General features: G+C 43.2%; 1 protein-coding gene across 3 annotated transcripts; it reads right to left on the bottom strand.

Annotated features, from left to right (window-relative positions):
• Positions 1–11,774: 11,774 nt before the first annotated feature.
• On the bottom strand, positions 11,775–84,355 carry TET2 (tet methylcytosine dioxygenase 2). Of its 3 annotated transcripts, none has more exons than XM_050973311.1 (10): positions 84,153–84,355; positions 32,521–35,899; positions 30,231–30,321; positions 26,618–26,711; positions 25,307–25,515; positions 24,353–24,503; positions 22,132–22,221; positions 19,515–19,652; positions 17,804–18,167; positions 11,775–16,566 (listed from the first exon to the last, which is right to left on the bottom strand). In XM_050973311.1, the coding sequence occupies exons 2-10, from the start codon at positions 35,852–35,854 to the stop codon at positions 15,149–15,151; spliced, it is 5,889 nt and encodes a 1,962-aa protein (XP_050829268.1). In that variant the 5' UTR covers positions 35,855–35,899; positions 84,153–84,355; the 3' UTR covers positions 11,775–15,148. The 3 variants fall into 3 exon arrangements, with proteins under 3 accessions (XP_050829268.1, XP_030094767.2, XP_030094768.2); XM_030238907.2 differs by lacking the exon at positions 84,153–84,355 and adding an exon at positions 82,970–83,129; XM_030238908.2 differs by lacking the exon at positions 84,153–84,355 and adding an exon at positions 82,970–83,129 and having other exon boundaries at positions 11,775–16,548.
• Between the last annotated feature and the right edge of the window lie 37,541 nt (positions 84,356–121,896).

Raw genomic sequence — 121,896 nt, 5'->3', positions numbered from 1 at the left:
CCTGTGTTAGAAGTGTAACTATTGGAACTGAGACAGCTGCCAGCTGGGCAGGGTGGAGGCTTGGAGTGCTCATTAGCAGTGGAATGTCCCCAATCCGATGGGGACAAGCCCAGCGTGAGCAAGGCTGGCACAGAGCAGGTGAAGGAACCTGGTGATCTTACACTGTTTACACAACCTACTGCCAGTTGACCAAATAAATAAACTTGCCTGCTGACTGTGTTCAGAATGAGTCAGGCCATTTTACAGGAGGTCTATTTTGGCTACAGAAGTGTAGGTGTTTTCTTCCTGTGAAAGACATTGAAAAAGAGTGGGACTGACTTGCTTCTAATGTGTGAGGAAGTTCTAGCATTTGCTCCTTGGGTTTCCTTACCTCCTGTTTGCTAGTTACATTGGAGTGTATTACTTGTTTCCTAGACTTTCTGAATATAATTTATTTTTGTTAGTGATCCAGTCATCATGCCATCTTCCAGCAAAAGGAAATTAGTCATCCCCAGGTGCATTTTAAATTTCTCATTTTCAAAATGTCTTAAAATCAAAAATTTTAAGTTTGGGTGTGGCTCCCACGTGAGAAGAGTGTTGTGCACTGACTTTTCCTTTCCAAGTATCTGAAGCAAGGGACTTTATCGTTCATGTTTTTTGTTTCTCTTAAAGTGGAAGATGTGAAAAGGTCCCAATGCATATCAATGAATTTTGAGGTTTAGATCTTGGTTTGGATCCCGTTCCTTACTACTTTGCAAGATAAGCTTTTTATTAATTTTCTTATAGGTCACAAGTATTCTTTTTATGATGCTGTTTTCTGTAGGCATGGTAAACATGTTATTGAGTTGCTGTGAAAGGGGAGTAGAGTGGATTAAACAAAAAGAGAGGAGGGGAATGAAGAGAGCTCAAAGGTATGATTCTTCTGGAAACTATGACAAGCATTTTGGTGGCTGCAAAAGCTGGTATGATGCTCCCTTGTAGAGTCCTATGTGAGTGCCTCTTGATGGTTGAAGGCTTGTGTTAATTTCCTGGGATTAGTACCATGGCCACAGTATTAAAGATCCACAGCAGGAAAATGTCATGAAAGCATAAGCAGGCTTGGGCTTTTTTTTTGACTGATGGAAAGTAGTGCACAAGCACACTATTTATTAAAATATTCCACTGTGAACAGAAGTAGCACAATGGCAAGTAGAATTCACCTAATAGTTCTCAGAATGGCTTTTTATTTTTGCTCTTAAAATTTCTTTGCCAGCTGTTGCTGTTGAGTCAGAGTGGTGATCCTGATAGAAGAGGGAACAGCTCTGAAAGGCTCCTGCAAAGCTGCAGTCACAGTGCAGTGAGGTTTAAAGGTCTGAGACTATTGAGGGATGAAGAAAGCAGGATTTCTTAGAAGATGTAAGAGGTCTTGTAACTGATGCATGAAAGTCTGGGTGTCCCAAGCAGAAGTAAGAGCCTGGGAAATGGTGTTTAGTAAAGACCCTCCATCTCTGTTAGGAGAAATCTGTTTCCAACTTTTTGTGTGAATACATCTCTTCAGCACCTGAAAATGCATGCAAAGAAGGAAATCTTCAAAATCCCTGAAGGAATTTGCAAGCTGCAGAAACTCCCAGAGCCCTGCACAGATTTGAGAGGTTTTTGCAGTTTTTATTGACATTCTCGTAGTCCCGTGCTGCAGCTCTGAAAATAATTCTGGCTGCTGGGATCAATTTCTCTGCTGTTCCCATGGATGCACCAAGCTCAGTTCCCAGGGGCTGCTCTGTAGGTAGAGCTGTCTGGTCATGGTTTGTGTTCCAGTCCCTGCTTATGAGGCCCATGGAGAAACTGGACACTCAGGAGGTTGGCCTTGGAGTGTGAATGATCCTCTTTGTCTCAGCCTGACTCCTGCAGCTTGTAACAGGCAATGGTGCAATCGCATCCACAGCAAAAAACAGTCACAGTTTCTCTTCTCAGACTGTTCTCCCTCTCCTTCCTCTTTGTGTTGTGCTGGAATTGTGTTGTTTTTCACAACTTCTGTTATTTTTTTTTCCTTTTTCCATAAGGAGAATATGGAATGAGATGAAGCATTTTCCTTTTTCTTTCTTTCAAGCCAGCCTTTCCCCCGTCACAAATGATCCACTCAGAAATCCCCAGTCCACATCTTACCGTTACTGGGAGCAGTTACCAGATGGTGCTTCTGGTTCTGTGTAGCTTGTGTGCATCTTGGAGTAAAAGCTGTGGTGAGCCTGGCTGGAGTTGTGCAAACTCTGCCCAGTTGTTGTACTGCCGACTGATGGGCAAGGGTGAGTGCTGTTCACTGGCTTCTCTGTCAGTTCTTACACTTTTGTGGTTATTCTGCAGTACTCTGCAGAATAGCTGCGTTGTCTTGCCTTGAGCTTTCCCACAAGTCCCATATCCACTGACATCTTAGTGCTTTCACACTTTATGAATTGCCTTTTGGGAAGGACCTTTGGAGAACTAGGCTGTTGTGAGAGTTTCTTGGATCTTAAAAAGGCAAGAGGGTCAGAGCAGCAGCAGGGTCTGAAAAAGCTCTCACTCTCTGAACTCAGCCTTGTAAAGCAAGGCTCTGAGAAAGCTTTGCATTTCATAACCAATTCCCAGAAACTCTACTACATATATTCCAAAATTTAGGTTTTGCAGTGTATCTGGACTGTTTTGTGAGCAATCAAAAATTGTTTAAAGAAAACGTTTACTTTGTAAATTTACAGATTACAGATTTCTTTCCCCAATTACAACTGGGGGAAGAAAAAAAATGTTTCAATAAATATGGAAATGGATGTTACTGTAGTCTGATCCACAGTTAGTCTGCACTCAAATACTTCTCAAAGTGGCCAGCTGAGTGTTGGCTAGTTAATGTGAGATGTTAAAAAGAAGTTGAAGTACCTGTTTATATTCCAATAATCAGGTGGCTTTCCAAGGTTTTCAGCATGCACAGCTTGAAACCTTTTAAGGTTCCAAGAGTTTGTAGTGTATTTGGCCACGTATTTTCTATGGACTTCAAGATTTGTTTCATTCTTTTGCAAAATGTTCTGAGTTGGAAGGGACCCACAATGATCATCAAGTCCAGCTCTAAAGTTAATGGCTCTTTAGCCACATTTGGGGGGGGGGGGGGGGGGAATGGTTTCTGCAGGCATGGATTTACATTCAAGGAAGAGAATTTCAGTGTCTTCACTTCTAATTATCTTACCCCAAAGAATGCATTTGAGTAAAAGACACCTTTTGCCCCAGGGCCATTTGCAGTCCCCATCAGCTCCTCGAGGTCACTGCTGATGAGTTGGGATAGGGGCTTTCTGCCTGTAGAGCTGTCAACCAGTGGCAAGATGCACATTTGGGGCAGTTCCCTGCGAGCTGGTAAAGTTTGCATGGGGGACTGCTTTGTTTAGTGTTTCATGCTGTTATTTTCACACAAAGGAATACAGTGTGCCTGTAGTGCTGAGAGCCAGTCCTCTTCCACTGCTCTGGCTGTTGAGGCAACTACAAGCCTGGTTGTGGAATTGTGTGGCACTTCTCCAGCTGAAAGTTGATTCTGGCCAATGGGGTTTGGTTTTTTCTCCCCACCAGTACTTGACATGATTAGAATTAGAAAGGAAACCATCTTAAATGGACTTTTACTGGAGAAAAAGCAATAAGTAGATCTGCATCTCTGTTTCTGGGGTTTTTTTTTGGTGTTTTGGGTTTTTTTTTTCTGTTCAGCATCTTTCCCATCTTTTGATGATGCACATAGGATTTTATGGGTCATAGTGAAATATTTGATTGATCATATTATGAAAAAATCAACAAAAAAAGCTGACAGTTTTGTGCTGCCTACTATGTATGCAGTGATGGGTTTGACTGCTCAGCATTGTGAGCAAGAAGAAAATACCTTGGGGTGCCCAATTATAGCAGCAGTGAGAGGAAATTCAGAAGAGTAATTTTGGCTTCCTTCATTGCCTTTATGTCGGCCTCTGAGCGAGTGGCTGTTCCACTCCTTTCAGATTTCACAGCAGCAAGAGCACTAATGGCAGCTCTGTGCAATCCTGACTTCTCGTGTCTGTGGGACTGAATCAATGCTTTGCCTTCCACATTTAGTAAAACAATTTTACATGCACACTGAGCAGCTATTCTTGTCTGTACCTGCTTTGAGGTGGACTAGATGAGCTGGAAGATTTTACAGAAAGCTGTCTCTTTCATTCATTCTCCCTCACCCACTCGTTTTCGTTTTTTTTTTAAATAAACTGCTTAACAATAGAACAGTTCTCTAAGGAGGTACTTTTAAAGCCAAGATGAGGAAAAGCCAAGTGTTTTAATAGGGCTTACCTCATAAGAGTGGAGGTTAAAGCAGGAAAAAAGAAAGTTAACACTAACAGAAAAAAAGCAGCTGAGCTTGCCCAGTTCAAGCATACAAAAATCAGGTGATGTTACCACAGTATCTGAACACTTAAATTGATAATATGTTTAGTACTGTAACATTCCCATGTGGCTTGGAGCAGAACCTTTTGGAAGTCAGCTGTGACCTAGAAACTGAGTTTAGGGGCTTGGATATCTAAAGAAAGTTCTAAGCAGAGTTTAGATGCTGAAATCCAGACTGCAGTCTGTCTGTTCCCTGTTCAGTCCCTACTTACCTTTGGAGGTGAGGAACCTCCCTGACATCTTCATATGACCAGCTGGATTTTCTGTTCGTACCCACTCAGGACTGCTTAGAATGGGAGTCCCAAAGCACAGCTCACAGGGAAATGTGACCTGACCCCAAAATGAAGAGTTTCTTTGCCTAAGTTGTGATCAAAGTGGACTCATTGCTCAGAGGAGCCAAGCTCCTGACAAGCATCACACCTCTGTTTTGGCTGCTTTTAAATTGTAGCTGGGAAAGGAGAGAGCCTACAGGGGAAGGTGCTTGCCTGTGAAGAGGAAGGCAGGGGTCAAGTGCTATTTCTGAGCACTGTCTTTTAATGTGCTATTTAATATTAACATCACATCCATAAGCAGAAATGAGAACAGGCAGCAAAGCTCTTCATTCTCATACTACAGAGTCATGCTTCCCCTTAGGCATAGTTCTTTCCCTCTGGCCCAGCACATGCATTATTATAATTTGGGTTGAGTGGCAGGAGGAATTCCCTTCCTCGAGGAGGTTCGTGTCTTGGACTAATGCTCTTTCACCTGCACTGAAGGCTTGAATCTCTTCTGGCAGTCATTTAAAAACTGTAACCATGCCTCCTAACAGGAACCTAGCTGCATTTTGGAAGATGTTTGTGTGTGCGATAGGCAAGAGATCTCTTTCCAGCCTCTGTGGCAAGAGGTTGTGTAATGTATAATTTCTCTTCTTAGGTGTAGCTGATTGATCAGTGTTAACTGAGCAGGCAAGCGCTTTGTTTGCTCTTTTGCAGGAATTATTTGTGAATACTTGCTAACAGCAGGACCTTCCATGGATCAAACAATGTCTGCTCACTGCTTGGTCTGTGCTTTAGAGGCAAGCAGGCCGGCCCCACATATGCAGCAAACCTTTGGTTTGTTTATCAGCACAAGTATAACATTCCTAAAAGAGGGCACTGGTTTTCCTAGAGGGGCGATCCATAGCTTTCTCTGTAGAAAGATCTTCACAGTGTAACTTAACAGCCACATGTACCTTGTGACTATGAACTGTCAGCAAGCTGCTTCCTTAGGAAGAGGAAGAAAGTGGCTTCTAATATTCCCAGCTAGTTAAATGTCAGCTGTACCTGACCATATGCATAGGGAAGAATAATCCCAGGCACCAGCACAGGCTAGGGGCTTACCTGCTGGAAGCAGCTCTGTGGAGAAGGACCTGTGTGTCCTGGTGGAGAACAAACTGTCCATGAGCCAGCAGTGTCCTTGTGGCCAAGAAGGCCAATGGCATCCTGGGGTGCATTGGGAAGAGCATTGCCAGCTGGTCGAGGGATGTGATCCTGCCCCTCTGCCCAGCCCTGGTGAGGCACATCTGGAGTGCTGTGTCCAGTTCTGGGCTCCTCAGCACAAGAGGGACATGGAGCTCCTGGGGTGGGTCCAGCAGAGGCCACAAGGGCAATGAGGGGACTGAAGCACCTCTTATGAGGAAAGGCTGAGGGAGCTGGGTCTGTTCAGCCTCGAGAAGAGATGACAGAGAGGGGACCTCAGTGTTTATAAGCATCTGAAGGGAGGGTGTGAAGGGGATGGAGGCAGGCCCTGCTCAGTGATGCCCAGCAATAGGACAAGAGGCAACAGGCAGAAACCAATGCACAGAAAGTTCCACCTGAGCATGAGGAAGAACTTCTTTACCATGCAGGTGACTGAGCACTGGAACAGATAGCCCAGAGAGGCTCTGGAGTTTCCCTCACTGGAGATACTCAAGAACCATCTGGATGCAATCCTGTGCCATGTGCTTTAGGCTGACCCTGCTTGAGCAGGGAGGTTGGACCAGATGAGCCACTGTGGTCCCTTCCAGCCTGGCCCATCCTCTGACTTTGTGACATGTATACTTAGCTGTGTATCTGGGTAGTTCCGGAGAGCACACAGAAACACTTTCTGGATTCATGGAAACTTGTTCTCTTCAGACTTTGTGAAGTTTTCTTCTTTCCCTTGCACTTAAAATGTGTTTTTCTGGGGTGAGTCTGAGAATGTGTAACTAAGCTGTTTGCCTGGCTCTCCCAAGGAAGCAGCTGCTGCTGTGCAGCAACACAGACTGTGGTGGAGGAGGAGGCAGCACTGCTTTCTTCATGTAACAGGCACAGCTGCAGGAGATCTGAAACCTTGTGGCTACACTTGACCTGGTTTCCTTGTCAAAAGCACATCTGGTTTTCAATTTGATTTAACTTGGAATCTGTGTTCTGCCTGTGCTGGGGCTAGGAGTCCTGAGATGCAAATCCTTCTGTAAAATGCCAGTGGATTACTGCTGGGAAAATTACCAAGAGAGCAGATCTAAATGTTCTGATAGTCCTGTGAGAGGTTCACCAAGACAAAGGTGAACCTCTCTCACAAGGTGTCTTGTCTGGGATTTCTGCCTGGCAATTTGAGTGCTCCGGGAAGTGTCAGACTCCCCACTCTTCCCTGTACTGCTTTGGTTTGGCTGGTACCACCTGGCATTCCCTCACAGCAGCATTGTCTTAGTACAGGTGACTTTCCTCTGTGCTAGTATTTCTTGCCTGGCACTGTGGACAGGAGGAGCCCAGAGTGTCCTCTGTGGCACACGTGCACTGTGCCATGGACTTGGTCTCTGTCTTCCCTGGAGCAGCTCAGCTGAGGAGTTTCTGCAGCTTGCCTGAGGCTCCTGCAGGAGCTGGGTCAATGTGGAAACAGGCTCTTGGTTGCATCCTGCACCAGAGGTACTGGAATTCTTTTGTGCAAATGAGCAATCATTTTCATCTTAAGAGCTGGGAGAATAAATGGCTGCAAACTGCAGCCTTCTGACAAAACCTTTGCTTGCTTCTGGTATGGAGAGCATTCACAGAAGAGACAAAGAGAGGGGAGATTTGCAAGGGTTACTGATTATAAGACTGTATAAATTCCTGAAGAGCAGGCAAGCCTGAGGTTTTAAAATTCTGCTTTATACAGTCCCTTCCAGTGTCCTGGCTTAGGAGGGCTGTGTAAATGCTGCAAATGTTCAAATACAGACCCAGTATTTGGAGTCTGGGTGTTTTAAACAAGGGCCTGAACTGAAGGGCTGACATGCAAAACAAATGTGCTGGGGTGGCAGTGGAAGATGGAACAGCTAATAGATGTTTTCCCTTTGCTTGACATCTGCCACCTTCCCCCATGCCAACCCTTCCTCTGTTTATAGCAAACCATTTGCTCCCATTAATTATAACTGGATTGCTGCCATCTGACCAGCTTTGTGCCTGTACAAATGTCAACAGAGCCAGGACTACACAGGTGGGGAGAAGAGCCAGTCAGAGGGGATCTGGTACATCTGTTTGGGGAGGGATAGATGGGGGAGAAGGGGGGAAATGCCACCCCCTCCTTTCCAAATCAGGCACATTGGCCTACAACAATAATTGAAATGCAGACCGGGAGCCCCAGGATGCCACTTTACCCAGCCCTTTTCAGAGCAGACTGCACTTTAAGCCATCCCCTCCAGTTAAATCTCTTTACCAAAGTGGTCTGTATGAAGCCTTACATACAAGAAGATAATGGTGCTGTCATTTTACAAATAATCACAATGGGAGCAGAAAAATAAGAGGAAGATGATTACACCTGAAAATGCAATGAGGCTCCAATCGCTAATGCAGTGGAAACTAAAAGGAAGCTGAACCACAGTCCCAAGCTGTTCCTGCCAGGCTGGCTTTTCTGCTGTGATTTAGGAGTGTACAGCTGTGTTGCCATGACATTAGGAGGAAATGTACCTACCCTGGGATGGTTTTCCTTGTGTGAAATACTATGAAGACAAAGTATTTGGTGTGGTAGTTGAAGCAAATCTTGAGTGGGTTAACAAAGATTGGCTTGGCTAAGTTGTAAAAGAAAAATCCCCGCAAACCTTGCTGTGGCTGCCTCCAGCAGTGATGTTCTGCTTCTGCTGGGAGCAGGAAACAAGAGGATGGCACTGGTTTTAACACTGAGGATTAAACCACATTTTAAAATGAAGTAGAACAGCAGGCTTCCATCACTCCTTCATATAATGGTGGGAAGTGTTTCTTTGTGATGTGGGATGCAGGGGCTTGGTGGGATGTGCTTGTGTGTACCCCAGAGTACTTTAAGCCTTTTAGAATGATGATGATCTGAATCAGTTCAGACATGGAGGACCTGAGTGCCAAGGCTGTGAGTATTCCAAGCACCTGAACCAATGGCAAAATGGTTTTGGGGGAGAAGGAAGAAATGGTGCCTTGTTCTCACAAGCTTGCAAGGAAAGAGACATTTTGAAGTCAACAGTAAAGAGATTTCTAAACAGAAAAGCCTTGGAAATGTTTTTACAGCATGTTGTAGGAGCATGTAATTCCCTTCTCCATGGCCTAGCATCTGGGGATCCCTCCTTCAGGGGCCCCTGCCCCCAACTCTGCTGCAGTGGTATTTTTCTGGGCCTTAAGTGCCCCCATGTTGCAACATCCAAGTCAAGTAATCAGCTTCCAGGTTCAGTGTTCTCCCATCAGAAAGGACAGCAGTAGATCTTTAACACACCTCTTCCTTCTTTCTCACATTCCTGCCCCCCAGTGCAAGATTTTTCTTCCTTCTAAGAATGAGCATTTTTTATTTCTTTAAGCAGCACTTTCTGTGCTGATGGCAATACTCCCTTTGCTGGTTAGCGGTGAGGGAATTAAAACATAGAGCTGACTTATCTCCCAAATTCTGCAAGAATCTCTTCTAGCATAATATTTTGCCAAATTAAACTAACTTAGGGAATAATTTACAGGTCAAAGTAAATGGACTCATTTAATGTATAAACAGTTGGAAAGCAGAGTGTCTCGCAGAGTGATGCATGGAGAGCAGTCATTGTGGCTCATGGGTTGGTGGGGGTGGAACTGTCAGTCCTCTGAGACAAAATGTGCCTCAAAACTATTACTTTTGTTTGCATTAGGTAAACAGAGTCAACTGTAACAGGAACTTGACAGATGTATCTTTTTCTGGAAAAATAAATGTTACTGTGTCAATTAAACAGCAGAGCATTAATTTGCTGCTGAGATGATACGTGCCAGTTTTAGTATCAGTGCTGCTGGATTACCAGCAAGCCTTTGCAGATTTGGGATGGCACTTGTCACACAAGTGTAGAAGTAACAGAGAGCTCTGCTGGCAGGGCCTTGCTCTTGGGAACAGCCTGAAGGCAAGAGAATGTGCATTTCTATAGGCTCTGTTTTGTAGACAGGGTAAACCACAGGGTTCATGTTTAAATCCAAGGTCTCGTTCCTCTGCTTGGAGCTTTACTTGAGTGAAAAGATTTGAGCTTTTCTAAAACATTTCCTATTTGAAAGTGTGTTGAAAATGTGCATATAGCAAAACTACCATTGCCCACGACTTAACCCCTGCCTTCTGTAAGTTGTTTTGCTTCTCCAAGAGAAATCCGTTGTGCTTTTCCTCTCATCCTTTTTGTGCTGGATAATTTTCCATATCTCTGAGCATCATTACCTGTTACTCTTAATTTTTGCTTGGGTTTGTTCACCCTGGCTTGTCACCACAGGCTTTCAGTCGTACTCATAAAAAAAGCTGTATTGTCCTCTCTGTGAGATGTAAAAAAGTGGGAAATGACAGAAAAGAAAGGGAAGTGAAGAGAAAAGGTGTGGCAGAAGCTATTTGGATGCTCAGCTGGGCATTCCCAGTTGTAACCACTGGGAATGGTGTGGTTTGGGTGGCGATGGTGAGTGGTCATGGCTCCCTGAGGCACAGCAGCAAACTGCCCAAATCTCAGGAAGAGACTGTGTTCCTGGGAGAAGTGCCCTGGGAAGGTCTGGTTTGACTTCTCTGGGTCTTGGCCATGAGCACATTGTGCTATGTTAGCACCTCTGCAATAAAAACTCTGGAGGTGCACTGAAGAAATTATGCTGAAAGGCATAAGTGGGGATGTTCATTAATGGCAAGATTCTTTGCCAAGGAAGGCTAAAGGGTTGAGAGAGCTCTGTTAAAGCCAGTGCATCCATCTGTTCAGCTGGCTGATGCAGGAACATGCACCTGTGCACAGAAAAGGGCAGCACTTGTCTGCTGCAGGGTGCTAGCCTGCCTCAAGACATTCCCATCTGGGAATACACTGAGACCTGGGGGGAACATTACAGACTGTGGAGTGTGAAATCACTGCATTCCCAAGACACTGAGTGATCTGAATGTCCGTAGCCTGGAGGCTTTCCAAGACTGTGGAGTTGATGGATGGGGGGGACCAGTGCTGATAACAAACTCAGGCTCTCAAAAAAGGAAGCTTGAGAATTTTTGTTATAGTCAGAAATATTTTGCAGTTGTGGAGAGAGCAATTTCTCTCTTCTCCCTCAGAACAGGCTATTTCAGAATTCAGTCCTGATATCCCCTGAAGTTAAAGAAAGGGGCTAGGAGAACAAGGTTTTATCTGATGCCTCCAAGAATGTATGTTCTGGTATTGATTCAGACGCACTTTCTTACTGCTTCTGCTTTTCTCTAGATTGTGAGTGATTTAGATGATACCTGAGGTTTTTGGCTTTAATGGTTTTGGGGTTTTTCTTGGTCACAGAATAATTTAGGTTGGAAAAGTCACTTAAGGTCTTTAAGTCCAACTGTAAATCTACACTGTCAAGTCCACCACTAAACCATGTCCCCAGGTGCCACATGCACAGGTCTTTTGAATAGCTCCAGGGATGGTGACTCAACCACTTCCCTGAACAGCCTTTTCCAATCTTACAACTCTCTTGCTGACAAAATTTTTTCTAACATCCAATCTAGTCCTCCCCTGGCACAATACAATTTGTTGGAGTCTCCCACCATTTGGAAGTGATTTCAAATAAAGTAGAAAAATGTTTAACCAGGGACAGCTAAATAGCCCAAACAAACAAATGAATGCTTAGAGTCTCCCCCTTTTCCTGCCTCTGCTAGGTGTGCATTTGTGGCTGTTACTTGAGTAGTGAAGGCACTGGCACAGTGAATATGCCATATTCATTTGTGTGCACAAAGACCAATGGAAAAACAGCAGGGAAGCTTTACTGTCTCTTCCTGCCCATAAAAATGCCTCCCTCCTTCCCTGTAAACACAGATTTTATGGAGCAGTAGCCTGGCCTCAGCAACTGTGTCCCAACCTGTTGGAGGTAAGAATCAAAGCAGAACTAGGAATAAATGTGATGTCTAGGCTTTCTGTTTTGAAGTCCCTAGTGATGCCTTTGTTTGAGCATGATGCCTGCTTTGTTGTTAGCTGGTAAAAATGACAAGGAAAGACAAGTTTCTGCAAGACAGACTTAGAGTGCATTAAATAAATATAAATTTTATTAAAAACACCCACATCTCAGCGTTATCAGGAATGATATAATAATAAACAGCTTTCAAATAACCTGCATTACATTACAATACTTACAGTATTTATAACCATCCTTGGATTCTTTTTATAGACATACCAAACATCTCATGAAAATGAATGAAACTAAAGTAAAAAAAAAAAGTAGAACATAAGCATAGAAAATGCACACAGAAGTTCATTACCTTAGTGTCAAACTGCTAAAGTTTCCTACACAAGTTAACCACTAGCTTTAGAAGTGAACTTTATACTGCTGTGCGTCAATCAAGATGAAAAATTCATTCAAGTAAAGTTGACAACTCTCAGAAACATCTTCAAGTATGGCTATAATCGACCTGATAATCCTATACAAGCAACTCTGTCTGCTTTGTCATTCGTTCCAACTGAGGCAGGGTTCTGTACACCAAAAATTACAGCTCAGGTATTTACAATACAAAACTGATTTCCAACTAAGCTTCCTGCTCCTGTTGCCAGCAGTTTGGCAAATGACGGTGCACGGCATATTAACCAAACATCTACTATGGATTACATGGATTAGATAGAATTTAAAAAAAAGATCACCAAATGATGAAGATATATAATGATTTACTTAATCTGACATATAACCATAATTTTTTTTTTCCCAAAAAGGCAAAACTTTTGTTTCCATGAGTGAATAAAGTCACAGACTGAGAAAACCCAAAATTGCCGTAATAAATATTTGACCATTAAACCCAAAGGCCTCCTTTGATTTACTTGAGTTAGGTTGTGGTTCTGTTGGATAGAATTTCTTTTGACCAAACATAATCTTACAGTATATTGCACAAGATATAGCTGGGACATGGAGGTTTGCATGTTTAGGGAAGCCCTTGTACTGACTGTACCTTCTTATATTTTATTTTATTCATTACAGTATCCAAGAAGCCTTGTTTAGAGAGTGACTTGAACAACTCTAGCAAACAGTCACTTGCCAAACCCCTGCCTTACATTTTTCCCTTTAATCAGCTCAGTGCATTCTACTTTCTTTTTGTTTAATCATTTGAAACAGTCAAAACATTCTAAATCTCTTAAACACTTCTGTTACAATAAAAAGAGCTAACAAATTTACAAAATTAGTCTTAGTTACACAATACATATACAAGAAAAATAAGAGTAGGGATTCAAAAGAAAAACATTAAATCCCTGAAAAAAGAAACAAAACGAAAACAAAAAACCCAAGAATAATATATTTAACCTACAACAGCTTTACATACACACAGGTGACACGTTGGCATAGGAGAACATGAGCTGAAATATCCCTGAATTTTTAGAACCAAAAAAAAAAAAAAAAAAAAAAAAAGAAAAAGTTGAAGTTCAAGTTATACTTGCTAAAATGTCAAGTATTGAGAGTTTTTTGTTTAGGTTTTTTTTTGTTTGTTTTTTTCAAAGGCTGTTGGGGGAAAAAGATGGTATGCAATATATAAACTTTCACACTCAGTTCAATATCCTATTGCCAAACTAGTGTTGAGGTATATGACAAGTAGGAACATCACTCAAACCTTTTAATGTATTTTTAGCTCACATTATGATATATTTGTAGCAGGCTGAGTAGCACCATGATGTGAATTCAGCTCAAAACCCAAATATATATAGATTTAATATTTTTTACAGTACTAAAATACTAAAGCATTGCGTTAAAAAAAGTTTTGTTTACAATTTAATTTACTATACAACTCTCCTGCTTTTTAAATTTTTTTTAATAGAAATTAATGATTTAAAACCACCACAGCAAGCCAGCTGCCTATTTTTTTTTCTATTAATCAATGGAATCGCACAGAACTAACCCTGTTTCATTCATCTTGTGTAGGCATTGGTCTGCTCATTCTTTCTGGAAAAGAGGCCACTTGCACCGAGAAATGACTTGCACCACAATGTACATAATTATCAACACAAAAGCAGGTCTGCCATTCCATAGTGGGAGCACACAGATCTCTAGAAACAGCAGAAGCCCAAGCTATAACTAGGTGTAGTCTGTTGCATGCTGCTAATTATTACCTGTGATTAATATAAAATTCTTTCCTTAAAACTGTACATATTTGAGCAATGAACTTGTCATAATAATTGTAGAAAACAGTTTACAGTATAGCTGTGTGAGATGAGCACCAGAAAAAAATGTGTTTTGTGTACTAAAGTATTCCCTTATATCCAGTAAGCCCCATTTTTGCCATAACTGACTGTATTAAAAATGGATATGTAGCCCACTAGCTGATGCATGGCTAAACCAAAAGTATTTAAAAGCTTTTTTAGTTTAAAAAAATTATCTTTGCATTTTAAAATCAAAGTAAACTCTTCTTTTTTTTTTTTTTTTTTTAATGTCTTAGTACCTTAGCATTGTTCAAGTTGCCAAGCTTAGGTAGACAAAGTGCTTTTGAAACACTATTTAAAAAAAAATATTTCTCTCTCTATTTTATTGTCCTTTTCTAGGACTTGACTGGATGAGCAAAATCCAGAGGTCTTTGTAATTCCCATATGTTAAAAAGTAAGCTTATTTTAACACCAGGTAACTTCAATACATACATGAATGAAAAGGTCCTCCCTGTTGCTGAAGAACATTTGACTACATCATTGACATTTTATTATAAAGGCATTAACTGTTTCACTGATAAAATAAAGACACCATTCTCTTGGATAGCACCATGGTTTTAGAATATTTAAACAAATTCAGTGTTTTGCTGTCTATTTGTCTTATCTACTTTGTTAAATAAAATCAAAATACTATTAAGATTACAGTAAAAACTGCATGTTAAAAAGCCATAATTCCAGTATTTCAGTACATCATAGATTCAGCACCAGATGTTATTTTAAGATTCCTGCAGTTGTAATACTACAGTATTTTTTTTTAGGGTTGTTTTTGCTCCTGTTCCATGACTATGCAAACTCGATGATATTAAAAGTGGCCACAGATGTGAAAAACTGTAAGGAAAAAAAAAAATCCATTTGCAGATTATCTCTTTCAGTAATAGAGCCAGTGTTTTCCAATGTAAATTGTGAAACACTTTTATGTTGTGTTCTCTCCTTTTTTCTTTCCTTTTATTTTCTTCTTCTGTTTTTAAAATTTTTTTTGCATAGGATGCTTTGGTCTGTTTCCTATGTGCCTTCTGTGACCACTTAAAAATCAGTGGAAAACAAGTGCTCTAGTGAGATTTACCTCTTTTTGCTGGTGTGCCGAGGCTTTTTCCACCGATGAGCTCCGTAAAAACACTCTTTTCTTCTCCACCCTTGCCTTCCACAAAACCTAAAGCACTACTACCCTAGCGACCAGGTGTTTTTTCAAATGAGGTAACCAACCAAGGTGTGAAGTCAGATATATCGGTTGTAAGGCCCTGTAACCCGTGTAAAGGCATATGGAGATGTGGTGACGGTGGAGTCCGTGGTGACCGACAGTGTCCTTTGTGCCAGGGACTTGATGAAGCGCAGGTACGTTGGCTCAGAGGGCTCGTGGGGCTCCACGGGTTCCCGCTTGGCTTTTTTGCCGTAGGATTTCTGAGGCACGTAGTCTGGGCCGTACTTCTCGCATTCCTCCTCTTTCTCTCTTGCCTTCTCAGCCATCTTCGCCTCCCACAGAGCCAGGCCATGTTTTGGCTCGTTCATGCTCTTGTGCTGGTAAAATACAAGGGATATTCTGGTGGGATGGTTCCTGTTGGGATTTTTTAAGGGAGTCGTTGCGTGGAGCTCGCGTTTTGCACACTCTATGAGAATTGACCCATGAGATGGAGCAACTGCCACTCCTCCAATTTCTGGATCCAGAAAGTTCTGCTCACTATCTGACCAGACTTCATCGGGATCCTCTGCTTTTTCTGGATTCAGCACGTCAGTTTTATCTAAACCACCCTGGGGAGTAGTCCTGTCATGGTTTTGACCTGGAAGCATGTTAGACAAACCATTAACTGCATGCGAAATAATTTCATTTTCCTTATTTTGGAGATGCAGTGAATTAGGGGGACCACTAAACATACTTGGAGCAGAATGGTAGTCATGTGATAAATGTGGAGGGGGTTGCACGTGATGTTGTTCGCCTGTTTTACTCATGGAGGTATAATCCATGCTTGGATTACTCGGATTAGATTTTAACCTTGAGGCAACCTCCATAAAATGGCCATTGGCCTCATGGGTTGAGTAAGAGGAAAATGACCCCGTGTGGTGTAAATTTGGTCTAATGGTGCAATTACTGAAGGAGTCTACCTGCATATTTTGGTTTCCATAATTCAAGTACTTGGGACCAAAACTCTGGTTATTCCCAAACCTATGCTGGTATAATGTTTGAATGGGTGGTAGACTTAGTTTAGACATATGGTCTTGACTCTGACAACTATACAAGTCCATGTGCTGATGCTGGGAAGAGTAGGAGCCCAAGTAAGAGGGGCAGTTGTCCATAGCTATGTTTCCATTGCATTGGTAGGGGGGATATTGGTTATTTTGACTTAAAGATCCTGAATAAGGGTTCATGGGACTGGAAGAATTCAAATAAGACCCCGCAGACTGTGATGAGGTTGGATAGAGGTTCACGGGATTGGACCCTCCATATGGATCTGAAGTGTACGAAGAGTTTGGATAAGCATTGGCTGGATTAGGCAACCTTCCATAGAGATTTGCAGAACCTGAACCCGAGTAAGAGTTAATGGGATTTGATTGAGGGTTGTTAGGGAGAGAGCGCTGTGGATGTTGCTGCTGCTGCTGCTGCTGTTGTTGTGTGGCTGGTCCTGAAAGACGTAAAAGATCTGTAGATGTAAAAAGGAAAAAACAAACAACCACACAACAAACAGGCTTTTTAAAAAAAGGCCCCAAACCAACCAACCACCCAACAGATTACATACTTCATATGAAATTTCTAAGAAAAGTAGATTCATTAACAGATGCTCCCTTTCTCATATCTCAAACACCATCCTTAAAGAAGCTGAATAAATACTAAGGCTACTCTTCCTTTTTTGGCATGTGTCCAATGAGATCAGATGCTAGTGGCAGTGGGGAAAAGAGGACAGTGCAGTCTTTTCAGAGTCACATGCACAAAATCCAAAGAGTTGAATCATCTTTTAAGTAGCCCATGAAATGGAGCATCAAAGTTCTCCCAAACAGCCGTGCACAAAGTGACTTTCTTTTCCCCAAGAATAAATAATTCTTCTCATCTACATGAATAGAACTGACTCCAAGAAATGTCCTTAGCAGTATGTTAAAACCAACATTCACTGGTAGACAGAGCAGTGCAGTAATAAGTGAGATTAACTGAAGACATGAGAGCAAAAATAACATTCATTAAAGTGCAGTGGCGTCATTTAATGGTCACAACCCTTGCCTGGGTCATGGGACAGCTGACTTCTATTCATAGGTATTTCAGTGACCTTCTGGGTGGCCCTGGATGTATCACTTTTTTCCTCTCTAGGAAAACTGCTGCAACAATAAAATAGTTCTGATAACTCCTTTGCTCCGGACTCTCAAATCTGCTTCTGAGAACTGCCTTAAACTCTTACTCCACTATGGAAAACCTGCTCTGCTTTTGGTCTTGAAGCAGAGAGTATAAATAATGGTTATGCTTGTATCTCCTGAATTTAGGAGGTGCTCTGTGACAGTGGCAGACATGGAGTGATGTGTAGGTCATTCTTTGGCAGCAGCACCACAACTTCTCTTCATGGTTTCCAGCACTACTAGTCCTTTAAAGATACTTTACAATAAACTGGATGGCAAGCAGAGTTTATTTCTAGATTTCTACAAGTGTTAACTATCCAACAGTAAAGGATTTCTCATTGCAAATTTTTTTTTATTTTTTCTTCTCTGGAGTTGTACCAAATTTGGCTGTCTAGTATCTATATAATACTGATATTTGCTTTCAAGGAATTTCTTGCCTTTTTGCTTCAATACATTCTTGGGCTGAAAGTAATGGTTTTCTTCAGGCTGATAGTAACTGGCCCTGGTTTGTAGGATGCTTACCACTGCTAACCCCACTCAGATTCCTGTATTTACCTGCCAGCTGCTGCTTTGCATGACCCACTGCTTCAGAGGTGCCTTGCTTGTTGCGTGCTGCAGCAGACTTCTCTCTCTCAGCTTTGCTAGACCCATTCTCTAAGGAGGAAAGCTTTTCTGCAGCTGCTTTCTTTGCTTCCAGCTTCCTTTGCCGACAGGTCTTAACGGGCTCTGCTAACATCCGTACTTTTCGGCGAAAGGAGGTAAGGACCTGAATGCTGCCATTCCTCTTCTTCTCCTCCTGGCCCTCAGTGCTTCCAAACTCATCCACATCAGAGACTTTGTATAATGGGAGCACGTGGAGCTGCTCATCCTCTGGTGTTTGGCCAATTTCACGATTGTCTTCTCTAGTCAGCGTGCAAACCTGTTAGAAAAGTGTATTAGAGATCGAAAACTCTGCCTCTGCATTGTGCCCTGACACTGTCAGCACTGGCATCAGGCAATTTCTTTGTAAACTGTAAGTTTCTGTGCAATTTTTGCATATCACAACAAGCCTGCAAATGTAATTTCTTCCTTTACTTTGTTGGACAGTAGCAAAAGAAACAGATGGTGTATAGGTATCGATTTCTTTAACTTGTGCTGAAATTCACAGTATAGTTAGGGATTACCCTCATGTGAGATAAACTGTGTGATCCATTGTACCATGGCCAGAGAGCTAAAGCAGTGGAATCTGGGACTTTGAAGTCACCTGAAGATTCTTTGACTACAATACATGAGGTAGCTACCTATTAGAGACAGTGTTCAATATAGCACACTGGTCTTGTACTTCACATCCCCTTTACAGTGCAACTGTGATGTTAATAACAAGATTTAGGGGAGTTACTGTTGTCATGCAGCAAGCCTGTTGCATTAGTTCTAGCTAGAACAGGTATTGGGAGGATCTTTGTGGAAAAATGTTGCTGATTGGGACATATTCTGCAGCAAAATCATTGTCCCAGCTTTGGGCACAAAGCTCAGCTGGAAATGTACATTGGTGGTGATTAACTTGTGAGTTAAGTCAGACCCTGGAAACAGGAAAAATTCAGTTTAAGTTAAAAAGGAAGATACTCTATTTGGTCATAATAAGAGCTGCACTGTGAATCTAGGGAGCTGCTTCTAACTACAGCCTTAAGAGAATTCTTCCCTATGTTTGGCCCAACTGTTTTGTCACATAAATAATCCAATACACATTCAAAACCATCTTGCTTTTCTAGTATCTTCTACAGAACTTCTGCTGTACCTGCCAGAAATCAGAGCTGAGGAGAGTCAAGGGTACATGGACTTGCAGATTTTCTGCTCATCCAAAGTAGGAATAAAATCCAAATTTTCCAAAACTCTCTCAGAAATAAGTTATTTGTTTCTACTTTTATTTTATTAGAAGATATAATCCAAAGTTGTTAGAAAAAGAAGGATTTCAGGAGGATAAATATGAACTGTTTTGTGCCAGGAGCACTGTAACAGGCATTTCAGTGCTGCTGGAACTTTCTTTCCATTGTCTCCGCAGTTCCTCTTCTACCAGGTCTATGTTAAACCTTTCTTTAATACACGGTAAGTCTCACTCATTTGAAAGAAAAATGTGTAGGGGGAGTAACTTAGCTCAGTTACTGCCTAATGGGTTTTTTTTTTTACTGATCTGCATTATACAGTATAAATTTAAACAGAGAGGAGATAATGAATGAAAGCCAGGAGCTGAGTGCTGGAGTGAGGAGGCTGTTACACATCCCAGACTTACCAGAGTACTCCCGTTCTGCATGTTGTGCAAGTCTCTGTGAGCATGAGCACAGAAGTCGAGGCAGGCAGTGACCCCTGAGAATGGGCGACCTTCCTTCAGCCCCAGGCGGCACTCGGGGGCTCTGTGTTCATACTCGATCTGCAGAGACAGGACAGGTTTCACTGGGTGCTCCAGGAGTGCACCAGGAATGCTCTGCTGTGACAAAGGGCAGGTCTCCCTCATGTCTTGGAGGTGACAACAAACACATCTTGAAAGCAAATAAACTACAGCAATTAGATGGCTGGTTTGTATCCATGCTTCATTCTTTGCTGCTTTGTTCCCTGGTACCTATGTCTCTGGTGTGATTGTGAAATGAGTCACTAATACTTCTCTTTGTGTATTACTCTGCCAGGGGTTGGTGTTTTTACATGACAAATGCAGTGCATGGTTTCCATGACTGGCACTCTGAGAGTGATATGTTTGTGTAGACTGGAAGTATACCAAGCTATTAAGGGAAAATGGCTTTAGAAAACTGACTTCAGAATGACTTAATGAAAAATAATAATTTGCTTTCTGATTTGTAATATTTTGGCATGCTAAACATGTATTTCATTAGCTTAAGTACAAATCTAAACCCTGACTAAAAAGGAGAGAATTCAGTCAAGACAGTACTTTGTACCATGCAATCATTATTAAGGAGCTTTACAAAGAACTCAAAATGCAATAACATACCTTACACAAAAAGAAAGGATTTTGTAATGGAAGATAAAGCCTTAAAAAAATGATGGTTTCATATTTTATTTCAAAAATTAAAAATGAAACCACATTTATAAAACGATTTGCTGAAATTCCTGAACCTTTCAAGTGAATGCACAGAACATCTACACTTAATGGAACTTAATGGATCCCTCTTTAAGTTAAGGTCAAATTAGATGCTTTACCAAGTCTTCATTCAAAATCACTAAAAATATGTCTAGTTTGCTCACAGACATTTATTTTTCAAATCTGGATTATTTACTTTCCTAGAATCTGAAAACAAGAGCAGAAAAAACTTGAAAACTGTGTAAACTTCTTTGGAATTAAATGTGAGTAGTCTGAAATGTTTGCCAGACTATAATTGTCTGATCAAACTATATGGGTTTAGCTGCTCTCTGAAATGTTCTGTTTGGTCCAGTTGGGAAACAGTCCCTTTCCAGTTCTTGCTTGTAATCCAGAAGTGGTCCAGATTTGGATTAGAATAAATCTGGGCATTTGAAATGTGGTTTTAGTGCTTTTTTGGTTTTAGAACCTTTTACAATATCATACAAATTAGAACTCAATCATCTCCTTTTAAAGCCACTGGCAGTAGCTCAAGTACAGTTTCCCCACAAATTCAAGGTCTGCATGAAACTCCTGAAATAAGCCAAGCTATACACATGCCTTATTACATAAGGTAAAAATTGAAACTTGTAAAAGCATCTATTTTCAACAAATGTTGGGCAGCACCGTAGCTTACTTGGAGAAAAGTTCTTAAGTGAATTTTTGTGGGAAAAGAAAAGCAGCCCAAGCAAAGAAATGATTTATTGTTCACCACCTCATTTTTCTTTTCTTTCTCATTTTCTCTTTCAGAATGTCTCTCAGATATTTTGACAGATAACCACAGCTAGTGGGCACATACCCACAGTTTTCTCCATAATGAGTCTCCAAACATTATCAGATCAGGTAAGTGAAACTGGGTAAGTCTGCACTGAGTCTGCTTACCCTGTCTAGCTCTACTAAATAGGCAGTAAAGGAGTGAATCTTACAGCAGATAATAATGGACAGTTTTGTGTTAATTTACTGTTTCTGTTAAAGCTGAGACTCTGTCGTGTGCTGGTTGTACAGTGCTTTCAATAGGAAAGCAGGGTGATGTCACAGTTTGCAGTAGATGCTGAAAGTTTGGGGACTGTAAGTTCTGTGAATGTTCCTAACAGTAGTAAACCTGAGCAACGAAAAGAAGGTCAACAGTTACATGTTTGCAAGTGGTGTGCTGTCAAATTTTGGTATAACTATCTGAAAGACATTTTGTAATGAAATGTAGATGGGACACAGCCTCAGTGGGAAGTTCTTCAGAGCTCTGAAGGTGTCTGAGAACAGATCCCCTCATGCAAGAAGGCTGGTGCAGCCACTTGAGTGCATACACAGGACTGAGTGTATTAAAATATAGAACTTCATTTTAAAAGCATGTTTATAAAGGCTGTTTTGGTGAAAACTAAATTCATCTGCTGCTTGAGAGAGCAGAACTGAAACTATGGCTTCAGGACTTGAGTGCAAACTGCTGCCAATTTCATGCCATGTACATGGCAGCTTTGTTGGTTTGGATGGTAATTCATGCTATAAATCAAGAAATTTATATTTTGGAGCTGAAGAGTGAAATAATTTTATCGTGTTAATGTAGCTGAAAAGATTAATTCAGATTAGTAGACCAAATCTTGCTAGTTTTACTTGTGAGAGCATTTTAAGTGAAACTTTTCATTTCTATTTGTCTTCATGCTGATATCAATGAAATGTTAGCATGAAATGTATATGATGGTTTGGTGCAAGGCTGAAGCACTAGGAAGTATGTTAAAAATCAAGCTATTGCCATGACTGCTCATATTCCTTTTTTTCCCCATCATACCTGGTTGTTATATGCATCGGGTGCAAGCTTCTTATAGGTAGGTGCCATCAGGGTTGACAGATTCTGCAAATGGGATTCTAGTTTTTCTTCCTGTTAGAGATGAAACAGGGTTTAGTGACATTTCCATACTGTACATCTGGGATCCAACAAGTTGAGGTCTTTACACAGTTGTGTTTACACTGACAGTTTTGTAAAGGCATAAACCAGTACCACTGGTGTTTAGACAGTGACTGTTGTGAATCCCCTTTTAATTTCATTTCCAAGGCCTTTAAAGGAGTGGAGCAGTTATAGCAGTGTAGTGGAAAACCTGCAATAGAACATCATCTACTATACTCCTAATTTGTTTTGTATTAAGAAAAATCCCATTCTTCAACGTGGATATATTTTAGATCTAAGTGTGATAATCCTCATTATTTTCCTTTTTGGAGTTGTGGGAAAATAATACTCTTCAGAAAGCTTGAAAGAAATAACATCAGAATAATCCAAGTAAATATGGCTAATTTAAGGATTTTGCATATTGCAATGACAACACTTTGAAATACTGAAATATTTTATATGCAGAAATTTAAAAATATTTAAATATTGCAGCCTTCAAAAAGTTTCCAATCGTTAAGCAATGAATGGGTGTGTCTAGTAATTGGTGATTTGGAGGTGGGAATGACCACACTTCCTTTTTTTCTCTAAATTGCACACTGTCAAAATAAAGCATTTAAAAAAAATAATCTAATAAAATACTCCAGAGTTGTTCCCCATCATCTAAGGATGAGAATCCCAAATTCAAAACCTCACTTGTGAGAGGTTTATCACGTCTTTAATCTTAACTGCATACAGAATGGTGGCATCTGGAGTTTTGTATTTAAGGAAGATGTGAAGAGCTGGAAGAAAAACAGGTTTCAGAGAGAAATGCATTTGGTGTGTTTAAACTTTGTGTTCCCTACTAAGGGACAATATCCTAGTTTGGTTTGACATGAAAGTGTTAAAAAATATCTTGCTGTGACCTTGTGCCTGCTGCCAGAATGTGGAGGTTTTGTATGGCCTGTAGGTTAGCATTTGTTAGTCTTCTTCTACTTTTTATTGGTGAGGATTCTGTTTGTGCTGCCTGTAAACTGTGTCTGTGCTATGGAACCCAGCCCCTGGTCTGGATGCATGCTTTAGCTGCCCCTAACTTTGGGACCAGGACTGGAGGGTAAAGCCCTCTTTCCTGCATAAATCTGGCTTCCATAGGAAGTAAATCCAACAATGTAAGTTGGGAGAGTGCCCTGGTGAGCTCTGGCCAGGTATCCATCTTAGAAATGTGGGTAGTTTAGGACTGCAGGCTTTGATAAAGAAGGCTTTGTGCCACAGCATGTATGGAGGAGAGCTATTCTGTAGTTCTTGGTGCTGTAGAAGAGCAGTGGGCAGGAAAACCTGTATGTTAGTTATGATGATATTCTGAACAGTGCACTCTTTTCAGCACAGGCTGTAGGATGTGGAATTATCTGTCTCTCTGAGTATGAGAGAGTAATGCTTGGATTTGTGTAAGACATACAGTGAAACTAGCATGCCAGTACACAGGCAAGGGACTACATCTGCACATCCTTGCCAGAAAGCAGACTGGGCCACTGGAGCTTCACATGACTTGCTGGAGATGTCCAGGAGTCACTGCAGTCATAACTTCAGGGTATCTTGTGTCCAGGCTAAGGTCAATGTTTATTACTCTGGCTCGTTTTAAACATTCTCCAGTTTGTTGTAACACAGAGTCTGGTCTGGAAACATTCAGTGAGGCAGGACTGTATGTAGAATGAGTCTTCCTATCCTCTTCCTATTGTCATCTCTCAGAGTTTCATCATGTTTGTCTCCATTGAACCAGTCTGCTCTGGTTCCCAGTTGCAATGTTATATGCCATTAGCTGGTAAACCTTCCATTGTGCCACTGGGGAATGCTCAATTGCAGGCCTAATACAGCCAGAATTATTCAGGCCATGCCTTCTCCTCTAATTGTGAAAGCCTGCAAACATGGTTTCAAGTCTCAGGGCTTTTACCAGCTGTCAGAATTTGGACAGTCGATTCAGTTGGCTCAGTGACTGGAATCAATTGGTTTTGACTGGCAGTTATTTAATTACCCTACATGTACAGCACTCAGGGAGGCCTCGGGCCCTGCTCTCTTGTGCTGTATCTCTATTTACAGAGCGACAGAAAACAATTCTTTGCAAATGAAGCTCATTTCAGAAATGGACACCAACCTCTTTTGGGTCATCCCCCATCAGCTTAAACTTTCTTGGAATCTTGCTTCTGGCAAACTTACAACCATTGTAGTACATGCTCCAGGAGCAACCAAAGGAAAATGAAGCACCACAAGTTTCAGGGTCCAGCCCTTGGCATGCACAAGTCCGTCTAAAAGATAAGAGAACACAGCTGTTAGCAGCAGGCGGGTCCCCCTGTGGTGCTCTGACAGTGGCCATTAGCGTTCTGCCAGTGCTCCAGGGAGTCAGCGGTGTGGATAATCTTCCACCAGTAAATAATGAAGAAATGCAAGAGGGAGACACACACATCATAACAGAATTTATCAGAGTGAATAATTTCATGCTTACAAAGCAGGGTCTTTGGGGGTTCTACACTTGTGTGAGAAACATGGCTTTGCTTGGGTGAGGGTATGTGTGGTGCCTTGTTAGGTACTGATATTCATTGTGCTTCAGGGGTTTGTGCTGACAGCCCTGCAGGATGTCAGAGCCCTCTGACAGGGGCTAAGCAATAATTCCTGAAATATGACTCTACCCATGAAGCTAAAGTAACATACAGTGATCGTTGTGGTAATTTTGGTCTAAATGTTCTTGTCTCTCAGAAGGCATAGGAAAGACATACAGTGCAATTTCTTTAGATTGAGGCTAGTTTGTATCAGCTTACACAAGTATGACTTAGTGCATCCAGCTTTTATTTCAGTGTTAAGGTATCAGCTATCCTGGCCCCTGGTGAGAGCTCTTCTTTTAAATATATTGAGATGCTTCACAACTTTGAGAAAATGTTTTTCCCTATTTATAAGAGTGTTTACTTTGAGTTTCCTGCATAGTTTGTGGGTTTTCAAACCGCATGAAACAGCTGGGAAGGTTGTAGGTGTTTCAGGGTATCAGCATGAGTGGAGGTGCTGGGTCTGAAGATGGAGCTGCAGGTTTGGTGAGCACAGCCCTTGCTCCACTTACTCTTCGTTCAGGGCGCAGCGCCGGTTGGTGAGCGTGCCATACTTCCTCAGGGTGTCGGTGAGCTCCGAGTAGAGCTTGTCGGCCAGGCTGGTTGGGATTCCCTCCCAGACCAGGATGAGAATGACGATGACGGCCGTCTCACACGTGTGTCCTGCTCGCTCGCGCACCAGGCAGAGCAGCTTCTCCTCCTGACTGCTTCTGCGGACTACCTGCATGTACAGCAACACACACCCCAGAGCCCCAACACAAACGATGCCATTCTTAATGGGAAGAGCAAGAGAGTAGGAAACCTCAGCATTACTGTGAGTCTGGGAGCTTACTTCTACTTGTATCCTCCTGGCAGTTCAGTCTGCTTCTGGCAGTTCAGTCTGTTTTCCTCACTGTGATATGGCAGGGCTACCCTTTGTGTTTAATGAAGCTGACTATAAGAGGTTGACTGATGGCATGGAAAGCTGTGGTGGTGGAAACCAGGTTTGTAAAAGCAGGATTCTTCTGCTGAATCTGTGTTAGGAGTGTGGCCCAACTGATTGGTGAGCAAGAGGAAGTGAGCAGTGGGGTATCTCCCTGCACAGAGCTGGGTAGTGGATACCTGTCTTAGGGCAGGAAGCATGCAGGCAAAGGCAGGCAATAAGGAAGGGACTAAATAACTGGACATGGGAGCTCTCTCCCCTTCCCTTCCAAACTTAAGCATCTCTACTCATAACCAGCCTCACAGTTTTGTGACCTCCTCTTATTACATACAAACATTACAGTGTTGGGAGGACAGCAGCAGATGTTTTTTAAACAATAGTGTCCTTCCAGTAGCATAAGCACTGAGAAGCTTTTCCTAAAAAGGGTGCAGTCTGGCATGCATAAAAACTATAATGCATTAGTTTTTTCTCATGCTGTCTTTCCCCAGCAATCCCAACCACTCAGTAATTTGTTCCAAAGTAAGACAGTGTTTGCTAAGAGGATGTCCTAACACCTCTCTCAAACTGGGAGGGTATTTTAAAGACATAACAGCGGTGCATTTACTAGACTTATTTGTAGGCTAAAATTAAACCGCAATGAAAATGTCAGGTGGTGCAAAACTTTAAGCAAATATGCTCTTCTTCTTAGGTTTTCATACCTTTGAATTAAATTTTATTCTTGCTATTCTCCATGCAACAAGTCAATGGAGTGAGAGAAGGGTGGGAGCAGGCTACAGGCACCCCATATTACTGCTGCTGCTGAGCTATTTGAAGTTTCCTAGTGTCAGTTAACAGGACATGTCACTGTGTCAGCTACATGAACCATCATACCAAACTAGATTAATTTGTTTACATGACTTACCCATTTAGCAATTGGACATCCTTGAGAACTTTTGCCTTCTTTCCCAGTGTAGACAACCCTCTCAATCCTTATAGCTTTACCCTTCTGTCCAAATCTTAAACAAAACAAAAATATGTACAGTAAGCAGATTCATGTGGTTCTGTGTGAACACTGAAAAGATGGAGTACATTTGCCAGTCTTATCTTAGAAAAATAAACACTATGAATTACAGGGAAAGATGTGCAATGTGTCTTAATGATTTTATTACAGCAGTGGAATGATATATTAAGAGAGGCAAATGTCTTTAATACATCTCAGATGGCTAAAAATTATCAGTATCAGATTAATATTACCAAATATTTTAGCCATTTCTTTAGAGCATTTGTTATAGATGACATTTTGAAAAGTGATTTTTTTTTAAAAAAAGAAGTCTCCTTCTTTTGGTCAAGAATTTTATATTTTATTTTAATTTCTGGGTTGAAGTTGTTTCTGCAAAATGTACATAATTAAATTGTCATGGAACAGCTGGCATGAAACAGTCACTTTATTAATTTTCTGTGCTTAGAGTGAATCAGTTTCTGGCTTAGTGTGAATCAGTTAAGTCAAGATTAATTTGCTTCATATCTATTTTTTTCAACTTTATAATCCTCTCATAAATTGTTACTTATTTACTTCTACTCAACTTCTGTACTCCAGATAGGCTCACAAGGTGCCCTCAAATAGCACAATTTGTGTGCCTTTTTGCAGGCAAGGTGGGCAAGCTCAGCTCTTGCTGAAGTATTTCAACAAGGGGATAAGGCTCTCAAGGCAGGCTATAGCTCCACATGCAAGCAGCGCTGTTGCCAGAGCAAAGAGGACCCACTTTCCAGGTGGAGATATGTGGTAAATGCCACATGAAGGATATCTTGACTCAATAAAAAGTGCTGGATGTGTTGAGCCAGTGCCAGGCATTTCTCTGGGATTGCCCACCTGCTGAGCCCAGGAGCACACCAGGGCTCAGGGGAGGCTGGGGCAGAACCTGCAGTGGCCGCCGTGTTACAGACTGAGCCACCCTGGCCACTTGGCTGCTCCCTGGGCACTGGGCAAACTGCACTTCCATCACCATCTCTGGAATTCTGCCGCTCTCACTGCTGTTAACTTTTAAAAGTCAAGTGTGGGGACTGACTAAATCAGTCTTCTTATTCTTTGCCTTTACCGACAGAGTAATCAAGGTATATTCCTGTTATGCTACCATTTAGTGATGCCTTAAGGACTTTTGACCCTTTTTCCTCTTATTTTGGCACTAAAATCTTGGTGACATATTTAAGGGTCAGTATCTGGTTTTAAATTTTTGTTGTGTAAAGGAAAGGAAAAATTCTTATTTTTAGATGTGATCTCGTTGTGAAGTTTCAGTGTCACAGGAAATTATACAAACAAAATGAAGTTGTACTACACATGTTCTGCAGGCAACTGTTAGGTCACTTTTTCCTGCATAGGCTTGGATATTAGTATTTATTTGTTTCTTTAATTAACCACATTCAAAAAAACATTTTTAAATCTTAACATTTTCTGTCAGTTTTCTAATCTGGATTGCAGGACAATTGTGTGGATACCTCTGTAGAAATATGTTGTACATTACACACTGGAAATTAAATGGACTTCCTCCCAAGTTTTTTCAACTGTCAGAAAGGAATTAGTGCCTGATGTTTGTCACGCTTGCTTTCAGGCCAAAGCTGATTGGCTTTAAAACTAGAGCAAATCTCAATGAGCATAAAGTAGGAATTGGGAGAAGGAAGAGGTAAAATGTCTGTATCCGCTATGGATTCTGCAAGAAATTAGTTCTGGTATAACTAAAATATTGTAAGTCTAAATCCAAATCCTGGCTTCTTTAGCAGTGCTGATACCTTAACAGTCTATCCATATGCATGGGAAGCCAGGTTAAAAGTGCTTGAGTTGTGATTAATGTCACCAACCGAACATGTGTGCTTGAGTATCTTTACAGCGAAGGGTTTGGGGTTATAGTGAAGGGTTTGGGGTTTTTTTTACTTAGAGTTACAAAATTAACTAATGAGTTCTGGAGTTCTTCAGTCAGAGAATTTAATCGTTCATACCATACAGTTGAACACTAGCCATTGCTCAAGTGGCTGCTGCTATACTCTCCTGAACCTGGCTGATTAGTTGCACATTACTTATGATATCTCCTAATTTCCTTCTACCAACATGAAATTAAATGAAATTCACAGAAGAAAAGGAAAAAGGCTAGGTCAATATTAAGAATGAAAAATTACTTTCCAATGTAAAAAAACAGAAAAAAATTCATCTCTATAATTGACATTACAACACGAAAGACTTTCCTCTTTTATTTATTATTTGTAAATACTAAAGAACCAGGTGATGAGAGCTCTAGAGATAACAGATGGTAAAGAATTTCTTCAGAGAATCAGTGCCCACTCTCCCTTCCCAGAAGGAAGCTGATTTATGTAGTTTACATTCACTTGAGCTGCTCCCAAAGCTGAAAATTACTGGGGCAAGACACGCACAAGAGTCACAGGGAAAGAGGTGCTAAGAAAGAGAAAGCACCTTAGGATTTAATCTGAAGGGTGTAATAGGCTACAAGTGCCCCATGGCTGTGCAGTGATGAACACAAGCTAACAGACCTTGCTAAGAAATGGTGCTCCTTAGCTCAGACCCAGCACTGCAATAATGCCCACTTGCTTTTGGTTCTGCAACTAGCTGGAGCTTCACTGCTGTTCTGGAGTCCAGATTTTTAAGGTACTAACAAACCAAATTCTCATCTGTGTCTGACTTAACTGAATAGTTTTTCTTTTCCTTTATGTTCAGGAGGAGCTGAATTCCCAGATACCTCTAAAAATCTGGTCATTATTGGCTACAAGTAATGCAGAATTCACAGTGCAGAAGTCACTTCTGTGACAGCTTTTAATTTGTGTATCTTAGATAGGCTGGTGGGGTTTGTGCTTACTCATATTTTTAAACAGCACATATTATATATCTTTTCTGTGCCTTTAAAAATTCCTGGTTTGGTTAGCATTGATGTAATAAATACACCACAGGATGCAACATGATGAGAGGGGATTGTCCATAATCAAGATAAGACTTGGGTTTGTGCAATACTCCAAGGCAGGGGAATGTTTTCTCACAACACTACTTATCGATTCTTGAGCTGAAATCCCATCCAGTAATTTTGTGGCACTCCTCTGGACATGAATGAATGAGATGTAGACATTTAGTAATTTTGTGTGGGGAAACTAATGCTGAAATTTGGTATTCTGCTCTTCATCCCCCTTCTCCGCTGGCATTTTCCTAGCCAGAGGGAACACCAGCTCCATGGCTGCCTTTGCAGCCCCTGCCAGCCGCCTTGCTTGGCAGGCTGGTGAGAACTTGTTCCGGCTTGGGTTTGCTGGCATCTGTCTGCCAGGGCCCAGCCCGTGCCAGCCAGCAGACTATTAGCCCTGTCAAATATTGTGACTCTCTGCTGAATAGCAGGGCGCGTAATGTTGGCAACACTGGAGTAGCTGAGGCTACAAGTAATTACTTGATTTGCACTTGTTTATTTCTTTATGTGCAAAAGCTGGAAAAATTCTGACATCCACAAAAGGATAAAAGTTAATCTGCTCTGTGCCTTTGCACTAATTACCTTTCTTCCATGATTTCTCTAATAGCTGCCACATTAGGACCGGCTCCTAGATGGGTATAGAAGGGACCTTCATCTTTTTCAATAATTTGCTCTGTTTAAAACAAAATAAAGGTTATTACTTTGAAGCTTAATTCTTTCATGTAAAATGTCACATTGCAAAGCTTACCTCTAGCTTGTTAGAAGACTGCTGTATGGGCTGGGGTCAGTTTTCCAGCACTTATGTCTGAGGTATTTGCCCACACAGCTTGTACTAAACATGCAAAGCAATGGCTAATCCTGCAAACAGCTGCGATAGGGACTATATGCCTTTCCCTAGCACAAACACTTATTCCACATCTCAGGCTCTACACTGACATTCAAATTGGCATTTTCCTGTTATCAGGGAACAATTGTTTCTCCTTCTCCCATTTCCTCCTCTCCCAGTATATAGAAAGGAGGATAAATGGGATAACAGTGGTAAATATTGATGTTAGGGAGCTGTATTGTACTTGTTTTTTACAGCACAGGAACTTACAGCTTGAAAAACTGGCCACTAAGGTTACACAGAGAATTCTTGCCACCCACGGAAAGACTGTGAAATGAACCCCCCCCCACCAAATTTGCTGAAAAAAATCATGCTCAAGGCCTGGTAAAAACCCTTGTATGCCAAGAATGTGGCCTCAGTTTTCTGTGTGTAGGTAGGACCGTATCAGCAGCCACAATACATGCTGTGTGTTGGTTTGATACCAGGAAGCAGGCTCCAGCTGTGTGAGAGAAATGGCCAGGCCCTGCCTGGGTTCAGGAGATGGTGGTGCTGTGCTGGCTGATGTCTGAATGCTGACTTGATGCTTTCTGCCATGCTAACTCCACAGGCTGGATGGGTGGTGCTGCTCTTGACAGCCAGCCTCTGGAAGCACGATGAAGGCATGGTATAAATATGAACGTGTCAGTGGGAATGGCTTAATTGAATCTTCTTAAGGACAATATTGATAAGAAAGAGCAATAAACCTATAGATTATGCTGTGGCACTGGGTTCTCCAGAGAGAGTTTCATGCCCTTATATCTCCTACTGTCTGCTAGGACTGAAGAATAAAAATGTAAATGGAGGATAAGTTCTTAAGTTTGCTTTGTGTTTTCAGTATAAAAAAAAAAAAAAGTGAGGATAAGGAAATAAGTGCCCAAAAAACTTGTGCTAACTATATGGAAGAAACAATATTAAAAAACCCCAAAAAATTACAACTGTGTTTTTGAAAAAAAAATCTTTTGAAGGTTGTTTCTTATCAAACAAGGAAGAGCAAGGAACTGGCTTGCAGAGTTCTTCCTGGGAGCTCTAGAAATACACTATTTCCTGGTTTTGCTCCCACATATAATCTCTGAGACACAGCCCCAACATTCAAAAAGGTAAAAAAATCCATTTTGCATTATGGAGGAGCATTGATTCAACTTTCCTTTTTTATAATTGATATAAAATCCTAGTAACTGAAACTATAACAAAAATTTTTATTTTCTTCTTCTCATTTTTGGTGCTGAACCTTTTGTCTCAGCCTGAATAGTTTATGCTGTAGAGTCTGAAAGTGCCTGTTACACTTGGCTATGTGCAGTGTCAGTACTGTATGAAAGCTTGGGCTAGGGGACCATGCCTGTCACTCTGCTTCCCTCTGCTCTATTTTTCCAGCTCTTGGAGACAGGGTTTGCCATCAAGCAACAACAAGGGTCTCCCCACTGCTATTTTTGGTGCTGCTTGTGTGGCATCTCTATGAAACTGTGGATTTCTTTAGCCTTACAGTAGACAAATGCCTGAAAAGGAGGATAAACTCTTGCAACAAGTGAGGAATAATCTGACATCTGTTTTTTCTTAGGCTTTACTAAGGGAAACTTCAACAATTTCGCTGTTAGAGCAAAAAATGGCCATAAGGCTCTAAAGTTTTGGACCAGGATAGTTTTTTTAAAAGCTGTATCTAACTTTGACAAATAAATTAAGTCATAAAGTTATGGCCTATTTTTTTATCAGTATGTTGTTACGTGTCTGCTGCTCAAGGAGAATGGATCTGAAGCCACAAGCATTCTGACTGAAAAATCAAATAGGTAATTGCTTTACAAAATAATGAGAAAGGGGCCTTGTGTAGGGTTGGTAAGTGGAGTAGGCATAAAAGTGTAAAATCCCAGTTTTATAAGTCTTCACTAATTACTGTTCTTTTAAAACCCCCAAAAAATCTTCCAGCAAAAACATCCAGCTAACCCTGTGATCCCAACTTGAAGGCTCATTTCCTTCCTGTGAACTATTACGTTTTTAGTACATCTCAGCACTTACCAACACAGCTGCAAGATGGGAAATCATACTGGGTTTTGGCAGGTGTGTCCAATAAATTTTTTACAGGCGTATCCAATAACTTGGAAGGTGAGTCTAAAAAATTATTGAGAACAGTTCCAGCTGTTCTTTTGGTCGGGGTTTTCTCAGCAGACAAGTTTGCTTGCTGATCTAAGATTGGGGTTTGAGTGTCAAAATCTGCAGCACTGGTATTTCGTGAGAGGATGGTAATAGGGCCTGCTGTTTCAACCTTCACATGTTTGGGTGATTTGAGAGTAAAAGTCTTATGATCAAACAGTGATTTGACCTGTATCTGTTTTAGCTGCTGCTCCATTGTCTCAATGATGCTCTTTTGTTGCATGTTCTCACAGCCAAAGTGCTGATTCTCTTGTTTAATTGTTTTTTTCCACATTTTGTTTTCCAGCTGTCCAGCTGATGGGCGCATGCAGACATTAGACTTTGTGCCAGCCTCAATTTTTATAGGCTTGCGTGCTGCACTGGGACCAATCTCAGTTTTGGGTTGCTGGTATGCTTGTTGCTCCTGTTTTTGCAAAAGATGCCACCTCAGAGCAGCATGTTTTTGAAAATCCTTAGGGGTCTGGGACTGCAAATGACAGCCTCTCTGGTCTTGGGCGTGGGGGGCAGTTTGGCCATGTGGTAAGTACTGCTGAGGGATCTGTGGAGTTTGTTTGCTCGGGAGGTCTTGGTTCAGACTAGCACCATAGCCCTGTGAGGGCTGGAGGGGTGGCAACTGCGGAACTGAGGCTTGTTGTGTCTGTTGATCTTGTTCTTGAAAACAATGATTCACATCTTGCTTTGCGGTCAAGTTATTTGAAAAATACTGCACGTGCTGCAAGTCCTGCATTTTGTTGGCTCCAAAGTGTTCCATATTTGCAGCGTTCCCTTTCTTCTCGGAAATCAGGTGTCTGTTGTTTGGGCAAGGGTGCTGGAGACTGGCATTTGCCTTCTGAGTGTAAAGGGGAGCTTTGTTGTTCATGGTCTGTACCTGCTCCAGGCCTAGCTGAGGGTTAGGCAGTGGGAATGCAGCTGATTTAGTGTACTTACTCCCAGTTTGGAAACATTCATCTGCTTTAAGTTGATTGAAGGATGTCCTGTCTAAAGGCTGCTCAGCATTGCTTTGGGGGTGGGGTACGGCTTGGGACAGGCCTTTAGTTTTCATTTGTGGAGCCTGCTGCTGGTTTGGGGTTTGCTGTGGACTGCATGGCAGTTGCACTGGATGTGCCTGTTTTTGCAGCATCTGTTGCAAGATGTGTGAATGCAGGAATTGCCCGTTTTCTCCTGGCTGGGGATTCAAGTGCTGCTGTTTCAAGGGGGCCCCTAAAGGCTGTTCAGCTTGTTCTGATCTTGGCTGGAAATGGAGCTGCTGTGAAGGGTGTTGCTGCACTTTGGACTTGAGAAGGGAATCCACCTTTGTGAGCTGTGGCTGTGGTGAGTGTTTCTGGAACGGCAGCTGCTGGTCAGCTGGGGGATGCGGCTGCAGCTGGGAGCTCTCGCTTTTGTACAGCAGAGGAAATTGTTCCTGTTGCATTATCTTCTGGCTCTGGGCCTGTCCTGAAGGCCCCTTTAATGAGTCAGGACTTCCAGCATACTGTTTTGTATAAACTGTTTGGGCTGTGCTTGCCTGGTACTGAAGAATTGACCGCAATAATGCTTCGCTGGGCTTCTGGGGAGGCTCTCCCTGGCGGAACTGGGTGGAAACCAGTTCTATCCAGGCTGGTTTTGAATAATGTTGAGCCTGTTGTACAGGCTCTTTCACTTGGTCCTTTTCTTTGTCACGAGTCTCAGGTTCTCTCTGTCCTGAGAAATGCTGATAGTGTTGTTGCAGCTCACCCTCACTTCTGTGTGCGTGCAGGTTTTGGAGGGGAGATTCTGATGCCAGCATCTCTCCTTCGGGGCGCTGCGGAATTGAGGCGGCCACAGCAGCTTGCAGGTTGCTTTCACTGACATCTTGTGACATTTGTGCCTGTTGCAGAAGGCTCTGCTGAGGTTGAAATTGTTGTTGGCTGAGGCTAGGACTTTCTGACATTGGTCCCTCCTGTTGCCCTTCATTTTTTATCTCCCCAGGAAGAGTTTCATCACACCTGCTGTCATAGGAGTGGTGTCCTTCTCGCACCGCGGCAGACAGTGCACTATTCATTTCTGGAGCAGGAGCAGTGGAGGAATCTTTGTGAAAAGTTGAGTTCTGTGTAAAGAAAGCACCATTATTTTCTGCTTGCTCAGAGTGCCTTTCCAGAGTAGTGCTCTGAGCTTGCAGGTTACTGCTGGAACTTAGAGAGAGGTCTTGGTTAGGAATCTGCCCTATGCTTCCATGAATATTACTGTTTCCTACAGGTAACTGGTGAGTATCAAAGCCTGGAATCTGTTGCTGTAGCTGTAGATCTGGTTTCTGAAGTGAACAGCTACCTGGCAATACAGGTGGTTTACTGGAGTCTTTTGTGTTGTAGACCTCAGTAACCACTACAGCTGGCACTTGAGGCAGCTCAGAGTTTGAGGTCTGTGGGGAAGTGATCTTCCCTGAGGTATGGGATGAATGTGTTGTCTCATAGGACAACTCATTAGTAGCCTGACTGGTAATGGCATTGATATGAGATGTGTTCTTCTGCATTGCTATGGAAACCTGTTCTGGATAATATTGAGACAGTGTTTTCTCCAGGAGTTCACCATGCATGCTTTCCATGGAAGAGGCAGAAACTGTAGCACCATTAGGCATTGGCACTGCCTTGTTCTTAAGTAGTAAGACAATGTCCCTGTTATGGCAATGAATATTTTCCTGCTCCTGCTCATTCTGAATCAGAAGGTCATGAGGGTTTTCTGAACCAACGCTGTTGTATCTTGTAGACAGTATCAAATCTGAAGCTTCATTTTCTTGTCTTTTAAAACTCTCAGATTTCTTCTCACTGTAAGAATTGGAGACACTTGGTTTTTCACTATTGTCCTCTGGCTCAGCTTTTTCTCCATTTATCTCTTTATCTTGTTTCACTTTTTTGCTCTCATGAAGTCCATACAGAGAGGGCTCACTGAAAGTGCGTTTGATCCCACCATTTTGCATATATTTGGAATATACTTTCTTTTCTTGTAAAAGGTCTGGGCTAACACGATTGTTTGGACTTCCCTTCGGGTGGGGCACTCCAAAGTTGCTTTTATTGAAGAGTGGCTTATGGTCTCCATTTACTTCCACTTCAGACCTCTCTGTTGCTGGACTCCCGTTCTGTAGCTTCACTGCAGAATGCTCTGCCTGGCAGACGTGAGAAGACTGTGGTATTAGAAATGGACTCAATCTATTGCCGTCAACATGGTTGGTTCTGTCCTGTTCCATCTGGCCTGCTCTGAGGCCATCCACAAGGCTACCCTCTGAACGTATCTGAAAGAGAAAAGAAACAGGAGAGAATCTGTCAGTTTTAGTTTCCATTGAAGGACAGCCAGTAACTGGCAATTCCTGCAGCACTCAAGCACCCCTTGCCCTGGCCAGCTCCCACACACAGCATGAGCCTGCAAGCACACCCAAGAGGGGTTTCACTATCCTAGTGCTTCTTGCATCCCCAAGTCTCCCTTTTTCTAAAAGGTTTGTTCTTCAAGATAAAAAGAGAATAAAAATACAGAGTGACTTCCTTACCCCCATTTGACACACAAGAAGATATTTTACCAGAAGAAATCTCTCACAGTGGTGCAAAAAGTATTCTCTGCTTTTGAATGATTTGCATAGACTCCTCTGTCATCACATTTTGCCCTTGGTAAGGCAGAAAGTCATGTGGAAACTGTGGTTCCCAAACTTGGTGCTAATCCTGTAATTTGATCAAGTGTGCCAGACCTCTTTTGTCTGACTTGAAGGAGTATTACCACCAAATTTCCAATTAGAGGGGAAAACTTTTTTTTTTTCTGTCCTGAGCTGTCAGAGAAGGTCTTTTAAAAGTGGCATTCCTGAAGACCTCGCAAGTGGCACAATACACAAGACAAAGCCATACTTGACTGCTGTCCACAGGAACTCTAACAGTTCATCAGCAGATCAGTAAAGTTGAAAGAAATAGAGTGATTTTGGAAAGGTTTGATGGAAATGCTTTTTTTCAGGTATCAATATCCTTTCAAATTTACATATAGACATCAAGCATGGCTTAAACCATGCTTTGGGTTTTGAATTGAGCTCTGCAGCTGTGGAGTTAGGATTTTTTCTTCTTTGTTGGAATGGGAAATCCCATTTTCTCATATACTCTTTAGTTACAAAGTGAAGTTTTTAGCTGGATAAAAGTACTGACAATGTACAGTAAGCAAATTCCATACAATGACAAGCTAATCCTGTTCACATGCATCTTCCCAGAATTCACAGACCCAGTTAACATAGATAAAGCCCTTGTTTGACTCTGCTCGTAATTTATTCTTTGTTGGTTTATGGTTCTCAGCCAGTTACAAATGACAGAAGGCAGACTGACAGTGAGTCTTACAGATTTGAAGTTGCACAGAGAAAATTTGGATATATGCATGTCTGTTCTGAAGCTTTTATTTTTGGTTTGCATAAAGGAGAATCTGAAAGGTTCTCCATTACCAGGTCAGCTCTGCTTGTACTGCAGAGTCAGGAGAAGCATGACATGTGGCTGGTATTGCCACTACACAGAAAGAACTATTATACTGAAAAAATTCTCCTATCATGGTTGCTCTGCTTATGTATTTATCCTACATTAATATTTTAATGTTATTAAAATGTAAATTTAAATGTTATTTAAATGTAATTTATATAGTTTTCAGTACATTATTGCCTTAGTTTAGTAATGTGATTCTAAAATGCTTTTATAAGTAATATTAATTCATTAAATACATTGCATCCAGCAGAATTCTTTCTGCTTGCAGCTTTGATTTCAGTAGCAGGACAATTCAAATGCACACTTTCACCAGCAAGCACCTATATGATAACTTGTATTCCTTTCCTCCAAATGCCAGACTTGTTTTTAATTTTACTTTTGACCTCCTGAAGTTTGTTTTTTTTTCTTCCTTTACTCAGTTAATGGGTATTTTTAATGACAGAAGTAGAGAAGTTCTCGCTGCAAGTAATGATACTTTAAAAAAGAATTTTTGCAGGGAAAGCTAAGAACAGGAAGATGGAAAAGTATTCTTGTCAGTCTTGCCTGGGTTTTTTTAATATGGTAGTGTAGGTTTATTCCCTTCTAGAGGTATTTCCTACCCTAGCTTTATAGTATCACAAGACATTAGCCTTTGCAGCTTTCCCAGCGAGATGATGTTCCATGCTTAGCAGAAAGCTGTGTGAAAAGGAGTCCTCTGATGTGTCATTCTAGGCCAGGCAGCAGAACGATGCTCCCAGAGTGTCTCAAAAATAAAATGCCAGATTAATTTGGAAGCCAGACTTTGCCTCCACACCTTTCATTCCTAAAAACTGCAGGTGAACCACAGACATGAGTGTATAGGCTGCTGCATTTTGTGAGTATGAAATGAAATAAAGAGCACCATAGTGATTAATACCATGCTGTCAAGCTGCTTCTAAAAGATTTATTTCTTTAAGAAAAGTTTTAGTCTGTGTGACTAAGCTGCGAGAAACTTTGTCTGGCCCCAAAATCTGCCTTGTGGCTTTTTTTCTGGTGTACCTTGTGGGTTGCAACCAAATTCCTTCTGGGAATTCCCAGGCAATCTTTCTTCTCAACTCCTTACTATCTATCAGATAAACCCACCATTTTCTTTAGAAGTGGGGGCTCCATGACTTCTTTAAACGTAGCTTGCAAACCCCTCAAAGGAGCACATCTGTGGTCAGAAAAGAGTCTTAGATAGATGCTGTTCTCAAAATCCTCAAGGTTATCTTGTGAGATGAATTACTGTTCATGGCATTCTCAAAGATCTCATGGTATATTCCCCCAAATTCTGACCACTTTCAGTGTAAAAGGGACTGGTGTTAGACATTGAAAAAAACATGAAAATCATTTGGTTCTTCAAAATACAAAGTTAATTCATGCATTGGAAGTGCCAGATTTGCATTCTTTGAAATGCATCTAGGATTGGGGTAACTTTGCATTATACTTCTTTCTCTCACTGTCTACACTTAAGTTATTCATTAACCTCAAGTCCCACCTGAGTAAAAATCTTCCTCAACCAACTACACAGCAAATGTAAAATAATGTAATTGGTATTGTCAAACTGGCAAAAAATAAATGTCTTTATTACTGGTTTTAACTGGGAACTATGAAGTAGTACTCCTACTTGCTTGCACCTTAAAAAGTCTTTGTGGTTGTCCTTACAATCATTGTGGGGTGAACTTTCTACCTCTCAAAGTAAATCTACCTTCCCCCAAGTGCAGCAGTTAGTCTTTTTAGTCTTTCCCATAGCTGTATTTTATCCAGACCATTTAGAAGCTCCACATATTTTTCTTCAGCTATAATTCATTAAAAATTCAAGTCACATCATCAGCATCTGTGAAACAATTACTGCATCTAGGACTGACTCTGCAGTCTAATCCATCATAATTATGACTGGCCTCTTTGAAGATGCCACGATGCATGACTTAAATATAGCACATTACTGTGCAAATGGATCAGCATCTCATCCCACCAATATTCATTCAAGATAGAATTCAAACTACCACTGTTTGACTTTTTTCAGATGCAATCGATGTAAGTACATTTATTTCTTGCTGCACATAGGGCACAAACTGGAAACTAGGCACTGAATGAGAGCCTGAGATTTTTTTGTTGTTGGTTCATAGCTTATTTTCTATAGCACCTGTATCTGGGGAGTTTGTGAATGCAAAGCAGCTCAGTGAATGAATGAATAAATACACCCACTGCAGGGGAGCACAGTCGTCTGCAAAACTGGGCAAGATTCCCAGGAGAAAAAGTAGGTGGGGAATTAGCTGTGGTAGAGCACTCACAGACCCAAAAGGACCAAAAGGTGGGATGTCAGATGGGTTTTTTCCCCCTTTAGAGTTAGCCGAGATAGACATTTATCTCCCCTGAGTTTTTTTTTCCCCAACAGAAATACACATCCTCAGATCAAAGCCTCAGCTGACTTGTGCTGAACTGATTATTGGTATGAGACTTGGGAAAACAGAAGTCAGATACCCAGAAGCTTGTTGATGGCTCTCTGGGTTGTTCCTGGGGTGTTGCCACAGCCTCCATCCTGCTGGCACCCTTCTGCCACTGCCAGATGACACAGAGGTCTAAATTGCTCCCAGACAAGAAACCCCTCTAGCACTTTCTCAGCAGGAGGTGAATTTGCCCATATGCCTTGCCAAACTCCAGTTTGGTAAGTTGTGCTTTTTGCTTACACTCTCCTGCTTCTCTTGTCTGTGTACAGTAGGTGGCTTCACTTGTGACTGCGTATCCTTATGTGCTGTTGTGCAGTTGCATCTCTCCTCTGAAGCTCATGTATCTGGCAAAGAGTTCTAAATACTGAACTTCCAACATGTGAAAAAGCTCCTGAAGTTAGGGGTTTGGGTTTTTCCCTATTTCACTAACAAATGAAAATTTGAGAAGAGGCATGAGTGGTTATTACTTAGGTAAGGGCACTCATGCATGACATCGTCAGAAAGTTCAATTTCTGTTCTAAAACCTGAAACCTTCTGGACTTGCATTTCTGCAAAATTGTTTCTGATTAACCCTATGACAAAGCTTTCTCTTCTTTAACATTGGAACAAGATGTGTAAGCAGTTACAATGATGCTTAACACCAGGATTTGATATTATGGGATATGATTCCCTGGCCTAGCTCAAGACCAGTTGCTGCAGCTGTGCCCTCGGTTAACACCTGTAAGCAACTGCCAGTGTCCCTAGAGGAGAAAAGACGTGCAGTGAACTCAGATGGCAAAGGGGTGACACATCGAAGCTCCTTATTAATAAGACATTTCCATTATTGCTGGGATAAAAAGTTGAACACATGTGGTATAGTTCAAGGATTTCTTATATGTTTTTGCACTGAAGGTACTGTAGTTTATACAGAGAGAAACCACACATGGAAACTTAGAGGACAGACAAGACCACAACAGGTTTGAGAGATTGCATTCATACCTAAGGTGAACTGAGGCTCAAAACCCCACAACATCTCCTAAGGATTTGCTCTGCTCCTTACCAGCAGTGCTGCTGTGCTGCCCCACTGCATATGTGATGGTGGAGGAAAACACAGTGAAACTTCAAGGCAGATGTAAAGGAAGCCCCAGAAGGACAAGGACATTCTGTTGTTAGCTGAGCTCTATGGCTTACAATAGAGTCCTTTTGCACTATATTCAACTGTCTCTTCATTTGGATCGTTTATTTATTTAGGGCATTAGCAATACTTTGGAAAAAGCTTGGATAAGGATGCCATGCTTTGTCTGTCCCTTGAAGTTTTTTAGTTAAAGCTGTATTTTTTCCTAAAATATGCATGTTGCTTTTTTATTGTAGCTTTAAAGAGCAGTTAAGGGGTTAATCTTGAAGCTCCTCAATGACACTGTGACTGTATTCTGCAGAAGGTCATATTACATGAATATAATTGTCTTCTCTGGCATTTACATCTATGATAATCTGTGTCAAACAAAAGAAAATGTGGGATGGATAAAACTTGTTACCTAATTTATAGCCAATTTATCCTCAATTTACAGAGAAAATGGTGACTAGTGAATATACATATAAGCAGACATACAGGAATGAAGAGCATGGGATTTGTGACATATGAGGATTAATAATTCATTAAATCTTCTCCAAGCCAGATGCTTCAAAATTCATGCATTTTTAAAATCAACCAGTCCTAAACCCCCCTCAATTGACTGACACCAGCTCCTGCATTTCAGTGATACAATGATCTAATTTCAAAGGCACTTGAATCAATTTGATTTTTCACCTTAATACAGAGGGCATGATAGTAAAGCTAAATGGTGATTTCCACTTGCTACATTACATAACCATCAACAAGACTGGGTACTGTGTAATTTCTACCCAGATGTGAAAAATTGTACTATTCTAACAACTGCATAAAATCAAGGGAAGTAAAAATTAAATGCCTTTACAATATGGATGGAAAAAACCCAATCATGCAAAGGAAATGAATTCAGGATTATAAAATATGAGTAAACATAAATTAAAATGTTGTATCCTACAGCTCTCCAGTTCCCATTTTTTGTGATTTGTGTTCCATACAAACTTTGTACCTAATTGTACTATGTAGCACTTCTAGGAAAACACCACAGCTCCTAAAGTAGTTGCTTTAAATTCCGCTATGGTATGACCAGATAAGAAATGTCTCCCTAAAGGTCAAACTTTAGAACCAGATTGAATTTAAGAAACAAAAGGACGTTCCCGTTGCAATAACCAGATCATTCAAGGTGAGGTTGGCATCTCTGTCAGTTCTTGCCAGTTATGAGCTCTTTTCCTTAGTTTAGGTTTGGAGTGTGGTGGATCCAGGTGGTTTGTATGGACAGGCCATTCCACAGAGCTGCAGTGTTCCCCAGGTTAGCTTTTTGGTACTACCTTGGGTGCTGGGATGCCAACATACTCTAAGAACGCTATTGCTCAATTTCTTGAGCACCACCCTGACTATTAGATGTCTTTAACAAATACAGGGAGGCTGAACTAAAGCATCCTCTCATCTTTGCTGGTTTTTTGAGAATCTTTGTATCTGACAGAAAGAGTTATAGCCTTAAATCTCAGGGGTGCTCAAGTAAGTGTGTGTAGAATGAGATGCTTTTGCATAATGAGAAAATTCTCTGTGAAGTCTGGGCCAGCAAACTTATTTCAAATTGTGACCCACACAGGACAATTCAGTAATTCCACAGTGCCTGTGAATGAAACGCTGGCAGAGATGTTTGGGTTGGAAAACAGAACAGTCTCTTTTTCTTCATCTCAGTCCATTATGCTAGGCTAGGTGTGTTGAGCAGTGTTAATCAGGTGCACAACTGGTGCTTTGACCCGTTTCTGATGTCTGGAGAAAGGATGTTATCTGAGGGATGATTTTCCTCTCAGTACTTCAGCTACTCCATGTGTCAAATGGCAATGGTGATATAGGCTGCTGATTAAAATCAGCTCCCTGAGAGCAACAGCTGACTTCTCTTGCTGTTCTGGCCAAGCTCTGCAGAGCAGCCTCTTGTGAGCATGCCAGGATAAGCAAGCGTTGGTGGCTGAACCGCTCCTCAAGGCACACTTGATGTTATCAACCTGCTGTTTAAGGAGGGTTACCAAGAGGTCACTGTCATCATTATCTTCCACTTTCTGTGATCTTTGTCCATTTGGCTTCAGACCTGGATATAGCACGGATTTCTTGGGTTGATGACTTCCTAGCACCAGTCAAAGGTCATTTATCCATGATGATTTCATCACAGCTTTTGGCAGAGTGAAAAACCACTGGATGGAAAAAAAGAAGAACTGGCAAGCTAAAAATTTCAAGGTTTCATTGTGTTGTGTCAGTAACATTAGAAAATAGATGTATGAGCGGAAGAACTGATAGAAGACAATAAAACCTTGTGGGCTGCAGTGTCCTCAGAAAACCTATTTACACAGCTCTGGCTTCCATTATCCTTTGAACTTCAAGTAGGAAAACCTGTTGGTCTCACAGTTCTGTTGAAAACAGAATTTTTTTACAAAATTCAGTTTTCTTAAATTTCTTTTTAAAAGTTGAAGATCATACTGAGGAGAGTGGGGAGAATGCAACGAGAATGTTGATGGCTCCAAGGTGTACTCTGGCTGGTGCTACTGCTACTGTCCAGATGGTAAAGCAGAGCTTTCAGCCCTTTTAGTGGCCTCACTACAGTAGCCTTTACACCCCTCTGCACATTCTTCCTCTGTTTTTCTCATGGCTCTGCCACACCTAGGCTGGGATGTTGTAGTGAACTCAACTTTTGGCTGCTGTGTTTTGAGAAATGAGAGGCAGCCAAAGAGGCAGCTCCCACACTAGAGTGTGCCATGTGTGTGCTGATAAAGCCAAGGGGCAGGTTCTGGGGATCCCTGCCAGGGCCAGTGAGCCATGAGATGCCCTATGTCCCTATGAGAGATGCTGCCTGCCCCTGCATGTCCTGCTGGGGCTTCACTTGCACACAGTGGAGCTGGAGGAGTTGAGCCAAAACAAGGGTACTTGTTTTGGAAACATCTTACACTGTTTTAATTGTTGCATGATTTAATTTCAAAATGTGTTTTCATTCCACCTGTGATTTAATTTTATTCATCCCAATTTGTGCCTTTCGCGACTTACAAACCAGACCAATTGCTCATAAACATATGGGAAAAATAGGTTTGTCAGTGCCCTGTTCCTTGGCTTCAGGCAACACCAGCCAGACCTGTATCAGTCCACTCCAACCTGTTTTCAAAAGTCTCTGATGATGAGGGTTGCATAATAACACACAAGTTACATGCAATAATAATCTAACTTATTAGAAAGCTTCTACCATTTAAAACATAACCTTAGATCAGCTCATCCCATCTGCCACAGACATGCAGAGCAGGTTTTTTTCCTTCTGTGCTATGGCTTCCTTCTCCCTATGTAACTGAAGACTATCATTAATGCTCCCCTCTTAGACAGAATAAACAACCCAGTTCATGACATCCTGTCTCCTCCCTGGGTGGATCTATATCCATACCATTTGTTCCCTGACCAAATGCATGGAGGTCACATAGCAAATCCACAGTCTGTTCTCTGGAGACATTATGCACATGCTACACTCTGCTAGATTTTCTCCAAATTCAGATGCTTGATATACGAGCAGCCATAACATGTATCTGTATAATGCTCCAAAAACCTGTATGAATTACCTTGACTTTCACCTCAGTAACTAAGCAGTTTTATTCCCTCATTGTATAAATCACACTGAAATCAGCAGAATAGACTTGTTACTCCTAGCAGAGCTTTATAGAAAAAGTTTCCTTAAAACCTTTCAGTAAGCTCAAGTCTTTGAGCTACTTGCGCAAACATCTTTTCTGACTTCCACTGTTGCTGAGGCACCACAGAAGATAAGAATCTAATGCATTTTTAGAGGTCTATGAGAAGATGCTCCCTGGAGCTATGGTTGCCATTCAGCTTTTCTGCATTTGTGTGTGGTCTTCAGGAGCAGCTTTCATGTGGGCTATTGCAATCTACATAGAACAATGGCATGGATTATTGGGCTGAAATCCAGATCTGAGAAAACAGTTAGTTACCTCTCCAAATGTACCAGAGATGGAAGACAAGGTGGTTTTGATGACCAGAGCCAGCTGACAACCTAAGAACAGTTGAGGTCTAATCCTGATAAAAGCAAAACTCTGGGAGAGAAACAAAATGTGAGCTGGTGCTGCCGTACCACAGTTCCAAGCACACAAGAGAGCTTGGCATGGGTACTGTTGCCGATAGGTTTGAGATGAAGATGTGGGACTCTGTTTTCATTTTGAATACTCAGTATATAAGCTTGGGAAGAACTTGGTCATTGATCTTCTTAGATGAAAAGGCTCAGAACCCAAACAAATTGCCAGTCGAAAGACCCCAACTACACATTGTGGCAGCATTTATTGAGGAGCTGCAGCCTAGCTTCTTAAGCCTGGCTTGAAAAACGTAATTTCTGTAGTTACCATCTTGGTTACAGAATTTTTCTTCCCTTTCTAATTTTAGTTTTATATCCCTTTCCAAGAGAGTTTTTAGGGTTTTCTTTAGAAGACTGCTGTTAATCTTGTTCTGAGGATAAAGTGATAGGCTCCAGTTTGTGCTTCTACAACTGAGGCTATTTATCAGTTACTTCTTATCTTGTTCTTTCCCCACTTACAAAGGATGTGGGTTTTATGTATAGCCATTTAAAACTTCTTAGTATTTAAGCATAAATGGGCAGTATATAGGGAGTTCTATGTATTTTGTGACAAGAAACATTTAGGAAAACTACTTGAGAAAAAAGATTATTACAAGGATACAGGCTTTTTCTTTTCTGTGGAATATCACTTAGGTATTCCAAGGAAACTGGAAACCAGTCTAGATTTTGTGAATGGGATGATTGCTTAAAAACACAGCTCGAGCAAGAAAGTTTCTCCCTTTAACTAAATTAAAAGACTCGGAATTGCTGTGCTGAGAAACAGTTGGGACCTGAGAACAAGCTGGCATTCCTGCTTTTCTTTAATTTCCAGTAATTCAAAGGAACATTGTTTCTCCTGTTTAATTTTTTCCCTTTGTGGCGGGATGCAACATGAAGAGGCAGAAAATTCACTGCTGCCAAGCTAAAAGGAGCCAGGGGAACTGGCAGATTGTGATTTAACTCTCACTAAGACTTTTAGACTCCCACAGCTGACACTTGGAAGAGCGGCATTTGAGCAGTCCTGAAGGGAAGTGCAACACTTCTCTCTCTGTCCTTCCTTTTCAAATATTTTCAAAGCTTTGAAAACAGTCGGTTGTTCTTCTTTCTGGCAGTTCGCCACTTGCTGCCGGCTCACATCAGTTCATGGTCTTCTGAGGTATCTAGTGGCCTGCATGGATTTGAGAGAGTCTGAAGCTCTAATGAAAGACCTTTGATATTTTGGGACATTTAAGAGACATACAGAAACGGGTGAGTTAAAAGAGCTGTTGTCAGCCTCTGCAAAGCCCACTTCGTATTCTCAGTCACGAGATACCATTTCCCTAATTGATTATTGTCTGTCCTCAACACAGCCATGAGCCTTGCTCTTGGTGCACAAAGAAGCAGTGTGGATGAAAGGCTCACCATTGTAAAGTACACACTCAACTGGATTTAGAAAGCTGGGAACTACAGACAAATCTAAGATATGAGGCTACTTTGAATGAAACTCATAAATCATAGCTGAGACTTTTTTCAGCTTGAGTAAACATTTTTCTTACAGATGATGAAAGGTAATGGAAGCCTTTTAAATGCCTCTCTTTAGTCTTTCTAAGAGAACCTAAGCAGGGGAACTCTCCTCAAAAGGGTCAGGTGACTTTTCATTCTTTAAATCCACACCTCCAGCAATGAAGACTTGATCCCACAAGCCCTGCAGAACTGCTCCTACCTGGCAAGGTTATGCAGAGTGTTTGCCAGGCTAGTCCTTCAGCCAGCAGCCTCATAGCTGTGGTGGTCTTGAGCTCAGGAATGCAGGTGTAGGAGAGAACGCCCTGCATTGTGTGTGTGAGTTCCTGTAAGGGTGTGCGTGTCCTCATGTGCCAAGTGGATTGCACAGCACAGTCCCTGCTTTTCTTGCCAACAAAAACCTGTGGTCTCTCTGTCACCCCTGTGCCCCCAAAACACAGCAGGAAGAGAACAGTTTCGGGGGCGAGCAAGGAGATGATAGGCAAGGATTAAGATCTGATTTATGCAACTGGTTTTACTCAGAAGAAATACAGTGCAGACTGTGACTGGTAGTGTTACTTCTATACAGCCTCTGGGGGCAATGAACAGCTGCTTTTTCTTAGGAAAAAAAAAGCCATGAGGAGTTGGGAGAAGAGAGGAGACATCTATCAGGATACTCAATGTCTAATGCAGTCAGTTAAGCTAATATGAATGCCACTGTCAAATGCATATAAGGGTACTTTATCTTTGGTTGTTAACCTTTGAGGGTCAGCCAAGTTGATTATGAGAAAATGAGCTAATAATTTTACTGTGGGAAGGGTGGGGGACAAGGATGAATGGCAAAATTTATCTGCTTATTACACTCCACAGCAAACAAACCTTCCTAACAGCCTCATCTAGCTCACAAAAGCTTTCTGTGGAAACAGTGTTTAATAAATGAGATATGTCCCTCAGCTTCCCAAACCAAAATTGTCTTAAAAGTCTTTGATAGGTATTGGTGATTAAGCAGATGTTCTGAAATGTTAGTTGCACCTAAAATTAGAACTGGAAACAAAATGGGGAAAAAAATATCCTGGAGTACCTGCAGTTAACCTTTAAAAAAGCATATGGAGGACTAAAGCAAATCAGGTTAATGCTAGAGATAGAATATGTCCCCATACTGCTGTGCATCAACTGTGCAGCATGACAGAGAGAATTTATTATGTCATGAAGCTCTTTGGACTTTATGTTCAGGGTGCTGATGGCTCTAAGCCCATCCTATTTCCTACCTTTTCCCTCTAGCGCTTTTAAAGTCCTGTGACTGATAGATCCCAAGAAAACCATGCTCCTCTCTTCAAACAGAGGGGCCAGCTGAGCATGCAGTGTATACAGGGCACGTGTCAGCATCACCCAGCAGAGCCCCAGTCCCATACTGGAAATTGCTGGGGATCCCAGCAGCTCCCTGCCTGAGCTCCCTGCCCCTGCCCCAGCCCTTGGAGCTGTGGAGGCAGAGATATCTTCAGAGTTGTTAGATGTTTTCTCATACACTGCAATATAACCAGGCAGCACAAAAGTCTTAGTCTGCCCTCCAGTTTTTCTGTCTTCATTGAAAAAATTCAATGTCTTGAAAACAGCTGGTACTACTTAATGATCTTTTGGTAACTAAGGCTGATTCCTTTTGTTATGCTCTCTGAAGATTAAATTTTGCTCTGGACTCTATAGCCTGAAGGAGGCTATTGTAAAACAAGATACTCGGAAATCATCAAAAAGATGTTCGAGCTAAAACAGAACACCAAAACATTTTAACTCTAGTGGTGCTGCTGCCAATGAGTTAGAGAAAAGATCCTGAGATTATGCTAAAACCAGTCTGGTATTGTGGGCTGATGGCTGAGAACCTGCTTTGTAGAAATGTGCACAGCCTTGTAAATGAATCAAAACTCCATGGTATGGAAGATGCTTCTTTGAAGTTCGGTTTTAAATCCTGACTTGGTCAAACAGGCTATCATGGAAATAACTGGATGCTGGTATACGCTACTGTTGCTTGAAATTAAAGGAGGGAAATATAAAGCTCAAGAATTGCAGTCCCTTTTACAAGAGACACATTGGGAACAGCCTGTGTCTGCTGAATACTGAAAAGCTCAATCAGGATTCCAAAGGAAATTGCTATGAAAGATTAAATATATGGTCAGCAGTAATAACTCTCCCTCTGTTTGTTGTGTCGGATTGTATTTGTGTTGGAGGAAAAATTGGTGTACTTCAGATAGCAACAAGGAAGAGAGAGATTTTCCATTACAAGGTTAACAAGAGGAAGTGGATGGGGTTGAGGGAATGTGCTCCACAGAACTACAGGAAGCTGAAGCTGGAGGAAGGCATTGCAGCAGCTAAAGACTGTGGCTAAAAGTTTTGATGACTAAAAACACTGACAATAGTCTTTAGAGATGAAATTACCAAGGACTGCCAACCAACAGCTTACAAGTTTCCATTGTTGGTATACCCCAGTAGCACCTGTGGGGGTTGGACTGTGAACCCTGGAATTGACAGACAGTGACTTTTGTTGGGTGGTAATTACAGAGGCTTCCCCCTGGATCTGGCTCACTAGGAACCTACTGCAGAATTTGCACTGACTTATTTGAAGGTTTAAGCTCATGATTTGCAACTATGGCACTCACTTCCAAGTAACTGCAATAACTTTGATTCAAATCAGTCTTTATAGGAACTGGCCCGTGCAACCTTCTGACGCCTCCCAGTGCAGAGCAGCTCCATAGGCCTTCCTTGTTCTGCCAGCTTGCGCTAGAGTACCCTCCTCTATCTAGCCTGGCACCAGCACACACACTGAGGTCCCACCTGTGGGATTTGTGAAGCCACTTCTTTGAGGCTGTCTCTGGAGAGCCCTCCTGCTCCCCACAGAGTTACTGAATGACACTGGGGCTTGCACGTGACACCGCTTCCTTTCCGCTCCAGCTGGAACAGGGCAGCAGCCTTTGCCAGTTGTTTTGCTCATATAGGTCACAACCACAGATGCAGACTCTCAGGCAACTGCAGTACCCAATACATAACAATGCACAAAATGCAGGAAAAACATTTTACAAGCACTCTGAGCATCGTTGTTGCCTCTTTCTGCTAAAGCTACAGACATGTATTGTGAATACACAGAACCAGGTTAATTAAGGCAAGTACTGCCCGCATTATCTTTCAGGAGTAGATTTGCACTTCACACATGAAGACGTGAACATTAAGTAGTGAATGTTGTGCTGAGCATAACTGAGTAACGTTCCCTGAAGGATTCAGGGTGGCCAGACACTGTAAAACAGTGGCCACAGGCCATGAACTGTGTACAGTGTGGCATGGCAAAACGTTGAGCACATAGGACAGGATATAGGGTGTTTTTTCCGACCAGGAGCTCAGGGATGAACTATTCATAGGCATTGTAAAACAAACAGCTACGCTTTTTAAGTTTTAAATGAACTTGCTTGAGTTGAGACTCACTGGGTTTTCAATAAGCTGACTGAAAAGAGGAGCAGCTGTAACAATCTGTTATTGACTTTTTTTCTCATTTGTGACCTTATCATCATTTAGATTTAGTTTTAGGTACAACAATTTACAACAAATTTACAACAATTTAACTGCAAAATTATTTGGTACTTTATTAATATTTTCATTTCTGTGGACTGTACATGGAAAAGAGGACCATAAACTTTTGCATCCACTGCAATGGATAGAAAAACTGATAGAAAACTATCTGTAGGCCAGATATCAGATTTTTATGCAGAAAGGTTACAGATTCTAGTAACTTAAAGGCGCTACTGTCGATTACAGGAAAAGCAGTGATGGTATTTTGTATATTGGTCATGCCCCAATAACTCCCACAGTGCTCTTCTGTTGTAACACTGAGTGTTTCATGGCTTGACAATATTTATTTGCATTCTTTGTATTTTTTGCTTGAAGGGAAGCTCTTCTGTAAGCCTTTTTAAAAAAATAACAAAAAAATCCCTTTATTTTTTAACTCTAGTTTCTGTATTTCTCATCTTCTCATCTCATTCTAATCTTGTCTTTTCTTAAAGGGGAAAAAACAGATTTATAGTATCTGAATGAAGAAGACAGATGATATTAAGTACCTGACACCTCAAAAGAGCAAAGATCATCAGCTTTCTCTTTCAATGTTAGTTAGACAGTGCATTTGACAAAGTTAGGCTGTCAAATAGATCATCTGCTGGGAAGATTTACACAGTTCTCTCACTTGTTATCTCTACCCGTGACAGAAAGCTTAGTTAAAATCAAGTCACCCAGATAAAAAATGAGAGACTGTGCTTCTTCACTTAAAATTTTTGGTGATTTTAAATGCACAAAGTAGATGCATTCGTTTCCTGCCCTACATGATGTTGATCCTGAATGTATATTTAGCATCTGAGCATTTGAGGCAGAGCTCCGAAAAGTCAAAATGACAGCACAAAGTCTGAGATAAGAGGGATATTCCTGAAAGATTCCCCACAACCAGGAAGGTATGTAAATTAATGCCCCATCTGACTTTGGTCCATGTTCAGTGCCTGTCTTACAAGCAGAACTGAAAAATGCTTTGCAGAGGAAAACTGAATCAATGTTGGATGGGCAGAAATCTTTCTTTCCTCAGTTCTACAGACTTCACAGCTGGTTGCTTTTATTGTCTTCATTTCAACTTTAGCTGTATTTGAGGGCTGCTGAGGAAGAAGGAAAATCTAGGAAAATCTTGTGCTTATACTTCTTGTCTCACAGAAAAAGTTCTATAATCCTTTTTCTTTTGTTTCTTTCAATTGTAAAACAGAGCCGAAAATTTTCTTGGCTGCCTTTCAGGGTGAAGGAAAGGAATTATTTCCTAGCTTTAAATGGCATTTTAGCAATTCAGAAAAACAAGCTTTCATTTGAATAAAGAAGAACAGTATCATCACCTTGTAGCAGGTGATACAAGTGGTATAGCAAGATTTCTGGTTTTGCAGGGGTAAACCCTAGTTCTGTAGTTCGGACATAAAATAGGAATCTTTGTAGGTAGGAGAAGGAGTTTCAGAAATGCATAATCCTTGTCACAGTTGACCTTTTCTCTCCTTGAGCTTAAGGGTGTTTTCTCAAGAAGTAGAAATTCTTGTTCTTGTTCTTGCTGTGCATGGAGGAGATAAGGACAGTATCACAGAGGGAGGCAGTTGTGTTTTCTTAAAAGGTAAATTACTATTTAAAGAGGGAGGGAAAGAACAGTCAGAAACTGTTTGGGGGGGATATTTTGCCCAGGGGAAGAAGAAAATATGTAGTATCACAGCTGAGACTAATTACACTGAAAAGACTAAGAAAAAGAAACCGCAACAGTGAAGAGGGGAATCCAAAGCTTGTAGAAGTAAAATGCACTCACCAAGGGTAGAATGGCAGAGATTAGCATTCAAATTTGAAACTGAATTGATTTACTGACTTTCTAGAGAAAGAAAGAGGGGGGATGGGTTTTTTGGATTTGCTCTTGTTCGATTATTTTAAGTCATCATCTGATTAAATGCTTAGTTAATAGCCAAGAGAAAAAAAATCCAAATACAAGAAATCTTCCGGTGTCTTGGTAAAGAAAACCCTCAGTCACTAACACAATGATTGAATCCTGTTTTAGGCAGGTAATGACTTGAAACTCCCTGCTGAAAACAAAGGTGGTTCACAATGATGCCTGACAGATGCAGTGGCAATGTGACTGTGAGATGGCACAGTTATTCAGGTTTCAGGGGCGACAGGAGTTTATCTAAGGATAAAGGAGGGAGGGATTCCCTGTGCAAGGTCAGTGTAGGGGAGAGATCCAGGGGGAGACCAGCTGTCTGTGCTTACTAACCTCTAATCCAGGAGGATGGCTTTGTTGTGCTGCTCCAATACAGAACAGGTTAGACTGAGTGCTGATGAGGTACCAGCCATCTAGGAAATCGTTTTCTGTTTCGCTGATTTTGGTTCTCGTTGCTTTATTTTCCCTTCCCTTTATATGTAAAAGAAGCGTTGAAGGAGTTCCTGAACAGAGGTTGCTCTGCTCCTCTCGAGGAGCGGCCTTGCGAGCAATGAGGCTCTGCTGGCCCAAGGGCTCGCCAGCACTTCACAAAGGGCCCTGATAGTACATAAATTCAGATCTTCACCAGATAGATAATTTTATGTGGTCTGCAGAAGAATAGGCCTTTGTCAGAAGGAGATGATAGCTGACTTTGTTTGGGAGGGGGTGGGGAGGGACGAGTTTTCTCATTTTCTCTGTATTTCTATTCAGCTGCTGCAGAAACATCCCCATCTGCTTTGAATCTACATTTTAATTCCAAACCCTAGCAAGAAATACAGCAAGCTGGCTTGGTCTGCCTGGCAAAGTAAATACACAGCAAGCTGCTGAGCTGAAAGCTGTTTCAAAATCTAGGAATATAACAAACTTAAAAGCCAACTTACCTGCCCGGCCTTGTGTTCTGTTTAACCATATGATGATGATAATCAAAAATAGATTTAATTTGTCTGTCCTTTAAATGTGGATACTTACTCAAGAGTACATGCTTTCTTTCCTATCTGCTTAGTCAGAAAAATTGGGTTTAAGGATATGAAATGGGTTTGGGTTTCATTTCTCTGGTGAAAACATGCAGTGGGGCTTGGCCTGCTTTTCCTGCATGATGAAAGGGTAGTGAAATGGGAGGTGCAAATTAAATTGTTGATTACCATAATTTATAACACCTATATCTGAATTCATGTACTATGACATGACTTTTGCTAGTAGCAGTGAAATCTTGCTTGGTGTATATATATACATAGGTGTATGTGTGTGTGTGTATATGAAAGCTCAAGGACACATGTTAGCTTTAGGATCTCCACACTTAAGAGTTTCTGCCTGTCTGTCCTAGTGCATAAAATGTTATCCCTAACTGTCAACAGGTGTCAGAAAGCAGAAGCAGCTGGAGCCAGAGTTGAACAACATTTCTGTTCTGATCTGATAGACTGGCAAATAAGCCATGTGTAACTCCTGTTATGGACACCCAGCAAAAGCTAATCATGATGCAGACCCTAAGTTAATTTCTGTGCCTGCTTCACAAACTACAACGGGATAGTGAGTGATATACAGACTAACTCACAGTCTGATAAGCAGAACTGCCTCTAAATTGTTCCTGGCTGAAAGGAATCATAGAAATGCAAGTTATTTGTGTGGCACTCTAGAGAGAGTACAATTAAAAGGAGGTGGGTTTTTTTGTGATGGAAAGAAAATGGACAAGCAAAACTGTTCAAGCAAACTTAAGCTGTTGTGAGAAAAGACAAAAAAGGAGAAGAGGGTTTACTGTGAGCTGAAAGGGAAAAAGAATTGAAAGATGCCCATTCAAATGCTTCATCTGCCTGCTAATTTTAATTAAGACTCCTCCTTTGTAACTATGCCACAGAGCCTGAGTCTTTAAAAAAAAAAAAAATTGTCACTAGGCAGATTTCTGAGTCTCCTGATTGAATCATCATTTTAATCTCTTCACTGCCACCCCCCTCTCCTGAGCAGAAGCTACCCGCTGCACTATGTGACAATTAACGTGCTGAGAAATGCTACTGTACTGCTCAGGGAGTTTCAGTGATGCAAAACACTGTTCTGCTGTGTGACAAAAACACCAAACCCTTTAAAATAGCTCTCTGATGAAATACCATGGCTTTTTTAAGCCTGGATGCACACTTTGTTTTCAGTAGGAAAAAATATTCTTCATTAACTTTTTCTTAAGAAAAAAGTATTCCTTTCCTTCAATTCCAGCCCTCCCCAAAATACTCTGCAAGTTTGGAGAACTTGATAAATACTTTGCAAAGAATTACCAACAAGTGACAAAACCTGCTCTCTGGGTTTGTGTGTCTTTGCTCAGTGTACTTTTACTTTCTCAAATCATTCCTCATCCTTGCCTTACTGCTTCATGTTATACCTCTCTTCCCTAATAAAGCACTAGATACAGCTTCTTGCTCTGTGCCTGGTGTGGTCCCAGCCTGCTCTTCTGCCCTGTCTCACTCCAATCCCACAGGAGCCAAGCCAGGTTTATTGAACTGGGTCACTGCTCCCAGTTAGACACCACCCACTGTACCAGTCTCCTCTCCTAGCAACAAAAAAGAGGGGGGTAATAAAAAAGCAAATTAATCCTTTCTGCATTTTCTCTCTGACACCTTTGTAAGTCACAGATCAATCCAAGCAAGGTCTGCCCACAGGGACATGCTAATTGAGATGCTGTTTGGCAGCAGACTCCGTCCTTGCACAAATGTTCACGAAACGACTAATTAAAAACAAGCCTCTTGCCCTGCTTCCTTCCCTTGACAGGCTAACATAGGCATGTTTTTCCTTTCATTATTTTATGGACAACAATAATGAACACACCAAAGAAAGAACACTTCAGGAACAATTTTGTCTGAAAAAAATACCAAGGGTGGTTGTCCCTTTCTTCTCTCACACCCTGATGGCTGCCAGCATTGCTGAGAGGGAACAGTCCAGGAGGAAGTTGTCAAGAGGGGGTGTATGGGGAAAGGTGAGTCACTCCAGGCAATTCCTAATTATAGTGAAAACGGAGGAAATATGCTTAAGCTGAAGAATTCTGTTTCTGTTATTCCAAAATATTTTGGATATTTGCGAGGAGAATAAACAGATTTTCCATGAAGTCAGGAAAGTTAGGTCTCAGTGAGAAACCCTTCTGCTGCTCAGCTGAACGTCTGTCCTCCCATGGCCTTGCTTGGAAACCAGAAGGCACCAAGTAGAAGTGCAGAGTGCTGCATTACTCCAGAAAGCATACACCATGCCAAATGGCAGCGCTCTTAATTACATCATAGATAAGCATAGAGTAATCATGGAAGCATGCAAGGAATGGGAGTAACTTTAATTCAGGAAAAATAGCTAAGTGGGTTGTGTAATGGGGAAAACCAGCAAATGCAGGAGGAGAATGCAGTGGTGAGGTGACTGCTGCAAAGCAGGCAACAGAATGATTCCCACAGTGATCAGAGATCATGAGGCAACAGGCTGGATTTTTATCTGGCTGCTGTGCGTGACTAACATCAGCTCTGTGTGTGCATGAAGCACTGAGAACTGCTCTCACTGCTTTACTGCATGTGTGTTCATTGTTGTCTAAACTTGGGAATAATTGCTGTGAAACTTTCAAGCACGTAAGAGTTTTCCTGTAGGCAGAATGGACAAACTCCTAAGGGAGAAACAAGCTGGCACCTTCTGAGGACCTTGATCTCAAGACTTGGAAAGGAACAGCTTTGCCGTGCTGGAAAAAGCTGCATGTGCATCCACGTGCCTTGGAGGCCGCCTCCTCGCTGGGTGTGAGCCAGCTGCTGAGGAAGCAGCTCTCCATGCACAGCCAGGCTGCTGGGGGAGTGCCCGCAGTGCTCAGGGACACGGAGGGGAAGCCTGGTTATTCCTGCTGAGGCTACAAAGAGACGGCGGCGTGGCACTCTGCAAAACCTGAGTGCCAGACTGAAGAAATGAGTGAAAGATGGGCCAAAATGTGCAGTGGTGTTTACACACATAGACATGCAGATGGACACGTCCTGGGGACTTACAAACATAAATAGAAACTCTGTGGAATTACAGAAATACCAGTCTGACTCTCCAAACATCTAAATGCTGCTGGAGAGATGGTCCTTAGGGCCTGTTTGACCAGAAGTCAGGTATGCAGGTTTGGTGACCACAGAATGCCCAGGTCACATCCTTGTGAATGCAGCTGTCCTGCAGGATACCTGAGCTCTGCTGTGGACTGCTGGTGGTTTGGTAGCCCACTCTCCATAACACCAGCCTGTGCCATTCAGTTAGCAGTCCTATACGTAGTTTGTGGAACTGCTGCTGACCTCCACAACATCCTGACAATATGTGGACAGTTGCCAGAATCAGCCTTAAGAAGCTGAGGTTAAAGTGTTATGAAAAGAAAAAAAAAAAAAAAAAAGAAGTGCAGTAGCAATTTCACCTTGATACTGGACCTCCCATGTTAAATAGGTATATAAACTTAGTTACAAGGAAAAGCCAAATGCTTTTGGAAGTAAGATTCATATTTCCACGTGGAAATCCACGTGGAAATATGAATCCCTTTATGTGAGCTCAAAACTTCCCTTATGTGAAAATCTTATCCCTTCCCTTTATGTGAGCTCCAAACTCTCAGCACAGAAAGACAAAGTAGCCTGATTTGCAGGCACAAAAATCAGTCTTCCTCTGAAATAGTTAGCTACATTTTTGTTCAAGTAAGGAAAAGGCAGGAACTGAAAAGAGTGAACTTTACAGGTCAGGTTTTTATTTATGTAAACTATCCAGAACACCTTGACAATCTGGGGGATACACAGAGCTATATATAGAAGTATGAATAACTGTATAAATGAGCATGACACTGTGTGCAAGCCAGAATACTCCTGAGTGTTTTCAGCCATGTGTTTTCTTTCTTCTCTATAGCGTTGCATAGGTTATTCTAAATCACTTTAGCACTATGTAAAAGAACTTTTTCTTGCCTTTTATGGTAGTTATTTCAATATTAATACTATCTAGTGTGAGACTTCCTCAGAACGTCCTGGTTTGTCTTGAAGTTTCCCCTGAATAAACACTTCTATTAGGAGCCTGTAAATCTGTACCTTTATCCCATTGATAGATCATTCTGCAGTGAGCAGGTTATACAGAAACCTCATTGCTGAAGAAGTAGAAGTGTTATAACATGAGGATTAGTAGATCAATAACCCAAACAGGCTGAATCCAACTCCAGAGTCAGTACATACCTGTCATTATCCTGAGTTACAGAGCTTAGAACCAAATGCAAACCTAGGAGGTAAGGCCTTTTCTAGGGATTTTGGTACTGTTACTGGTACTTGTGTTCTGAGCATGAAGAACACATGCTGTGAACTAATATTTAGCATTTCTGAGCTGAAATGCAGATGTTAAATTATTCTGACTGGAGTGGGAACTATTCCTGATTTGGGACTGATTTGGCATGCTTTCCAAGCAGGTAGTTTCAGGAGCACCAAGCTCAGGAAGATTAAGATTCCCCTGGGTTTGCTTTTCTTGGGTGACTGAGAGTTTCAGCAGTGAAACTCTGCTGCTTCTCAGGAAGCTTTTCTCGGGAAGCTTTTCACAGGAAGACACTCCCTGTTTGGGATCGCAGAGTGAGGTGAGTAGATAAGAAGTAAAACTGATCAGGTCTTTTTGAAGCCACAGACTTACTGTTAAATGACTGGCTAGAGGACAGTACTTTGGATTTACAGCTTTCTTGTCTTTTATGGAGAGAAGTTTTGGGGAAGGTAAGTCAGAAATAAAGCCCAAAGCAGTGCTTGAGAAGGGGGTAGGGCAGACAGGTGGTACAGTTTAGAAAAATTCTGTGCTGTTTTAATGCATGCTAAGTCATGCAACTGCAGGGTAGGAAATTTGTGCCAGTCAACAAGTTTTCCGAAAGACTTCCCAAAGACACACTTTACTGTGTGTGAAATGTCCCAAAGAACATTTCACACACAGTAAAGTGACACACAGGAGAAAGACTGGAGAGCTTCAGAACTAAAAGGGACAGAAAGCTGGGAATGTGCTAGAAGAAGTACTTTCCTAATTTTTAATTTGGGAAGGGAACTGTTTTGGAAACAGTTGAAGATAGTTGCAAAGTTTGGCCACAGGAACTGAAGAGAGAAGTTTGAAGGATGTGAAGGGAAGCAGGGTAGTCACCCAGGCAGAAAATGTGTAGGTGCTTTGGGAGCATGCAGCTGCCAAGAATTGAGCAAGGAGAGTGCTGTATATATCCAGATACAGATGCAGACCTTGCTTAGATTATTCAGATGTCTGGCCTTCTTTGGGAAAAACAGCAGTGAGATCAAAGGAAGTATTCTAAAGGAGGGCAAGAAGGGATGAGTGAGAATGTGAAATGGAGAAGGCTAGATATAAAAAAAGAGGTTCTGGATAGTGGAAGAAAAAGCTTACAAAAGCATGTTTTGAAATAAAGCAGTTATATTTTTCAACCTGCAGAAAGTGAACAGAGCAAGAGAGAGGTGAAAAAGAGTTTATAGAGGTAAGAAATGAGATAAGAAATAGGATTTTCTGTTTTCTTTTAAAAATAATCTAACAAAATTGTGAACTTCAGCTTTCTGTGAATGACAGTTGTTGTTCTTTCCTTCTAAGAGCTAGTGTGGTGCGATCAAGTGGTAACAGTGATGGACATGATGAGAAAAAGGTCTCTGGCATGGCAAAAATACAGGAGGATGAATTTACCCATCCAGTTAGTTCACAAGATGTGCTGTGAACACACGATTCAAAATGATCAAATGGTTTATACGATATCTTTTCTGTGGCACGTGGAACTGAATCTGTGTCCTGGAGTAAGGTCACTACACTGTCAGCTGGGTGACAAACCCAGTGTGAGCATTGACTCATGATTGCAGGCCATGGGCCTCAGGCCAAGGGATGTCGAGCGTGGCCCAGAGGTGACGCGCGCACTCCCGGCGGGCGGAAGGCTCCCAGTCCATCGGCACGCCGCCATGCCATCCCCGCGCCAACTCGTGGGAAGGCAGCCGGGCTGCCTCCAAAGGGAGTGTGACTTGTCTGCCTGTCCAGATGGATGTGGCGTTGTGCTGGCAGCAGTGAAAACCTGGCAGAGAGGAGGAAGAGAGTCTGTTGGGTAGCCACTCACTGTTTGTGACGAGCTTTTTATGGAGACTGAACGCTTGCCCAAGATGCCCTGTTAGCTTTGCCCAAAAATATCTGGTATTTTGCAAGAAATAGCAGAGAGGAGGGCAGGTGTTGCACTGCTGTGGGTCAGGGTAGCTCCCCTGATTTCAGCAGAGTCGTGCTGGATGAGTTTTGGCTCAAGGTCTGAGCAATGGCATTACACAGTGAGGCTGTTACTGCACTCCTGTTAAATGGTACCGTTCCAGATCTTCCTGCATAACGCAGATGTCAGCCTGCCCCTCAAGTGTTCCTGTTAAGATATGTTGCTACTGAGAATTTATTTGGGGATTCTGCATCGGTTTGAAAGGTAGCAACCTCCTTGCTGCAGCTGAATGCTTCAGACAATGCCATGACAACTGTACCACATGGTGCCTGCCAGGTTCAGGCAAGGACATGGTGGAGCACACGTCAGCAGTGAAGCTGCAAATGAGGTAATGTGTTATCAGCAGACAGGTCAAGGCTCTGAGTATCAACTCCTGGAGCACAGTAACTAAAAATAGCTTTCTATTGCAAGTACCCATTTCCCAAAGAAGGAAATGCCCTCGATTAACACCTTCCACCCCAAACAAACCATGAATGACTTAAGGTAGTTCCTGTACCCCTTTACATCCTGATGGTCTAGTTGGATGCCTGGCTTAAGTGCTCTGCTTTCACCTCCAGAAGGTGACTATAAGTCAAGAGTCATATAAAGACCTGAGCAGTCCCAGCCACAACCCCATCACCTGACTGTCACCAAGGATAGTATTACAGTTATGCACCAGCCTCTCTCTGTCAGGAATGTGAGTGTCTGGAGCAAGTGTGGAGATGAACTACTCCTCATGGCTTTTGAGGTACACATCATCAGGTCAGTATCTAGACTACTAAATTACCTCACACGTCAACTTCCTACTAGTGTCTGTACTGTGAACAGAGAAGCCTTTGGCTTCTGTTATGAAACCAGACTTTATACCCATACACAGGCACCAGAAAGATCCCAAGGAAATATTTATATTATTAAAAAAATTAGTATTCATCTGCAGCTTCTAGAGTGCCCTAAGAAGTTTATTTTACCCACTAAACTGTAGTGGATATTTTGGTCCTTGCAATGTATGAAGAAGTCTATAGCACAACACTTCAGTGTGAAGGGTGTGAGTCTGTTCTACCTCACAGTGTGGAGCAGCATGGACTTGAGGCAAGGGCAGAAGTGAGTGAGGTCAGTTTATTAATATTGGAGGACAAAAAAAGAATCAAGCTTAGGTACTCTAATTGTGGTTTTGCATCTTCATAAAAAAAGTTTATTTGATTTCAGTACGTTGTTTCTCAGTAGGTTTGTTACTCACTACCTTGTCCATCAGCTCTGATGCTTTCACTCTGGCCAAGCAATTTCTATTCCTTCTACCCTACTAATTATACCTTTCCGTATAATTTATATACCTTTACATTAGTAAGTCATGTAGTATGCTGATCCTGTCTAATGAGAGTGACAGGCTTACAGCTGTGCCACTACAGGCCAATGCAGTCTTCTCCTGAAGACGCTACTGCTTTGAGAACATGCAATAGAGGGCAAAAATGAAAAATCAAAAGCATTTTAAAAAGGCACCCACTAACAGATACACCAGAAACAGGCATGTTAAATAATTCATGGCACATCTTCTAGTGACCACAGGTGTTTTAGTAATACACATAAGCAAGGAGCTTAAGCAGGTCCATTGGATCAGGCAGGCCAAACTCCTTTGCATTTCCATTATTTAACTCAGGATTGGGCTTTCTTTTTTTTCCTCCTGACTACACACAGTGCAGTGAGTATAAAAAGAACAATTAAGCACCACTGCTGAGCATGTCTCTTCTTCCCATGCTGCACACCCTGGCAACAAATCAATTTTGTCCTTTGCTACAAGACTTTGTCTCTGCTGCCTCAAAATTACTCTCCCAGAATCCTCTAGAGCAACTTTTTTTCCCCCTTCAGAGTTCATTCTGCCAGTTGCCACTTCAGTAAAAAGCATATAGCTAGCAATAACTTTGTGTTTTCCATTCCCTCTAAAGGTTAACTATAGGTGAATGTTTTATTCTTTATAACAAGTAATTGACATGCATGAGCCAACTTTCTGTTCAGAACATAATTTGTATTCTTGAGAGATCTGTGCATGTTCTTGTTCATATTGCTTCTTCCCTGCAGGGATCTGGGAGGGGGAGGAGAAGGAGAAGCTTTTAAAGTTTGGCTCACAAAAGTTACAGAGAAAGATCTAGGCTTCCAGCCCCATCAGATAAATGCTAATGTAACTGCACCGTGTACAGTACAGTGGCACATACTGATAGGAAAAGAACAGAGTAAATAAGGGGGAGGGAGAAGGGGAGAAGTCAGCAGGCAAAAACCTCAGAATACTCAAGTGTTCAGGCAAGCTTGCTGCTAAAATATAAATCATCAGGAACTTTGATCCCAAAGGTTGGTGAGCTCATTAGAAATACAATTCAGTTTGGTGGGAATTTCATGAAAGCTTTCTAATGAAAAGTTGATGTAGTTCTTCATAGCCTTACACCTGGGCACTTGGTCAGTATTTGTTTAATTAAACTTGAAGGTATGATCCCAAGATCACTGAAATTAGATTTGTTTCACTCACTTCAGTGAGTTTAGAATGAAGTTCAAAAAAGCAGCATTTTAATGGGGGTGTGGCGGAGACTTTCACAGAGCATACCTTTTTCTTTTTTTTTAAATAAATCAAGAGTCTTCTTATGTGGCTACATCTTCTTGTGAGAAGGTCTTTTTAGAATTTTGGTTTAAAAAGAGTGTCAGCACATATGCAACCCCTATAATTCAGAACATAGTTTGCGGGTTGTGGTCTCCTCCGTCAGGCTGATAGGTGTGGTGGGTACAGCTGTGTAATCCTTATGATGCTGGCATCTGTCAGCTGCCACTTTCAATTTACCACACAATAGTGATTTTTTTATTTTGTAGTAAGGATCTTCAGCCCCTTTACATATGTTTTTTTCAAAATTAAACAGACCTAACATCCCCTTTGGTATACACAGAATATTTTGAAAAGCTAATGTAAAATCACATATAGAGACTTAATATTAATACTTTAACCCATGAAGGTAGCTCCTGCTGACCAGCAGTAACACCCTCCCTTAGCTTGTAACATTCAAATTTGTGTGTTTAAAAGAATGAACAATGTAGTTTTACTGAAGAAAATATAATTTACAGGCAGAACTGGGACAGGATTATGTATTAGTTGCACATGATCATGGCCATTTATGAGACTTAGCCAGTCTAGTCTTCACGCTACTTAGGTTACAGTATCCTCTTGTAGCCTGCTCCTTGCAGTTTCCTGCTGCACCCACCACCAAGCATTCTCCACACACAGATCCTACTTGTCTACTAAAAAATACTCTAAATAGTAAGGAACTAAGGCAACTCAGGCAGACAAAGCCACCTATCTTGTACAATAAAAGCCTGAAAGAGCACCCTGAGGTTATTCTTTCCACTCACACTTTATTTCAAACAGGTGTGCAAAGGGAACATATCAGAGAGATTTAAATAGGTTAAGCAGACTGTGAATTTCCATCTATGCTTGGTCTAATTAAAGCTATGAACATACGTGAGACTGAGAATTTTGTTTAGAGTAAACGCCTTTTCAAAACTGTCATATGCCAGGAAGTGTTAGAAGCAGAGTTGCTTATTCCCCATGTTCTTGAGCTACTGTGTTTGCCATTTAAATATCAACATTTCTCAAGAGCTTTCAGTTTAACCCACAGAGGTTTTCCCACAGTAACTTCTGGCTGACTTGTGAGCCCCTTACTCATACCAGTGATTAGTTAATTCCACAAATGCAATTGGATCACGTTTAATTATGACTGCATCAATGTAAAAGGTTTCCAGCCCTTTAGCACTAACCCAGATAGTGCTATGAGATAATCTCCCAGAGCCTGTGATCACCAGACTTTTTTCTGTTTCTGCTTGTGTGAAAGATAAGCCACTGCCACCATAGACAAGTGACAGAATGTCTCTATTGCAAGCCATAGTAAGCATGGGTTTGTTGGGTTTTTTCCCCTATTGTTATCTTCCTACAAAGAGCTTTCTGCCTCTTCTGACTCATATTCTACCATAAAAGCAGAACTTTAAGGCCTAGGGTGAAGGATTTTCCCAACTTCACGCCATCTCATTCAATATACTTCCAAGCTTTGCACCTCTACCCAGTATTTGCACTTAAAAATAATCAAGAAATTATACAGAAAAAATATTTATGTGCTATTTATGTACCACAGGCATGTCTTCATGCATCTGCTGAGCTAGGGGGCCTCCTGTTAGATACTGGAAGGATATAAAATGTCCTTTTGGCTTCCCTTACTGTTATATAGTTCTTCCCAAAGGGCTATAGAGTGAGTTCTTCCATGGATGCATGTAAGTTCTCACATGTGATCTCACTACAGTCAGTGACATTATTTGTGAGATTAAATAATTACCACTGTAGAAAAGCACTCATGGTTTTTTTTAATGAAAGGGGGGGGGGAAAGCTTTTCAGTACAGGGACTACAATCCTACATGGAGCAGCAGACAAAGGCCAGAACTGGAAACAGGTGATCATGGATCACTCAAGTCCTCTTGAGGCCACCAAATGGGTCCTGGGCTAAATCTACACACAGACCACAGGGCTACCCATTCCCCTAGGGCTCCTTTTGTTGGTGTCTGAGGGACAGATTTCCCCGAGTTTTTGCCTGCAAGTTACAGAGCTTTCTTTTTTAAGAGCTGCTATGTAATAACCTAAAATAGCCTGCCCATCTATCCTGAGGGTAGCCAGGCAGAGTTCCTTCATAGTATCTGTCATGCCTAAAAATATTGCTGTTATGAAAATAGAGACAGAGATCTCTGTTTTTGTGTGCTGTGCCTGTGTGTTTAATGTACCTGTAAGTGCACGTGGAGATAGTCTGAGGGTGAGCTTTGTCATCCTCAGAGAGTGAATCTGTACTGAAGGATTATTTAAACAGTGGGCATCATGATAAGGGCTTGATACCTGTTTCTGAGTATCTGTCTATAGCTCTACTGCTGCACTGTAAATACATCAAAACCAAAGCAGACAGTATGTAAAGTAGAGCAGGGAATACCTCTGACTTCTAGACTTGCTAAACTTGCAAAGATGTGGACAGTGCTGCTCACAGTAATACTTCACAGGCATGAGAGAAATACAGAGCAATAAAGAGCAAAATACAGAGAAATAAAGAGCAATGAGGCAGGCTAAGCCTCATAAGTGAGATGGGGTATACAACAGGGATGTTTGGAAGGAAAGAAACTAAAGGACAGAGCAAAGTAGGTAAGATGTACCTTGACTGGTGTAGAGGATGACAGTGGCGAGGGTCACAGTGACAAGGCAGAAAAGTGAGAGGTGTTTTAGATCACATGTGGTTTTCCTTCTCTGAAAGTTTTCGGTCATAGAAAAAGCCCATAAAAGAATCAGATATGACCATACAGAAACAGGAACTGATGAAAGAATTTAAGTCTCAGGGTAGAGGAAAACCCTATTAGTTGAGTGTTTCTCACAGGGTTTTTTTCCCTTCTTGCTTTTAAAATGATGTTCAGCTCCCTAACAGAGGCAAACCCTGCAACTGAACCTGCCCAGTTTAGGTGCTTTAAGGTACGGAGGGAAGCAGAAAACATGCAAGCACAAATACCTGCTGAGTTTAGGAGAATAGAAAGAAACAAAAGAAAAGGCCTTGGTTGTTTCCAGTTCCCTCTGAACTTTGTCCAGGTCAGCACTGTTGCTGACTGTAGTGCAAGACAGGAGTTTCTGCAGGATGTCCAGATTGTATGAAAGGATGTTTATTTCTCAGAAGTGCTATCTTTACATCCAGTGTTGCTTTGAAACCTTCTTTGCTTCATAGTCTCTACAGTTCTCCAACTAATATCTCCGTGTACTCACCCTCTGAGACTGCTGAAAACGACTTGTAAATTCCCTGGAGGGAAGGACACAATCAGATGAGGTAGCACTTTCCTGCTAAGTTCTGAACACAGAACCCATAACCCTTCCAAAAGGACTGCCATTTGCATTCCCCTTGAATGTCCTGATTTAATTCTAATCATATTAATATATATAATTTTTAAAGGATTTCTAAAGTCTGTGTCATAGCCTGTAAAATCTTTAGCACATGCAGAAGACTTTAGGTACTTTCAGGTTAAAACAATTTTGGCAAAAGAAAGAAAATCAGAGGCAGTAATAAAAAGCCCAAATCCTTGAAAGCACATGATGTGTCCTTCCTCACGCATTAGGCTGCAACAAGTGTGCTGATAAGCAACATTAGATATGCAAGGATGAACTAAACAAAAAACCCAAGGATTATGAAGTAAATATTTGGGTGCATTAGCTAGCTGTCTGGGGGTGTTTTGCGTTTTTAAATTTGTTTGTGTTAATGTTTGAGTCCAACATGCCTTCTAAAAAAAGATAACTGAAACGATCTGTCTCCTGCCCACAGTCATCTCCTCCATCAATATTTGTGCTTATCTCTCTTTGCATGTTTCATGTTGTTGCAAGCAGCTCTTTAGCAAGCCACAAAAATGTTAGCTATCCAGCTAAGTTTAAGTGCACCCCAGCTGAAGTAAATACTCCAGGCATATTATCTCTCTTTTCCATTTCTTGGTTAGTATTCTTTGGGCCTGCTACATGTAGATCAGGAGTCTTTAAAATGTTTAGTGAGGGACCCATGCATTACAGTAACTCTTGCTTTCACAGTGCTGTGTTTCTATAGTAACCACCTTATTAAAGCACTGCAGCCATCTGCTTTAAATACTAACTTCACAAGACCATCAGGACTAGCTTAAAACGATATCACATGTTCATTAAATATTAAAACTAGAAACAAAAGGAAAGAACTGAAGGAGAGATCTTTTTCCCATTCCTTCAATCTAATCTTTGAAAAAACCCAACACTTATTTGCTCTTTTTAGATAATTTAACAGTTTGTGCCACTGCTTTACAAAGAAATGTGAAAGTGGCCACACTTGCTGCTGGTGACATAAACTACAATTTTCTGGGATGTTGCAAAAAAGAACAAATGAAGAAAATAGCTTCTTGGGGTAGGCGGACAGTCTGTACATGTTCCTGATAAGAGATTTTCTGGACCCTGTTTTTGCAGCAGTACTCTCAGGCATACTGTGGTGAAGTCTTTAGAGGAAGGAGCACACAGGGAAACAGCCAGCAGCAGCTGGGAAGTGCCACACTGAAGCAAACAACTGTCTGCTTTTATCACGGTCTGCTAAAGGGCAAATGCCTCAGAGAAATGTATAATCACTCAGTAATACATTCAGCCGACCTCCAGCTGATAGCCAAAACCATGAGACTTAAACTCCCTGTATCCTTAAGGAGCAGAAGCCTAGACATGGCCCTAATTCACAAAAATGTCTGCTACTTACAAAGGAACCTGCTTAAGTGACAGGCTGTGATGGCAAGGTCTTTAGATTAAGCACATCCACTGTCTTTGTTTCCTTTCAGCAATTTGAAATAAGCTGGCTGCTACCTTCTTTAAATACTGTCTTTCTTCAAATTGTGCTAGCAAGCCAAAAGTAGCTCCTCAGAGCCCTTCTCTGTCTTGAGTGTATGTTATCCAGCTCATACTCCAGAGTTTCTTTCACTGTGCTTTAATTCCTGCTCTCTCATTCTGTGCTGCCTGTTTTGAGGCCCTGACCCAGCACAAGCTATTGTATTTGGAGTCAGAATAGATGGGATCACTCATAATTTACAAGTTTCATCTGAAAATCTCACTGGAACAAGAAAGAGGAGGAGAAGTCAGATCTTCCCATTGTCAAACCATATACCTCTGGCACTATAGCTCAAGACAAATATTTTGCAGTGTTTTGCATTCTCTGAAACATGTTTCTGTCTTCATTTACTACAGCTTAACAAAGCCGTACATACTGCTAAGATTAAGTACTGTGTTCATCTGTTTTTCCCACTTCTCTTTACTGCCACATTGAGCAAGTGCCTACACTTAAGCTGCTCATTGTATAGTCCAGATCTTCTTCTATGGCAGAGAACTTCTTACATCATGCAGAGAAAAGCAGCCGTGTGCTCAGATAACACAGGCATGGTCCTTGGCCAAGAAATGCACATTCTGATGGATCACCAGACCTTCACAAAAATGTGTAATTACTTAAGATACCCACACTGTGCAGTTCCTCCTCTTTGATGACACCAACTTCTCTGCTTCACACACTAGCTTTTTTTCTGAAGTTCTTAGGGTGTTTCTTGTATTGGTAGCTTGAGGGCAATGTCTCAAGGCAGGAACAATAATGAGCAAAAACACTGAATGAGGAACAGGAGTTCCTGGAGTTGAAGTGAACATCAAGCTGAGCAGTTATATCAACATTTTTGAGAAAAAAGACAATTTATGCTCAGGCTCTTTTTTGTGGTTTTGTCAGACATTAAGTTGCTTTTCTTCTTAAGCCTTGGCAGGGCTTCAGCTGGAATGCTTTATCTGTCCAAAAGGCAACCATGTTCATCAAAATGAGAAGACATGAAAGAGTACAGAATCTCTATTAGCAGCAGAATCTCTATTAGCAGAGGTCTTCTAGAGTAGATTATCCACCTGTTTATCAAAAGTGCCAGTTTTATGAGTTGACTGACTTGGGAGAAGAAGATGGATCAAATGGTCCTTCCATGACTATTTCATACAAGTTTTAGGAGCAGCTTGTCCATCTTTCTTATTGCTGTGCACTGGTACAGGGAAAGGCTGTTTAGTACATCCTGATGAGAATTTTCCTGGATAAGGGTGCAAGCAAGTTTGGATAGGCCAAAGGAGTTCACAAAGGAAAGATACTGACCACTCTTCCCCTCAAAATTAAACTAACCCAAATTGTCCACATCAATACTTTACACTGAAGCATGATATTCTTTTGCATGGAGTTTCATGGAAATTGCCTTCTTCAGACAACCACACTCCACATTTGTGGACCTGCAGCAAGGATGAAAAATCAAAGATAAAAAAAATAAAAGGGCTGCAAGGATAGTGAAAGATGAGTAGAAGATAAGGTCTGATTTTGCTGCTTCTGGTGTATCTCTGTTGAATTAATGAATCACGGTTTCTGTAGCTTGGCTGTTAAATATATGCAGCTGCTTTGTTTCATTGATATATAACTTCCCTACTAGAAATAGGGCTTTTGTCATATTTTGAAGCTTTGAGGGTTGCCCATGGCCAAAGTCAGGCTGGTGGGCAAAGCACAGTACTGTTTCTTGTAGGACTGAAAGGCATGGGAAGAAACCCGAGCACCTCGCTGGTTTAATCCTGTGAATATGCAGAAGAGCCATTGCTGGTTTGGCTCAGCCATCTTTTGTTTTTTTAAACTCACTCTATAATGGGGCATTTCCTTGCTTTCCTAAGAACATCTCCAGGCACTCTTCCCCACTCTTCAGGAGCATCTGAAATGCTCCTTGTTAGTTCTTGTGACTCTTGAATTTACAGGACTTGTTATGTTTTTAAGTAGGGTGATGGGAAACTCTTTCAGCCAGTGGTTTATGCTGAACATGTATTTAGGAGGCCTGTTGCATGTTCCCACCTTGCCTTTGAGTGCTGCAGGCAGTTGTTAGTGCAACTTAATGTGCTGTCTAGCAGGTATTCTCTGATAATTTTATTCTCTGTACATTTTATTCTCTCTGCACAAAACCAATAAGCAGTTGGTCTGTTAAGGAACCATCTTCTGCTAAGATGGTTACTAAGTATTCCTACTAATAAGTAAGAGAGACAGGAACAATTTGACCCATCTGTCTACCTCCTAGGTCAGGAAGTCCTCTCACTGCCTCATTCAGTGCATTAACTTTTGGACCACAATTGATGTGCAATTCAGATCCTATCCAAAATTCCCAACTCCAAGAGACATTAATACAGAACCCTCAGGTAAATACCAGAAGTGTTGTTTCATCTCTTCTCCATCTTCCCCTGCTTTTTTTTGTAGATTGGCTTTTCAGAGTGGTGGTGAAAGAGGAGTATTGACTGAAAAATATGAACTGGCGAATAAGCTCTTTCTCTCTCCCACATACCTAGGTGGCAGAGAGAGCTGTGGCTGGGAATAGTTGTTTATTATTCCAAAGGATTTTCTTTCCCAAACTGTGCACTGTCACGACTGTAGATCAATCCACCTAAGAAAAATCAAAATTCCTAAGTCTGTTCTTTGGGAGTTGAGTAAAACTCTTTAGTAAGACTTGTACCTGTGCATCTGAAGATGTAATTAAACTTTAGGTGTGCCTTTTGCTGAACTTGTTAAACAAGATTTCCACTGCTTTTTTACCTAGAGGACAAACCCATGAGAGAGTCTGTATTTATTTTGAGATACTCATCTAAACTGACACAATGGCGGTATTCACCCTGTAGCATACAATGGTAATCTTATACTCTTCCCTTACCTCCTGCCCCCTGCTAAAAGCATTCAATAAAATAAATTTCATCATAAGCAGCACTTCTTCCCTTATATTCTCTTCATTGGGTGATTAAAAGTTCTTCATATAGTGTAAGAAAATATTATAAACAATAAGAACATTCTCTGAGTAAGAGATTCACCAGACAGAATTTGTGTATCTGTATAGTCATTTCACTGGTTAAATTAAATATACTGGTAAAGCCCACAGACATCATAAATACTAATAATCCAGTCCTTGTAAACCTCAGTACTCTCTGATTCAGAACAATTTAAAAAGTGCTTTAGGGTTTCTGAAGAAAGGCTCCAGAGGATGTACAATGATGTACCCAAGAGGAAAGCTATATACATTAATGTATATAGCTTTCCAAGCTATATACATTAATGTATATAGCTTGGAAATGACTTTACACTAAGGCTCTAATTCTCCATTCTCCCACTCTGCCCATACTTGTACAGTTTCACATTAAGGTGGATTTGCTTTCCTTGGGCAGGAAAAATGCTACAAAGAGCTCTTAAAATAGGAACACAGGAGTGACCTATTTTCAGTACTTCCATTCTTATTTCTAGGTCTATTATATACAGTGTAATGAACATTGTAATGAACATTCAGTAGTGAAAAGACAATAACTGACCAAGTGCATTTGCTCACATTCTAAATACAAGATTAACAATTGTTAGGAGACTGGACAAAACTGGCAATGGGTATGGGGCTGACCTGCAGAGCAGTTCCCCAGCTCAGGTTAGAGCTATCGGAGACCACATTAAATGAGCTAGTGACCAAGCCAGAGTGAACACGTGTCACCCTCTCTTGTTTCATTTTGCTTACATAGCAATGAAACTTTGCAGAAATTTGGACAACTCTAATGTAGAGCTGACATAGGTATGGTTGGAAAAGATGACATCTATACCTAGAGAAATTTTATTCAGTAGTGGGATTGAACTTTATTGCAGAAGAGGCATGGAGAAGCTCATAGTGTGTCTTTCCTACAGGCTTTATCATTATGATATTTACAAACACTGTGACGTATTACAATAGAACTACCATCTTTTTACCATCTCATCTGCTTCTGAAAAGTCAAACTTTCTATTTGGGAGGAGGAAAAGAATTTTTCATCATTTAGGAGGCTTTTGCAAAGCTGAGATTAAATTCTTCAATTCCAAAAGTGAAAACTGGAAGTGATTTTTAACAAGGATGGGTTATTTTTACTCATTTCACAGCTTTTTCAAGAAAACTCTGATTATCTTAAGCAATCACTCACAGTTATAGTACCTGTCTTCCTCCACAGAAGTGTATTTCTGAGACAACTTCAAGAATGCTAGAATCTGTCAAAAATTAATTGTTGGATCATGTACTCCACTCTACTATAAACTGCTAACTTCTAGAAAGCAAGCTGCTTTGCAGTACTTTGGCATACAATACAAACTTCTTTTAAGAGCTTCAACGATGAGGAAGGAATGCTTTCTTTTTTTTCGGTAGATGTGTACTGTAAAAAATATATGTGTGAAGATAGAACATGGCCATTTGACAGTTGAACACTCAGTGCTTAGCGTGCTGAAGAAGCATTTCTGCTATGCTTTTTTTTCTCAAGGCCCATGTCAAAAAACCAAATCAGCCATATAGTGGTATTCATGTTTTGTAGATGGAAGTGTTTAATTTGAAATTACTAAGGCATCTTTTTCCTAAATGTATGGTCACAGCCTGACTACAAAGCATTCATTAGTGCCTGAGTGCAAGTGTTAATAAAGGAATAAAAAAGGAACTGTCAATCAGGAACTACATGATCGTGCAGTGTTCTTTTCTTTTAGCCAAAGTAATCCAGCTTTGCATTTCCTTCCCGTTGTGAGAATTTTACGTGCTGAGTTAGTTCAGTGCAGAAACTGTTCCGTTAGCGTGCTGAAGAATACAGTCACTTCTATCCCTGAGCTGCTGAATCACTTACTAGCTCCAGCTAGTTAATAGTAGCTATTTTTAGTTTATGGTGGAAAATGCTCTCATGGTGGCAATGACACTTCAAAACAGTTTGGGAGCAAAATCATCTGCTTCGAACGTCTCTCAGAGCCTGTGTGGGTACGAGCGTCTCGCTATTCACTCCCAGCGCTGGCGATCTAGGTCAGCCTGGCGCGCGGGATGTGGCACTCGCTGCCTCTTTCATAACTGCCTGTAAGAGTTCTGGGGTCATGTTTGTAAACACTGCTGCCATGTGCGCATAAGCACGTGGCGAGACACCAGCATGACCTGGAGTGCCAAAGCCAAGAGGTAAAGCTTGGCGCCGGTGTGATGTCGCTAAGCCAACCAGCGCCAGTGTCCCGGCTGGCACACACCCCATGCAGCCCTGGGAGCCACCACGGCGGGGTGTTTGAAGGGCAAGTGGGAACCTTCTTCCTGTACGTGGCACACGTGGACGTGTGCTAGTGTTGATGGTGGCCCTGCAGGTTCGTCTATCAGTGTAAGCAAATGGCAGTTCTGAATTGTTCTTAAGAAAAATGGGACTCCTTTCTGCCCTAAGTCACTAAAATTGGAACCCACATGGTCCCAGAACACAATGCAAAAGTGTGACTCTTAGGGAGAAGAACTGTATAAGGGCACATTGCCAAAGTTTCCAAAATGACTTCAAAGAAAAATAACAGAGACTTCTGTGTCTGTAATAGCTTTTTGCTGGCTTTGCACTGATGAAATTAAGAGCATGTTTCAGGCATTTGAGGAAGTAGTTCCTAAATTATTTCTGTTTATCAGTAGAAGTTGCGTGATATGGCCAGTACAAACAAAAGTCACAAGTCTTTAATTTCCTCTTACCGAGAAATAAGCAGACTGAGCCACCCAAACCTATGCAAAGTTTCATCTCACGCTGGCCACACACTTTATATGCTTCAAGGAAAAAAAAACCAAAACATTGACAGGGGGAACAGTCTGTGGCCAACGTCCCTCTCCATTGTAGGGGCTCTGTTTCAAGTGCAGCTGTAAGTCTCATTTGTTTTGTCCTTTCCTGGGGAAGCTGAGAATAGGACAAAGAGTTAAAGTGTTACTAGTCTCTGCTGAGTCTGCACTTCTTGGCCAGGCAAGCCAGAGAGACGGCTGGAAGAGGGTGTGCTCGCAGCAGAGGGTGAGCGGGAGGGGGTGCGGGGAGGGAGAGTAAAACAAAAGGAGAAAAATAAACTGTGCACACCCCGAAACAAAACAGGGGAACGAGTACAGAAAAAGTTCTCGTCTTTGAAGAATGGGAACTTTTCTGTTTGTTTCCCTCCATGTAGCTATATCTTGTTATCTGAACTCAAGGTACGGTAGATATATGAGTCCTTGAACTCTGAACTGGTGAGGAGAGTAGCAAAAGTAAGTGAATGCAATTTTAGCCGAGCAGCTGGAAAGAAACAGGCTTTGTCTTTTTGTTCCTCAGCTATAGGAGGCCATTTAACGCTGCAACACACAGCTGTTCAAACCTCTTTCTTACTGTATGCCAGTGGCCTGCTAAAACAAAGCAGAACTAAGGCAGTCTTCTCTGAGTGACAATGCAACTCTGGGTTTAAATACTAGCTCCTCTGAATTATTTGTGGTTTTTTGAGCCCCATCTCTTAAACCTGGACAAGAATTGGTCCCTGGTTTGTTAGTGGGAAATGAAAAAAATGAAAGTGTCCATTAGTTTCCACGGGCTTTTTGAAATCCTGCCCTACTGTAAACGTTACCAATTCCTTAGCAGTGTTTCTGGAAAGCAGGAAAGTACCTTCCTCACTGTTGTGTGTACATCTAGCTAGTGCTCTCCAGTGCTACGACGCTATCGAGCAATGATGTTTCTATTTTTGACTCACTGTGGACAACCTTGCTCTAAACCCCTGGCCTTAATATTGCTTAAATGTAAAATGAGTAAACCTGAACAAGCTAGCAGGCTCCACAGCCCATCACAGCCCTGCCTTCAGCCATGACTGCTACAAGCTGCCAAGACCGTGGGTGAAAAACAGGAGCTCTCACAAGCTGCAGTGTGGCACCCAGCGGTGCCTGGGGACACCCAGGAGGGTGTTTGTAAACAGCGTGGCCATGTGCACATGTGCCACGTGGGGCTGGGCTGGCTGAACCTCCAAACTGCTGTGGGGAGAGGAGCAGCTGCAGGAGGCAAGTCTGAATGCTCTGCTCCATCTTTTTCCAACATGTTTGCAGTGGTATTGTATCTCTAAACATGGCAGGGAAAAATCCATCTGTCCTTCATGGTCAGCTGCGTCTGCCAGCATCCAGAGATGCTGCATGAGCTAAATTACCTATTGGATTTTATTTCCAAATGCAGTTCATCATGGATTGTATCACAAGTCCATGAATATGCTGAAGTTAAATAGGGTGGTTGGTTAAATGCACTATGTAACCAGGCAGGCTGAGCTATGACTATGATCCACAGCAAAGGAATTCTCAAAGGCCAGAGACATTAAAGATTACCATCTCCAATTCAGGTCAAGGAGAAGAAGGTGGACTCTTGAACAGAAAGCTATGAGTGCTGCTATGGTTAATGTCAGGTCAATGCAGGCTTGTGCATCCCATCTCCAGCAGAGAGATTTCTAACAACAAATTAAAACTGGTTTTATTTTGGTATTTTCCCCTTCTTTGAGATCTGCTACCAAGTGTGATGGCAACATGAAGGTTCTTGGACCCTGACAAACCTTTAATTGATAAACAGATCAAACGGGAATTGTGTGGTAGATTGGAGCTGATGTACATGAATGGCTTGCAGACTGTGGGAAATCCTGCCTGAATGAATAGGAGGATCAAGGGTATTAAAGGGAGTTAACTGGGGTACCTACTTATAGAAATGTCATAACTGTTTCACACACTGTGATTAACTGACACAACCTACTATTTTTAATTATTGTCATTTTAATTATTTGTTTGAAGGTACATAGGGACACCTACAGTGCCAGTAAAATGGAGATAACAGTCTTCCCTGCATCCTTTCTCAATTGGAGTGGAGGGTTTAAACAGTGCCAAAAAGCAAAAAGTCATCCTTTTCCCTGAGGAGATTTATTTAATTTGCTGAGTTGTTTTGGATAAGCACTGCTGATTTAGAGGTCCGAAAGTTTGTGCAGCAAAACCAGAACATGTTGTCAGTCAACAGAAAATGCTACTGAAAACCAAATTCTAAAAAAAAGTGAAAAGTGTCTAGTTTCTGTTTCTTAAAATTGATACTTCTGTTATCTTAGTAAGCAGAGAAAACGATCAGTAAACTTCTGAATGAGCAGGAAGGAGGGTAAAGCACTGGGGTTTAGGAGATATGGGTTCAGTTCCCAGCTATACCACAGCTTTCCTGTAGGTCTTCTAGGGTTAAGAAAAAAAAGGCACAGAAATGAATGACTCCAGCAGGGTTTGTACCACATTGCATGATCTCTGTGTGCTTTGGCTCTCAGTTGTTGCTTATTAATTTTATACCCTTTCTCTCCTTCTTTGCGTGTTTTGCCTGCTCATTAACATCAGCACCCTGGGGAAAAGGCTGCAGCAGTTGTGCTTAGGAACTCCTCTGACACACACACACACACACACACACACACACACACACACACACACACACAGAGCAGGCACGAATAGCAGCTTTGCTTTATTTACTGCAAGCATTTAGGTTTTTGAAAGGGAGCTACGAACACTCTGGACCCTTGTGTGCTGCCAGACCCCTTTTCTCTGCCTCTTTTACAGAATTAAATAGTAAGACAGAACAAAAATGGCTCATGTTTGTACAGCCCCAAGCACAGTGGGATTCTGTTTCGTGGCTGGGATATGAGGTGCCTCCAAATGTGCAATAATTAATTTCACTCTATCCACTTTCCTTATGTTTAGAAGCATCGGAGTTGCCATCCTGAATTAGACTCATGCTCCAGCTTGTCCAACAAAGTATCTCTAACCAGCTCACTGTTTCAAGAAAAAGCAGCTATTCTGTTAGTAGCTAGACCCACTCTTCTAGAAGCAAAACTTCTTATTCATCAGCTAGAGTCTACATTTTATAGCAAAATACACGTTAACTTGCAACTGCTTTGAAAAGTTGGGGTTTCTCAGTAAAAATTTGGGTTTTAGCTTCTATACCTGTAGTCTTTCCATCCAATTCTTCTCCCTGTCCCCACAAAAACCAGGAAAAAAAACCCAAAAAGACCTACTTTTCTTTTTCTTTTTTCAGTACTGCAAAGTGTATGACTGCCTCACTGCTCCAGGTGTCTCTGGTATAGCTTGGCAAGCCCAAGAAAAATGAATAGGGCTTTGTGAAAATGGCAGTTTACAGGATCACAAGTTAGCTAACACTGGGGAAAAAAAAGCCATCTATTCTTAATGTATTGTCAACTGTACAACACAGACACAGTGGAAAAATAGATGAAGATTTGTATTTTCCTGCCTGGTTTCTCACTTCTCAGGCAGTACACAGAGTAATAGAAAGAAAACAGATCAGCAGAGTTCTTGGTTTTCTTACTGCTTTCTCACACCTACAGAAGCTTCTCTGCATTAAGGCTTACAGGGAAGCAAAAAATACAGGTCTGAAGTTATTTATGAAAAACTAATGTTCCATGCAAAGTATGGAAAGAACCATAGAAACAATAGTGAACTAAAGGCTGCTGTGATTTTCTGCTTTGAGTGGTTTTCATCTTTATGAATATCAAGAGTATTTGGTCTGTATTTTCACTTGGTTCTAGGTATGTGATGTGTACATTTACAACTACCTGTGCATGGAATAGAAAACATACTACCATACATTTTCCTTCCCACAAAATGTCTACTAGATACACAAAATGAAAGAAGTGTTAAATTTGACCCTTTCCAGTTGTGAAGCTTTCATGTTTTTGATTTTTAGTGGTGCCATTTAAGTAATACTTCAGAGCTCTTTTGGGCAGACAAACTTGAAATTAAATAGAAAAACAAGCAAAAGGAGTACAGAAGGAACAGAAATTCGGTAAACAGAAAGTATGTTAAAATCTGTAATATGTGCATACACATACCACCACTGCTCCATATGCCAGGAAGAGGTGAGTCCCATGTATTTGCCAGCTTTCATAAGTTCTCTTTTAGGGATAAATTGCATTTGTTTTATTAAGCTGTACATGCACTTGGAGCTTCCTGGAAATACCTCACTTCTGTGGTCTTTAACTTTGGGAAAGCAGTAGAAACTCCTGTTTTACCGCAACAATTCCTTTTCCTCATTTTACCATGAGCAGGAGAGTCCAATTCTACTTGCACACAAGAGAAAATATGCAATCATTCTTTTCTCTTTTTTGCTTACATAAGAGCTAAAAGAGTTTTGTGTCCTTTGGCAAGTATAAAAATTTTATAACTTCAAAGAATGTGACTTCAAACACAAGTGAAGTAGCACTGAAAGAACAAACAGATTAAACAAAGATGAAAAAAAGCATTGGGGGCATGAAATGGGGGTGAGTGTTGCATGAACAGTTGTCTTTCATTCGAAGGGACAAATCTGGAAAGATGCTAAAGGACACAGAAGATGAGGACAAAACTCTCCGTCCAGAATCAGGCCCAGGGTTAATGTTTACCCTTTGATCTCTCTAACAGCACTAGAAGTGGCAACAGAAGGAACAGTCAGCACAAACTGAGAAATGCCTTTGTCACGTATTCTCTCACATGCTTTACTCTTGCTTGCTACCTTCTGCTGCCCAGACAGTGCAAGAGTAATGGGAATTGTGGGTCAAAAAAAAAAGGCCAGATAAGAAAATGAAAAGTGGTAAAGAGCTTACTGAAACAGAAGCAGATTCTGGATATGACACAAATCATTTTATCCTGCAAATGAGAAGACACCACTGCAATGTAATTACAAAATTACAGTGTTGTAATAGACATCAACAGAAAATGGGAGCAACCAATGTGGACATACAACTGCTGGCAGAAGCCATGTGAATAACAAGATGTGTGATCAGCCTTCCTACTCTGTTGCAGTACAGTGAATACCATGACTCATCCAGACAAATTCAGAACATGGAAGAGGCATTTGTACCAACTGCTTCCTCACTATAAGAAGAAAACAGAACTTAGGATTCATTCTGTAAAGCAAGTAATGTGCTTTGCACAATGTTCTGAGTGATTCCTGCAAAACTGCCTAAGAAAGTCTGAAAAATGTGCATGGGACCAGATAAGGAGCATTAGAACCTCTGATAATGAGGTCCTACAGCACATGCAGGGCATAGGCTTCAAGTGTCTTTGAAAACCAGAACTGGCCTGACAGGTTTGGTTTAGGTCCACAGGCAAGAGCATGAACCATGTTGTCAGCTGGGTGCTTCTGAGTAGCTACAGTGCATTTTCACAGAATCACAAAATTTTTGTCTCTGCAAGGAATCCCCAATACTAACACCAGTTCTCCAATCCCTTTTTTTTTTTTTTTTTTTTTTTTTTTTTTTTTTTTTTTTGTGAGCGACAGATTTGTGGCATTATTCATTTGGTTGGGTAAATGCAGAAATTTCCACCAAACTTCTTACATCTAATGGAGATCCAAAACTTGCCTTGCAGTGGTATAAGCTTTCGTAACAGCAACGCCTCTTTGTGTCAACATGTCTCATTAAGTAATAAAGACTTCAGCTATTTGATTTTACTCATAAAGTTAGTGGGATTCACGATTTCTTTCTTGTTCTTTAAAAAGGGAATTGTTCTAGTATCCTAACAGGCAGTGAATCATGCTTAATTAAGAAAAAAATATATAACCATTTCTAGTGGGATTCTTATAATGTAAAGAGCTGCTTTGCCATAAAAGCTTTTGGGACTTGAATTAATTGTACATTTTTAAAAGGGGAGGAGAGGCACAAAAATAATTTGAAACCTTTGCAATAATTCCCTTAACCCCCATCTCATACTTCGGGTCAGTCTGTTCCAGACAAACCCGTCAGCACAGCCCAGACTGCGCTCAAGTGCAGAGGGAAAAAACAACAGCGTTCGACAAAGGATCCAGCAGTCTAGAATATAACACAGATGGAGAAAGCTCAGCCAAAACCCAAACTATGATATGAGTTCTTAAAACTCTGCATTTTTTTATTTCTGTCTCCCTCCTCCACTGTCCGTGAGGGCTAGGGACATTCCTAGAACTCTGTCCTCACCGGCTGCGTCAAGGCAGCTGCCGAGGATGCTGGGACACTGTTTGTAAACACTCAAACCACGTGCACGCAACCACATGGAGAGTCATCGTCCTGACCTAAACCTACCCACTTGGTAAGCCGGGGTTTCGCTGCAGTGGAGCCAAATCCTTTCCCAACACAGTGTGACTTAGAGTAGCTCACGCCAGGACACTGGAACACAAACTTGGACTGCTGATGCATTATTGGAAAGGAGTTTAGGCAGAAGAGTTGTTTAAACTTTAGTCATTGAAATGTGAGTTTAAGGACAGGGTAGCTCATGTAGAGTGCTGAAGATGTTCTTTATACAGCTGCAAAAATTCACCTTAAACCTTTAAACTTTCCCTCCCCTGTGCATATACCTGGTAAAACCAATATTCCTATGCTGGGAAAACATGTGGAATATATTTGAGGTTAGAGGTAATGCTGTAGAACATGTGAAAATTATTTCAGGTTGTCTAAATTGCATCATAGTATTTAATCAGAGTGTGGATGGTACTGACCAGTACCTGGGGAAGACACTTCCATGGGGTATTTGGTTATTGAGCTATTCCTGGTTATCTTAGCCATCTAAACACTCACCTGCTCACTTTGAAACTGGTATTTGGTTATTGAGCTATTCCTGGTTATCTTAGCTATCTAAACACTCACCTGCTCACTTTGAAACTGTTGTGGTTTAACAAAACTTTGTACTTGATTAGGCTTAAAATGCTGAATTTTCCTTTCTTGCTGAACTTGAGCATTGAACAAGCCTATTTCTTTCTGCACTGCAACAGAAATCCTCCTGTATTTAATGTTTTATTTTTATTTTAGTAAGAGGAAAAACACACACACAAGGAATTAGGTCAAATACTGTGAGCCTTTATTTGTCTGTAAGATTAATCCTTCTGGGATTTCTTGCCATATGTATACTACAAAACAACAACACTCCAACTTGGAATCCCCACCTCCACAGAAAACTTTGCTTTTTAAAGATAGCCTCGATTTTGTTCAGGTTACTAAGATGATTCAGCATTCTGGAAGGTGTTTTACAGAAATGAACAAGCCTGCTTGAAAAGACAGACAGGAATCTAAATCTTTATGCCTTTCATTTGTTAAAGTGTTTTTCAAAGCATGGCAATTGTCTTTAAAGTGACCTCAGATTTAAAATTCTTTATTGGGAAAAACTAGTAGAAAACTCTTTCTGATCCACCTCTAAGTTAGGATATATTTTTTTCTTCATTTCAAGAAGAGTGTGAGATACATGAGTAAAATTAGTTGGCTGTTCTTTCTATTTCTCAGACCTTGTTTTTCCTCTACCTTCTTCCTCCCTGCTATGTAATGCAAGGCACATTCCCACTATTTTAATCCAAACAACCTTTTTGGGTCAGTCATCAGCTGTCCTTGGGATTAGTCCAGCTGATGCTGGAGGGGTCAGAATTTTATTCCTTAACCCCACCATCTCTGCATCCAGCCACTGAGCAATTTCTTAGCAAAATGGGTGATTTTCCATATATATGTGTGCATTTGTATTTATATACACACACATACAGATTATTTTAAAAGCAAACTTATCTACCCTAAGGTAAGGCAGAAGTGATTTCTTTTCAATGGGTGACTGAGAGGATGATTACTCATGGTACTTTCCATTTGTAAGGCTTTGTTATCTAGGATTATTGGGACGAGGTATGCAAATTGAACATATAAGCAGTGATGATAAAGTAGCAACCGGAACTATGGCAACTTGTTAGTAGTTACTTGTTCAGTGTTCAAAGGCATATTTCTGCTGCAGAATGTCACTAAATGAGTAAGATGGTACTCACTGCCTTATGAAGTAAGGGATGGGAATAATGCTGCAAGTGTGATTGATTCATACAATTCTCTTTTTGGCTTTCAGCCATGATGCAGTCATATGCTTTATCTCTGTCAGACTACAGCTTTTTTTTTAAATAATGAATCATAGTACATCCCACTCCATTTCAGAACCAGCACATTGCCTTTCAAAATGATGTCACAACACTTAATGCTGCTGGCTGACTGCCTTAACAGCAATCAGAGAGCTGGACTAAATAAATACTGTATATTATTTGCCAAAATAATTTGTGGTTGTGTTCTCCAGCGCAGTTTCCAAGATAACCACCAACTCTACTTGAAACTTGGCAACTTTGTTCTACCACTTCAAGCTCCAGTTGTGAAGCTAGCTTGCAGATACTGCTACCATGCCTAGAGCTACTGTGCAGCAGCCCAGTGAGAGAGGTAGAGGGATCATTCCCTGTGACCAGCCAAATTTGACAGCTCTTCTGGAATTCTACCTTGACAAACTGTCAGCTTTTTGAAAAGGACCTTACTTGGCTCCTGTTGAAACACGAAATACATCTTCCACTTGGAACTAAATGGAACAAGGGATTTAAAGTCACTGCTTAGGCACACTGATAAAAACACTACTGTCCATGCAGCTTAGGAGTAAGCACTCCCTGTAAACCTGACCAAGTCAATAACATTAATCCAACCTGACCTTCATGTTTTTTCAAGCACCAGACTTGTTCCAAAATATGATGAGCATTTTCCCCCTTTTCTTTAGGGCTGTCTGGCTGTTTTTAATATTTAAGAGAACACTGTGGAGGACACAGGCCAGCAGTATCTGAAGTGCTTGGGCAAGAAGGAATAGTCCCATCCAACTCTGGCAGCTGAAATGTCCATTTCAGCAACTACAGGTTCTCCCAATTCCACATGCAAAAGCCAAAACATTTACAACCTTGTATTTCTGCTACCCAGTGCAGCACTGGTACCAACAAGAGACCTTGGAAATCTGTCCATCATAATAACTCCGCAACAAGCGCTCATTTCTTGTTCTTTAAACAATGCTGACATGCCAAAGTCTAAGACCATGTGCACTATATAAAAACTATATCAGTTTTTCTGGCTAAAAGCCACCACAATGAATCACCACAATGACAAAGTTCTAATTAAAAACCTTACTACCAACAGTGGTAGTTCTGTAGATTCAGGTCTCCTGTTCAGCCTTGTCTTCTTTTGAAGATTTGTTCGGAATGGGCAATACAAAACCACTTTCTGAGGTTCCCTGAATGCATTCACAGAGGGTTTTTTAATGCCACTTCCCAAAATGTAACAACTCCTTCCACTGAAAGATGACTTTTGAGTTCCTCATCTCTCATTACCAGCAAGTTAGTACCACCACCAAAACACTGTTGTTTTCCACAGCTTTGCATTCCCTTTTTTCCCTCCTCCCCTCACCCTGGCTTCTAGATTTAAATGTTTTCTGACTTCACTGGTAGGGGTCATTCTAAGCTTTCCAAGAGAGAGACAAAATACTGCCCTACAGAGATTTTTTTTCCCCCATTGGTTTCAAATGGTGGTTTTTTGCGGGATAAAATCCAAGATGGGTACATTGTTTCAGAGAGTTAACAGCATCAGCCAGATCCCCACTGTAACTCCAGTTTAGACATGACTATTGATCATTGACATCTCCCTGTTGAGTATCTTCGGCAACCACGTCCTGTTTTGCACTTTGCAGCCTAAGTGCTACAGTGGAATACACATGCAGATACACAAGTGAATGTGTGACTGCACTCACCCCCTGCTGCAGTAAGTCAGCCTGCCATTAACACGCGAATGGAACGGCCTCATTAGCCGACAAACAACACCCACTGACCTGCTTTCACTAGGGACAGTGTTATCTGCTCATCTCTGAAACTCTTAAACTTCACTTTGAAAGGAAGAAGAAGAAAAGAAAATGATGCTGAACATATATTCGGAGCTGCCGATCACTGCTCAAAGCCTGCACATTGGCACGCCGCTCATCATGGAAAGCGAATCTAGTGATGAGATCTCTAGGCTGCAGCGTTTCGATGAAAGCACGCTAGACCACATCACTTTTCCCTTCACCTCACTCCGAAAAGGAAAATTACTTAGCAGAAAAGAGTCTGCTGAATTTCCAACACTCAGACCGCGAGCCGAAAAGCCCCCTTTTAACTCCAGGCAAGAGAATCAGTGCTGGTGTCTAGGGGCGTGATTTAACGCCGATAAACGCCGCGATGCGAGCGAGCGCTCACTGCCGCGCGTCCGACTCAAGCGCGGTGAGGTTGTTGCTCTTGTCTGTCACCTGGCGGGGAACGAGCCTGACCTCGCCGAAAGCGTTCTTTTAGGGGAACACGCTCGGGAAAGTGATTCTCCTTTTCATCCCGTGGCCACATTGTGCCCCGACGGCGGGGTTTAGCAACGCGGGCGAAACACGCGTGTGGATCATTGCACGGAAAACGGGAGGCCTCGCTCCGAGCCCCCACCTCGCCCGCACGCACTTCTCCCTCCCGAGCCCCCCGGCACCGCGGTCCGCTCGCCACCCCCTCGCCCTCCCCAGGCCCCGCAAGGTCCCCGCCTCTCTCCCCTCTCCCCGGGCTGCGCCCGCCTTTGTGTCCGCCCGGGGCCGGGGAGCGGCACAAAGCCGGGGCGCCTCCGGCCGCCGTCCCCCGTCCGCAGACAAAGGCGCGGGGAGGGGCGGCGAGGCGAAGCCTGGGTCCGGCCCCGCGGGGAGGGGGCGGCGGCGCCCCCGCCGCCCCTGTCAATCAGCCATGTTGGGGGACCCACGGCGGCGCCCCCTCCTCACCGACCCCCGGCGGCGCGGCGCGGCGCTGCCCCGCGACACCTCCCGGCGGTGCCGGGCGGGGAAGGCGGCCGGCGCGGGGATCCCGCTCTGACCTCTGCCGCGTCCCTCAGCCTCGCCGACATCCAGCACGCACAGCCCGGGCGCCGCGCTCCCCGCTCCTACAGCGCCGCCATCTTGCTTCCTTCTGCTCCTTGGCGAGCGCGGCCGGGCCCCCGCATCAATATGCGCGCGGCGCCCTGACGTCGGCGCCCGCCCCGCGCACCGCCCCGCGCGCGCGGCACGGCTCCCCCCCGGTCCCCCCCCAGCGCGCGGCGCGGGGGCGCCCCCAGCACCGTCACCGGCGCCGTCCCCGTTCCCGACCGCGCGGGGCTTTTTTCCCGGCTGCTGACGCTCTTTCGGCCTTTTGGGGATTCCCACCCCCGCCCTCTCGCACCCCTCCGCCTTTTCTGCTTTCGCCGGTGGGTTCGCGGGACGCCGCGGGGCGGAGGGTACCGCCCTCCATGCGCCAGCCCCCGCCACCCCCCGTGGGACACCCCCCGCGCCGCATCCCTCCCGTCCCCGGGGGCCGGCGGCACTTTCCCACGGCCCCGGGAGCCCGTCTGCTGTGCGGCGGGCTGCTCTCCCTCAGCTGCGGCGCGAGGCTTGGGAGTGCAGCTCTGTAGTGCGCGGTGGCCGGCTGACAGAGTAAAAGAAAAGCCAAGAAAGTAAAGTGTGTGTGGGGAGGGGGGAGAGGGGGTGAATTGACAAAATCTCCTCAGGCTTCCCCAAAATGAAGCCCTGTGCCCGCAGACACCGGGTTGCCAGCGGGGATTGCTCAGCGCGGGGTGAGCTGGACACTCGTTCCCGGGAGCGCCCGCAACCCCGCGGCTCGTTGCGTGACGAGCGGTACTAGCAGCACCATTCCCAAACTACGGGCTCGTGGTTCGCCGCAGGAGAAACGGTGTTGTGCCCGCGACAGCTGGAGCCGCAGAAGGAGGTCTGGCTGCCGGTCTCAGCCCCGCAGCCCCGGGAGCGGAGCTGGTCCCCCCCCAAGCCTGCCAGTCCCCGCCGGCGGGGACAGCTCCCCGCTGCCATCCCCTCCGTGCGCCGCTCGCCGCCTTTCACGGGCGGAGCTGGAGTCCTTCCAGCTCGGCAGCTGCGGGGAGCAGAGGTAAAATATGCAAAATCGCCTCCCTGGGAACCGGCGCTGGGCTTTCACGCCGCGGAAACACCGCCCGGAGTCCCGAGCGCCGGACGGACCCCGGGGCCGCCCCTCCAGCGGGTCCCTCCACTTACCAGTGCGCCAAGTAGAGCAGCCTACAGGTTGCTTTCCTTCGGCTCGTCCGGGACGCGTGCGGGGCCCGGGAGGATTTTAGGAGAGCATTAGCTTTCCGGCCAGGCCCTCTCCCCCTCTCCGGTGTGTCTTTCACCCCAGGAGGTCCCAGGAGAAGGTCTGCAAGCGCTGCGTTCATCAGTAGTGCCCAGGAGATGCTGAATCCGCATCTGTCCCCTGCCTGGCAAAGACAGGCTGGTGAAAAAGGGTTTCAGCAGGATGACAAATCCGGTGCATTTGATGCAGATCAGAGTGATTTCTAGGAAGTTCAGGTCATCACTGAGTAATTTGTTTTTCATATCACAGGTTGTACACTGAGTTTTGGTTTTACTTTAATTTCTGTGAAACATTTCAGAAGTACTCTAGAGATAAAAGTTTGCCCTTGCAACTTGCTAAAACAGCTGGTGGCACAGTGTTGCTTCGGTGCCTTTGCGAGGCAGCTCGTTCTCCCCAGCCTTTGGAAAGGTGCTGGGCTGGCTAGCCCTATCCTGTAGGAAAGTGCCTGGGGTTTCTGACAAAGACCTTTGTCAGAAGAGCTGACTTCAGCAGCATTTTGTGCAGACTAAATCTATGCAAATAGACGCTGGTCTCTCTCTTCTTGAAAAAGTAAATGATGCAAAAAATTGTTAAGATCTGCCTAAATTGTGCCATTTTTTGTGCTTTCACAGCGCTTGCTTGATTTCCGCAGGCTTTAATCAGCATTTAAAACTCTTTTAGGTTTGCCTGTTTTATTAAAGCCTGGGGTTGCTTTATCCCCTGGTGTGGCACATCCAGCTGACACGACAAGGAAGGAACATGCTCAGCCTCTCAGTGGGTTCCAAGCTCTGTCTCATCCCTAAGTTGCTCTAAGGGCACTGCAGACACCTCCATCCTCTGCACTTCTTGTTCTGCCCAACCAAGGCTTGGCGTTGACAGAGTTTGGCGGGGCCTCTCTCTGTGCTTTTCTCCAGCAATTTGCATTGTGCTGGGAGAGGTGACCCTCCTTTGCATGGCTCAGATCCCTCCCGTGCTCTTGATGCCTTTGTGGCTAGAAAAGGCAGGTGGCTGGTTTTGGCAGGACGCTGCTGCATCGGAGCAAAGACCTATCTTCCCTTTGCATGAGCAAGCAGCTGCAAACCTGTGTAACTGACTGGGTGGGTAAAATGAAAAAAAAAAAAAAAGAAAGAAAAACCCTCTAACAACCACCAAACCCAAAAGCCACAAGCAGGAGTTTGACACTGAGCTGGGATTCTTTTGTTTTCTGACTGTACTCCTGTGCTGAAGATAAGGGACCACTCATGCATGTTTTACCTGCACATATGAATGTGAGAAACGCGTGCATTTTTTAAATGCTTCCTGACATAGGTGTGGTTCCCTTCCTTATTCTTTGCTCTCTCTCACTCTCTCTCCCTTTCAACTTTACTGCCCTAATGACAGCCTGTTGTAATCACGAGGCTCCATAAACTCAGGAGCAGTCCTGCTGAACCAGCAGTACTGTCTTGCCTCCCAGAGCACAAGGCACATTTACCGAGCCTCCCCTGCACCGCCAGCTTGTGCTCAGCTATCTCGACCTACAAACCTCCTAAATGACCCAGTGCCATCCTGCTACGTCTTGGCAAACCAGGATCTTTTGGCTTTCAAGACTGGCTTTCTGTCCTGCATACCCCTGTCAAATGTAGCGTGCGTTACAAGACATGTTACTTGCTATCTGTTAGCAGCCTGATGGGAGGGACATGAACCTAAATTTTCCCTTGGAGTAGTTCTGTTTGTTTCAATGTATTTATTGAATGAGACATTTTGGCCCATTTCGCTTTGCTGTATCTATCAAACGGGGAGAAAAATGACTGGGCATGACCACAGTAAGAAGTCGCATAAAACCCTCTACACTTTTTTGCACTTAAAGAGTTGGGACAAGGCAAAAAGTCTTTTACTTCTCAAACATGCTGTTCCCTGACTTAAACTGTATTCATTCCTCAAAGTAAGTATGTGCTGTAAAAAACAGATATGCAGCTTCTTTGGAAATGTGCTGAAATGCACTTAGCTCAAACAATGTTCTAGCTGTTTCTAGAACTATCCCAGCCACACCATTTTTCATGGGCAAAACCACAGGTGAAAAGCATCCTGCAATGAGAGCACTTGTGTGTACAGCGTGTAATTGCACACAATTAATCCAGCGGTTTCAAAGAGTGTGGGCCTTGGCCCTCTGCTAGAGAAAAACTTTCTCACTGTGAAGGATGTTGGGGGTGCCAGCACAAGAGTTGCAGCCAGATTCCTGCTGCAGTGAGCAAACCTGACTGACTTACTGAGGGAATGTGATGTGCGTGGCCTCATCAAAGCCCCAAATGAAACATCCAAAGAGATGTACAGGGCAGACAAAATTTCATCCTGCACCCCGCATTGCAGAATAAGTGGGTTTGTATTAGCTACCCACTTCACATAGCTTGCAGGGACAAATTGAACTCTGACTTTGAATTTCTGTGCTATAACCAGTTCAGAGCCATAATTCAATTGTTTCTACTGAGACTTCAAATTTTCGGGTTGTTTTAATTCATGTTGTCTTGCCCCCATAATAAAATGTGAACAGCTATATGGGGTGAGAGGAAAGAAATTTGCTAGATACCCCATTTCACCTCTTCGAGCAAACCTCTGCAGCCCAGAGAACTGTCTGCTGTAAGGTGATGGGCCTGCAGAAAATCTCATGTCCTTCCTCCACACAGACATTTGTGTCTGTCACGAGGGACACTGATTTCTCATGGGCCCATGTCTGGATTACAGCAGCATCCACCAGCCCTGGAAGCCCTAGAGGAACAAGGCGAGGGAAAAGTAACAGGACCAGTTCAGTGAGCTATTGTTTAGCTTTGGTTTATACTTTCAGCAGGGCTTTTTCAGGTCCTGAGACATCAGCTCATCCATGAGCTTGAGAGTCCAGCCTCAGAGCTGAGGGATCACACTGATGCTGGGGCTGCAGCCATGCCAGCAGGCAGCAGGAGGTGGCCCTGCCAGACTCATGTTGATGACAGGATGCCACCTCACTTTTTTCCCCTGAATTCATCAAAGATCATTATTTGTCATGTCTTTTCATTCCTACCCTAGACAGGAAGGGACTTTTCCAGGACTGCAAAGATGAGTTGTTGCAGAGGAAACACGTAGGAGTTTTGTTTGTCTGTTTGGGAGTGAGGTACCCAGTGGTTGGGATGCCTGCAGGGACACTGGGATGAGTTGTCTGTCCAGTGCTGTCATTCTTTTGGTGGGAGATGTGTTTTTCCTAAGAGCTCAGCTTTAGATGGCTCAGCTTTTAAACCCTTGGCTTTTGCCAGTGGGTGTAGATATCCTTGTGCTGCTCTTCAGTGTTTATGGCTCTAAGGTGACTGTAGCCTTGTGATTGCTAAGGCATTTATGGCTGGAAATCCTGAATTTTGGCACCCTAGACATCTGCTAGCGGCAATTCCTGCCCCCAGGATTGTGGTTGGGATTAATGCCCTGGGGGAAGGAAGCCCCTGGCAGAGGAGAAGGGATAAAGGAGGCTTAAACAGAGGTGAAGCAGGAAAACCCTTTCGGAAGGTACAGCTTGTCCTTTTGGGATCCCAAGCTTGCTTTCTCATCATTGTAGGAATAAAATCTTGAATCTTCTATGCAATAGAATCAGAAGCTCTGCTCAGGGGTTGTAGGGGAAAGTGTGGGCTGAGGGATGGACAACCAGGTCTGTGGTTACTCCTGAGTTGACTTTGTTGACTTCTGGCCCTTCCAAGAAAGGGCCAGAAGCTGACCTGCAAAGAAAGAGCACTCAGCAGTGTGATATAGATCCTAGATGCAGCTGAGTTGGTGACATTCAGTATCAAAATCAATTCTTCCTGCTCTGCTCATCCACCTCCCCAGCCTGCCAGCATTGCTCATTTGTGTTCACTTCTGGACTGCAGCACCTTTGGGAAAGGCAGCAAAGCTGGGAAAACAAGTGCATCAACCCAGTACCACAGACCAACATACACAGGGGGACAGGAGCAGAGTGCATGGTTGCCCTTCTCCAAAACACCTCCCTATGAGCAGAGCCGGCAGCTGGTCTCACTCCGTCAGTCAGGCTTGCTGTGGAATGTTCTCCCACAGGCAAATGCCTGTCACAGCAAAGTGTGGTAAGCTGTGCTGTTTCTGTCGAGTGCATTACGCAGCCATCAGGTGGCTCAAAGCTACACCATCAGTCAGTCCAGCTTTGGGGAGGAAAACTGCTTTTAACCCTCCTCAGAACCGTTGAGCAATGATGTGCAACCAGAACTGCTGCACTGGTGTCAGGTTCTATATGTGACAGTGTGCATCTCTCACTAAATTTCTGGGCTAGAGCAATGTTTGGTAGCTGTATCCATCCATTCTCTGTTGGAAGAATTAAAATCCTTTGATAACCCCTGAACTGTGAGCATTTTGCAGCTGCATGAATAGCTTAGGGCTCAAGTGGACTGGGAAGGAAAGGCATGCTACAGCTTCCAAATCCTTTACTGATTTTTCCCCCTGCCTTCTCTACCGGTGTTTGGTTTTCTCCTTATCTTCAAAGCCTTCCACAGCCTTGTGGGTGGCATCCTGGTGTGGATCCTTACGTGCTGACCGTGGGGTCTGTTGCACTGCTTAGCATCACCTTGTTTGCTGGCAGCTCTTGCCCTGCAGCTCCGCAGCAGCGTTAAGGGAGCAGGCAGATGGAGGAGGCCATGGAGTCTCCTGTGTGCTCCTCCTGGTCTCTGCTGGTGACAGTGATGGAAGGGCATCCCTTGCATATGATGAGCCCTGAGTAGCAGTGTGAGAAGAGCCTGTGTGAAGCAGGGTGCAGGAGGCTTTTGCAGGACTTTGGTGCTTCTGTTGCTGGAAATCAGTAGTGTTCACTCTGCCTTCTCAGCGTTACCAAAAAGTGTCCTGGTTTGAAGAGTGGCTTGTTTTCAAAGGCTTCTCTCTCATCTGTCCCTGTACATGACTTTTGCTCGACTGCAAATTGAACAGGCAGGATGGAAGGCTAAATTCCTACAGGTGCTGGGCCCTGAGAGGGGATCAGTTTTTTTTCTCCCTGGAAACTGACTTCATATTCCTTAGAACATCAGGGTAGAAAATGAAGGAGTGACTGAGCACTGATCTCCTGGAACTGTATTTTCAAATTAGGTGTCTGAAAACAGGCTCCCTGTGTCTGTAGCACTGAGGAAAGGTATCTCTGTTCCAGGTGAGCTTGATGTCCCCTAGTGACACTAGTGACAGTCTCAGTAATCAGAGACTGGTCCCTTTCAGTTAGATATTTCCCACTGTATATATTTTAACATGCAGCTTTAGGTATCAGGAATTTGTTCATTTTCTACAGTTCATCTCTCAATTAGGAAGGAAGAGGTTTTGCTGTTAAGTGAGCGAAGTCAAGGATATGTGCCACTTCTTGCAGTGCAGCCTGTGATTTCCTGGCATATAATGAAAGCAAGCTAAGAGAGTCTTGCAAAGGGAAAAGTGCCAAGGGAAAACTAGGAGGGACTGATGAAACAGTTAAACAGGCTGATATGCAGACACCTGGGATGTGATACAGCAAATGCCAGTCTTTGGAAAGAGCCTTAGTTGTGTGCCTGGGCAGGAGCTGGGAAAGGCAGGGGCTGCAAAGATGTATGACTCAAAGAGCTTTGCTTTTTTCATTTTTAATCATTAGTCATTTTAACAAGCTCAGTAGGACTTTACTTTTTGGTTGCTGTTCTCCCAGTGCATCCAGATGAAAAACCCGAACCTTATAACAGGGTTGCCATTGCCCTGTGACTCAAAAATTCTCAGCCCTTGAGCAGAAGTGTCATGTTTGTTCATATCCTTGGTGCAGGCACAATTATATTGAGTTAAATTCTGCTTAAATCAATTTTACCCTGTAAATGAAAGCTATATGCAAAGCTAACTGCTTTGCAGTATGCATTTAAGCAGCTAAATAGTGTTCAAAAGCAATGTAAATGCGTGCGTGCCGGTGATCTCTGTAGTCTGGATTTTCTAATCTAGAAGCAATGTATAAAGAAGATAAATGTTGTAACTGTCTTTGTCTCTTTTGATTCCCTTCTCTGGCAGAGCAGTTTTTCTGTGGTCCTAGCTGAGCTGTCAGCTTGCTTTGATTTTTTCTTACATGCCTGCTACTGATTTAGGCAGGGAGTCAGCACCATATCTGCTCAGGGGCAAGACACCCAAGGAATGCCCGTTTGGACATGAACTGGCAGTAGCCTAGGGTTTTGTAGCTCAAGGAAGGAGCTGTGCATTCCATCCTTTTTCTTCAGGTGAAAGTGGGGATTTTATATACAGTTGTCCTTCTGCCCTCCTTCCAAAAGCTGTTGAGAAGCTCTGCTGAAAGATGCAAACATACATCAGAGTCACAGTCACTGCATTATGTTAATTTTTATCTCAGGGTTTCAAGAGGGCAAACAGTGGACTGTCAGAGCTCAGCAGCTGTGAGGCACCAGCAGAAGCCCTTGTCACCCTGAGCAGCTTAAAAACCCCAAAAATTCTCTCTTCTTTCAGGAAAAGGCAGCTGCCTTCCTGGCTCATTGGGGCAGCTTTCACTATCACAAGGTCTCCTCTGCCATCCAAATGTAACAATGTGTGCTCCTTTCTGGCTGGCAGTGGGGTGATGCAGGTGGGATTTGCTTTTGGTCACTGCCATCAGTTGGTACTTTGGGCAGGGCTGAGGTCTGGAGTCCATAGCATGTTCAGTGGTCAGCCTTAAACTGGCAACGTGCACCTTTGCATGCAGCCACTGCCTCCAATGCAGAATGCCACTGTCAAAATGAAAAATAGCTGTAGTACTTCTTGGGGCAGGCAACCTGCCCTGTCTTCTGCTTTCCTTACTAAGGTGTTAAGAGACAAGGAAAAGAATGATTTTATGAACCTGGTGACGAGTTAAAAAAAAAAAAAATATATATAGCTGTGGGGATGACGTCTGCCTTGCTAATTCCATCTCTGAAAAATTAGGAGACATATTAAAAAGTAATTGCTCTGATAGAAGAAAGCTATCTGTGACCAAGGACCCTGACTAGCACATAGCCTGCAATGTACTTACCTTATTTCCCTCCACAAAAAACTGTGGATGAGCTCTCCACCTCTGTAGCAGGATTCTGAATTTTCTTCAGTACCAAGGGAATGGGGATGCCACTGATTTGAGGTCCCTAAAATGAAGCACTTTAAGGGGCACAAATTGTAGGGGATATTTTATCTGGCATTTTTAGAAAATTCAACTGCTGGATTTTTCAGGACATCTCAAATTAGGAACTCACTTTAAGAGATTTTTACTTCCAGTCCTACTTTGCCTTACTCTTCCATTTGTAAATAAGAACACTAATACCCTTATCAGCAGAGGGATTTAGCAAAGATAAACAGATTTGGTTTTAATTCCTTCAGAAATCATGCCAGAAGTACAGAAAATAAACAGGAAGTGTTTGGATATTTAGCACAGAAGCAAACCAGGATTTAACAGGCACCACAGAGACTCTGGGGGACAGATTACAGCTTGGAAAGACAGATATGGAAGGGTGCAGCTGATTTAGGAAAACTAAGCAGAGAAAACGGGGGTAAAATTTTGCAACAAATACCAGGAAAGGCTGTTCTTCATCTGACATTTGTGAGGAAGCAAGAGGAAGATTTATTGAATGACTTTGGAGACAGATAAAGAAGAAAGAGAGGAGGGTGTAAAGAGGAGGGTTGTTACAGCCCTCTTGGTGGGAAGGGAGATGTTTAGCAAGGTGCTGCACAAGCAGCTGCTGAGCAGTCACCCCCTGGCAGTGATGGACACCTGCCCTCTGCCCAGAGGTCCCAGGAGGGGCACAGGCTTGGCATCAGCAGAACAGGTTGCTGTGGAGCCAGCAGCCCAGTGGTGCTGTGCTAGGGCAAAGTGTGCCCCACAGGGAAGTACCCTCTGGTGTTCACAGCTTGGTGAAGCTTTGGATGGAGAAATGCAGCCAGCTGGAGAGCTTCCAGTAATATATTAGATGAGGGAGTTCAGAGGTCATCTGCAGGAATGACAGCTTATACAGCAAAGCTCTCCCCCAAGCAGAAGGGTTTGGAGTTGCTGAATTGGGATTTTGGGAGCTGTGAGGACATGGCAAGTCATCTGCTCCATGTTAAATCTTGTTAAAATGCTGAGCATTAACTGCCCTTCACATCCTCTAAATAAAGCAAGGAAAACCTGGGCTAATTGGCAGCAAGGCACATCTATTGCCAGGACAGTAATTTCTGATTGTAAAGGTTGTTCTGCACTTAAAGAAGTTGCCTGAAGAGGAAATTACACCAGAGGCTCAGCAGGGTAAGGCCTGTCAGGAAACATCCACACAGGCCAAGGATAGACCAGAAAACACCTGCAGTCCTTCAGAGACCCGTGTTTGCATCATGTCAAGAAAATTATGGACTTTTTTTAAGAGTCTCAGGAAGCAATAATGTCATGGTTGGAGACCACACAGAAAATAAAATCTGGGTGTTTGGAGTAAGATAAATAGCAGAGAGGTGCCATCTGCTAGGCTAGCCACACTGAGGGAGTTACAGAACACATTGTCACAAGTGAAGGAGGGGGCACATCTTACATTGCTCTTTGCTAGGATGCCAGGGGTGGACTGAACCTGGAATCAGACAAAGACAAGACAAAACACAATAGATGAGGGCTAAAGCTAGAGAAATTCAGCCTGAAAGATTCTCATTGTTAAGAGCCAGTGACATTCTTAAATTGTGGAATAATTTAGCAGGGGAAGTGCCAGAGCCTTTCAATCAAGGATTTGTCTATAAGACATGTCTTGGTGCTTTAGCTACCTATAGGTTACCTATAGGCTGTGCTGTGTGAGAAGTCAGAAAAGATGATGATGTGGTCCAGTTTAGTCAGTGGATCACACTTTTAAGCCATTTGTGCTGTTACTGTGACACAAACTGTTACTGTGACACAAAAGCATGACACAAACCTGAAGATGTCTGCCCTGTTGCTGGAGGACTATGCAGAGAGCAGATGCCTGGCATTCCAAAGTGAACAGATAAAATCAAGATGTCCCATGCAAAAGAGTTGTAATGGTATTAATTTCACAGCCCTTCCAGGGCTTTTGAAACCAGGGATTGACAGAGGAGTCAAGAGAGGTGGCTGCTAGCCCACTGGGGAGCTAGTGAAGCTCCCACATGTGTCCAGATTATCAAAGAAACTTTGTGGGCTGTTGCTGTAGAGCTCCTGTGGCTTTTTCTATTTCAGCTGGCTGTGCTTCCCTGCCAGAGCTTTTCTTAATTTTCAAGCAGCAAAAAAAAAAAAAAAAAAAAGGGTGCTCTATCTGGGGGAGGTCAAGAGAGCAGCAAGTTTATGGAAAGGGCAGGACTCAAATTAATAAATGTGGGTGGGATGGAGATGGCAAGGTACAGTTGTCTTTCACATCTAGTCACCCATGTTAATCTGTCCTAATTGCATTAGGGAGAATGAACAGGCAGCAGAGCTGATGTTTGCTGAGGCTGATGTTTGTAACAGCTCTGGGCATCTGCTGGGAGATTTCACCAGGTCAGCTGCACTGAGGGCAAAGATGCTGATCCCAAGTGAAGGTAGACACTGCCTGTACATGTGCACGTGTATCTGTACTAGATTAGTGACAGGGATGTGAACATATGTATGCCTAAATGCTCTCAGGAAAGATAGCTTTAAAGTTTGATGAATGTAACACCCCTTCACTCCAAACTTAGGTGAGACCCAGACTTTGCATGTTAAAAACAAGCTTTAATTTCTCATTTGCTCCTCTTGCATTTTGAACGTGATGTTTTCTCAGCAGATAATATTTATCCCCCACAGTGTGTTGGCTCTTCCAGACTGTTTTTCTCTGGCCAAGCTTTTGTGCAATGAATTGTGTCATTGAGGCCTCAGTGCAGGTCAGAGTCTGAGTCCCACTAAGGACAAACTTTCCTGAAGCAAGGAGAGCAAGATCTGGTCTGGAAGCTGAACATCACCTAGAATTGGTGCTTTTGGCATTTCAGTCCATTTAAACTCATTGATATTTTTCTGCCAACTCCATGGTTTTGCTATGGGCAGGTTAAAATCCCCATCTGAAGCCTGCTCATGGCATCGCTGTACCTGACGTGCATCACCTGTGTATGGAGGTGACAGCCTGATTTAATGATGCCTCCAAGGCCTTTTGGCCTGTGCACACCTGTGCTGGTATCTGTGGGTGGGGAAGAGTGGAGAAGAGCAGCATGGGAGTGCAGAGACCTTGTGTACATATTCAGTTGATCAAGAGCTGCACGGAATTTGCATTTTTAAGCAATGGCCTCGTTTACCTGCCCTCTGTCTATTCTTTCCTGGTTTGTTTTCTGTCTTTAGGTATGGCAGTGGTGAAGGCAGGGAGCTGCCCCTCAGCAGAGCACTGAGCTGGGTATGAAATGGCACATGGAATGAAATCTAACAGGTAAAGGGCTTGTACTGGGCTCATCTTCCTCTCATTCCTTTCCCCAGTCATCTTTCCAGTCCACCCTGTGGTCCCACAGGACAGCAACAGCCTTTTCTTTCTGCAGGGAACTGGTTGGCATCCCCATCACCATGGCTGTGGCGGCATCCACAGAATGTAGCCATGAAAATCTTCTTTTTAAGGTATACCCTTCCTCTCCCCAGGGCAGTGGAGAAAGCAGGAGGCCTGCATTCATCTCCTTTTCCTCATGCTGTAAAACCAGCCCTGTTTTAAGGTATCATAAATTTTGGCTGGCCTGAGTGTGGGGAAAGCAGGATGCTGTCAGTGCTACTACCCAATGAAGGGGAACCAAACCTTGTTTTTTTCTGGGTGGGATGTTGTAGGCTGCTGAGGGTTTGGGACTATTCCTCCTAATAGATTAATTGGTTGTTGGGTGGCTTTCAAGGTTATTCAGGTTTAAAAAAAAAAAAAATTCTTCCCGCTAAACTGTTGGATATTCCTTCTGCTAGTGGGTTTAGAAAAAACACTCAGAGTATGTCAGGCCTCATCCCTGGAAGCACTAAATGAAATTTAATGATTAACATTTATTTCCAAGCCACCCAAAAGGTGTTGACACTCTCCCTGCTGTTTGGTGCTATAGGCACTGAGGTGTCTGCATGTGCTGATAGGTCTCACACATGTGGCTGGGAGTCTCCTAGCTGGTGGCCATCCCCACATCCCTGCTCTGTTTGGTGCCCCTTCCCCAGAGGTGAGGGCTTGGGACCTCTTTCCAAAGTATCTCTGTGCTGCTACAGGATGAACTTCAAGGGCCAAGCATCCCTGAGGAGGGATGGGCACCAACTGGTGCAGCTCAGTGAGCAGCCAAACTCACCTCCAAAACGTGGAGAAATGTTTTTAATTTAAATGCACAGGCACTTTAAAGTCAGGGGAGCAATCTTAGTGACAGTGTGACCCAGCCTGCCTGGGCTTTAACACACCAAATTGAGGAGAGTAGCACAGCTCCCAGTTGCAACAGGGGCAATTTAGAGGTGGATTTCCCTAAAGAAAAGGGTAGCCCTAGGCAGCAGAAACCTCTTGTCTTCTTTTGGTGCTTTTTGCAAGATTTCAATGGCATTAAATCCCTCTGAATCCTGCAGGTGTGTTTTTTCTCCTGAGGTAATGGTGTTGGTTGGAAAATTGCCTATAAAAGGTCCATCCTTTGAGATTGCAAACTGGGGAGTTGACTTTTGTTAATTTTGTCAACATATTTATTTCACATTAAAGTGTGGAAAAAATGTATTTACAGGAGAGCAGTCACCAGGATAGTCAGTCCATCAAGGCTTGATGGTCTCTCAGCTTTGAAGAGAAAGTGTTGTTCTCTGCACTGCAAAGCCAACCCAAATCAGCACAAACAATCGTTAAGCATTAGCAAAGGCTGTGAATGCCAGTAGTGCTAATATTAAGCCTTCTGGTGCTCTCCCTGGAATTGTCTGACTCGATTGCATCCTGTCACTCTTGCAATCTGCTTTCTGCTATCGGCTGATAGACTGGCAGACATTTAAATTGTCATTTAGAAAAATCTGAGAGTGCTTGGTTTGGGACATTTTGGGTTTTTCTCTGGCTTTTTTTCTTATTCTGACAAAATGTTGTGGTTACCAGAGGGCAGCCTGGGGAAGGGCTTGATCTTCCTTTAGGCTGAACAGCAGCAGCTTGTTTTTGGGCTGGTATAGTCCACAGCAGGAACAGCTGAGAGGAAGGGTGAGCATTGTTAGATGTGGGAGATGTCAGTGTGCTGCTCCCACCTTCATCCTCATCCTTTCTTCCTGTCCCTTATTGAATTTGTTTTCCAAGGAGACATGGGAGAAGGAGATGCCAGCATTCTGCAGCCCAGAGACACACAGACCTTTTGTGGGGTTTTGTGGTACAAGGAGACAGCATGAGGGACACAGGGGGAGCTAGGTCTCATGGAGCTGGGGCTTGGGCTTGGCACAAGGATAAACTTTAGTCTTCCTGGAAAGACTGAGGGGAAGAGAAGTTGTTGTTCTAACGTGAACAGGGAGGTTCTTCCTCCTCAAACTAATGCACTCCTCCTCCTCCTGGCAGAAAACACGGGGGACCAGGGAGAGCCCCCTCTAGCCATCATACCCTCCTGCAATCCTGGCCCTCGGGGCCACATCCCAGTGCTGCGGGAGTCACTGTCTGGGTGAGCAGGGTTCCTCCCGAGCCTCCCACCCTCCTCCCCGTCACCTTCTTGCCCGGATGAAAGGCTCTTTGCTGGAGACACCTGGCAGCGCTGGCGCCCGCAGTCGCCTCTCAGTCTCATGGAAGATTTCCCTGCGCAAGCCCTCCCGGCTGCCCGAGGTGAGAAGCTTCTGAAGCTGCCAGCGGCGCTGCTTGATGCCTGCCGGGGCGGCATCCGCAGGCGTGAGACACCACCGGGGATGCCAGCTACTGGCACAGCCTGCGGTGGCATTAAACACTAATTCATTTACTCCGTTTAGCTACGGGCAGGGCATTTCCAGAGGATTTAAAATGTGCAGGGACATGAATTCCCCCTCCTGAATGCTTATGTGTAAGGCTCTCTTTTGCACAGCGGTGAAGGTGTCAGGAGGTTTCCTGTAGGATTTGGCTGGGATGCCGACCCTGAGGGCAGCTTTTGCATCCTTAGGTCTGCTATGTGGGAAGGATCTTTCGATGTGAAAAACCTTCTTACAAATGCTATCTGCCTGGCTGGATTTGGGAGACTTTGTCCTGAGGGAGTATTTTCTAATTTTTGGTTGTGGCTCCATGAGATAATGAGCTGGAACCATGTCCTGGCATATCTATCTCTACACAAATCATTACCCTAGTGTGAGGAAAATAATTTGCCCAGCAAAGTTTAGCTCCTTGGTGGTGCTTTACACAACTAAATTCTGTAAGCAAACAAAACTTGACAACCTCATTTTTGTCTGTAATGAACCACAGCTGTCCTGTTGCCTGCCTCCTGAGAGAGGGCTGCACACATCCCCAGTCGAGGAGCGCCATCACATGTGCCTAAGCTGTGCTCAAGGACTTGAGGGATGCTTTGGTGAGCATATTTCCTCCATGGGAGACACTTTTTTTTGGAGTGGGCTGTGAAGCCACAAGATGCAGACAAATCCCAGCTGATGGCACATCCTTTGACCTGCTTTCCACCGACATGTGAAAACCATCCTTCCTCATTCCTTCAGTTCTGTGCACGGGAGTAGGATTGGCCTAAGGGCTGGTCCCCATGTACATGGTGGGAAGGAGAACTGCTGGGTGCTTTGGGGCAGTTTGGTTTAATCTGCCAAAAACAGTCTCAAGGGAGTCTGAGGAGAGAAATGAGTGCCAGGCTTGCCTAATGGATGCACTGCCAAGGAGAAACATGCTAAAAATCTTCAGGCAAATGTAGGAAGCCTAGGAGAACCAAAGGACGTTTTGGTAGATGGTCTGAAGTGCTCCAGGAGCAAAGTTAGGACCACCAGTTGAACAGCAGGCTCATGACTCCAAAATCCAGCCTCAACATTCTCTTTTCAGCATCAACATGCTCTTTTCAGGCTCTCTTGCTACCTCACCCAGCTGTGCAAGAACCAGACCAAAACATGGGAGAAGTGGCTGCTGTGCATCTCTCCCACCTCCCTTCCCATCTCCTCATGGCTTTTTTAGGAAAGAGGGCTGGTGGTGCTCTCCCTGCCACAGCTGAGCCTCCGGCTGCGTGGGCAGGTGTGGGGACTGCACACCTGCCACTGTACCTAGAGGCCAAGTTTGTTCCTTGCAGCATCTGTTCAGGAGGACATGGCTCCTGCCCAGAAAGAGGCTTCATAAGGGAGGGGCAAAGGGCCATTATGTCACTGCCATCTCCCCTCCAAGGAAGCAGAGATCTCAGAAGCACCACCAAACACTTCCAGGGAACTTAATCCCCTCCTCAGAGACCGCACAGGGGATGGTGACTGGACCAAACCCTGCTGGGAAGGCTGGGATAAGAAGCTGCTTACATGCCCTGAAGAGAAACTCCTTTCCCTTTTCCAGGTGACAGGTTTATGACATGTGGCTGAAGGATGATTTCTCAGAAGTCACAAACATCCCTCAGTGCCAATAGCTGCCAAATTATGTGTACTGTCCCAGGGTGCACAAACGACTGCATAGGCAGTCATGCATGTATACGTGCATATATATGCAGATTTATATGCACGTGTACAGCACGTGCACCCATAGCTTTCATCAGGGATCAGGGTCTGACTCAGATTCACACCATGGCACACATTCCCACCATCCCTGGCTCCCTCCCTCCCTCCTGGGGGCTTTAGGGGGGTCTCCTCCAGTGTGGGGGTGCAGGGGCTCAGCAGCACAGCCTTTGGCACCAGCTGCTTCCCATGGTGCTGCTCTGAGTCAGCACAGGTGGCAGATGATTCATCTCTTGCATCAGTATGATCCTCATCTGCAGTCTCAGGTTAGATGTGTTTTTTTCTATATTTTTCCTTTTTTTTAAATGACAAGGTGATTAATCTCCTTGTGCTGGCACTTCAAAAGCTTTAGTCCCTTGAGCACTGTCTTATGTGGTTGGTCTTCTAAAGAAAACTGTGCTACCACTTCCCTTTCTCTGTGCTAAGCTGCACTGTCTGGGTTTTTGCACTTTGCTCCTTCTTTTCATGTTAAACTTATGGTTGGCTTACTGTAGCATCCAGATAGCATTACCTATCTAGGAGTGATAACTTTCCCTTCCACCTCATCCCTAATAATTTAGGAGGGCAGTGATTACCACAGCATCCTCCAATCTCACTCCTGCATGACTTGGTATAAAGTTGGTGAAATGGTTTGGCTGAAAATGTCTTACACTACCAAAAAAGTCTCTCCAACTGCCTCTCCCTAGACTGAGTGGGCATGTCCCTCCTGAAAGAAACCAGAACGCTCACCCAGTGTGAAAAATCACGTATTCAGCTTTTAGCAGCACAGAGGTGAAACCCTTTAATTTGTCAGCAATGTTAGATATTGGTCCTCAGTTATAATTGCTGGCTCCTGAAGTGGAGAGAAGGAGCTGCTGGAGGTAATGAGAGTGGGGGGCACAAGGGCTTTAAACTGGGTGTTTGCAAGCACCAGCTGGAGATGGACAAGAGGACATCAAAGAGCCATGAGGTTGGTCCAGACAGCAAGAGAGCTTTCAAAGTACAGATATGTCTGTCTAGAGGAAGCAAATAACCTTTCTTCCAGGAAGAAAATATCCTCATGGATGTGGAAAAGAGGGACAGTGAAGGAGAAGGGGGAAGGTCCAGTGCCTGGCAGAGACCATGTGGGTTTCTGGCTTTGATTTTGATTTTAGTGTTTCTTGAAAAATAGTAATAGTTTCTCAGAATACTCTGGCAGGTGTGGAATCTGTCCTCACCATGGATATGTTTTCACTGCTTGTGGTGTTCCCTCTGAAGTGGGCTGTAAAAAGCCTGCCTTTCTAATTGAATTTGTGTGTAGATGGAGAAGGTATAATCTAAGATAATTAATGCTAATTAATTATTGCATGGTCAAATGAGCAGGAAATGCATATAGAAGCTTGAAAAAAATTAATTATATGAAAATAGGATAATTGCTTGTGTGTTCAGATACACATTTATCTGAGCAAGCATATACTCAGCATTTTAAAAAGGGTTACTGTAGGACAAAAAAAAAAAAGCTGTGAAGAGAATACATTTCCTAAAAGACTCCCTATTGCATATTAAGAAAACCCCAAAGCTAGTAAAATACAGAAAATACAGATGAAGTTAAGAAGAGGCTAGTTTCACTATCACTTGCTTTTGAAAGGGAAAACATTGACATCACACAGCCTCCTGCACTCTCACCATACAAAGGCACCTGGCCTCTGAATGTAGCCATTGTTTAAAAAAAACCAGAAATAGCTAAATTTTGGTAATTTGTCTCAGAGTGTGCAGCACTTTGTTTTGTAAGGAACTGCACTGAAGCTGGGGAGAGCAAGGTGAGAAGGCTGGGGGGTGAGTGGCTGAGACCCATGGGATAGGAGAGTGCAGAGGCAACTGATGGTTTTTACATCTGCCACAACTTGTTCCAAATACCCATTACAGCTGCTGCAGACAGAAGCTGGTTTCCTTACAAATACAAAAATACTTGCCTAGAAAGTCTCCAGAGATATCAGGATCCAGGTTTTCTTCTTCCCATGTGTTTTTTCCCTTGTCAGCTCCCTGATTTTAGTGCCTGATGAAATGCTCCTCCTTAGCAGCCAAGGCTGGGCTCAGAGGTGGTGGAGGCAGGAGAGGATGGTGGCTGCTGCCTGGGAAGCTGGGGTTCCTTAAAGGGACCTGGGATGTTCACCTCCCTGTCTCCACAGCCTCTTGTGCTTAGGTGGTACAGCACTGCATTGCTAAGCAGGTGCATCACCTCCAGGGTTATTGGTGGGATGTGTGGGACAGTTTGTGATGGAAAATCTGTCCAGGGAGCATGAGATGGACTCCTGGGAGAGAGAGATTTAAAGCACAAACCTTTATAGCCAAAATTTCTCACTTTCTTCCTCCTCCTCGTCCAAGGATTCTGATTTTAGATGGTTTCTTGAAAAAGCAAGCTTGCCAAATGTTTGCAAAAGGTTTGTTGGTGGGAAACCTGTTTTTTCCTGTAAGTGTGTTTGATTCAGAAATTCATCCTAACCCTTGTCTGAAGACTTGCAGTGCCCAGACATGTCTTTTTCTGCTTACGCCTTTCCTCTGAGAAGAAGGTGGTAGGAAGATGACCAGAGCTTGGACCTTTCTCCACAGAAGAGCACCACAGTTTGCTGTTTGTGCTCCTTAGTACCAACTGTCTATCATCTTTGGAGAAAAAGAAAGAAAGAAAGATGGAGGAGCTGTCCTTGGAAATGGATAATGAGCTCAGCATTTTCTAGGACCTGCTCTTGTTCGGAGGGCTGGAGGAGGAGCTCAGTGCTGCACCTAAAGGCACAAGTCCTCAAAAATATCTAACAGCTAAATTCAGGTCTCTAAAAGGCTGCAGCAACACCGGTTCAGGATTCATTGAATATTTTATCCAGGCACAGGCATCAGGTTAGCTTCCAGGAAGTGGGTGGATGAAAGTGTGAGGGGGAGTGTGTGATTTGTATTAAATTAGAAATAATCAGTTAAGCCAGTAGTGATTCCAGGGAGCCCCAGCAGACCATTTCCAGTAATTGATTTTTTTGGGAGCCCCGCGGATAGAGCTTTTCTTTTTTTATAATGGATCTGTCCCCTGATGATTAACTAAGTAATTCCTCTAGCAATTACATCCTCTCTGAAATGACAGTTTCATGGCTTAGAAGTTACTGGGAGCTGCTCTGATCACCAAGTCTGTGCAGTTTACACCCCTGGGGCAGTCCCACCTCAACTCTCCAACATACCCATCCCTCTCAGCTTTGTCTATCCCCACAGCTTGAGCCCCATGCTCTGTCCTCTGTGCTGCCCACTTGCACATGCGAACCTCCTGGCAACAGTGTAAATGTGACATAGAGATGGCAAACAGCTCCCTCCTGGCTCTGGTACAAGGGCTGTGCTTGGTCTCTCATTGGGCACTGAAGCCTGCTGGGCTGGAAGGGAGGTGTTGGAAGATGCAGCGGTGCAGGGATGCACAGGCATCTCATTTCTCACCTGGAACCTCGGTGTTTGGTGCCACTGGGGATGCAGTGGTGCTGGGCAGTAGCTCAGGCAGGAGTGACTTGTCCTCCCTCAGCAGCCATAGGGTGGTGAGTGTTTGCAGTTGGAGGTGTGGCCGCTCACAGAGAACGGGTCTCCATCTGCCTGCAGGGCCAAACGTGACACAGATCGCCTGGATGTCAGTGTTGTGCACTGAGATGCATATTGGGCATCCCTAGGACATGACAGGCACATGTCTGGTATTCTATTCTATTGTATTTAAAATTGCCTCCTGAACTCTAGTAGTTAGTAGGGCATGGTTAACCACTTTCACCCCTGAATGGGAGCTACACAGGCACACCTTTTCCCAGAAGAAAGCTGTAAACTTGAGGGTGTGTGATGGAGACAAGTCCCTGTGGCTACTGGCCAACAGCAAATGATTCCAAACCAGCAGGGCACTCACTTCCTTCAGCTTCATATAAACCGGATAATTATCCTTTGGCTTCGGTATCATCCGTGCAGTGTTGGCTTGTCAAGTTGGCAGGAGCCTGTTCAGTCTGAGCAACAGGAAGTTTCCTCTGTGAATACTTAAAACTTTAATAATTATTTATTGAATAAGTAGGATGAGCTCCATTACATAGCAGAAATGTGAGGAGTTTCCCAGGTGACTTTCCAAAGTCTTTGAGATACTAGCAGGTCCAGCTCTAAAGTTATTAAAAGGAAAGAAAATCCTCTCTAAAGAGCTTTTGGCTATTCTTCTTGCTCTCTTTCCCTCCCTCATTTATCTGGCCGAATCTCTTCAATCTGCCTTTATTTAGTTAAGTTGAGGAAACTTTTTTTTTTTTTAATAAACTGAGTCCTTCCTGAGCAATCTTGGTGGAAGAGATAGAAGAAGAGAATACAAATCACAGCACCATATTTATTCCTGACAATGGGAGTTGTTGCTTCTAGTCCCGAGACAAACAGATAAGTCCAGTAATTATAGATAAGTGCTTTTGTTTGATCTGTATAACAGTTTCTGCATTTTCAGGTAATTTCCCTTAGGCGTTCACAGACAGGTGGGAAGCTCTTCTCATACAGTCTATATTTTAATCTATTTTCAATTGACTTGTTTATGAGCAGACAAAAAGCTTTCTTCCATTTTTAGGACTAAGCCTTTTACTGAGACTGTATATGAGCTGAAGTTATGACAGGTTTAATATTATACTTTCTGACTTCTGCCCTTTCCTCCAAGTAAGTCAGCAAATAAAATAAAACAAAATGCCCAGTTGCTTCACTCTTGATTTTTCCCAGTAGTGAGAACTTCAAAATTCCCATGCTTGTTGCAAGGTCACCTTACAATACAGAAGCCAAAATCCCAGGTGAAGATTTGTCCTAAGCCTGCTAGAAGTTATGAAAACTTCTCCAGAGAAGTGAGAGTGGTGTGTGAATAACTCAAAGCATTCATTTTCCTAGCCTTCAGATTCCTCTGAAAGCCCACTGGGATGTTTTCCAGAGGTATGAACAGACTCAGAGGCGCTTTGCTAAATCCCATTCACAAGCTCACATGCAGTCAGAACTTCAGGGCTGCTTGCAGACACACTGCCCTGGCCAGGAGGTTCGAAAGTGGACATGAGCTAAGGCCAGCTCCATCAGGGAGGGATGAAGCCAAGCATTTGCTATCCTTCCTTCAGGTCCCTGAAACAAAGCCAAAGTGAGGGGGCAGGCTGGGCTGTTAGCAGGATGGCTTATGCAGGTGTTTAGAAAGTGCTTGCCTGTCTGAAATTGCCCCACTCTGTTGGTGGCTTTAGGTGATTGTGAGAAGTTCCTGCTAAGGAAGGGTGTAGTTTTGGATGTCTGAAGTGAGTGCAATATTAGGTTGCTTGTCAGTTTGACTGGCAATTGTTCTTTTAGTGGTGAAAGAGTAGCAATTTGAGAAGATCTAAAGCAAACTAGGTATATTGAGCTTTGACTCTTCCTCATCTTTCTCTTCTCTACTCTCTACTCTGGTCGCAAGAGCAGTAGCCTTGCTCCAGTACAACAGCATTCTCTGCTCCTACTGCGAGGCTCAGTTTGACCCTAACAGCAACCCCAAAAGGAGTGGCCAGTGGGTCTGGCAGAAGAACAGATTAGGTAGGTGGCTTGCTTTTGGGTTTTTTTTTGCATCAAGCTGAATGCTGATGCTGGATGGACTGAATGGCAGTGCAGAAAAGCAATGAGAGTGTGGCCCAAGAATCATAGAATAGTTTGGGTTGGAAGTGAATGTGAAGATCCCCCTGTTCCAACCCTGCTCTCTGCCATGGGCAGAGAACCTTCTAGGTTGCTCAACACTCTGTCCAACATGAACTTGAACACTTCCAGGAATGGGGAAGAAATTTGCTTGCTCTGAGCAGTACCTTCTGGCAGGTGCCTCCTGATGAAGAACAGTCGTCCTTTGGCAGTGCAAGATCCCTTGTGGTCAAAAGAAACACCTCTCTTGCAGTGCTGTGACCAAAAGCCACATCTGAATGGATTTCAGCTCAGCTTCTTGCAATGAAGATTCAAGGATGTTCCAATGAAGTTTCTAGAGCCTGATGCACCTTAGAGTTTCTTAAGCATCTTGTCTGTATCTGAGTTACTGCCACCACATTAATAAAAAGGCTGATGTTCAACCAGATAAAGAAATGTCAGTATAAGGCACATGGAGAATGAGGCTCCCATTTTGGACCAAGGAACATCTAATGGGCTCATTGAGTAGCGTGATTGTGCCTGGCAGTGAGGGAGCATGGGTGTTTAATTGTGGGCTATGTAAGTGTCAGCTAGGTGTGGAGGGAATGAGTGTCTAGTAAGTATTTGACAGACCTCTCTATCAGTCATGGTAGATTAAATAACAAGACATACATTAACTCATTTAATAATTAGCTACCATCATATCAACTTGATAAAAGAGTACTATTAAGTTAGTCTGACATTGTGTTAATACAGTCTTTAATTTTTAACAGAGAAGATTAAGATAAAGTGACTGTCAAGGATTGCATTGCAACACCTTTTCCAGCTATGTTGGGGTAAATATCTCTTTGACAGCATTTGACATGTTAACCCCCAGGTCTGGTATCTTTCTGAAACTTTGTTTTAATTGTTCCCTTGCCTCCCTTTCCTTTGGGAAATAGCAAACTTGGAATGGGTACCTACCACAACAGAGCCAGTTTCAAGGGAGGAAAGGTGAGGATATGGTGCGGAGCGGAGCGGTGAGTGTCCCATGCCAGGAACCACACAGAAGAAGAATGGATGAAGGACCTGGCTCAGGTCTGTCGTGGGGTTCCCCATTCTACTCAAGGTATCATTCACCTCTCTTTGCATTACTTTATCTGTGTAAAAATAGTAACATTGATATTTTTTTCCCATGTCACATTGTTTGGTATGTCACTGCTGGTGTTGCCGTACTTCGTGTGGGGTTAACCACATTTCCTGGCGTGGTTCGGGAGGTAGTGAGAGCATGAGAGCTGCTGTCCTGTGTGTGCATTTCTGTTGACCACATGGAAAGTCTGGGTTATGCTAATGTGGGAACAAAAGTGCTATGTGGTTTGCAAGTGACTTAAGCTGGTTACACCTAGCAGATACTTTCCTCATAGTGAAATCAAGTAGGAGGTCTGATGAGAAACAATCATTTGGGTTATGATCGTGTGTATAAATTTGCTTTGTCTATATTTTGTCTTTTATTTTGCTTCCATTGGTGCTGGGGTGTTTTGTGCCAGCAGTGCATTTCTGAGCCCTTCAGGTAACATACTCTGACAGGATTTTTGATCCCTTGCCTTCACGTCTGGATTTAAAACCCAGGCAGGGGAAGACTGCTGGTGGGAGTCACACACAGCAATAGGTAGGGTATAGCAGCCTCTGGCTGTGCTTTGTCCTCTGGCCAAAGCCCTGGTGGGCACCCAGGGGAAAGCAGAGCTATGGTGGGGTTTTCCAGCAAAAACTTGCCCATAATGCTCCATAATGGTGCTGGAATGATTTCTTTCATGGGAGCTCATCTAAGCCTTTTTAAAAACCTATGTAAGCTTTCAGCATTTTCAAAGGATGTGCTGCCAGGATTGGCCAACCACTGTGCAGATGAGTTTCTTTCCTATCTCCAACACACTGCCTGTTAGTTGTTTTCCATTCCTGCTTAGCTCCTGTGTTAAAATGAGTGTGACCAATCCATGTCTGTTGATGCATAACAGCTCATTGCCTTTGCTATGTCATCAGGCAAGCCACTGCATATTAATGTAAATGTTTTGGGGACTTAATTTCAGTTTAAATTCAGAAACTATATTTTTTTTCCCCTGGTGAAAAACGGATAGAAGATGAGTATTTGGTCCTCAAATAGATATTGACTAATTAGAATATTAATTTCTGTGTTTATTGCTGATGTGAAAGACCAAGTGGCCACACCATAGAGGGGTTGGAAAGATTTTTATGAAAGGGACTTGAATACTGTTATACCTGTGCATTCCTTGTTAAAAACCACAGTAATTCCAGTAGCTGATACTAAAAAATAATGGCAGACTCAGAAAAAAAACAGAAGTCAGCTTAAAATCATGAGAAGGAAAGGAATATACACTCACACACATCTGTGGAGAGGCCATTTTAGTTCTTATTTACCCTTTGGTTTTTGAGATGCTGATTATGTTGGTAAGCTCTTTTCCTACACTCATATGCTGTATCAATACTTTTTTATTACATTGAAAATGAGGTGCACATGATATTACTCAGCTGGAGGGCCAAGGCTTTAAGAAAAGTAAATATGACAAGATTCTTGATAAAATTATGGGAGAAGACAAGGTACTGTATCTTCTTAAAGTGTCTTTACTGGTGAAACATGTTGCTTAGTCAGTTGGGAGTGGGTACGGGTAATGATTCTGAAAAATTACATTAACAGTGCTCATTCAAGAAAATGAGCTCTTGATGGGAGGTGCTAATTATTATTAATTAAACAACTTACAGATGATATGATTAGTATTGACCCACAATATTAAAACAGTGAATTACTTACAGTGTGGGCAAGACTACAATATGGGAAATTGAATAAGTTAATAAATCAAAATTAATGGGTGTCTGGAACAATTATAGCCATTAGTGGAACTACAGTCACTTTAAATATGTAAAGAGAAGTCCATAAAAGCTATAGTCTTACCCTGAAAAGGGGCTTCTTGGACCAAAACAGAGATGCAGACTACCCCAGATCCCATATAATAGGAGAATCAAATGAGGGGTGCCCTGTGATCAGGAGAGGCTTTTTCTTCCCTGTAGCTTTCTTAAAGGGGCTCAGAGAAACAGTTTCAGCTGTATGCAGTACACACCTCCCCAGTGAAGCCCATGAAAATTAATGACTGAAAATATCTCTCAAGACCAGGCTTTCATGTGAAGTCCTCCCAGAGATTTACAAAAAATAAATTGTGCTTAATTTAATAAGTCCAAATCCTGCTCTACACTCATAAGGGCCTTTTAAAGTGCTCTGAAACTTGGAGAATCTCTAAGGGTTTAGAAGAAAAACTACTGCTTGTTAGCTGCTGCTGGGACACTGGGCTGCCACTGATTCATGTTGCTTTTGCTTTCTCACCAGGCTGTGTTGGTACAGCTGCTTTGTTCAAGTTTGGAGCTGGGGCCTCAGTCCCTAAACCTTCTCCTGCCCTGCTGAGTGCAATGGTGGCGCCTTCACTGGCTGGAGTGGCATGATGTGCTTGGTCTGAGACTCTGGAATCTCACATACCCCTGTGAGGTTTCTGTCTGTGGAAGGGAGAGGGGCTTGTGGGATGAGCTATTTCTGCCACTGAGGGCAGAGGACCTTGTGTTCAAAGATGATCTTCTTGCCCTTCAACATGAAGCTGTGGCTACTGGTCCTCTCTGGAATCCATCTCCACTGGCTTCTGGCCTGTGAGCACACATAGGGCTACTTTTGTGAAGAGAAGGACAGGAGCGCACTCTGAGCACACATCAGGACAAAGGAAGTAGCATGCTATGGACCTGCTCTCCCTTGTGTGTGTTAACTTAGGTGGAAATGCAGAGATGCCTTGACACCCAATCACCAGGAAACTGAATCTCTCCAGCCAAAGTTGTACTCTGTTACTGAGGCAGATTTGATCAACAGGAACCAGTGCTGGAGGGCAGTGACCGATAAGCAGAGAAATTAGTCCCAGAGTCATTGTAATTAAAAACATCTGGGTGATGTCAACCTGCCTAGAAGGCCATTTTCATGAAGAGTTTGTGAGTACTCCTAAACCCCTTATACTAACTGGCAAGAGCGAGCCTGTGCATTACCTGCCACCCTTTTTTTTTCCCTTGTGTGCCTGTGTGCATGTCTGTGTAATATTTATTGGTTTGGATATTCCCAGAAATAAAATCTCCTATTTTTCAATGTTGGAAAACCAATGCCACTTAAGGATTTAGAAGGACAAATTGATGGCCAGACTCCTCAGCAGATGGAAATGTTTAACAAATTTCTGCATCCACTGGAAAGACTTCCACAGATGTGTTTTACCCAGAGACTTCAGCCAAGTCTTTATTTGTACACAGGGAAATGTTCTTTTTTTTATATGAGAATTTTCTTTTCATTGACACTAAGCAGAAACAAAGAAGAAGTACCTCTCACCCCCACCTCCGAGGCAACAGAGTTAGCTCTAGAGGATGCAATTCAGATGGAAAATGGGGAGAGTTCAGCTCTCCTTCCCACGATGTCTGTCAAGGCTTTCAACATCAGTGCCCTTCAATCAGAGAATATGTCCTTTGCCTTATTATTGAACAGGGGGAAGACAAATGGGTTACTTCAGGCCAACACTGGAATAGGAGTTTTCCACTGAGACACTGGGAGAGTTGAGCTGAGTGCTGGGCATGGGGTAGGGATGTTGAGCTGGGTGCTGCTCTGGTTTTCTCCAGCATGGAAAAACAAGGCCACAGAGAAGGAGTGGATGGGCAGGGGACATTCTCATCAAGGCACCACAGCACACAGGAAGCAGGGCTGACTGCAGACAGGCACCTGTGCTGCCTTTCTGGGGATGGGCAGCTTAGGGACATGAAGAGGATTTCCCTGCCAGGGAATTCAGGCAGGGCAGGTACTGCCACAGGATGTTTTCCCTTTCCCAAGGTCTGTAAGACTCTTTGATGAGGCAGGACAAATATGCTTAATGTCTGAAAGGGATTTTTTTTTTCTTGGTTTAGTTGACAGCTGGCTGGGATTTTTATTGTTTGTAGGACATGCTTTGCCCCTGCTAAACCTCACATCTCACATTGGTTTAGTTTACAGTCTGAGCGAGAGTCATCCTCAATAATGGTAGCATGAGACTGTCAGTAAAAGAGACCTCACGCCTTTCTCAGATGCTCTCCTTATTATTTTGTGGAATCCAAAGCAGGAGGATGGATGCTTCAATGCAAACTTGCTGCTGCTGCAAAGACTGGTGTGAGAAGGGGCCGTGAGGGTCACTGGGAGCTGTTGCAAGACATGCCAGTGAAGTGTCAGTGACATCTCCATTATTAAGCTGCTGCAGGAAATTGTAATTGCACTAGAAATTATCAGGGGTATTATTTAAGCATTTTAACAGACTGATCTAATCTTCTTTTCTAGGTGTTTATAACATAGCCATAGTTGGGGTATTTTTGCATGCTACAAAACTTTCTTAAACTCTGTGAACATGTAACGTTAGAGATTGAGTTTTCTCTGTGTAAGCATCTTCCTGGGGCAGAGAGAGCTTCCCTTGTCTTTTCTATACAGAAAAGTGGAGGGGTTTTTGTTTTGATGAGGCTGCTGTAATACATTCCAAGCTCGTTGTGATTTTATGGTCTCTGCAGCAGAGAACCTCATCCCTGAGCCCCACACTTTGAGGAGCAGCCTCTAACACAGTGCTGTGTGCATCAGGCTGGTTATTCTGGCACTGGCTCACAGAGATGTGGAGCTCTGGTTTCCCACAGGCCCTGGTGGGATCCTCTGCAGCTCTGGAACACGCCCATGGGCTGGGCACATCACAAACCAGTGCAGGAGAAAAACAGCAGCTGCTTTTGTAGGTGTTTCAAACAAAAGGGAGGGAAAAGAGCCACATTCTCTGACCTCTTTGCTGCAGTGTGCTCACCAGATTATTTCTCCTGGCCCAGAGGGGGTCATGTTTTCTAAAGTGCACAGATAGCTGTCCCAGTAGCCAGGGCTATTTTGAAGACACCTTTCTGTTATTTTTTTCTCTGCCATGTAGTCTCTTGAAAATACTTTAACTTTCTGCTAAATAGAAAGTAAGTTTTCTCGAGGAGATTTGTGTTGTAGAGGCACACACAGAAGGAAACCCTGCCATGCATTAGGAACACCTAACTCAATTTGTATTAAAGTGTGTCATCAACCCCATGAGATGAATGGGCTACATCTGGGCAAGGTCAGACATGCTGTCTTTTAACCAAGCTTCAAGACAAGTCATGTGATGGCAAAGTCCACCCAAGCAAAGAAACAGTCAGTTGGAGGGAGACTTGTTGGCAGCCCTGCTGCCTCATCCTGCTCTTCTTTCCCTTGCAGCCCCCAAAAGCTTCCTCTGTGGAGGGGGTGAGAGTGTCCTGCCAGAAATGCTGCATAGCTGGGATGGAGTAGAGTTATCATCTGTCCTGCCCTCCCAGAGCTGATTCCCACCATGTGTCCCCAGGTTGACCATAGTGCATTCTAAAACAAACTTAAGGACACCAAAAGATGTCCATAGGATGGGCTGAGGGAGCTTGTCCAGCTGCATTTGTTGCTGCTCTACCTCCTGAGATGATGAGAGGTGCAGGCCCTAACTTTTGTCCAGCTCTAAAATCTCGTAAAACATAATAGAGCAGATCAAAGGCCTCTGCAGCTTAATAGCCACTTCCCTCCTTCCCTCCTAGCTTTTTGCTAAGGCAGTGCCAGGAGTACAAACCTGAACCAACAGGTTGAGACCAAAATCACCTGTTTTCACAGGGAATGACGTCTGTGCTTCAACCACCAGGAGTAAAAAGCCTGAGACCAACAATTTGCTGAGTGCCACAGCCTGCTAGTTACTAGGCATGTACAAACCTGAGGGAATGGCTGCTCCCACAGCCTTGTGCTCAGCTGGAAGTGGGCAGGGGAGGTGGTGTTGCTTTTCCTGCCCTTTGCATCACTCATCAGCCTCAACCCTCCTTGCTCCAGCAGTGAAAACTGGTGGTACCTGCTCCATTGGGATCCAGGATCTGCCATTCCTAACAGCAAAGCACCACGGGCACTGGTGGTGCTGCACTGAGGGAAAAGAGATGAAACTGCCCCTTCTTGTCACTTAGATTAACTAGAAGAGTCTGTGCTGGTGCAAGGGAGGCAGGGGATCCCTAACAGGCGTATTTTTGAGTGAAGTGCTGTCTTTACCCCACTGTGTGGCTCCTGGGAGTGAAATCTACTTCATGCCTTACTGTTTTCCCTACTCCCTTGCCCCAAAATGTTATTTCTGAACGACTCAGCCTGTTTACTGGGGAAGTTGATCATACCAGCTGGTGCAGATGGTATTGGAAAATGGGAGTTTTAAACTTTGGAATGTCACCAGTATTTCCAGTTTTCTTGTCAGGCTGGGCTGCACTGAAAACAGTAAGTGAAACTTCTAATAATTGCCTGATTCGTCCTGAAAACAAAGGCAAAGGGCAACTTAGTCCTTGTCACTGCAGTGCAAGGTGACAGATCAGCATCACAGGAATGAGATCAGGATTTACAGAAGGCTTGCTCTATAGCAAGTCGGTGAATGTAGTGTGTGGCTTCCTATGAATATTCATTCTCATTTTAAAAGTGACTTTACATCAGCCATTCTGGGCACTTGGTGTCTCTGGAGATGATCACCCACTTAGGGGTACTGGCTAATTTGTTTGCCTTGAATTTTTTAGAAGCAGGGTCCCTTGCAGTGTGTTTTCCAAGTGAGATGTTGTTTTTTACAGAGATGGGAATAGTGAACACTGCCCCGTGGGGTCTTCTCCCCCAGCCTGCCTCAAGAGCAAATCTTCCACATGCCGGGGTGTGCAGAAGGCTTTTTACCATCTTTTCTTGATATCAGGTATTTTATAGCAAGCCTCAAACTTCCTCTGATTTTTTTTTTTTCAAATTTCATGCAACAAAGTTTTATTCCAAACACAGACATCAGAGTTTAGATTGGTAACAGGGCTGGGTTGGGGCTGTGTCCAAATATTGTCTGAAGTGTAACCCCACTTCACTAGGCAGCAGTTTTTCTCTTGGTATCCAGCAGCGTGGCAGAAATGGGAACACACAATACAGCTCTGTCTCTGGAGGGGGCTGGTTGCCAGCATGCAAGGTTGCAAGCTGCAGCATGCAGGCTGACCAAGCCCAGCCTGCACAGGTTAGAGGAAAAGCAGCTCCATCACTACAAAAAAGCTGGAAATCTTTAAAATCTGGAGGTGCTGACCATCCTCGGGAGCTCCACCCGGCTCCTCTCCCTGCTCCCCCCAGCTGCCTGGCAGGCAGTGACAGCTCTGCCAGCTGCTGGGAATACATTTGCTCTAAACATTTCCGAGCTGCTGCTTAGATCATGAAGAGCCTGTTTGCATTAGGAGAGGGGAAAAGGGACCATGCCGTGAAAAAAAAAGCTCCTGCAAATCTTCCAGTATTCTCCTGCTTCAGGAGAACTGGTTACAGGAAACCTTTGTGTGACTAAAAGCACAGGTGCCTGGGACATGAAAGGGATCTGTGGAAGTTGCCAGCCCTGCCAGCATCTCTCCTTGAACTGGTCCTGCCCCTGGCTACTCTGAGGCCAAGTGTGGGACCCAGAGGAAAGGATGCATGGAGAGGCAGCCCAGCAGCCCCCACCAGTGTGTTCTTCTTGGGGTATCAGCGTCGGTCGGTTATTTGGGTCACAATTTTTTTTTTCTGTAAAACATTTACTGCATTTATAAAGAATGTTCCACTGGGCTCTGCTTTTAAAAGAAAAGCCAAAGTAACTTTGCAGGGTGTTGCCAGCCCTACCCACTCAACTACTTTTAGCTTTGAAAGACCTTATCAAGTTGAACACAACTGACAGGTCATATTTCGAGGAAGCAAGCCAAAAACGTTTTCACTATTTATTTGGGTAAATTCAAGTGCTGAGCAGTTTAACCCCAATGCACTCTCCTCATCTGCTCCCTACAAGCATTTTAAAATTGGTTTTGTAAAGAAAAAATGTAGCTTGACTATTTATGCCCTGAAACATAAGTGTGTGTTTTCTGCAGTGTTATAAATATGTGGATGTTCATTTAGGAAAAGGTAACGGGGGGGAAGAGGAAGAAAACCCCCAAAGGTGATTTCCATCAGTGCTTCCAGGCTTCACTTCCAATTAAAGTTATGCAATTAAATCCAATTCAGTTGATGCATTAGTTACCCAAAATGGAAAGACAGAAGGTTTCTATCTCTTTCCATTATTATGAGTATGATGAAAGCACCATAGGACCACATCCTGATAGGGACCGCTATTGTCTGAGACACAAAGCTGAGTAATAAACACAGTCCCCAGGGGAGATTCTCAGCTGGTGTAAATTATCACAGCAATTAATGTGCTATTTTGAAGTATGACAATTTACAACAGATGATAATCTTCCTCCTGGCCAGGAAGAATTACTGATTTTAGCACATGATTCTATAAAGCCAGCTACAATTGCAAACTGCCCTGATTTACATGCTTGGCTAAAAACCACCTTCTCTGTCACGTTCCTGTGAATTTAGTGCAACATTTAGGTTCTCCCTCTTCTTTACAACAGACACCTGTTGTGCACCCACCTTCCAGGTGCAGCCAGTAGTTTTTAGGCATTGCTCTTCTGGTGGACAGTTGTCTCAGCCTTGTGAAGGCAGCCTGGACTTGCCCTGTTAACCTCACCCTGCCTGTGCTGTCTTTCTGCCTGGTGTTATCAAGGTTTGTTGCTCTAAAGGTGTGGGGTTTTGTAGTTGCTGCCTTAAGGAGTCTCTGAAATGATCTTTGGAAATGATATGGGAATGCAGGCTTTGAAAAGCAAAACAGCAGGCAAAGGTGGTGTATTTCTGCAGCTGTGTTGTGGCCTGGAGGATAAGCAATGATGAGGTTAGTGAGAAGCCCTTGCAGAGCCTTTTCCTTGCCACAGTAGCTACCAGCTCTGGCTTCTCTTTGCTTTACAGGCTATACTCACCCAGCAGCTTTGGACACATGAGTGTTTATCTGCTATTACTTTTGTTACCCTGTTTGGGCCTTGGTGTATGTAGGACACCAACATCAGGGAATGAGCTGATGTGACCCACAGGGATCATTGATTCCAGCTCTTGTCTCTGCACAGGAACATCCCCAAGAGACACACCATGGGCCTGAGTGTGTTGTCCAAATGCTTCTTAAATGCTCCATGCTGTGTGACCACCCTGGGGAGCCTGTTCTGATGCCCAGCCACCCTCTGGGTGAAGAACATTTTTCTGATATCTATCCATGATCTCTGCCATGGCTGAAATACTTCTGTCTCTCCAGAAGACCCTTGAGGAGCACTGATTTTTTTAAAGAGATGCATATAGACTTCCACAACATCTAAAGCAAAATTTTAGAGTGTGGCTGTGTGTTTAGGCATCTAAATTATCTAAACCCATCTCAAGCAAGGTTATTTTTAAACTTCCTTTTACTTTGTGGTGGTTGGATCTCTATTGTTTCTTCTGTACACATTTATTTCTAAACCTATGAATTACACTGAAAACTCACAAGAGTGAGAACCCCTCAGATGTACTTTATACCTAGCACAAATATACACTAGATGGAATCCTGGCTTGATTTGCTTTTTTTAGCCTGGAGATGTTCCAGATGCTAGTGCTGTTACATGAGTGCAATGAAAACAGGATTTCTTTATCTGGTTGAGCACTTTTGGATCCTGCAGGATGTAGACATTACTATTATAATAATGGTTATGGTAATTTCCAAGGTAGGTGATAAATCTATCACTTAATCTATCTCTTCTAATTAGACAGCAAGCATAACATCGCTATCTGGGATAGAAGGAGTCTCAAGTGAGATCAGTGTTTAAAATCTAAAATTCCAAATTATCCTTTCCTTTCTGAAGATGGGGTGGAGGGCACTGTTTAAAAATAACAGACTCCAGTGATTTATATGGTATCCTCTTGTCTTATCAAAAAAACTGCAGATTCAAATTGAAAAAGCCTTAGTGACCCTAATGGAGAAAAGTCTTGAGTTTAATCCTACCAGGCATTTGAAAACCATGAGATGATACAGAGCACAGATTTTTAAGAGGCAAAATGAAAAACTTAATCTTCATCAGTTTAAAAAAAGCTACTTCAGTAACACAGAAGATTATGTAACTCTGAGGAGAGGGTTTAAGTGGTTACTACAGCCTGAGTAAACTGGGATTGTGGGAGCTGGGAACAGGAAATGTGTGTGTGGGGGTTTGGGTTTGACTCACTGCTGGGGGGCCAGTGCATGTGAGTTCTAGACCTGTCTGTGTGAGTTGAGGTCCTGGCTCACCCAGGGCCCCCCTTATGCAGGAGAAGTCCAAAATGCTTGAACAATTCCGAGGAGCAGGACCAGCTGTGCATGTCCCTGTGATGCTGAAGCAAGGGCCAGAGCAATGGCTTGGCTGCTACAGCTCATGTGGGAATAGACTGCTGGTCACAGTCTGTCTTGCATTTTATTGCCCTCATTTTAATCTGCTAAAAATAGTTCTTTTGGGAGGGTTTTGCAGCCAATTTTACTGGTTCAAGAAGCCTTTCAGGTGCTGGCTTAGAGGTCTCCTGCCCATGAACTGGAGCTCTTGTAAAGAGCTCTGTGCTCCTGCCTATGGCTTCTGGATTAGGGCTGTAATTATTACAGTGCACTTGGCATCAAACCCACATGAGCTGCTTTCTCCAAAAAAGTGAGAATAAATTCCAGCTTTTGCAGGAAAAAAAGAAAAAGGCAAGTCAATCCATTTTAATTACACCTAAGTGGGAGCTTGCAGGTGATCTGCTAGTTCTGTGTAACTTTTTATTCCATGAACTTGTAGTGGGATGCATTTGAAACTGGGCTATGGCTGCAGTTCGCCCTTTTCCCTCTTATTTTTTACTGCTCGAAACTTTTTCTTTCATTAGAAAAAACAAGGTGCTTCCTACACACAAGTCAGAATGTTCTGAATGCCTCTGATGTAACAGGTGGTTTTAAGAAGAAAGATGTTTCTATTTAGGGTATTTTTAGCTGATTTGGAGCATAACAAGCGGCTTATCTCTGTGTCCCTAAACATGAGTGGCAGGGACTTGTCACTCATAAAGCCTTATCTGATGCAGAAGTTTTCCTCCATCTGGAGCTTCTCTGTTCTGCCAACTTATATCCTACTGTGGAGAAGCTATAAGGATTGGATCATTAATTAATAGTGGTATCCTAAGGATGTTGTCTTAATCGAATGCAGTAAGATAGAGCACTGATTTATTGAGCTGTTTCTTTCCCCTGCCTTAAAAGACTGAACAAACTCCCCCCTCCCAAAAAAAACCTCACCCAAAAAACCAAACCCCAGAAGTGGAGTTTTTTATAGTGGCATAATCTAGACATAGTGAAACTGCTGCATGGGCTGGAGGATGGGGGAAGAGGGAGGAAAACCTAATTTTGTTTCCCCTTCTGTCAGAAACACAGTGTGAATAAAACAGCTAAAGCAGCTTATAAAGAAAAGCTCTGCAAACAAGGCTGAAAGCAGCATTCACCCCTGCTTTAGCAACAGCCCCTGGGATGTCCTGTGTGGCCTCGCTGGCTGGGATGGACATGTCCACTCAGGGTCGGTCTCTGCAGAAGCACTGCTTTTGGAGGAGATGTGCAGATTAATACCAGCCATGGACCTTCCCCCACCAGCCATCAATTTTTTTTTTTTAAATTTTAATTTACATCGGCTTAGCTTTGATCAAAACCAGGACCACTGTGCCAATAAACCCACGACCACTGTCCTGATGGGATATGAATTGGTGGCCTTTTACTTAGACCTGCTTTCACTGGTTTCATATACCAACATAATCATCTGGCATTAGCATCCAGATGAGGGTCTTAAAAAAGGAAAATTAACATGACATATTGGAGGTGACATTCAAATACAAAGTCCCCATCATTTTCTTGACTAGAATTCTGCAATTATGAAAAAATGAGCCCATTACGTGCTGGAGGTCCTTTCAGAGTGCAGGAGAGCCTTGCAGGCAGGGAGTGCAGGAATAACACAAACCAGACTTTGTGTTCCAACAGCATTTGACAGCATTAAATATAACACAGGCTCATCTAACCTTCACGTCTCCATTCAGATGCCTGACAATAGCAGCAGTGTTGTTTTATTATGGATTGAAGTGCATCTTGACTGGCTTTTCTTTGCCCTTCAGAGCATGCTGCAGAGATCTAGATATCCTTTTTTTTTGGTGTATTGAGGGAACTGAGGCGATTCTCTTAACTCCCACATCTTTCCCATGGCATGGACAGCCAGCTGTGGGGGTCAGCATGTTTATAGCCCTGTCAGGGGCCAAGCCTCCTGCTCCCAGTTCAAGGGCAGCCCTGAGTATTTGGTGAATGGCAAGGAGCTGTGACGAAGGGAAATGAAGGAGCAACAGTTGGGCCACACTGGTGCTCTTTGACTTTTCACACGATCAGCAGCAGTGTGGAGGGGATGCAGGAGTCTGTGGCAGTGGGTCAATCTGTCCTGACAGCAGAGCTGGCAAGGTAGCTTTCCATAATGGGACCTAGAGATAATTAGATTTAGCACTCAGGGCCAAGCCATGAACTTCTGGAGTGAAGGGGCTGGTAATTGGGATTATTCCCTGTGGTGGGGTCAGGGTGTCTGCCTGGCCAGGAGGTGGCTGGGGTGAAATATTTGCTAAAGTCCCCCCTTGCTTTCTGCTGAACTTGGCATAATGAGCCAGAACTCACAGCTCCTTCCTCAGAGTGAAGCTTATTTTGTTCCTCCTCATCTCAGATGACTTTCCTGCTCCCCCACCACCCCAATGATTAATCTCAAAGGAATATTTTGAGAAAAAAAAAATATTGACATAAAATAGTTTCTTTTTTTTTTTTTTTAATTGTGGTCTTATACAGCATTTCAAACCATCCTTAGGAAATAATAAAAGTTACAGAAGTCAGAGGGAAAAGAAAGATGAAACACAATTATATCAAAACGTAATTTAAAATGCAAATTTGCCTGAGAAACGGCAAACCCCTAATTGCGGTGCTCTCTCTTATCGAGCTTCAAAAGCTCTGTGTGCTCCCTCCCTCCGGGAAGGGCCTCAGCCGCGGCTGTGCTGCCACACTCTGACCTCTCCAGCGAAATACGGGTGACCCGAAATAAAACCAAGAGGGGAAGGGGGTGGCTGGGGCGCCTGCCCCACCCCGGGACTCAGGGATCTGCGGTGGGTGCCCCGCGGGGAGCAATGGTTTAATGTGAGCATGTAGGTCTGGAGAACACCAGTCTGATGCCTGCACCTTCCAGTCTGTAATGCCAAAAAAAACCCTTAACTGCACTTGAAAAGAAGCTTAACTGAGACATTTGAAAATACTGCAGCTATTGAGGTGCCTTTTCACAGAGGCTGGTAAGTGAAATTAAAAAAAATACATAGCTAGTTGTTGAGCAAAACGTTTATAGCTTTTCAAAGTTGTCCTTGGTGGCTGAAATCCCTGGTTGGACTATGTAGCAGACAGCCTGATGGGCTCCACACACCAGCACAGCCTGCAGGAGGACACCTTTCACCTCTGGGTGGCCAGAGGCAGAGGAGCCTCTCTTGTGCCTTCATGGGCTGCCACTGCCCAGTGTTATGGTAGGGGTCCCGGTGTTGCACATGGACCTGTGACCATGCTCTGATCATCAAAGATGTCCTCAAGGACAACACAGAAGTAATTACACCCCTTGGTCTTGGGCAGGCTGGCCTCCTGTGAATATCTCCAATCACTTTCTGGAGCTCTTTGTGTTTTAACCTTTGCCTTAAGTAGCCCCCACAATTTTACCTCCCCATGATTTTACTCTGATTCCTTGGAGGATCTTTGCAGGCTTTGTGCTCAGCATCTCACAGTGAATTCAGAAGAACTGGGCATTTAAAACTTGTTCAGCCTTCCTATAGCTTTTTCTGCTGTTGGTCTGTCTCACTTTCTCTTTTGTTATGCTTTGTGACATGCTCAGAGACTGATTACTGACAGGCAGCGGAGTCATTTTGGAAGCTGTGGGAGGGGCTGATGCCTCCATCTCCCTTGCACAGGCTGCTCAGGGTGGTGACAGACACTGGGGTGTCACCCTGCCTGCCACAGGACTGTGAGGTTTATTTCAGCACAAGGGGAAACAACAGTCAGATCTTCACTGGAAGGCACCAAGCATTTGAGGTCTCACAGAGCTGCAGATGGGATTTGCTGGCCGTGTACTCACCATGGCTGCAGGACACGTTTCCCTTTCCAGTCCCCCCTCTGCTCTAGAGCACTGTGTTTTGCTTAAATTTTGGCAGTGCACTGAGCTGAAGCACTTACTTTGTCATTTCACTGGCAAGGTTTCTCAGAGGCTGGGGCACATCTGGGGTGTAGGTAGGATGTCTCTCTGGTGTTTTCCAGAGCCCAGAACAGTGGTGGGTCTGAGGTTGCTGCAGTGGGAGGTTTTTCTTGTGCCTCTGACCCAGCAGGGTGCTAATGTGAGCAGTGCAAAATCCTTTGCCTTTTTAACAGTCTTAGATGGCCTTTGGGAAGGAGTAGGTAAAAAAGAGGATGAAGGCAAAAGTATGATGTATGACACTGTTTCTACTTGCACAAGAGGCTCAGGAAATAGTCAAATAGGTTGTGCTGGTTCAAGCAGAGTCCTGCTTTCTGTTTTCCCTTTTTCCCATTGCAGCATGAGGTAGGAGAGCCAAATCAGCCCATTTGGAGACTCGTGTTTTAGTTTAAATCCACTTTCGTTGGTAATATGGACTCGGATCCTTGCATTGAAGTGTCTGAGCTGCATCCTGCTGGGCCAGCATCCAGGGTAGGAGCTGCAGGATGACAGGGACTTGTGGGCCCAGCTTCTGGGTAGGACATGTAGGACCTGCTGCTGCAGTGGCTCCTCGTTGCTGCTTAGTTTTGCTTATCATTGCTCTGCCTTTTGCAGTCTCTGGCCTACTTTTTAGGGTTGCACCCTGCACAGCTGCTCTTCAGCCATGGGGGGCTGAGTTCCCTCTGGAATTCCCCATCAAAGGTATATCTGAGCACGATGGGGATTTCACAGCCTTTATGCTGGCTCTTACGGGATAGAATGGTCATGGTAAGGCATTTGGGATGCTCTAAAACAGGGAGAAAAGGGTTTCTCGGCATGGTTGCTGGCCTCTCCTCTGGACTTACACTGTGGGACATCTGTGGCACAGCCAGTCAGACACTACTTTTGTCTGCCATGGAGAGGGGACAGGGCTTTGCAGGCAGGCTGGCACGTGTGCTGCTATCCAAGCTGGTTTGGGTGGAATGACTATGGCTTGGCACATCCAGTGCCGTTTCACCACGTGAGCAGCTTGCTGGCAGGTACGGCGCCAGCTGGAAGCACACCTACCAGTGTAAGCATGAGGAAGAAGCATTCACATCATCTGAGAATCAAACCCTGACTCTTAAAGGCCAGTGTGTTGTTTTTCCTGAGCTGGGATCTTGAATTATTAATGCAGCTTTATGCTGGAGATATGTATTAGATGTGGACATTTTTGGCATTGCCACTTGTTGGTGACATTTCTGAGCTGGCTTTTGCCAGTGTCTTTGACTTGATCAGTATTTTATTGATTAATGTCCTGCATTTTCTCTGGAAATACTTGTGCAGTGCTACTTACCTTGTGGCCTAATGACATGATTTAATTTGGCACATCATTAATGCTGCTACTGTTAAGCTGTCCTCAAAGTACCACAGCAGTGTCTCAAGCCCTCAGCACGCCACGGCTGGGCAGGAGGGTGGCAGCAGCAGTGGCTGGCCTAAGGACCCTAAAGCAGCAAATTAAGTATCAAAATGAGCTTCCAAATGTTATTCCTGCCCCGAACCTGGGCTGGATGCTGTGCCCATTCAAACACAGGCATCACCCCACTCCTAAAAGCTCCTAATGGCTTTCATTCCAAGAGTCTCAGAAATCTAACCACTTTTAATACATAAACACTAGTTGAAAAGATGCTTCTAAAGCCAAAATGTGGGTCATCCTTAGATCGTGTAGATGAGTGAAAGCAACAGGCACGTGCTCTCATGCTAAATGCAATGTGACTTTCAAATTTTGGAGCTGGGGGTTGGCTGCTTACACACAGTCCAGGGAGCTGCAGCCAATGGTTGTGGCTTGACAGCAGCAGAGCTGAGTGAAGATTATTAATTTCCACCTAGCAGAGCCATAATAAAAAACTTCTTGCCTCAGACAGGCACGGTGCTCACCTGGCTCCTTCTGTGCTGATGGATGAGAAGGCAAATGAGGTTTTACTTGCCTGTGGAAAAAATATTCTCAAAGAAAGCCAGCCTGAGCTCAGCTTGTTGGAAGAGGTGCCAGGGACTTTTAAAGCCATTTTTGGGGGTAGGGCAGTAGTGAAGTAATTATTGTCTGAACGCATACACACTGTAAAATGGGTATGTTTTCTAAATGGTCTCTTAAAGCAAAACTGAGTAGTAAGTAGGAATGCTTCCCTGCAGGCTGGCAGAAGGACACAGTTGGTATCACGCATTTTAGCAGCTGGCATGTTAATGAGGCCATTTTTATTGAAATGAGCTAAATACTATTAACATTTGTGGACTCCCAACTGATTTCTGAAGCATTTATTGAACCTCAAAACTGCCTCAAGAATCAATTAAAAATAATTTTTTTTAGATTTGATAGAAAGAAGACGAAAGAAAATTGTGCCGTCACATTTATGTTTATCTGA

This window comes from Serinus canaria, chromosome 4 (assembly GCF_022539315.1).
Source record: "Serinus canaria isolate serCan28SL12 chromosome 4, serCan2020, whole genome shotgun sequence".
NCBI classification, from domain to species: domain Eukaryota; kingdom Metazoa; phylum Chordata; class Aves; order Passeriformes; family Fringillidae; genus Serinus; species Serinus canaria.
Note: the sequence above shows the minus strand (reverse complement) of the source record. Positions and strands in the feature narration are given on the sequence as shown.

What these genes read in the sequence shown, in the direction of transcription:
- TET2 (XM_030238907.2), bottom strand. Translation starts at nt 82,999, where the DNA reads ATGTCGGCGAGGCTGAGGGACGCGGCAGAG. An exon ending in CGCTGCGCCCTGAACGAAGA is followed by an intron (nt 24,504 to 25,306) that starts GTAAGTGGAGCA and finishes CTTATCTTTTAG; the next exon opens with ACGGACTTGTGCATGCCAAG. An exon ending in TGGGGGATGACCCAAAAGAG is followed by an intron (nt 22,222 to 24,352) that starts GTTGGTGTCCAT and finishes CATCTCTAACAG; the next exon opens with GAAGAAAAACTAGAATCCCA.